General features: G+C 47.5%; 1 protein-coding gene and 1 long non-coding RNA gene across 4 annotated transcripts; one reads left to right on the top strand and one right to left on the bottom strand.

Moving 5' to 3' along the window:
* Window positions 1–41,330: 41,330 nt before the first annotated feature.
* LOC141155457 (jeltraxin-like) lies at window positions 41,331–77,927 on the bottom strand. Its single transcript, XM_073642322.1, has 3 exons — window positions 77,770–77,927; window positions 70,328–70,383; window positions 41,331–41,966 (listed from the first exon to the last, which is right to left on the bottom strand). Exons 1-3 carry the CDS (start codon window positions 77,925–77,927, stop codon window positions 41,353–41,355), a joined length of 828 nt encoding a protein of 275 aa, XP_073498423.1. The 3' UTR covers window positions 41,331–41,352.
* Window positions 77,928–81,505: 3,578 nt separating this feature from the next.
* On the top strand, window positions 81,506–106,620 carry LOC141154091 (uncharacterized). Of its 3 annotated transcripts, none has more exons than XR_012247395.1 (4): window positions 81,506–82,129; window positions 96,306–96,464; window positions 101,594–101,752; window positions 103,715–106,620. It is a non-coding gene; the product is annotated as an uncharacterized lncRNA (long non-coding RNA). The 3 variants fall into 3 exon arrangements; XR_012247393.1 differs by having other exon boundaries at window positions 81,507–82,129; window positions 103,704–106,620; XR_012247394.1 differs by lacking the exon at window positions 96,306–96,464 and having other exon boundaries at window positions 81,507–82,129; window positions 103,704–106,620.
* Window positions 106,621–144,179: the final 37,559 nt, after the last annotated feature.

The raw sequence follows: 144,179 nt of genomic DNA, 5'->3' as shown, positions 1-144,179 counted from the left end.
GAAAACATGGTGGGTCCCAGTCACTTACCCAGATGTTCCATACAACCATGGTGAAAACATGGTGGGTCCCAGTCACTTACCCAGATGTTCCATACAAGCATGGTGAAAACATGGTGGGTCCCAACCTCTTACCCAGATGTTCCATACAAGCATGGTGAAAACATTGTGGGTCCCAGCCTCTTACCAAGATGTTCCATACAAGCATGGTGAAAACATTGTGGGAACCAGTCACTTACCCAGATCTTCCATGCAAGCATGGTGAAAACATGGTGGGTCCCAGTCACTTACCCAGATGTTCCATGAAAGCATATTGAAAACATGGTTGGTCCCAGACACTTACTCAGATGTTCCATGAATGCATATTGAAAACATTGTGGGTCCCAGTCACTTACCCAGATGTACCATGAAAGCATGGTGAAAACATGGTGGGTCCCAGTCACTTACCCAGATGTTGCATGCAAGCATATTGAAAACATTGTGGGTCCCAGTCACTTACCAGATGTTCCATGCAAGCATGGTGAAAACATTGTGGGTCCCAGCCACTTACCCAGATCTTCCATGCAAGCATGGTGAAAACATTGTGGGTCCAAGTCACTTACCCAGATGTACCATGAAAGCATGGTGAAAACAATGTGGGTCCCAGCTACTTACCAAGATGTTCAATGAAAGCATATTGAAAACATGGTGGGTCCCAGTCACTTACCCAGATGTTCCATGCAAGCATTGTGAAAACATGGTGGGTCCCAGCCACTTACCCAGATGTTCCATGCAAGCATGGTGAAAACATTGTGGGTCCCAGCCACTTACCCAAATATTCCATGCAAGCATGGTGAATACATTGTGGGTGCCAGCCACTTACCCAGATGTTCCATGCAAGCATGGCGAAAACATTGTGGGTGCCAGCCACTTACCAAGATGTTCCATGCAAGCATGGTGAAAACATAGTGGGTGCCAGCCACTTACCAAGATGTTCCATACAAGGATGGTGAAAACATGGTGGGTCCCAGTCACTTACCCAGATGTTCCATACAAGCATGGTGAAAACATGGTGGGTCCCAGTCACTTACCCAGATGTTCCATGCAAGCATGGTGAAAACATTGTGGGTCCCAGCCACTTACCCAGATGTTCCAAACAAGCATGGTGAAAACATGGTGGGTCCCAGTCACCTACCCAGATGTTCCATACAAGCATGGTGAAAACATGGTGGGTCATAGCCTCTTACCCAGATGTTCCATACAAGCATGGTGAAAACATTGTGGGTCCCAGCCACTTACCAAGATGTTCCATGCAAGCATGGTGAAAACATTGTGGGTCGCAGCCACTTACCAAGATGTTCCATGCAAGCATGGTGAAAACATGGTGGGTCCCAGTCACTTACCAAGATGTTCCATGCAAGCATGGTGAAAACATTGTGGGTCTCAGCCTCTTACCCAGATGTTCCATACAAGCATGGTGAAAACATGGTGGGTCCCAGCCACTTACCCAGATGTTCCATGCAAGCATGGTGAAAACATTGTGGGTCCCAGCCACTTACCCAAATATTCCATGCAAGCATGGTGAATACATTGTGGGTGCCAGCCACTTACCCAGATGTTCCATGCAAGCATTGCGAAAACACTGTGGGTGCCAGCCACTTACCAAGATGTTCCATGCAAGCATGGTGAAAACATGGTGGGTGCCAGCCACTTACCAAGATGTTCCATACAAGGATGGTGAAAACATGGTGGGTCCCAGTCACTTACCCAGATGTTCCATACAAGCATGGTGAAAACATGGTGGGTCCCAGTCACTTACCCAGATGTTCCATGCAAGCATGGTGAAAACATTGTGGGTCCCAGCCACTTACCAAGATGTTCCAAACAAGCATGGTGAAAACATGGTGGGTCCCAGTCACTTACCCAGATGTTCCATGCAAGCATGGTGAAAACATGGTGGGTCCCAGCCTCTTACCCAGATGTTCCATGCAAGCATGGTGAAAACATGGTGGGTCCCAGTCACTTACCCAGGTGTTCCATACAAGCATGGTGAAAACATGGTGGGTCCCAGCCTCTTACCCAGATGTTCCATACAAGCATGGTGAAAACATTGTGGGTCCCAGCCTCTTACCCAGATGTTCCATACAAGCATGGTGAAAACATGGTGGGTCCCAGCCTCTTACCCAGATGTTCCATGAAAGCATGGTGAAAACATTGTGGGTCCCAGCCACTTACCCAGATGTTCCATGCAAGCATGGTGAAAACATTGTGGGTCCCAGTCACTTACCAAGATGTTCCATGCAAGCATGGTGAAAACATTGTGGGTCCCAGCCACTTACCAAGATGTTCCATGCAAGCATGGTGAAAACTTTGTGGGTCCCAGCCTCTTACCCAGATGTTCCATACAAGCATGGTGAAAACATTGTGGGTCCCAGCCTGTTACCCAGATGTTCCATGCAAGCATGGTGAAAACATTGTGGGTCCCAGACACTTACCCAGATGTTCCATGCAAGCATGGTGAAAACATTGTGGGTCCCAGCCTCTTACCAAGATGTTCCATACAAGCATGGTGAAAACATTGTGGGTCCCAGCCACTTACCAAGATGTTCCATGCAAGCATGGTGAAAACATTGTGGGTCCCAGCCACTTACCAAGATGTTCCATGCAAGCATGGTGAAAACATTGTGGGTCTCAGCCTCTTACCCAGATGTTCCATACAAGCATGGTGAAAACATTGTGGGTCCCAGCCTGTTACCCAGATGTTCCATGCAAGCATGGTGAAAACATTGTGGGTCCCAGCCTCTTACCAAGATGTTCCATACAAGCATGGTGAAAACATTGTGGGTCCCAGCCACTTACCAAGATGTTCCATGCAAGCATGGTGAAAACATTGTGGGTCCCAGCCACTTACCAAGATGTTCCATGCAAGCATGGTGAAAACATTGTGGGTCCCAGCCACTTACCAAGATGTTCCATGCAAGCATGGTGAAAACATCGTGGGTCCCAGCCTCTTACCCAGATGTTCCATACAAGCATGGTGAAAACATTGTGGGTCCCAGCCTGTTACCCAGATGTTCCATGCAAGCATGGTGAAAACATTGTGGGTCTCAACCACTTACCAAGATGTTCCATGCAAGCATGGCGAAAACATTGTGGGTCCCAGACACTTACCCAGATGTTACATACAAGCATGGTGAAAACATTGTGGGTCCCAGACACTTACCCAGATGTTCCATGCAAGCATGGTGAAAACATTGTGGGTCCCAGCCTCTTACCAAGATGTTCCATACAAGCATGGTGAAAACATTGTGGGTCCCAGCCACTTACCAAGATGTTCCATGCAAGCATGGTGAAAACATTGTGGGTCCCAGCCACTTACCAAGATGTTCCATGCAAGCATGGTGAAAACATTGTGGGTCTCAGCCTCTTACCCAGATGTTCCATACAAGCATGGTGAAAACATTGTGGGTCCCAGCCTGTTACCCAGATGTTCCATGCAAGCATGGTGAAAACATTGTGGGTCCCAGCCTCTTACCAAGATGTTCCATACAAGCATGGTGAAAACATTGTGGGTCCCAGCCACTTACCAAGATGTTCCATGCAAGCATGGTGAAAACATTGTGGGTCCCAGCCTCTTACCAAGATGTTCCATACAAGCATGGTGAAAACATTGTGGGTCCCAGCCACTTACCAAGATGTTCCATGCAAGCATGGTGAAAACATCGTGGGTCCCAGCCTCTTACCCAGATGTTCCATACAAGCATGGTGAAAACATTGTGGGTCCCAGCCTGTTACCCAGATGTTCCATGCAAGCATGGTGAAAACATTGTGGGTCTCAACCACTTACCAAGATGTTCCATGCAAGCATGGCGAAAACATTGTGGGTCCCAGACACTTACCCAGATGTTACATACAAGCATGGTGAAAACATTGTGGGTCCCAGACACTTACCCAGATGTTCCATGCAAGCATGGTGAAAACATTGTGGGTCCCAGCCTCTTACCAAGATGTTCCATACAAGCATGGTGAAAACATTGTGGGTCCCAGCCACTTACCAAGATGTTCCATGCAAGCATGGTGAAAACATTGTGGGTCCCAGCCACTTACCAAGATGTTCCATGCAAGCATGGTGAAAACATTGTGGGTCTCAGCCTCTTACCCAGATGTTCCATACAAGCATGGTGAAAACATTGTGGGTCCCAGCCTGTTACCCAGATGTTCCATGCAAGCATGGTGAAAACATTGTGGGTCCCAGCCTCTTACCAAGATGTTCCATACAAGCATGGTGAAAACATTGTGGGTCCCAGCCACTTACCAAGATGTTCCAAACAAGCATGGTGAGAACATGGTGGGTCCCAGTAACTTACCCAGATGTTCCATACAAGCATGGTGAAAACATTGTGGGTCCCAACCACTTACCCAGATCTTCCATGCAAGCATGGTGAAAGCATGGTGGGTCCCAGTCACTTACCCAGATGTTCCATACAAGCATGGTGAAAACATTGTGGGTCCCAACCACTTACCCAGATCTTCCATGCAAGCATGGTGAAAACATTGTGGGTCCCAGCCTCTTACCCAGATGTTCCATACAAGCATGGTGAAAACATGGTGGGTCCCAGCCTCTTACCCAGATGTTCCATGAAAACATGGTGAAAACATTGTGGGTCCCAGCCACTTACCCAGATGTTCCATGCAAGCATGGTGAAAACATGGTGGGTCCCAGTCACTTACCCAGGTGTTCCATACAAGCATGGTGAAAACATGGTGGGTCCCAGCCTCTTACCCAGATGTTCCATGCAAGCATGGTGAAAACATGGTGGGTCCCAGTCACTTACCCAGGTGTTCCATACAAGCATGGTGAAAACATGGTGGGTCCCAGCCTCTTACCCAGATGTTCCATACAAGCATGGTGAAAACATTGTGGGTCCCAGCTTGTTACCAAGATGTTCCATGCAAGCATGGTGAAAACATTGTGGGTCCCAGCCACTTACCAAGATGTTCCATGCAAGCATGGTGAAAAGATTGTGGGTCCCAGCCACTTACCAAGATGTTCCATGCAAGCATGGTGAAAACATTGTGGGTCCCAGCCACTTACCAAGATGTTCCATACAAGCATGGTGAAAACATTGTGGGTCCCAGCCACTTACCAAGATGTTCCATGCAAGCATGGTGAAAACATTGTGGGTCCCAGCCACTTACCAAGATGTTCCATGCAAGCATGGTGAAAACATTGTGGGTCCCAGCCTCTTACCCAGATGTTCCATACAAGCATGGTGAAAACATTGTGGGTCCCAGGCTGTTACCCAGATGTTCCATGCAAGCATGGTGAAAACATTGTGGCTCCCAGTCACTTACCCAGATGTTCCATGCAAGCATGGTGAAAACATTGTGGGTCCCAGCCTGCTACCCAGATGTTCCATGCAAGCATGGTGAAAACATTGTGGGTCCCAGCCTCTTACCAAGATGTTCCATACAAGCATGGTGAAAACATTGTGTGTCCCAGCCACTTACCAAGATGTTCCATGCAAGCTTGGTGAAAACATTGTGGGTCCCAGCCACTTACCAAGATGTTCCATGCAAGCATGGTGAAAACATTGTGGGTCCCAACCTCTTACCAAGATGTTCCATACAAGCATGGTGAAAACATTGTGGGTCCCAGCCACTTACCAAGATGTTCCATGCAAGCATGGTGAAAACATTGTGGGTCCCAGCCTGTTACCCAGATGTTCCATGCCAGCATGGTGAAAACATTGTGGGTCCCAACCACTTACCAAGATGTTCCATGCAAGCATGGCGAAAACATTGTGGGTCCCAGACACTTACCCAGATGTTACATACAAGCATGGTGAAAACATTGTGGGTCCCAGACACTTACCCAGATGTTCCATGCAAGCATGGTGAAAACATTGTGGGTCCCAGCCTCTTACCAAGATGTTCCATACAAGCATGGTGAAAACATTGTGGGTCCCAGCCACTTACCAAGATGTTCCATGCAAGCATGGTGAAAACATTGTGGGTCCCAGCCACTTACCAAGATGTTCCATGCAAGCATGGTGAAAACATTGTGGGTCCCAGCCACTTACCAAGATGTTCCATGCAAGCATTGTGAAAACATTGTGGGTCCCAGCCTCTTACCAAGATGTTCCATACAAGCATGGTGAAAACATTGTGGGTCCCAGTCACTTACCAAGATGTTCCATGCAAGCATGGCGAAAACATTGTGGGTCCCAGACACTTACCCAGATGTTACATACAAGCATGGTGAAAACATTGTGGGTCCCAGACACTTACCCAGATGTTCCATGCAAGCATGGTGAAAACATTGTGGGTCCCAGCCTCTTACCAAGATGTTCCATACAAGCATGGTGAAAACATTGTGGGTCCCAGCCACTTACCAAGATGTTCCATGCAAGCATGGTGAAAACATTGTGGGTCCCAGCCACTTACCAAGATGTTCCATGCAAGCATGGTGAAAACATTGTGGGTCTCAGCCTCTTACCCAGATGTTCCATACAAGCATGGTGAAAACATTGTGGGTCCCAGCCTGTTACCCAGATGTTCCATGCAAGCATGGTGAAAACATTGTGGGTCCCAGCCTCTTACCAAGATGTTCCATACAAGCATGGTGAAAACATTGTGGGTCCCAGCCACTTACCAAGATGTTCCATGCAAGCATGGTGAAAACATTGTGGGTCCCAGTCACTTACCCAGATGTTCCATGCAAGCATATTTAAAACTTTGTGGGTCCCAGTCACTTACCCAGATCTTCCATGCAAGCATGGTGAAAACATTGTGGGTCCAAGTCACTTACCCTGATGCACCATGAAAGCATGGTGAAAACAATGTGGGTCCCAGCTACTTACCAAGATGTTCAATGAAAACATATTGAAAACATTGTGGGTCCCAGTCACTTACCCAAATGTTCCATGCAAGCATGGTGAAAACATTGTGGGTCCCAACCACTTACCCAGATCTTCCATCCAAGCATGGTGAAAACATGGTGGGTCCCAGCCACTTACCCAGATGTTCCATGCAAGCATGGTGAAAACATTGTGGGTCCCAGTCACTTACCCAAATATTCCATGCATGCATGGTGAATACATTGTGGGTGCCAGCCACTTACCCAGATGTTCCATGCAAGCATGGCGAAAACATTGTGGGTGCCAGACACTTACCAAGATGTTCCATGTAAGCATGGTGAAAACATGGTGGGTGCCAACCACTTACCAAGATGTTCCATACAAGGATGGTGAAAACATGGTGGGTCCCAGTGACTTACCCAGATGTTCCATACAAGCATGGTGAAAACATGGTGGTTCCCAGTCACTTACCCAGATGTTCCATGCCAGCATGGTGAAAACATTGTGGGTACCAGCCACTTACCAAGATGTTCCATGCAAGCATGGTGAAAACATTGTAAGTACCCGCCACTTACCAAGATGTTCCAAACAAGCATGGTGAAAACATGGTGGGTCCCAGTCACTTACCCAGATGTTCCATACAAGCATGGTGAAAACAGGGTGGGTCCCAGCCTCTTACCCAGATGTTCCATACAAGCATGGTGAAAACATTGTGGGTCCCAGCCTCTTACCCAGATGTTCCATACAAGCATGGTAAAAACATGGTGGGTCCCAGTCATTTACCCAGATGTTCCATACAAGCATGGTGAAAACATGGTGGTTCCCAGTCACTTACCCAGATGTTCCATGCAAGCATGGTGAAAACATTTTGGGTACCAGCCACTTACCAAGATGTTCCATGCAAGTATGGTGAAAACATGGTGGGTCCCAGTCACTTAGCCAGATGTTCCATACAAGCATGGTGAAAACATGGTGGGTCCCAGCCACTTACCCAGATCTTCCATGCAAGCATGGTGAAAACATTGTGGGTGCCAGCCACTTACCCAGATGTTTCATGCAAGCATGGTGAAAACATTGTGGGAACCAGCCACTTACCAAGATGTTCCATGCAAGCATGGTGAAAACATGGTGGGTGCCAGCCACTTACCAAGATGTTCCATACAAGCATGGTGAAAACATGGTGGGTCCCAGTCACTTACCCAGATGTTCCATACAAGCATGGTGAAAACATGGTGGGTCCCAGCCACTTACCCAGATGTTCCATACAAGCATGGTGAAAACATGGTGGGTACCAGCCACTTACCCAGATCTTCCATGCAAGCATGGTGAAAACATGGTGGGTCCCAGTCACTTACCCAGATGTTCCATGAAAGCATATTGAAAACATTGTGGGTCCCAGACACTTACTCAGATGTTCCATGAATGCATATTGAAAACATTGTGGGTCCCAGTCACTTACCCAGATGTACCATGAAAGCATGGTGAAAACATGGTGGGTCCCAGTCACTTACCCAGATGTTCCATGCAAGCATGGTGAAAACATTGTGGGTCCCAGCCACTTACCCAGATCTTCCATGCAAGCATGGTGAAAACATTGTGGGTCCAAGTCACTTACACAGATGTACCATGAAAGCATGGAGAAAACAATGTGGGTCCCAGCTACTTACCAAGATGTTCAATGAAAGCATATTGAAAACATGGTGGGTCCCAGCCACTTACCCAAATGTTCCATACAAGCATGGTGAAAACATTGTGGGTCCCAACCACTTGCCCAGATGTTCCATGCAAGCATGTTGAAAACATTGTGGGTGCCAGCCACTTACCCAGATGTTCCATGCAAGCATGGTGAAAACATTGTGGGTACCAGCCACTTACCAAGATGTTCCATGCAAGCATGGTGAAAACATGGTGGGTCCCAGTCACTTACCTATATGTTCCATACAAGCATGGTGAAAACATGGTGGGTCCCAGCCACTTACCCAGATGTTCCATACAAGCATGGTGAAAACATTGTGGGTACCAGACACTTACCCAGATCTTCCATGCAAGCATGGTGAAAACATGGTGGGTCCCAGTCACTTACCCAGATGTTCCATGAAAGCATGGTGAAAACATTGTGGGTCCCAGCCACTTACCCAGATCTTCCATGCAAGCATGGTGAAAACATGGTGGGTCCCAGCCACTTACCCAGATGTTCCATGCAAGCATGGTGAAAACATTGTGGGTCCCAGCCACTTACCCAAATATTCCATGCAAGCATGGTGAATACATTGTGGGTGCCAGCCACTTACCCAGATGTTCCATGTAAGCATGGCGAAAACATTGTGGGTGCCAGCGACTTACCAAGATGTTCCATGCAAGCATGGTGAAAACATGGTGGGTGCCAGCCACTTACCAAGATGTTCCATACAAGGATGGTGAAAACATGGTGGGTCCCAGTCACTTACCCAGATGTTCCATACAAGCATGGTGAAAACATGGTGGGTCCCAGTCACTTACCCAGATGTTCCATGCAAGCATGGTGAAAACATTGTGGGTACCAGCCACTTACCAAGATGTTCCATGCAAGCATGGTGAAAACATTGTGGGTCCCAGCCACTTACCAAGATGTTCCAAACAAGCATGGTGAGAACATGGTGGGTCCCAGTCACTTACCCAGATGTTCCATACAAGCATGGTGAAAACATTGTGGGTCCCAACCACTTACCCAGATCTTCCATGCAAGCATGGTGAAAACATGGTGGGTCCCAGCCACTTACCCAGATGTTCCATGCAAGCATGGTGAAAACATTGTGGGTCCCAGCCACTTACCCAAATATTCCATGCAAGCATGGTGAATACATTGTGGGTGCCAGCCACTTACCCAGATGTTCCATGCAAGCATGGCGAAAACATTGTGGGTGCCAGCCACTTACCAAGATGTTCCATGCAAGCATGGTGAAAACATGGTGGGTGCCAGCCACTTACCAAGATGTTCCATACAAGCATGGTGAAAACATGGTGGGTCCCAGTCACTTACCCAGATGTTCCATACAAGCATGGTGAAAACATGGTGGGTCCCAGTCACTTACCCAGATGTTCCATGCAAGCATGGTGAAAACATGGTGGGTCCCAGTCACTTACCCAGATGTTCCATACAAGCATGGTGAAAACATGGTGGGTCCCAGTCACTTACCCAGATGTTCCATACAAGCATGGTGAAAACATGGTGGGTCCCAACCTCTTACCCAGATGTTCCATACAAGCATGGTGAAAACATTGTGGGTCCCAGCCTCTTACCCAGATGTTCCATACAAGCATGGTGAAAACATTGTGGGTACCAGTCACTTACCCAGATATTCCATGCAAGCATGGTGAAAACATGGTGGGTCCCAGTCACTTACCCAGATGTTCCATGAAAGCATATTGAAAACATTGTTGGTCCCAGACACTTACTCAGATGTTCCATGAATGCATATTGAAAACATTGTGGGTCCCAGTCACTTACCCAGATGTACCATGAAAGCATGGTGAAAACATGGTGGGTCCCAGTCACTTACCCAGATGTTGCATGCAAGCATATTGAAAACATTGTGGGTCCCAGTCACTTACCCAGATGTTCCATGAAAGCATGGTGAAAACATGGTGGGTCCCAGTCACTTACCCAGATGTTGCATGCAAGCATATTGAAAACATTGTGGGTCCCAGTCACTTACCCAGATGTTCCATGCAAGCATGGTGAAAACATTGTGGGTCCCAGCCACTTACCCAGATCTTCCATGCAAGCATGGTGAAAACATTGTGGGTCCAAGTCACTTACCCAGATGTACCATGAAAGCATGGTGAAAACATTGTGGGTCCCAGCTACTTACCAAGATGTTCAATGAAAGCATATTGAAAACATGGTGGGTCCCAGCAACGTACCCAAATGTTCCATGCAAGCATGGTGAAAACATTGTGGGTCCCAGCCACTTACCCAGATGTACCATGAAAGCATATTGAAAACATGGTGGGTCCCGGTCACTTACCCAGATGTTCCATGCAAGCATTGTGAAAACATGGTGGGTCCCAGCCACTTACCCAGATGTTCCATGCAAGCATGGTGAAAACATTGTGGGTCCCAGCCACTTACCCAAATATTCCATGCAAGCATGGTGAATACATTGTGGGTGCCAGCCACTTACCCAGATGTTCCATGCAAGCATGGCGAAAACATTGTGGGTCCCAGCCACTTACCCAGATTTTCCATGCAAGCATGGTGAAAACATTGTGGCTGCCAGCCACTTACCAAGATGTTCCAAACAAGCATGGTGAAAACATGGTGGGTCCCAGTCACTTACCCAGATGTTCCATACAAGCATGGTGAAAACATGGTGGGTCCCAGCCTCTTACCCAGATGTTCCATACAAGCATGGTGAAAACATTGTGGGTCCCAGACTCTTACCCAGATGTTCCATGCAAGCATGGTGAAAACATGGTGGGTCCCAGTCACTTACCCAGGTGTTCCGTACAAGCATGGTGAAAACATGGTGGGTCCCAGCCTCTTACCCAGATGTTCCATACAAGCATGGTGAAAACATTGTGGGTCCCAGCCACTTACCAAGATGTTCCATGCAAGCATGGTGAAAACATTGTGGGTCCCAGCCACTTACCAAGATGTTCCATGCAAGCATGGTGAAAACATGGTGGGTCCCAGTCACTTACCAAGATGTTCCATGCAAGAATGGTGAAAACATTGTGGGTCCCAGCCTCTTACCCAGATGTTCCATACAAGCATGGTGAAAACATGGTGGGTCCCAGCCACTTACCCAGATCTTCCATGCAAGCATGGTGAAAACATGGTGGGTCCCAGCCACTTACCCAGATGTTCCATGCAAGCATGGTGAAAACATTGTGGGTCCCAGCCACTTACCCAAATATTCCATGCAAGCATGGTGAATACATTGTGGGTGCCAGCCACTTACCCAGATGTTCCATGTAAGCATGGCGAAAACATTGTGGGTGCCAGCCACTTACCAAGATGTTCCATGCAAGCATGGTGAAAACATGGTGGGTGCCAGCCACTTACAAAGATGTTCCATACAAGGATGGTGAAAACATGGTGGGTCCCAGTCACTTACCCAGATGTTCCATACAAGCATGGTGAAAACATGGTGGGTCCCAGTCACTTACCCAGATGTTCCATGCAAGCATGGTGAAAACATTGTGGGTACCAGCCACTTACCAAGATGTTCCATGCAAGCATGGCGAAAACATTGTGGGTACCAGCCACTTACCAAGATGTTCCATGCAAGCATGGTGAAAACATTGTGGGTCCCAGCCACTTACCAAGATGTTCCAAACAAGCATGGTGAGAACATGGTGGGTCCCAGTAACTTACCCAGATGTTCCATACAAGCATGGTGAAAACACTGTGGGTCCCAACCACTTACCCAGATCTTCCATGCAAGCATGGTGAAAGCATGGTGGGTCCCAGCCACTTACCCAAATATTCCATGCAAGCATGGTGAATACATTGTGGGTGCCAGCCACTTACCCAGATGTTCCATGCAAGCATGGCGAAAACATTGTGGGTCCCAGCCTCTTACCCAGATGTTCCATACAAGCATGGTGAAAACATTGTGGGTACCAGTCACTTACCCAGATCTTCCATGCAAGCATGGTGAAAACATGGTGGGTCCCAGTCACTTACCCAGATGTTCCATGAAAGCATATTGAAAACATTGTTGGTCCCAGACACTTACTCAGATGTTCCATGAATGCATATTGAAAACATTGTGGGTCCCAGTCACTTACCCAGATGTACCATGAAAGCATGGTGAAAACATGGTGGGTCCCAGTCACTTACCCAGATGTTCCATGCAAGCATGGTGAAAACATTGTGGGTCCCAGCCACTTACCCAGATCTTCCATGCAAGCATGGTGAAAACATTGTGGGTCCAAGTCACTTACCCAGATGTACCATGAAAGCATGGAGAAAACAATGTGGGTCCCAGCTACTTACCAAGATGTTCAATGAAAGCATATTGAAAACATGGTGGGTCCCAGCCACTTACCCAAATGTTCCATACAAGCATGGTGAAAACATTGTGGGTCCCAACCACTTACCCAGATGTGCCATGCAAGCATGTTGAAAACATTGTGGGTGCCAGCCACTTACCCAGATGTTCCATGCAAGCATGGTGAAAACATTGTGGGTACCAGCCACTTACCAAGATGTTCCATGCAAGCATGGTGAAAACATGGTGGGTCCCAGTCACTTACCTATATGTTCCATACAAGCATGGTGAAAACATGGTGGGTCCCAGCCACTTACCCAGATGTTCCATACAAGCATGGTGAAAACATTGTGGGTACCAGACACTTACCCAGATCTTCCATGCAAGCATGGTGAAAACATGGTGGGTCCCAGTCACTTACCCAGATGTTCCATGAAAGCATGGTGAAAACATTGTGGGTCCCAGCCACTTACCCAGATCTTCCATGCAAGCATGGTGAAAACATGGTGGGTCCCAGCCACTTACCCAGATGTTCCATGCAAGCATGGTGAAAACATTGTGGGTCCCAGCCACTTACCCAAATATTCCATGCAAGCATGGTGAATACATTGTGGGTGCCAGCCACTTACCCAGATGTTCCATGTAAGCATGGCGAAAACATTGTGGGTGCCAGCGACTTACCAAGATGTTCCATGCAAGCATGGTGAAAACATGGTGGGTGCCAGCCACTTACCAAGATGTTCCATACAAGGATGGTGAAAACATGGTGGGTCCCTGTCACTTACCCAGATGTTCCATACAAGCATGGTGAAAACATGGTGGGTCCCAGTCACTTACCCAGATGTTCCATGCAAGCATGGTGAAAACATTGTGGGTACCAGCCACTTACCAAGATGTTCCATGCAAGCATGGTGAAAACATTGTGGGTCCCAGCCACTTACCAAGATGTTCCAAACAAGCATGGTGAGAACATTGTGGGTCCCAGTCACTTACCCAGATGTTCCATACAAGCATGGTGAAAACATTGTGGGTCCCAACCACTTACCCAGATCTTCCATGCAAGCATGGTGAAAACATGGTGGGTCCCAGCCACTTACCCAGATGTTCCATGCAAGCATGGTGAAAACATTGTGGGTCCCAGCCACTTACCCAAATATTCCATGCAAGCATGGTGAATACATTGTGGGTGCCAGCCACTTACCCAGATGTTCCATGCAAGCATGGCGAAAACATTGTGGGTGCCAGCCACTTACCAAGATGTTCCATGCAAGCATGGTGAAAACATGGTGGGTGCCAGCCACTTACCAAGATGTTCCATACAAGCATGGTGAAAACATGGTGGGTCCCAGTCACTTACCCAGATGTTCCATACAAGCATGGTGAAAACATGGTGGGTCCCAGTCACTTACCCAGATGTTCCATGCAAGCATGGTGAAAACATGGTGGGTCCCAGTCACTTACCCAGATGTTCCATACAAGCATGGTGAAAACATGGTGGGTCCCAGTCACTTACCCAGATGTTCCATACAAGCATGGTGAAAACATGGTGGGTCCCAACCTCTTACCCAGATGTTCCATACAAGCATGGTGAAAACATTGTGGGTCCCAGCCTCTTACCCAGATGTTCCATACAAGCATGGTGAAAACATTGTGGGTACCAGTCACTTACCCAGATATTCCATGCAAGCATGGTGAAAACATGGTGGGTCCCAGTCACTTACCCAGATGTTCCATGAAAGCATATTGAAAACATTGTTGGTCCCAGACACTTACTCAGATGTTCCATGAATGCATATTGAAAACATTGTGGGTCCCAGTCACTTACCCAGATGTACCATGAAAGCATGGTGAAAACATGGTGGGTCCCAGTCACTTACCCAGATGTTGCATGCAAGCATATTGAAAACATTGTGGGTCCCAGTCACTTACCCAGATGTTCCATGAAAGCATGGTGAAAACATGGTGGGTCCCAGTCACTTACCCAGATGTTGCATGCAAGCATATTGAAAACATTGTGGGTCCCAGTCACTTACCCAGATGTTCCATGCAAGCATGGTGAAAACATTGTGGGTCCCAGCCACTTACCCAGATCTTCCATGCAAGCATGGTGAAAACATTGTGGGTCCAAGTCACTTACCCAGATGTACCATGAAAGCATGGTGAAAACATTGTGGGTCCCAGCTACTTACCAAGATGTTCAATGAAAGCATATTGAAAACATGGTGGGTCCCAGCAACGTACCCAAATGTTCCATGCAAGCATGGTGAAAACATTGTGGGTCCCAGCCACTTACCCAGATGTACCATGAAAGCATATTGAAAACATGGTGGGTCCCGGTCACTTACCCAGATGTTCCATGCAAGCATTGTGAAAACATGGTGGGTCCCAGCCACTTACCCAGATGTTCCATGCAAGCATGGTGAAAACATTGTGGGTCCCAGCCACTTACCCAAATATTCCATGCAAGCATGGTGAATACATTGTGGGTGCCAGCCACTTACCCAGATGTTCCATGCAAGCATGGCGAAAACATTGTGGGTCCCAGCCACTTACCCAGATTTTCCATGCAAGCATGGTGAAAACATTGTGGCTGCCAGCCACTTACCAAGATGTTCCAAACAAGCATGGTGAAAACATGGTGGGTCCCAGTCACTTACCCAGATGTTCCATACAAGCATGGTGAAAACATGGTGGGTCCCAGCCTCTTACCCAGATGTTCCATACAAGCATGGTGAAAACATTGTGGGTCCCAGACTCTTACCCAGATGTTCAATGCAAGCATGGTGAAAACATGGTGGGTCCCAGTCACTTACCCAGGTGTTCCGTACAAGCATGGTGAAAACATGGTGGGTCCCAGCCTCTTACCCAGATGTTCCATACAAGCATGGTGAAAACATTGTGGGTCCCAGCCACTTACCAAGATGTTCCATGCAAGCATGGTGAAAACATTGTGGGTCCCAGCCACTTACCAAGATGTTCCATGCAAGCATGGTGAAAACATGGTGGGTCCCAGTCACTTACCAAGATGTTCCATGCAAGAATGGTGAAAACATTGTGGGTCCCAGCCTCTTACCCAGATGTTCCATACAAGCATGGTGAAAACATGGTGGGTCCCAGCCACTTACCCAGATCTTCCATGCAAGCATGGTGAAAACATTGTGGGTCCCAGCCACTTACCCAAATATTCCATGCAAGCATGGTGAATACATTGTGGGTGCCAGCCACTTACCCAGATGTTCCATGTAAGCATGGCGAAAACATTGTGGGTGCCAGCCACTTACCAAGATGTTCCATGCAAGCATGGTGAAAACATGGTGGGTGCCAGCCACTTACAAAGATGTTCCATACAAGGATGGTGAAAACATGGTGGGTCCCAGTCACTTACCCAGATGTTCCATACAAGCATGGTGAAAACATGGTGGGTCCCAGTCACTTACCCAGATGTTCCATGCAAGCATGGTGAAAACATTGTGGGTACCAGCCACTTACCAAGATGTTCCATGCAAGCATGGTGAAAACATTGTGGGTCCCAGCCACTTACCAAGATGTTCCAAACAAGCATGGTGAGAACATGGTGGGTCCCAGTAACTTACCCAGATGTTCCATACAAGCATGGTGAAAACATTGTGGGTCCCAACCACTTACCCAGATCTTCCATGCAAGCATGGTGAAAGCATGGTGGGTCCCAGCCACTTACCCAAATATTCCATGCAAGCATGGTGAATACATTGTGGGTGCCAGCCACTTACCCAGATGTTCCATGCAAGCATGGCGAAAACATTGTGGGTGCCAGCCACTTACCAAGATGTTCCATACAAGCATGGTGAAAACATGGTGGGTCCCAACCTCTTACCCAGATCTTCCATGCAAGCATGGTGAAAACATGGTGGGTCCCAGTCACTTACCCAGATGTTCCATGAAAGCATATTGAAAACATTGTTGGTCCCAGACACTTACTCAGATGTTCCATGAATGCATATTGAAAACATTGTGGGTCCCAGTCACTTACCCAGATGTACCATGAAAGCATGGTGAAAACATGGTGGGTCCCAGTCACTTACCCAGATGTTGCATGCAAGCATATTGAAAACATTGTGGGTCCCAGTCACTTACCCAGATGTTCCATGAAAGCATGGTGAAAACATGGTGGGTCCCAGTCACTTACCCAGATGTTGCATGCAAGCATATTGAAAACATTGTGGGTCCAAGTCACTTACCCAGATGTTCCATGCAAGCATGGTGAAAACATTGTGGGTCCCAGCCACTTACCCAGATCTTCCATGCAAGCATGGTGAAAACATTGTGGGTCCCAGCCACTTACCCAGATCTTCCATGCAAGCATACTGAAAACATTGTGGGTCCCAGTCACTTACCCAGATGTACCATGAAAGCATGGTGAAAACATGGTGGGTCCCAGTCACTTACCCAGATGTTGCATGCAAGCATATTGAAAACATTGTGGGTCCCAGTCACTTACCCAGATGTTCCATGCAAGCATGGTGAAAACATTGTGGGTCCCAGCCACTTACCCAGATCTTCCATGCAAGCATGGTGAAAACATTGTGGGTCCAAGTCACTTACCCAGATGTACCATGAAAGCATGGTGAAAACATTGTGGGTCCCAGCTACTTACCAAGATGTTCAATGAAAGCATATTGAAAACATGGTGGGTCCCAGCAACGTACCCAAATGTTCCATGCAAGCATGGTGAAAACATTGTGGGTCCCAGCCACTTACCCAGATGTTCCATACAAGCATATTGAAAACATGGTGGGTCCCAGTCACTTACCCAGATGTTCCATGCAAGCATTGTGAAAACATGGTGGGTCCCAGCCACTTACCCAGATGTTCCATGCAAGCATGGTGAAAACATTGTGGGTCCCAGCCACTTACCCAAATATTCCATGCAAGCATGGTGAATACATTGTGGGTGCCAGCCACTTACCCAGATGTTCCATGCAAGCATGGCGAAAACATTGTGGGTCCCAGCCACTTACCCAAATATTCCATGCAAGCATGGTGAATACATTGTGGGTGCCAGCCACTTACCCAGATGTTCCATGCAAGCATGGTGAAAACATTGTGGGTCCCAGCCACTTACCCAAATATTCCATGCAAGCATGGTGAAAACATTGTGGGTCCCAGCCACTTACCCAGATTTTCCATGCAAGCATGGTGAAAACATTGTGGGTGCCAGCCACTTACCAAGATGTTCCAAACAAGCATGGTGAAAACATGGTGGGTCCCAGTCACTTACCCAGATGTTCCATGCAAGCATGGTGAAAACATGGTGGGTCCCAGCCTCTTACCCAGATGTTCCATACAAGCATGGTGAAAACATTGTGGGTCCCAGCCTCTTACCCAGATGTTCCATGCAAGCATGGTGAAAACATGGTGGGTCCCAGTCACTTACCCAGGTGTTCCGTACAAGCATGGTGAAAACATGGTGGGTCCCAGCCTCTTACCCAGATGTTCCACACAAGCATGGTGAAAACATTGTGGGTCCCAGCCACTTACCAAGATGTTCCATGCAAGCATGGTGAAAACATTGTGGGTCCCAGCCACTAACCAAGATGTTCCATGCAAGCATGGTGAAAACATGGTGGGTCCCAGTCACTTACCCAGATCTTCCATGCAAGCATGGTGAAAACATTGTGGGTCCCAGCCACTTACCAAGATGTTCCATACAAGCATCGTGAAAACATGGTGGGTTCCAGCCACTTACCCAGATCTTCCATGCAAGCATGGTGAAAACATGGTGGGTCCCAGTCACTTAACCAGATGTTCCATGAAAGCATATTGAAAACATTGTGGGTCCCAGACACTTACTCAGATGGTCCATGAATGCATATTGAAAACATTGTGGGTCCTAGTCACTTACCCAGATGTACCATGAAAGCATGGTGAAAACATTGTGGGTCCCAGTCACTTACTCAGATGTTCCATGCAAGCATGGTGAAAACATTGTGGGTCCCAGCCACTTACCCAGATCTTCCATGCAAGCATGGTGAAAACATTGTGGGTCCCAGCTACTTACCAAGATGTTCAATGAAAACATATTGAAAACATGGTGAGTCCCAGCCACTTACCCAAATGTTCCATGCAAGCATCGTGAAAACATTGTGGGTCCCAACCACTTACCCAGATGTACCATGAAAGCATGGTGAAAACAATGTGGGTCCCAGCTACTTACCAAGATGTTCAATGAAAACATATTGAAAACATGGTGAGTCCCAGCCACTTACCCAAATGTTCCATGCAAGCATCGTGAAAACATTGTGGGTCCCAACCACTTACCCAGATGTTCCATGCAAGCATGGTGAAAACATTTTGGGTGCCAGCCACTTACCCAGATGTTCCATGCAAGCATGGTGAAAACATTGTGGGTACCAGCCACTTACCAAGATGTTCCATGCAAGCATGGTGAAAACATGGTGGGTGCCAGCCACTTACCAAGATGTTCCATACAAGCATGGTGAAAACATGGTGGGTCCCAGTCACTTACCTATATGTTCCATACAAGCATGGTGAAAACATGGTGGGTCCCAGCCACTTACCCAGATGTTCCATACAAGCATGGTGAAAACATTTTGGGTACCAGTCACTTACCCAGATCTTCCATGCAAGCATGGTGAAACATGGTGGGTCCCAGTCACTTACCCAGATGTTCCATGAAAGCATGGTGAAAACATTGTGGGTCCCAACCACTTACCCAGATCTTCCATGCAAGCATGGTGAAAACATGGTGGGTCCCAGCCACTTACCCAGATGTTCCATGCAAGCATGGTGAAAACATTGTGGGTCCCAGCCACTTACCCAAATATTCCATGCAAGCATGGTGAATACATTGTGGGTGCCAGACACTTACCCAGATGTTCCATGCAAGCATGGCGAAAACATTGTGGGTGCCAGCCACTTACCAAGATGTTCCATGCAAGCATGGTGAAAACATGGTGGGTGCCAGCCACTTACCAAGATGTTCCATACAAGGATGGTGAAAACATGGTGGGTCCCAGTCACTTACCCAGATGTTCCATACAAGCATGGTGAAAACATGGTGGGTCCCAGTCACTTACCCAGATGTTCCATGCAAGCATGGTGAAAACATTGTGGGTACCAGCCACTTACCAAGATGTTCCATGCAAGCATGGTGAAAACATTGTGGGTCCCAGCCACTTACCAAGATGTTCCAAACAAGCATGGTGAGAACATGGTGGGTCCCAGTCACTTACCCAGATGTTCCATACAACCATGGTGAAAACATGGTGGGTCCCAGTCACTTACCCAGATGTTCCATACAAGCATGGTGAAAACATGGTGGGACCCAACCTCTTACCCAGATGTTCCATACAAGCATGGTGAAAACATTGTGGGTCCCAGGCTCTTACCCAGATGTTCCATACAAGCATGGTGAAAACATTGTGGGTACCAGTCACTTACCCAGATCTTCCATGCAAGCATGGTGAAAACATTGTGGGTCCCAGCCACTTACCCAAATATTCCATGCAAGCATGGTGAATACATTGTGGGTGCCAGCCACTTACCCAGATGTTCCATGTAAGCATGGCGAAAACATTGTGGGTGCCAGCCACTTACCAAGATGTTCCATGCAAGCATGGTGAAAACATGGTGGGTGCCAGCCACTTACCAAGATGTTCCATACAAGGATGGTGAAAACATGGTGGGTCCCAGTCACTTACCCAGATGTTCCATACAAGCATGGTGAAAACATGGTGGGTCCCAGTCACTTACCCAGATGTTCCATGCAAGCATGGTGAAAACATTGTGGGTACCAGCCACTTACCAAGATGTTCCATGCAAGCATGGTGAAAACAGTGTGGGTCCCAGCCACTTACCAAGATGTTCCAAACAAGCATGGTGAGAACATGGTGGGTCCCAGTCACTTACCCAGATGTTCCATACAAGCATGGTGAAAACATTGTGGGTCCCAACCACTTACCCAGATCTTCCATGCAAGCATGGTGAAAACATGGTGGGTCCCAGCCACTTACCCAGATGTTCCATGCAAGCATGGTGAAAACATTGTGGGTCCCAGCCACTTACCCAAATATTCCATGCAAGCATGGTGAATACATTGTGGGTGCCAGCCACTTACCAAGATGTTCCATACAAGGATGGTGAAAACATGGTGGGTCCCAGTCACTTACCCAGATGTTCCATACAAGCATGGTGAAAACATGGTGGGTCCCAGTCACTTACCCAGATGTTCCATGCAAGCATGGTGAAAACATTGTGGGTACCAGCCACTTACCAAGATGTTCCATGCAAGCATGGTGAAAACATTGTGGGTCCCAGCCACTTACCAAGATGTTCCAAACAAGCATGGTGAGAACATGGTGGGTGCCAGTCACTTACCCAGATGTTCCATACAAGCATGGTGAAAACATTGTGGGTCCCAACCACTTACCCAGATCTTCCATGCAAGCATGGTGAAAACATGGTGGGTCCCAGCCACTTACCCAGATGTTCCATGCAAGCATGGTGAAAACATTGTGGGTCCCAGCCACTTACCCAAATATTCCATGCAAGCATGGTGAATACATTGTGGGTGCCAGCCACTTACCAAGATGTTCCATGCAAGCATGGTGAAAACATGGTGGGTGCCAGCCACTTACCAAGATGTTCCATACAAGCATGGTGAAAACATGGTGGGTTCCAGTCACTTACCCAGATGTTCCATACAAGCATGGTGAAAACATGGTGGGTCCCAGTCACTTACCCAGATGTTCCATGCAAGCATGGTGAAAACATTGTGGGTACCAGCCACTTACCAAGATGTTCCATGCAAGCATGGTGAAAACATTGTGGGTCCCAGCCACTTACCAAGATGTTCCAAACAAGCATGGTGAGAACATGGTGGGTCCCAGTCACTTACCCAGATGTTCCATACAAGCATGGTGAAAACATGGTGGGTCCCAGTCACTTACCCAGATGTTCCATACAAGCATGGTGAAAACATGGTGGGTCCCAACCTCTTACCCAGATGTTCCATACAAGCATGGTGAAAACATTGTGGGTCCCAGCCTCTTACCCAGATGTTCCATACAAGCATGGTGAAAACATTGTGGGTACCAGTCACTTACCCAGATCTTCCATGCAAGCATGGTGAAAACATGGTGGGTCCCAGTCACTTACCCAGATGTTCCATGAAAGCATATTGAAAACATTGTTGGTCCCAGACACTTACTCAGATGTTCCATGAATGCATATTGAAAACATTGTGGGTCCCAGTCACTTACCCAGATGTACCATGAAAGCATGGTGAAAACATGGTGGGTCCCAGTCACTTACCCAGATGTTGCATGCAAGCATATTGAAACCATTGTGGGTCCCAGTCACTTACCCAGATGTTCCATGAAAGCATGGTGAAAACATGGTGGGTCCCAGTCACTTACCCAGATGTTGCATGCAAGCATATTGAAAACATTGTGGGTCCCAGTCACTTACCCAGATGTTCCATGCAAGCATGGTGAAAACATTGTGGGTCCCAGCCACTTACCCAGATCTTCCATGCAAGCATGGTGAAAACATTGTGGGTCCCAGCCACTTACCCAGATCTTCCATGCAAGCATACTGAAAACATTGTGGGTCCCAGTCAATTACCCAGATGTACCATGAAAGCATGGTGAAAACATGGTGGGTCCCAGTCACTTACCCAGATGTTGCATGCAAGCATGGTGAAAACATTGTGGGTCCCAGTCACTTACCCAGATGTTCCATGCAAGCATGGTGAAAACATTGTGGGTCCCAGCCACTTACCCAGATCTTCCATGCAAGCATGGTGAAAACATTGTGGGTCCAAGTCACTTACCCAGATGTACCATTAAAGCATGGTGAAAACATTGTGGGTCCCAGCTACTTACCAAGATGTTCAATGAAAGCATATTGAAAACATGGTGGGTCCCAGCAACGTACCCAAATGTTCCATGCAAGCATGGTGAAAACATTGTGGGTCCCAGCCACTTACCCAGATGTACCATGAAAGCATATTGAAAACATGGTGGGTCCCAGTCACTTACCCAGATGTTCCATGCAAGCATTGTGAAAACATGGTGGGTCCCAGCCACTTACCCAGATGTTCCATGCAAGCATGGTGAAAACATTGTGGGTCCCAGCCACTTACCCAGATGTTCCATGCAAGCATGGCGAAAACATTGTGGGTCCCAGCCACTTACCCAGATTTTCCATGCAAGCATGGTGAAAACATTGTTGGTCCCAGCCACTTACCCAGATGTTCCATGCAAGCATTGTGAAAACATGGTGGGTCCCAGCCACTTACCCAAATATTCCATGCAAGCATGGTGAAAACATTGTGGGTCCCAGCCACTTACCCAGATTTTCCATGCAAGCATGGTGAAAACATTGTGGGTGCCAGCCACTTACCAAGATGTTCCAAACAAGCATGGTGAAAACATGGAGGGTCCCAGTCACTTACCCAGATGTTCCATACAAGCATGGTGAAAACATGGTGGGTCCCAGCCTCTTACCCAGATGTTCCATACAAGCATGGTGAAAACATTGTGGGTCCCAGCCTCTTACCCAGATGTTCCATGCAAGCATGGTGAAAACATGGTGGGTCCCAGTCACTTACCCAGGTGTTCCGTACAAGCATGGTGAAAACATGGTGGGTCCCAGCCTCTTACCCAGATGTTCCACACAAGCATGGTGAAAACATTGTGGGTCCCAGCCACTTACCAAGATGTTCCATGCAAGCATGGTGAAAACATTGTGGGTCCCAGCCTCTTACCCAGATGTTCCATACAAGCATGGTGAAAACATGGTGGGTCCCAGCCACTTACCCAGATCTTCCATGCAAGCATGGTGAAAACATGGTGGGTCCCAGTCACTTACCCAGATGTTCCATGAAAGCATATTGAAAACATTGTGGGTCCCAGACACTTACTCAGATGTTCCATGAATGCATATGGAAAACATTGTGGGTCCTAGTCACTTACCCAGATGTACCATGAAAGCATGGTGAAAACATTGTGGGTCCCAGTCACTTACTCAGATGTTCCATGCAAGCATGGTGAAAACATTGTGGGTCCCAGCCACTTACCCAGATCTTCCATGCAAGCATGGTGAAAACATTTTGGGTCCAAGTCACTTACCCAGATGTACCATGAAAGCATGGTGAAAACAATGTGGGTCCCAGCTACTTACCAAGATGTTCAATGAAAACATATTGAAAACATGGTGGGTCCCAGCCACTTACCAAATGTTCCATGCAAGCATGGTGAAAACATTGTGGGTCCCAACCACTTACCCAGATGTTCCATGCAAGCATGGTGAAAACATTTTGGGTGCCAGCCACTTACCCAGATGTTCCATGCAAGCATGGTGAAAACATTGTGGGTACCAGCCACTTACCAAGATGTTCCATGCAAGCATGGTGAAAACATGGTGGGTGCCAGCCACTTACCAAGATGTTCCATACAAGCATGGTGAAAACATGGTGGGTCCCAGTCACTTACCTATATGTTCCATACAAGCATGGTGAAAACATGGTGGGTCCCTGCCACTTACCCAGATGTTCCATACAAGCATGGTGAAAACATTGTGGGTACCAGTCACTTACCCAGATCTTCCATGCAAGCATGGTGAAACATGGTGGGTCCCAGTCACTTACCCAGATGTTCCATGAAAGCATGGTGAAAACATTGTGGGTCCCAACCACTTACCCAGATCTTCCATGCAAGCATGGTGAAAACATGGTGGGTCCCAGCCACTTACCCAGATGTTCCATGCAAGCATGTTGAAAACATTGTGGGTCCCAGCCACTTACCCAAATATTCCAGGCAAGCATGGTGAAAACATTGTGGGTGCCAGACACTTACCCAGATGTTCCATGCAAGCATGGCGAAAACATTGTGGGTGCCAGCCACTTATCAAGATGTTCCATGCAAGCATGGTGAAAACATGGTGGGTGCCAGCCACTTACCAAGATGTTCCATACAAGGATGGTGAAAACATGGTGGGTCCCAGTCACTTACCCAGATGTTCCATACAAGCATGGTGAAAACATGGTGGGTCCCAGTCACTTACCCAGATGTTCCATGCAAGCATGGTGAAAACATTGTGGGTACCAGCCACTTACCAAGATGTTCCATGCAAGCATGGTGAAAACATTGTGGGTCCCAGCCACTTACCAAGATGTTCCAAACAAGCATGGTGAGAACATGGTGGGTCCCAGTCACTTACCCAGATGTTCCATACAACCATGGTGAAAACATGGTGGGTCCCAGTCACTTACCCAGATGTTCCATACAAGCATGGTGAAAACATGGTGGGTCCCAACCTCTTACCCAGATGTTCCATACAAGCATGGTGAAAACATTGTGGGTCCCAGCCTCTTACCAAGATGTTCCATACAAGCATGGTGAAAACATTGTGGGAACCAGTCACTTACCCAGATCTTCCATGCAAGCATGGTGAAAACATGGTGGGTCCCAGTCACTTACCCAGATGTTCCATGAAAGCATATTGAAAACATGGTTGGTCCCAGACACTTACTCAGATGTTCCATGAATGCATATTGAAAACATTGTGGGTCCCAGTCACTTACCCAGATGTACCATGAAAGCATGGTGAAAACATGGTGGGTCCCAGTCACTTACCCAGATGTTCCATGCAAGCATGGTGAAAACATTGTGGGTCCCAGCCACTTACCCAGATCTTCCATGCAAGCATGGTGAAAACATTGTGGGTCCAAGTCACTTACCCAGATGTACCATGAAAGCATGGTGAAAACAATGTGGGTCCCAGCTACTTACCAAGATGTTCAATGAAAGCATATTGAAAACATGGTGGGTCCCAGCCACTTACCCAGATGTTCCATGCAAGCATGGTGAAAACATTGTGGGTCCCAGCCACTTACCCAAATATTCCATGCAAGCATGGTGAATACATTGTGGGTGCCAGCCACTTACCCAGATGTTCCATGCAAGCATGGCGAAAACATTGTGGGTCCCAGCCACTTACCAAGATGTTCCATGCAAGCATGGTGAAAACATTGTGGGTCCCAGCCACTTACCAAGATGTTCCATGCAAGCATGGTGAAAACATTGTGGGTCTCAGCCTCTTACCCAGATGTTCCATACAAGCATGGTGAAAACATTGTGGGTCCCAGCCTGTTACCCAGATGTTCCATGCAAGCATGGTGAAAACATTGTGGGTCCCAGCCTCTTACCAAGATGTTCCATACAAGCATGGTGAAAACATTGTGGGTCCCAGCCACTTACCAAGATGTTCCATGCAAGCATGGTGAAAACATTGTGGGTCCCAGCCACTTACCAAGATGTTCCATGCAAGCATGGTGAAAACATTGTGGGTCCCAGCCACTTACCAAGATGTTCCATGCAAGCATGGTGAAAACATCGTGGGTCCCAGCCTGTTACCCAGATGTTCCATGCAAGCATGGTGAAAACATTGTGGGTCTCAACCACTTACCAAGATGTTCCATGCAAGCATGGCGAAAACATTGTGGGTCCCAGACACTTACCCAGATGTTACATACAAGCATGGTGAAAACATTGTGGGTCCCAGACACTTACCCAGATGTTCCATGCAAGCATGGTGAAAACATTGTGGGTCCCAGCCTCTTACCAAGATGTTCCATACAAGCATGGTGAAAACATTGTGGGTCCCAGCCACTTACCAAGATGTTCCATGCAAGCATGGTGAAAACATTGTGGGTCCCAGCCACTTACCAAGATGTTCCATGCAAGCATGGTGAAAACATTGTGGGTCTCAGCCTCTTACCCAGATGTTCCATACAAGCATGGTGAAAACATTGTGGGTCCCAGCCTGTTACCCAGATGTTCCATGCAAGCATGGTGAAAACATTGTGGGTCCCAGCCTCTTACCAAGATGTTCCATACAAGCATGGTGAAAACATTGTGGGTCCCAGCCACTTACCAAGATGTTCCATGCAAGCATGGTGAAAACATTGTGGGTCCCAGCCTCTTACCAAGATGTTCCATACAAGCATGGTGAAAACATTGTGGGTCCCAGCCACTTACCAAGATGTTCCATGCAAGCATGGTGAAAACATCGTGGGTCCCAGCCTCTTACCCAGATGTTCCATACAAGCATGGTGAAAACATTGTGGGTCCCAGCCTGTTACCCAGATGTTCCATGCAAGCATGGTGAAAACATTGTGGGTCTCAACCACTTACCAAGATGTTCCATGCAAGCATGGCGAAAACATTGTGGGTCCCAGACACTTACCCAGATGTTACATACAAGCATGGTGAAAACATTGTGGGTCCCAGACACTTACCCAGATGTTCCATGCAAGCATGGTGAAAACATTGTGGGTCCCAGCCTCTTACCAAGATGTTCCATACAAGCATGGTGAAAACATTGTGGGTCCCAGCCACTTACCAAGATGTTCCATGCAAGCATGGTGAAAACATTGTGGGTCCCAGCCACTTACCAAGATGTTCCATGCAAGCATGGTGAAAACATTGTGGGTCTCAGCCTCTTACCCAGATGTTCCATACAAGCATGGTGAAAACATTGTGGGTCCCAGCCTGTTACCCAGATGTTCCATGCAAGCATGGTGAAAACATTGTGGGTCCCAGCCTCTTACCAAGATGTTCCATACAAGCATGGTGAAAACATTGTGGGTCCCAGCCACTTACCAAGATGTTCCATGCAAGCATGGTGAAAACATTGTGGGTCCCAGCCACTTACCAAGATGTTCCATGCAAGCATGGTGAAAACATTGTGGGTCCCAGCCACTTACCAAGATGTTCCATGCAAGCATGGTGAAAACATTGTGGGTCCCAGCCACTTACCAAGATGTTCCATGCAAGCATGGTGAAAACATTGTGGGTCCCAGCCACTTACCAAGATGTTCCATGCAAGCATGGTGAAAACATTGTGGGTCCCAGCCACTTACCAAGATGTTCCATACAAGCATGGTGAAAACATTGTGGGTCCCAGCCACTTACCAAGATGTTCCATGCAAGCATGGTGAAAACATTGTGGGTCCCAGCCACTTACCAAGATGTTCCATGCAAGCATGGTGAAAACATTGTGGGTCCCAGCCACTTACCAAGATGTTCCATGCAAGCATGGTGAAAACATTGTGGGTCTCAGCCTCTTACCCAGATGTTCCATACAAGCATGGTGAAAACATTGTGGGTCTCAGCCTCTTACCCAGATGTTCCATGCAAGCATGGTGAATACATTGTGGGTCCCAGCCTGTTACCCAGATGTTCCATGCAAGCATGGTGAAAACATTGTGGGTCCCAGCCACTTACCAAGATGTTCCATACAAGCATGGTGAAAACATTGTGGGTCCCAGTCACTTACCAAGATGTTCCATGCAAGCATGGCGAAAACATTGTGGGTCCCAGACACTTACCCAGATGTTACATACAAGCATGGTGAAAACATTGTGGGTCCCAGACACTTACCCAGATGTTCCATGCAAGCATGGTGAAAACATTGTGGGTCCCAGCCTCTTACCAAGATGTTCCATACAAGCATGGTGAAAACATTGTGGGTCCCAGCCACTTACCAAGATGTTCCATGCAAGCATGGTGAAAACATTGTGGGTCCCAGCCACTTACCAAGATGTTCCATGCAAGCATGGTGAAAACATTGTGGGTCCCAGTCACTTACCAAGATGTTCCATACAAGCATGGTGAAAACATTGTGGGTCCCAGCCACTTACCAAGATGTTCCATGCAAGCATTGTGAAAACATTGTGGGTCCCAGCCACTTACCAAGATGTTCCATACAAGCATGGTGAAAACATTGTGGGTCCCAGCCACTTACCAAGATGTTCCATGCAAGCATGGTGAAAACATTGTGGGTCCCAGCCACTTACCAAGATGTTCCATGCAAGCATGGTGAAAACATTGTGGGTCTCAGCCTCTTACCCAGATGTTCCATACAAGCATGGTGAAAACATTGTGGGTCCCAGCCTGTTACCCAGATGTTCCATGCAAGCATGGTGAAAACATTGTGGGTCCCAGCCTCTTACCAAGATGTTCCATACAAGCATGGTGAAAACATTGTGGGTCCCAGCCACTTACCAAGATGTTCCATGCAAGCATGGTGAAAACATTGTGGGTCCCAGCCACTTACCAAGATGTTCCATGCAAGCATGGTGAAAACATTGTGGGTCCCAGCCACTTACCAAGATGTTCCATGCAAGCATTGTGAAAACATTGTGGGTCCCAGCCTCTTACCAAGATGTTCCATACAAGCATGGTGAAAACATTGTGGGTCTCAGCCTCTTACCCAGATGTTCCATACAAGCATGGTGAAAACATTGTGGGTCCCAGCCTGTTACCCAGATGTTCCATGCAAGCATGGTGAAAACATTGTGGGTCCCAGCCACTTACCAAGATGTTCCATGCAAGCATGGTGAAAACATTGTGGGTCTCAGCCTCTTACCCAGATGTTCCATACAAGCATGGTGAAAACATTGTGGGTCCCAGCCTGTTACCCAGATGTTCCATGCAAGCATGGTGAAAACATTGTGGGTCCCAGCCTCCTACCAAGATGTTCCATACAAGCATGGTGAAAACATTGTGGGTCCCAGCCACTTACCAAGATGTTCCATGCAAGCATGGTGAAAACATTGTGGGTCCCAGCCTCTTACCAAGATGTTCCATACAAGCATGGTGAAAACATTGTGGGTCCCAGCCACTTACCAAGATGTTCCATGCAAGCATGGTGAAAACATCGTGGGTCCCAGCCTCTTACCCAGATGTTCCATACAAGCATGGTGAAAACATTGTGGGTCCCAGCCTGTTACCCAGATGTTCCATGCAAGCATGGTGAAAACATTGTGGGTCTCAACCACTTACCAAGATGTTCCATGCAAGCATGGCGAAAACATTGTGGGTCCCAGACACTTACCCAGATGTTACATACAAGCATGGTGAAAACATTGTGGGTCCCAGACACTTACCCAGATGTTCCATGCAAGCATGGTGAAAACATTGTGGGTCCCAGCCTCTTACCAAGATGTTCCATACAAGCATGGTGAAAACATTGTGGGTCCCAGCCACTTACCAAGATGTTCCATGCAAGCATGGTGAAAACATTGTGGGTCCCAGCCACTTACCAAGATGTTCCATGCAAGCATGGTGAAAACATTGTGGGTCTCAGCCTCTTACCCAGATGTTCCATACAAGCATGGTGAAAACATTGTGGGTCCCAGCCTGTTACCCAGATGTTCCATGCAAGCATGGTGAAAACATTGTGGGTCCCAGCCTCTTACCAAGATGTTCCATACAAGCATGGTGAAAACATTGTGGGTCCCAGCCACTTACCAAGATGTTCCATGCAAGCATGGTGAAAACATTGTGGGTCCCAGCCACTTACCAAGATGTTCCATGCAAGCATGGTGAAAACATTGTGGGTCCCAGCCACTTACCAAGATGTTCCATGCAAGCATGGTGAAAACATTGTGGGTCCCAGCCACTTACCAAGATGTTCCATGCAAGCATGGTGAAAACATTGTGGGTCCCAGCCACTTACCAAGATGTTCCATGCAAGCATGGTGAAAACATTGTGGGTCCCAGCCACTTACCAAGATGTTCCATACAAGCATGGTGAAAACATTGTGGGTCCCAGCCACTTACCAAGATGTTCCATGCAAGCATGGTGAAAACATTGTGGGTCCCAGCCACTTACCAAGATGTTCCATGCAAGCATGGTGAAAACATTGTGGGTCCCAGCCACTTACCAAGATGTTCCATGCAAGCATGGTGAAAACATTGTGGGTCTCAGCCTCTTACCCAGATGTTCCATACAAGCATGGTGAAAACATTGTGGGTCTCAGCCTCTTACCCAGATGTTCCATGCAAGCATGGTGAATACATTGTGGGTCCCAGCCTGTTACCCAGATGTTCCATGCAAGCATGGTGAAAACATTGTGGGTCCCAGCCACTTACCAAGATGTTCCATACAAGCATGGTGAAAACATTGTGGGTCCCAGTCACTTACCAAGATGTTCCATGCAAGCATGGCGAAAACATTGTGGGTCCCAGACACTTACCCAGATGTTACATACAAGCATGGTGAAAACATTGTGGGTCCCAGACACTTACCCAGATGTTCCATGCAAGCATGGTGAAAACATTGTGGGTCCCAGCCTCTTACCAAGATGTTCCATACAAGCATGGTGAAAACATTGTGGGTCCCAGCCACTTACCAAGATGTTCCATGCAAGCATGGTGAAAACATTGTGGGTCCCAGCCACTTACCAAGATGTTCCATGCAAGCATGGTGAAAACATTGTGGGTCCCAGTCACTTACCAAGATGTTCCATACAAGCATGGTGAAAACATTGTGGGTCCCAGCCACTTACCAAGATGTTCCATGCAAGCATTGTGAAAACATTGTGGGTCCCAGCCACTTACCAAGATGTTCCATACAAGCATGGTGAAAACATTGTGGGTCCCAGCCACTTACCAAGATGTTCCATGCAAGCATGGTGAAAACATTGTGGGTCCCAGCCACTTACCAAGATGTTCCATGCAAGCATGGTGAAAACATTGTGGGTCTCAGCCTCTTACCCAGATGTTCCATACAAGCAAGGTGAAAACATTGTGGGTCCCAGCCTGTTACCCAGATGTTCCATGCAAGCATGGTGAAAACATTGTGGGTCCCAGCCTCTTACCAAGATGTTCCATACAAGCATGGTGAAAACATTGTGGGTCCCAGCCACTTACCAAGATGTTCCATGCAAGCATGGTGAAAACATTGTGGGTCCCAGCCACTTACCAAGATGTTCCATGCAAGCATGGTGAAAACATTGTGGGTCCCAGCCACTTACCAAGATGTTCCATGCAAGCATTGTGAAAACATTGTGGGTCCCAGCCTCTTACCAAGATGTTCCATACAAGCATGGTGAAAACATTGTGGGTCCCAGTCACTTACCAAGATGTTCCATGCAAGCATGGCGAAAACATTGTGGGTCCCAGACACTTACCCAGATGTTACATACAAGCATGGTGAAAACATTGTGGGTCCCAGACACTTACCCAGATGTTCCATGCAAGCATGGTGAAAACATTGTGGGTCCCAGCCTCTTACCAAGATGTTCCATGCAAGCATGGTGAAAACATTGTGGGTCCCAGCCACTTACCAAGATGTTCCATGCAAGCATGGTGAAAACATTGTGGGTCCCAGCCACTTACCAAGATGTTCCATGCAAGCATTGTGAAAACATTGTGGGTCCCAGCCTCTTACCCAGATGTTCCATACAAGCATGGTGAAAACATTGTGGGTCCCAGCCACTTACCAAGATGTTCCATACAAGCATGGTGAAAACATTGTGGGTCCCAGCCACTTACCAAGATGTTCCATGCAAGCATGGTGAAAACATTGTGGGTCCCAGCCTGTTACCCAGATGTTCCATGCAAGCATGGTGAAAACATTGTGGGTCCCAACCACTTACCAAGATGTTCCATGCAAGCATGGCGAAAACATTGTGGGTCCCAGACACTTACTCAGATGTTACATACAAGCATGGTGAAAACATTGTGGGTCCCAGACACTTACCCAGATGTTCCATGCAAGCATGGTGAAAACATTGTGGGTCCCAGCCTCTTACCAAGATGTTCCATACAAGCATGGTGAAAACATTGTGGGTCCCAGCCACTTACCAAGATGTTCCATGCAAGCATGGTGAAAACATTGTGGGTCCCAGCCACTTACCAAGATGTTCCATGCAAGCATTGTGAAAACATTGTGGGTCCCAGCCTGTTACCCAGATGTTCCATGCAAGCATGGTGAAAACATTGTGGGTCCCAGCCACTTACCAAGATGTTCCATGCAAGCATGGTGAAAACATTGTGGGTCCCAGCCTCTTACCAAGATGTTCCATACAAGCATGGTGAAAACATTGTGGGTCCCAGCCACTTACCAAGATGTTCCATGCAAGCATGGTGAAAACATTGTGGGTCCCAGACACTTACCCAGATGTTCCATGCAAGCATGGTGAAAACATTGTGGGTCCCAGCCTGTTACCCAGATGTTCCATGCAAGCATGGTGAAAACATTGTGGGTCCCAACCACTTACCAAGATGTTCCATGCAAGCATGGCGAAAACATTGTGGGTCCCAGACACTTACCCAGATGTTACATACAAGCATGGTGAAAACATTGTGGGTCCCAGACACTTACCCAGATGTTCCATGCAAGCATGGTGAAAACATTGTGGGTCCCAGCCTCTTACCAAGATGTTCCATACAAGCATGGTGAAAACATTGTGGGTCCCAGCCACTTACCAAGATGTTCCATGCAAGCATGGTGAAAACATTGTGGGTCCCAGCCTGTTACCCAGATGTTCCATGCAAGCATGGTGAAAACATTGTGGGTCCCAGCCACTTACCAAGATGTTCCATGCAAGCATTGTGAAAACATTGTGGGTCCCAGCCACTTACCAAGATGTTCCATACAAGCATGGTGAAAACATTGTGGGTCCCAGTCACTTACCAAGATGTTCCATGCAAGCATGGCGAAAACATTGTGGGTCCCAGACACTTACCCAGATGTTACATACAAGCATGGTGAAAACATTGTGGGTCCCAGACACTTACCCAGATGTTCCATGCAAGCATGGTGAAAACATTGTGGGTCCCAGCCTCTTACCAAGATGTTCCATACAAGCATGGTGAAAACATTGTGGGTCCCAGCCACTTACCAAGATGTTCCATGCAAGCATGGTGAAAACATTGTGGGTCCCAGCCACTTACCAAGATGTTCCATGCAAGCATGGTGAAAACATTGTGGGTCCCAGTCACTTACCAAGATGTTCCATACAAGCATGGTGAAAACATTGTGGGTCCCAGCCACTTACCAAGATGTTCCATGCAAGCATTGTGAAAACATTGTGGGTCCCAGCCACTTACCAAGATGTTCCATACAAGCATGGTGAAAACATTGTGGGTCCCAGCCACTTACCAAGATGTTCCATGCAAGCATGGTGAAAACATTGTGGGTCCCAGCCACTTACCAAGATGTTCCATGCAAGCATGGTGAAAACATTGTGGGTCTCAGCCTCTTACCCAGATGTTCCATACAAGCATGGTGAAAACATTGTGGGTCCCAGCCTGTTACCCAGATGTTCCATGCAAGCATGGTGAAAACATTGTGGGTCCCAGCCTCTTACCAAGATGTTCCATACAAGCATGGTGAAAACATTGTGGGTCCCAGCCACTTACCAAGATGTTCCATGCAAGCATGGTGAAAACATTGTGGGTCCCAGCCACTTACCAAGATGTTCCATGCAAGCATGGTGAAAACATTGTGGGTCCCAGCCACTTACCAAGATGTTCCATGCAAGCATTGTGAAAACATTGTGGGTCCCAGCCTCTTACCAAGATGTTCCATACAAGCATGGTGAAAACATTGTGGGTCCCAGCCTCTTACCAAGATGTTCCATGCAAGCATTGTGAAAACATTGTGGGTCCCAGCCTCTTACCAAGATGTTCCATACAAGCATGGTGAAAACATTGTGGGTCCCAGCCACTTACCAAGATGTTCCATGCAAGCATTGTGAAAACATTGTGGGTCCCAGCCTCTTACCAAGATGTTCCATACAAGCATGGTGAAAACATTGTGGGTCCCAGCCACTTACCAAGATGTTCCATGCAAGCATTGTGAAAACATTGTGGGTCCCAGCCTCTTACCAAGATGTTCCATACAAGCATGGTGAAAACATTGTGGGTCCCAGCCACTTACCAAGATGTTCCATGCAAGCATGGTGAAAACATTGTGGGTCCCAGCCACTTACCAAGATGTTCCATGCAAGCATTGTGAAAACATTGTGGGTCCCAGCCTCTTACCCAGATGTTCCATACAAGCATGGTGAAAACATTGTGGGTCCCAGCCACTTACCAAGATGTTCCATACAAGCATGGTGAAAACATTGTGGGTCCCAGCCACTTACCAAGATGTTCCATGCAAGCATGGTGAAAACATTGTGGGTCCCAGCCTGTTACCCAGATGTTCCATGCAAGCATGGTGAAAACATTGTGGGTCCCAACCACTTACCAAGATGTTCCATGCAAGCATGGCGAAAACATTGTGGGTCCCAGACACTTACCCAGATGTTACATACAAGCATGGTGAAAACATTGTGGGTCCCAGACACTTACCCAGATGTTCCATGCAAGCATGGTGAAAACATTGTGGGTCCCAGCCTCTTACCAAGATGTTCCATACAAGCATGGTGAAAACATTGTGGGTCCCAGCCACTTACCAAGATGTTCCATGCAAGCATGGTGAAAACATTGTGGGTCCCAGCCACTTACCAAGATGTTCCATGCAAGCATGGTGAAAACATTGTGGGTCCCAGCCACTTACCAAGATGTTCCATGCAAGCATTGTGAAAACATTGTGGGTCCCAGCCTGTTACCCAGATGTTCCATGCAAGCATGGTGAAAACATTGTGGGTCCCAGCCACTTACCAAGATGTTCCATGCAAGCATGGTGAAAACATTGTGGGTCCCAGCCTCTTACCAAGATGTTCCATACAAGCATGGTGAAAACATTGTGGGTCCCAGCCACTTACCAAGATGTTCCATGCAAGCATGGTGAAAACATTGTGGGTCCCAGACACTTACCCAGATGTTCCATGCAAGCATGGTGAAAACATTGTGGGTCCCAGCCTGTTACCCAGATGTTCCATGCAAGCATGGTGAAAACATTGTGGGTCCCAACCACTTACCAAGATGTTCCATGCAAGCATGGTGAAAACATTGTGGGTCCCAGACACTTACCCAGATGTTCCATGCAAGCATGGTGAAAACATTGTGGGTCCCAGCCTCTTACCAAGATGTTCCATACAAGCATGGTGAAAACATTGTGGGTCCCAGCCACTTACCAAGATGTTCCATGCAAGCATGGTGAAAACATTGTGGGTCCCAGACACTTACCCAGATGTTCCATGCAAGCATGGTGAAAACATTGTGGGTCCCAGCCTGTTACCCAGATGTTCCATGCAAGCATGGTGAAAACATTGTGGGTCCCAGACACTTACCCAGATGTTCCATGCAAGCATGGTGAAAACATTGTGGGTCCCAGCCTCTTACCAAGATGTTCCATACAAGCATGGTGAAAACATTGTGGGTCCCAGCCACTTACCAAGATGTTCCATGCAAGCATGGTGAAAACATTGTGGGTCCCAGCCACTTACTAAGATGTTCCATGCAAGCATGGTGAAAACATTGTGGGTCCCAGCCACTTACCAAGATGTTCCATGCAAGCATTGTGAAAACATTGTGGGTCCCAGCCTGTTACCCAGATGTTCCATGCAAGCATGGTGAAAACATTGTGGGTCCCAGCCACTTACCCAGATGTTCCATGCAAGCATGGTGAAAACATTGTGGGTCCCAGCCACTTACCAAGATGTTCCATGCAAGCATGGTGAAAACATTGTGGGTCCCAGCCACTTACCAAGATGTTCCATGCAAGCATGGTGAAAACATTGTGGGTCCCAGCCACTTACCTAGATGTTCCATGCAAGCATGGTGAAAACATTGTGGGTCCCAGACACTTACCCAGATGTTCCATGCAAGCATGGTGAAAACATTGTGGGTCGCAGCCACTTATCTGCATTATAAAAATGCTATTGAGGTTTTTATTTGCTCCATATAAACTGTGGTTACGTAAGTGTAGTTATGTTTAATGAAAGCATAATACAAAAAGTTTCACAAATCACGAGAAATACAAAAGTAACTAAGTGGATAAACAGATCATTTTCTCAAATGTAGAGAATACACAACACACAGTATACAGAGCACAGATTAATATCAGGCCATTGTCTTGGGTCTGACAAAGGTTTTGGAATAAGAGGATCGGGGTTTCCAGTTTTCTTTGTGTCTCTCTCCCAAAGAAACGCCAACTTCATTCAGACGTCTGTTTTTCTCACATATGAGAAAATGGAGGGATGAGTCTGATCAGAGTTTGTCCCCTTCTTCCCTCAGTGTCTCTAACGAATTACATTGGAGGATTCTATATAGACAATTCTGAATCCCTCTAATGTGACGTACCATCTCATCCATGATTTTAATAGCATTGTAGTGAAAATTACATTTGGGCTGTTTTCAAACTGAGCCTTTTGCTGAGTTTCTCCAAAATCCTGCTCAAATACTAAAAAGTCCTGAAAAACATGGAGTTTCCACTCCAAAACCAGAGAAAAAAGATTAATTGTGATTATGCCTCTTGAAAGAAAAAGATGACTTGTACTCTATAGCGCCACCTGTTGGAAGCAGCAATCCTATAAGTGACAATCAACCCTTTAATGAGTCGTGCAATATAATTAAGGATAAAAAGCCAAATCAGAATCTCAATTTGCAGACATGGTGTTTCGGGCTGTTGGCCCTCATCAGTGCAAAGTATGAGAACTGATTTGGCTAGGTGAGAGGCTCTGGACTGAGGTCTAAGGGGTAACGTTTCTCCTTGTGGAGAGTGACACACCAGCTCTGGCATGCCAAGGTAATTTGCATTTTCAATTTCTCAGAGGAGCATTGCACGCCGAATAAGCCTTCAGCATGCCAGAGCCGATATGTCACTCTCCACAAGGAGAAACGTTACACCTTAGACCTAATTGTGATTATACACTTAAAGTGAATCAGTCAGCAGGTTTTTTATACAGTGAACGAAATAATTATTTGATCCCTTGCTGTTTTTGTAAGTTTGCCACTGACAAAGACATGAACAGTCTATAATTTTAAGGGAAGGTTAATTTTAACATTGAGAGATAGAATATCCAAAAGAAATCTAGAAAATCACATTGTATAAATTAGATAAATTTATTTGCATTTTGCAGTGTGAAATAAGTATTTGATTCCTCTGGCAAACACCACTTAATACTTGGTGGCAAAACCCTTGTTGGCAAGCACAGCAGTCAGAGGTTTTTTGTAGTTGATGATGAGGTTTGCGCACATGTCAGGAGGAGTTTTGGTCCACTCCTCTTTGCAGATCATCTCTAAATCATTCAGATTTTGCGGCTGTCGCTTGGCAACTCGGAGCTTCAACTCCCTCCATAAGTTTTCTATGGGATTAAGGTCTGGAGACTGGCTAGACCACTCCATGACCTTACTGTGATTCTTTTTGAGCCACTCCTTTGTTGCCTTGGCTGTATGTTTTGGGTCATTGTCTTGCTGGAAGACCCAGCCACGACCTGTTTTTAACGTCCTGGTGGAGGGAAGGAGGTTGTCACTCAGGATTTTACGGTACATGGCTCCATCCATTCTCCCATTGATGCGGTGAAGTAGTCCTGTGCTCTTAGCAGAGAAACACCCCCAAAGTATAATGTTTCCACCTCCATGCTTGACAGTGGGGACTGTGTTCTTTGGGTCATAGGCAGCATTTCTCTTCCTCCAAACACCGCGAGTTGAGTTAATGCCAAAGAGCTCAATTTTTGTCTCATCTAACCACAGCACCTTCTCCCAATAACTCAGAATCATCCAGGTGTTCATTGGCAAGCTTCAGACGGGCCTGCACATGTGCCTTCTTGAGCAGGGGGACCTTGCGGGCACTGCTGGATTTTAAACCTTTAAGGAGTAATGTGTTACCAATGGTTTTCTTGGTGACTTTGGTCCCAGCTGCCTTGAGATCATTAACAAGTTCCCCCGTGTAGTTTTAGGCTGATCGCTCAAGGATACCCCACGAGGAGAGATTTTGCATGGTGCCCCAGATCGATGTCGATTGACAGTCATTTTGTATTTCTTCCATTTTCTTACTGTTGCACCAACAGTTGTCTCCTTCTCACCCAGCGTCTTACTTATGGTTTTGTAGCCCATTCCAGCTTTGTACAGGTCTATGATCTTGTCCCTGACAGCCTTAGAAAGCTCTTTGGTCTTGCCCATGTTGTAGAGGTTAGAGTCTGACTGATTAATTGAGTTTGGGGACAGGAGTCTTTTATACAGGTGACTATGTAAGACAGCTGTCTTTAATGCAGGTAATGAGTTGATGAGGAGCGTCTAACTGGTCTGTAGGAGCCAGAACTCATGATGGTTTGTAGGGGATCAAATACTTATTTCTCACTGCAAAATGCAAAAAAAAATATCTAATTTATACAATGTGATTTTCTTGATTTTTTGGGGGATATTCTATCTCTCAATGTTAAAATTAACCTTCCCTTAAAATGATAGACTGTTCATGTCTTTGTCAGTGGGCAAACTTACAAAAACAGCAAGGGATCAAATACTTATTTCCTCCACTGTATGTAATCTGACAGCAGCATGATGTAGGGTCAAAGAACAGGATTCCAGTGATGTGTCACTTACAAGGCTGTGTTTTGCTATTTCAATATAATCAATGTTTTATTAACAGGAGATTATCACTACAGGACTATGTGTCTGGTGCCTCCTAGTCCAACCACACCCCCAACACTGATTAGCAGCTTTCTGTCAGCATACAGTGTACACAGAAAGCAGCCAATCAGTGGTGTGGGTGGAGTTATACACAGAAAGCAGCCAATCTGTGTTGTGGGCGGGGTTATACACAGAAAGAAGCCAATCAGTGGTGTGGGTGGGGTTCTACACAGCTCAGCATTCCGAGCTATGCTTGATCTACATCATAGAAAACTGTGATTCTATCACAACTGCTGCACCCAGTAAGTGACACCACTGGAATCAGGGTCTCTGCCCCTACATCACACAGCTATCAGATTACATAGCAAAAACCTTCTGACCGATTCCCTTTAAAGTAATAGATGTAGGCTGGTCTACACCAGAGACTTTCTGAAAAGGACTTCCAAATCCAACTGGCAAGATATAATGTGTGGATGTTTGTCACCCTGTTACGTAGAATGTTGCACATCAGCATTGTGCATTTGAGTTATTTAGATGGGTCCAATCTTGTCTTTAATGTGCCATGAATGTCAGATAGGTCAGGCTATGTGCACATGGAATTTTTTGGAAGCGGATCCTCTCCAAAATCCTCCTCAAAATCTTCTTAGAAATCTCTTCTATTTAATTTTTACACCTTGCTGTGTGTATGGCTTTGTGCACATGACATCTTATAAACTCAGGCAAACCTGATGAGTTTTTCAAGCAGAAGACGCTTCATTTTCTGGCGTATCTTTCTTCTTATTTTTGTATTGTCATTTCCTGGCCACTTTTGAACATTTTTTACCACCTCTGGGGGTTTTTTTGAGCGTTTTTCAGCATTTTTTTGCTGGTGTTTTCCAGCAATTTTTTTTTTTTAATCTCCAACTATGAAGAAACCGCTAGGTGGTAAAATGCTGAAAAAACAACTGCTTCCAGGTGTCTTTCGACCATTTGCATTGACTTCTCTTATAAACTACCTGGCATCTTCAAAGTAACTTCTTTTAACCGCTTAGCGTCTTTGAAAATTTAAAGCAGTTAAAAGACAATCAAAAGACTAAAACTATGAACAGCAAGTTGTTTTTCCATAGACACACATATGTTCATTCTTTAGAGCATTTAGTTAGTGCTTCTACAGACGGTTTTCGGAGCGGGATCCACCTGAAAAAGTCGTTGGGTGCATATGCTCAAAAAGTAGAGTTTCCGAAAGAGGTTTCTGCTTAAAAAAACTTGTGGGTTTTAAACTCCTCAAAAAACTCAGTTTGAACATAGTTTAATAATCCCAAATATAGTGAAGAACGTGGATCTCTGATCCTGGTAAGTAAAGACAGCGAGCAGCAACTAAAGAGTGGAGAGAAGACCCTGCATATTCACAACTCTCCCCATGGAAGTCTATGTAGAATATGTAAACTGGTCACTTTGTCTCCTTGACTTACTGGGGTCAGTGGACCCTTGTTTTCTAGATAAATGGGGGTGCCCAACCTTCATCATCAAGGTAGCATCTCTACAGCTTCAGTCAAAAAGACTCTGTCTGTAGGTGTCATTCCCAGAGATTACCCTACAAAAAGCTTATTGTTCACAAGTTGCATTTTTGCAGCATTTTTTTTTTATGGAAATTTTAAGCTGCGTTTTACAGTACCAGCAAAGTCTATGAGATTTCAGAAATCTCCTGCGCACACATTGTTTTTTTTTTCCTGACTGTTTTGTCAAAGAGTTGCGTTTTTGCAAAATGCAGCAGGTCACTTCTTTCAGCGTTTTTGCAGCGTTTTTCACTCATAGAAAGCAATGGGTGGTGCAAAAACACCGCAAAAATGCAGCAAAAAACACAGGTATCAGGTTTTACTGCATTTTTTGGTGCCAAAACCTGAGGAAGTTGAATTAGTTTTTTTATGCACTAAACATTATCAGCATGCACAAGAGGCAAATGTACCTGACAAAAACGCAGTAAAAATGCCGCAAAAAAATCATCAAAACCTGATTTTTTTGACACTGCTACTTTACTGCCAAGAGAGCAGGTTTTGTGAACATAGTCAGAAAGGTTCTGGCTATCGGTAAGTGTCGTTCCCAGGGGTTACTCTACAAAAAGCATCTCTAGGGTTTGAGTAAAAAAAGACTCTGGTTATAGGAGTCATTCCCAGAGGACGTTCAGAAGGACTTTACCTATATCAGATATATGTAATTTTCTCAACAATTTACATACATCCACTAAGGTTTTATGGATGGTTTATACAAAATGACATCTCCATAAACCTCATAGTCCACAGACTCCCAGCTAATGACACTTCCATTACAGTAATAACAATTATTATAGTACATTGATTGCATCTCACTGGGGTGGAGTGCGTGATCCCACACATGGACGTTTCTAATTTCACCCACATAAGTGGATCCTCCAGATAAACTTAGGCCAGCAGTGATAAGGTTCTGCCCGAGGACCATAGTAACATTTGAATCTATGATAAAACCTGGTTTTAAAACTCTTCTTGGGAAGAGTTTCCCATTGACAACTAAATGGATGACCCCTGTGCTGGACTCCCAGGACACACAGATGAGTCTCCACTCCATGCTCTCTTTACTGGTCATATAGTAAATTTGATCTCCTTCTATGGCAACGTAGTAATAATTTGAGATTTGAAAAAGATGGAACTGAGGTTTGAACTTTTTAGCCTCCAGTGTAAAAAGGGAGTCTCTCTGGACATTGTCCGTGAAGGACTGCAGGCAGGCGGTGATGTCTCTCAATGGTCCTGTGGTGGTGGGCTTCAAAACCACTCTTGCTGTGTCACTGCTTTTAGAAAACAGAAAAGACGCGCCATGCAAATCTAAAAAAGAAAAAACAACAGTGCCTGACAAAAAGTTCAGACCAGATAAACATGAACATTCAAGATGAATCTCACTACGTTTGTTTAGATTTATATGAAAAGCAAATGGGGCATTTATTGTTATGGAGCCAAGTAAGGCCTTACCATGGGCCAGATTGAGATATGCATGTGTGGCACCCCAGGGGTCTGGTTTTCCACAGTAATGTAATGTTATGTCTGAGAGCAGGTGGGAGGTCCTTTGGTCAGGGATCCTGTGCATGCCACACCTCCTGCCCAGTCTTGGGAGGGGAAGAACTTCCCCTGTATAAACCCGGGGCTGAGGCAGGGTGAGTGAGACAAGGAGAGTGGAGACAAGAAGCAGCATAGGAAACAGCAGAGTTACAAGGAGTCAGGGGCTGGCAGCTGCAGAGTTCGCCCTGACTAAGAAGATTCTTTACCGGACCCGGCGTCCGAGGCTGTGGGGACTAACTCCTACCCAGCAGCAGAATCCGTCAGGCAGGGGATTTCAGGTCCTCTGGCCCAGAAGCCCGAAGGCACGGTCACACGCGTGGGACCAGCACCGCCATCGTGGAGCGGAAGCCATTAGAAGGCCCCGAGTCACCGGCCATACGGGTGAGCACCACACGGTACACTCAGGGACGTGGGCTACTTACATCAGCTTCTAGCAAGGTAGCCAGAAGAGTACAGTCAGTTTGGGAGGCCTACAACTACGCCTGGCCAGGGGAGATCCCATCTGCTCAAAGACTGACCAGGCCCCGTTTGCTAGCAAGTACTCCGGGAGGGTCTGTCGTTGTTACCAGTAAAGACCCTGAACTACACCGTACCGTCTCTGAGTGGTTCCTGCTACCCCCATCATCCACGTCGGCTGCCCTGAGGCCATACCCCTCCCGTTGGGGGTTATACTATCACGCTGCACAATCCTACCACCGGCCTCAGCGGTCTGCCCTGCAGCAGCAGCTCCCTGGCTGCACTCAACGGGTGGCGTAGTCCTCAACTATTTACTACTAATAGACTGCCGTCTAGTTTGACTCCCTGGGCACGGACCGGGTCACCGCCACGAGACTACAACCCTCCACTGATCCGGCTCCGGGTAGGCTCCCGCGTGCGCAACGCAGCGCGACACATTCCCAGGGGCGCGTCAACTTTGGCGTAGTCGGCAGGATCTCGTGCCCGCAACCACCGGGTACTGCGTGCCTGAAAAGCAAAGACTGTTCAAACTTACCAGTGGTGAAGATTCCCGCTATCCGTGGAGGTTTCCCGCCATCCGGCGCCATCTTCTATCTTCTTCCCGCCATCGGTGAAGTTTCCCGCCATCCGGCGCCATCTTCGGCCTTCTTCCCGCCATCCGTGGAGTTTTCCCGCCGTTGGACGCCATCTTGGGGACGCCGCGCGGGAAGAAGAGGGGCGTGGACTCTGAAAGCGCGCGAGAACTGAAGCCCCGCCTCACGTCCGGACGTTGCGTAAGGTCCTGGAAGGAGCCCAGCAGACGCCGACGTCACAGGAGCGCGACGGAAGGTCCTCAACCCTGACGATCCACTGCGGAGCCGCGGCCTACGGAAGAGGATCATCGCAAGGTAGGCCACGGTCCACTAGGGGGGAGGAAGATGTCGGATACGGAGGAGAGCTTCACTGCCCCAACCCCCGCCAGCGCTACCGCTGCTGCAGTTATGCCCTTCACAATGCCCTATATCCCGGGAGCAGCTTGGCTACCCCAGTACTCAGGGGAGTCACATACCCTGCATGACTTTAGAGAAAAGCTGGATAGCCTCTTCCAGGTGTACCCCCTCACAGAAGAGCAAAAAGTGAGCATCCTGGTGGCCCAACTAACCGGGGCAGCCAAAAGGGAAGTAAAATCCTGGCCACCTGGGAGGAAGACTGTCGCAGGGATACTAACCCGGCTGAAGGACACCTTTGATACCCGCACCTCAGCCGAGATTAAGCTTAGATTCTACGGGTGCAAGCAGCGAGCGCATGAGAGTATAAGGGACTATGCACTAAACCTACAAGAGGCCCTGAGGGCCATAAAGCAGACCGACCCTGATGGGGTGGGAAACGAGGACAGGCTGTTGACTGAACAATTTATAGAGGGTTTATATTGCAATGCCCACCGAACCCAGTTGCGGGCAATGGCCTTACAGGATCCCCATCTGGACTTTGCACAGTTCAAGGATAGAGCTATCCGGGTGCTCCGAGAACCAGCACCGGGTGGCGTTGTTACCCACAGGCGCCCAGCTATCACTTACCACCAGGAGGCGGCGCCCTTGTCGGCAGGGCCTGTGGGAGCTGATGCGCAGGCTTTGGACAATGACCCGGCTCCAGACCTACACCATCAGGTCCAAGAGCTAGCTAAGAGCGTTGCTGCGCTAACCCGAACTGTGCAGTCTTTACAGGTTTCCACCCCAGGGAAGATCCAGCTGGCATCCGGACCGGAGGACATCCCGTGGCGTCGACCAAGGAGGACCCCACCGGCCAGAGGAAGACCCAGTGACCGATACAGCGAGGACGGACGACCCATCTGCCGCCGCTGCAATCAACCCGGACATATGGAAAGGTACTGTTCTTTAAACGGGCACAACCTGGGGTAGAGGGCCAACCCCCAGGAAAAAGATCACCAGGCCCATCGAACTGGCGCGACAGATATGTGGGAGGACGTCCAGTCTTGCCTGTGGTACTGGATGGCATTCCCATGAGTGCCCTACTGGATACCGGGTCACAGGTCACCACCATCCCGTACGTGCTCTTCAAGCAGTACTGGAATGACTCGGATATTACCCGCTACCCTGACGACGACTTGAGTATCATCGCCAGCAATGGCCAGCCCGTGCCACAGATCGGATTTAAAGAGGTGACCCTCAAAATCGGTAGAGTCGAACTGGCCGCACAGGGACTGATCATTGTAGATATTGATAAACATGAGAGTCACCCAAAAATAACTCTAGGAACTAACGTAATTGAAAATTGTCTTGCAGAGGTGATTTTCCTTTTACAGCAGGTTGCCAAGAACGCCAGCTCCGGCGAGCAGCGGGTGCTCCAGAAAGAGATCCGGGCACTGATGCAACGGCAACAAGTGGAACTCTCCGGCGGTGAGATTGGTAGCGTAAGAATGTGTGACCCTTTTCCTATTGCCATGCCCCCAAAAAGTGAAATGATGATTTGGTGCCGGGCAGCTATTGGTCTGAGAGGTAGAGATTACCAGGCAATGGTAGAACCAGTTTACTCAGACAGTAGGCCCACCATTTTGACAGCACGGGGGGTGGTCAATGTACGCCATGGGAGGGTGCCCATTCGCATAATAAATATCGGGGAGAGGGAAGTGTACCTGCCCCGGTATGCCACGCTAGCCAAATTATATACCACTAATCAAAATTCTATACAATCTGTGGAACCCTTGCCTCCATCTCACCCGGAGGAAGGTAACGGCTCTAAGAAAGACATGGAGGACTGGTGTCAGCAACTACATTTGGGTACTGATTCCACTCCCTCACATCAGAAACAAGGAGTCTATCGGGTGGTTCAAGAGTATGAGAGAGTGTTTAGTAAACACCCGTTAGACTTCGGGCGAGTCAAGGGGGTAGAACACCGCATCCCCACGGGAGATCATCCTCCCATAAAAGAGAGGTATCGACCCGTACCCCCTGCACATTACCAACACGCCAAGGGAATGCTTAGAGACATGAAGGAGGCTGGGGTAATCCGGGATAGCTGTAGCCCCTGGGCAGCCCCACTAGTTTTAGTCAAAAAGAAAGACAACACCATGAGGATGTGTGTAGATTACCGGAAAATCAACCGTATCACACACAAGGATGCGTACCCCTTACCAAGGATAGAGGAGTCATTGGCTGCTTTAAGATCTGCTAACTTCTCTACCTTGGATCTCACTAGCGGGTACTGGCAGGTTCCTGTAGCAGAGGCGGACCGGGAGAAGACCGCATTCACCACCCCGATGGGACTTAGCGAGTTCACCTGCATGCCGTTTGGACTCTGCAACGCCCCAGGAACCTTCCAACGATTAATGGAGTGCTGTCTGGGCCACAGAAACTTCGAGACGGTCCTGTTGTACCTGGACGATGTCATCGTATACTCCAAAACTTATGAGGACCACCTGAAACACCTGGCGGAGGTGTTCGAAGCTCTGGCGAGTTACGGCCTAAAGGTGAAACCCTCCAAGTGTCACCTCCTGAAACCAAAGGTGCAATACCTGGGACACGTGGTGAGCGCTGACGGAGTGGCTCCCGACCCCGATAAGATCACCGCAATTAAGGGATGGCCAAGCCCCTCCAGCGTAAAAGAAGTGCGGCAGTTCCTAGGGTTGGTAGGCTACTACCGAAGGTTTATTCCCGGTTTCACCAAAAAGGCAGCGCCTATGCAGGACCTCCTGATAGGCCAGTCCCGAAAGGCCAAGAACCAGAAGCCGCCCTTCAAATGGGAAGAGCTAGAAGAAGAGTCCTTCCGCCAGCTGAAGATGGCCCTCACGGGGGATGAAATCTTGGCGTACCCGGACTATAGCCAGCCCTTCATCCTCTACACCGACGCCAGTAACATCGGGCTAGGAGCCGTACTGTCCCAGATTCAGCAGGGGAGAGAACGAGTAATCTCCTATGCCAGCCGAAAACGGCGACCCACCGAAAGGAACCCCGAGAATTACAGCTCATTTAAGCTAGAGTTCCTGGCCGTGGTATGGGCAGTCACCGAGCGCTTTAGGCATTACCTCGCTTCTTCCCGGTTCACCGTATACACGGATAACAACCCGTTGACACACCTGGACACGGCAAGACTCGGTGCCCTGGAGCAGAGGTGGATGGCCCGTCTGTCCAACTACGAGTTCACAATCAAATACCGGGCAGGACGCTCCAATACTAACGCGGATGCCCTGTCCAGGATGCCCAACCTGCCGGACGAAGGAGAAGATCCGGAGGGACTGGAAGAAGTTGAACTCCCTGCGTTCCACCGTCATGGGACTATCCAGTATTCCCACCGGGTAAGGGGTAAGCAGGCTGCTACGTTGAACCCCTTACCCCACTACAACTGGGCGGAAACGCAAGACAGCGACCCTGCCGTCCGACTGGTGAAGGAGATGCTGACTCGGCCGGAGGCTCGCCTTGAACCAGACGCTCCGGAGGAAGCCAAACAACTATGGGCGGAGAAGAGTCGACTATTCCTTTACAAGGGGAAGTTGTGCCGCAGAATGGTCAACTCCCGGACGCATGAACTACTCTGGCAAGTAGTGGTGCCACGAAGAGACGCAGCCATGGTGATGGAGGTTACACGACGGAGCTGGACACTTCGGGTGGAAAAAGCTGGAGTTCCTGCTGCGCGAGCGGTTCCACTGGGTAGGCATGAGGGGAACCATCGAGAAGTGGTGCAGAGACTGTGGCCCGTGCAATCTGAGAAGGAAGGACCGGGCCAGCCAGAAGACTCCCCTGCAGTCCATCGTCACCCGGCAACCGTTGGAACTGGTAGCCTTGGATCATGTAAAACTGACCCCAAGCAGAAGTGGCTACGTCTACGCGTTAACCATCGTGGATCATTACTCCCGGTTCTTGGTTGTCGTCCCCGTCAAGGACTTAACGGCTCAAACAGCAGCTAGAGCCTTCCAGCAGCACTTCTGCCGTCCACACGGGTACCCGGACCAAGTGCTGACGGACCAGGGACCTGCCTTTGAAGCGGAGGTCTTCCAGGAATTCTGCAATCTGTATGGCTGCCGGAAGATAAGGACGACACCCTACCATCCGCAAACTAATGGACTTTGTGAAAAAATGAACCAGGTGGTAATGGATCTTCTAAAAACATTGCCCCTGGAAGAACGCAGTCTGTGGCCTGAGAAGTTGCCCGATCTGGTGGACCTATACAACCACATCCCGGTAGGTTCCACCAACTGTACCCCGGCTTACCTAATGAGGGCGAGACCTGGTAAGTTACCTGTTGACCTGGAAATGGGAGTCCTGACACCTGAGGACACTTCACCAGAAACAGACTGGGACACAGAGAGGCAGCAGCAGTACCGGAGAGTACAAGAGAGCGTGGAGCGAAGTCTCTGTCAGGCTAGGGAAAGACAAGAGAAGACTTACAACCAGTATGCTCCCGCTGTTCCCCTGGTACCCGGAGAGCAGGTCTTGAAGAGGAAAAGACGGCTCCACAAGTTGGATGACCAGTGGGAGAAGGACCCGTACACCGTACTGCCCTCAAGCCACGAGAACCCGAAGGTCTGTACCATCAGTAAAGACGGAGGGGAAACCACAGCCATTGTATCCCGGGACCACCTGAAGAAGTGTCCCGAACAACTGAGGAACCCTGAAGAAGAACAAGAAGACCATCGACCCGTAGAGGAAAGGGAAGATATAGTTAGTACCGTGCTCGGGGACTTCCCTCGGTCTTGGACTCAAGTCAATGGTGCAGTTGTGGTACCCGTACTCACCTTCCTCCAACCATCATCCCAAGAACCTACGGAGCAACGGGTAGAGCTGGAAGAACAGCCGGTCCAGGAGGCAGAAGACTCCACACGAGTAGAACAGGAGAATCAACCCTCTGCTTATAGTGAGCCTGCCGTACCCCTAGTGAGACAAAGAGCCGGTAGACAGCTGCCCAGTTTACCCTTGACAGCTCCTACACCCTGTAGTTCAGGGCCAGACAGTCAGCTCCGTAGGTCCACTAGGGCCACTAGAGGCCAGTTACCCGCACGCTGGAGAATTTGAAGTGTAAAAATAGTTTTATTTATGTTTATCTGTGTATTGTTGCTTGTGTATAATTTTGTGTTTCCAGTTGTTTTTAGGAAACCTTGGTGGATTTACCGGGAATCCTTGTATATAGTTGGAGCGTAACCCAGGATGGACTAGAGACTGTTAAGGACTCGGGGTAGGACAGACCCCTACCTGGTTACGTCTCCCTGTGTTGGTGAAATGGACACCTTTGCTTTTCTTCAGAGACTGCATCCGGTTGCGGACACGCCGTAACCATCTTATGTGTTTTTCTTATAGTATTGTTATTGTTATACTTTGTTATGTTTTTCTAAATGTGTTTAGTCCCGGAGTACTAAATTTCACTAGGGGGGAATGTGGCACCCCAGGGGTCTGGTTTTCCACAGTAATGTAATGTTATGTCTGAGAGCAGGTGGGAGGTCCTTTGGTCAGGGATCCTGTGCATGCCACACCTCCTGCCCAGTCTTGGGAGGGGAAGAACTTCCCCTGTATAAACCCGGGGCTGAGGCAGGGTGAGTCAGGCAAGGAGAGTGGAGACAAGAAGCAGCATAGGAAACAGCAGAGTTACAAGGAGTCAGGGGCTGGCAGCTGCAGAGTTCGCCCTGACTAAGAAGATTCTTTACCGGACCCGGAGTCCGAGGCTGTGGGGACTAACTCCTACCCAGCAGCAGAATCCGTCAGGCAGGGGATTTCAGGTCCTCTGGCCCAGAAGCCCGAAGGCACGGTCACACGCGTGGGACCAGCACCGCCATCGTGGAGCGGAAGCCATTAGAAGGCCCCGAGTCACCGGCCATACGGGTGAGCACCACACGGTACACTCAGGGACGTGGGCTACTTACATCAGCTTCTAGCAAGGTAGCCAGAAGAGTACAGTCAGTTTGGGAGGCCTACAACTACGCCTGGCCAGGGGAGATCCCATCTGCTCAAAGACTGACCAGGCCCCGTTTGCTAGCAAGTACTCCGGGAGGGTCTGTCGTTGTTACCAGTAAAGACCCTGAACTACACCGTACCGTCTCTGAGTGGTTCCTGCTACCCCCATCATCCACGTCGGCTGCCCTGAGGCCATACCCCTCCCGTTGGGGGTTATACTATCACGCTGCACAATCCTACCACCGGCCTCAGCGGTCTGCCCTGCAGCAGCAGCTCCCTGGCTGCACTCAACGGGTGGCGTAGTCCTCAACTATTTACTACTAATAGACTGCCGTCTAGTTTGACTCCCTGGGCACGGACCGGGTCACCGCCACGAGACTACAACCCTCCACTGATCCGGCTCCGGGTAGGCTCCCGCGTGCGCAACGCAGCGCGACACATTCCCAGGGGCGCGTCACATGGAGTAAGAAACTTTGAGACAGTGCAGAATTTCTCATATGTATATTGGTCTGGGAATCAAATTCTGCACCTCACCCTTTCTAAAGTGTTTTGTGTGTGTGTATTGTGGTAGATCAACTCATTCGGCTTCTTAAAGAGGCAGACACAGGAACCGTTTCTATTTAAAGAGCGGTTGATTTATTGCAAGTCTCATAAATCACGTCACCAGAAAACATAAATACAGCCTTTATCCGGCAGAAGGCAAAACATAAAATAACGAGTCCATACAATAGAGCTGTTTAGCCCAACTGGCTTAGAGTCCAGCTTCCATGTCCTTCAACAAAGGGATTCACACCAGGAGACCTGAAATCTTCAAACAAACAGCATGTTGGAAACAAACAGCTAAGAGCTTTCACCTCCAGCCCACCCCCACAGGAAATGCTCTCCAGGCTGGGATTTTATCTTCTGATCTCCTCCCTCTCTACAGGTGTTCAATCACCCTAGCACCCAAAATGGCTGTTTAACCCACTCGTGTGCTGGAACCTATTTCCTATTTTTAATTACTGGAGCTAAGATTCTCAGTGCTACGAGGGTCAGTCAATAAGTAATGCCTCCTATTTTTTTTCTCCTTTTAATTGGCAAGAAATTCAAATGCAATTACATAGGTTGAAAACCACAACATTAACAATTAATTTGTCACTTTTCAATATAATCTCCATCCATTTCCACAGTCTTGGTCCACCGTTTAACAAGGGCATGTATTCCAGCATGGTAAAAAGCATTCTTGGGACCCACTGTGCACAAACTTTTCTGTATCCCAGTTGTCCAATAATTTTCATCACACTGCCTTTACTGAGGCAGATAATGCCACACAATTCATCTGCAGTCACCCGGCGGTCACCACAAATGATGTCATCGACTCGCTGAATGTTGCTTGGAGTCTCTGCGGTTACTGGCCTGCCACTCCGCATTTTGTCAGCCAACGGTGATGGCCCTTCAGCTGTGTTACAGCGACGAACCCATCGTCTAACAGTACTGACATCCACTGTTGCATCACCGGACACATTTTTCAGTCTCTCATGAATTCGAATGGGCGTTTCACCTTCTGCAAGAATTCAATCACAGAACATTGTCTAATACGAACATCGATGTCAGCCATTTTGCAAACGGATACAGTCCTGCCACCTGTTGGTGCAGGAAGTTGCAATTGCTGTGGATTGGAGAAGAGGGTTTGAGGAATTGTGCCAAATTCGAATATTTAACATAACTGCCTTATTTAAGGAGAAAAAAAATAGGAGGCATTACTTATTGACTGACCCTCGTACATATCTTCCCTCCAGTACTTTGACAGTGACTTTGTCACAGTATATGTATATATATATATATATATATATATATATATATATATATATATATATACAGTACAGACCAAAAGTTTGGACACACCTTCTCATTTAAAGATTTTTCTGTATTTTCTTGTCTATGAAAATTGTACATTCACACTGAAGGCATCAAAACTATGAATTAACACATGTGGAATTATATACTTAACAAAAAAGTGTGAAACAACAAAAAAGTGTGAAACAACTGAAAATATGTCTTATATTCTAGGTTCTTCACAGTAGCCACCTTTTGCTTTGATGACTGCTTTGCACACTCTTGGCATTCTCTTGATGAGCTTCAAGAGGTAGTCACCGGAAATGGTCTTCCAACAATCTTGAAGGAGTTCCCAGAGATGCTTAGCACTTGTTGGCCCTTTTGCCTTCACTCTGCGGTCCAGCTCACCCCAAACCATCTCGATTGGGTTCAGGTCTGGTAACTGTGGAGGCCAGGTCATCTGGCGTAGCACCCCATCACTCTCTTTCTTGGTCAAATAGCCCTTACACAGCCTGGAGGTGTGTTTGGGGTCAGTGTCCTGTTGAAAAATAAATGATGGTCCAACTAAACGCAAACCGGATGGAATAGCATGTCGCCGCAAGATGCTGTGGTAGCCATGCTGGTTCAGTATGCCTTCAATTTTGAATAAATCCCCAACAGTGTCACCAGCAAAGTACCCCCACACCATCACACCTCCTCCTCCATGCTTCACGGTGGGAACCAGGCATGTAGAGTCCATCCATTCACCTTTTCTGCATTGCACAAAGACACGGTGGTTGGAACCAAAGATCTCAAATTTGGACTCATCAGACCAAAGCACAGATTTCCACTGGTCTAATGTCCATTCCTTGTGTTCTTTAGCCCAAACAAGTGTTTTCTGTTTGTTGCCTGTCCTTAGCAGTGGTTTCTTAGCAGCTATTTTACCATGAAGGCCTGCTGCACAAAGTCTCCTCTTAACAGTTGCTGTAGAGATGTGTCTGCTGCTAGAACTCTGTGTGGCATTGACCTGGTCTCTTATCTGAGCTGCTGTTAACCTGAGATTTCTGAGGCTGGTGACTCGGATAAACTTATCCTCAGAAGCAGAGATGACTCTTGGTCTTCCTTTCCTGGGGCGGTCCTCATGTGAGCCAGTTTCTTTGTAGCGCTTGATGGTTTTTGCAACTGCACTTGGGACACTTTCAAAGTTTGCCCAATTTTTCATACTGACTGACCTTCATTTCTTAAAGTAATGATGGCCACTCGCTTTTCTTTACTTAGCTGCTTTTTTCTTGCCATAATGCAAATTCTAACAGTCTATTCAGTAGGACTATCAGCTGTGTATCCACCTGACTTCTGCACAACACAACTGATGGTCCCAACCCCATTTGTAAGGCAAGAAATCCCACTTATTAATCCTGACAGGGCACACCTGTGAAGTGAAAACCATTTCCGGTGACTACCTCTTGAAGCTCATCAAGAGAATGCCAAGAGTGTGCAAAGCAGTCATCAAAGCAAAAGGTGACTACTTTGAAGAACCTCGAATATAAGACATATTTTCAGTTGTTTCACACTTTTTTGTTAAGTATATAATTCCACATGTGTTAATTCATAGTTTTGATGCCTTCAGTGTGAATGTACAATTTTCAAAGTCATGAAAATACAGAAAAATCTTTAAATGAGAAGGTGTGTCCAAACTTTTAGTCTGTACTGTATATATATATATATATATATTTGTTACACGCATGCCGCTAAGTTCAGATAGGGCGAGACGGGTTTCATGAATTCTTTGGAATCCTGGGGGAACCGTTACTCGGGGCGATCATAGGCTGCAGGTTCTCTCAGGCGCATGATAGATTCAATTGCTGACCAGTCACATCTGACAAGAGTCTTTTTCAACAGTTTAACAGTAGAATTTAATCTGAAGCACGGGCAGTGCAATTCAGGGATATTACAGAAACAATCTTCATGACAGTACAGTCTGAGTTTCTTGAACAACTGGCTCCAGCAACAATACAGTATTTTCTTCACAAGGCACAGTATTACAGTCTCTTCAGTAGCATAATTCAGCATAGATTAGATCTCTTAGCAGCACACTTCTATGCATACACAACCACAGGCTTTTCCTTCATAAGGACACAATAGTACACAGCATTCTTTATCCTGCATGGAGATGGAGGGGAAGAGTTTGATGAGGGAGATGATCCCTGTGACACAATTCCTTCCACTCCTTATCTTCCTGCCCGATAATACTCTGCACTGTTAGTTCAGGGAGTTTATCTGACCTGTGTTTAGTTTCTCTCCTGATCTGAATCCTGTTCAATTGCCTTCTGTCAGATCCAGATAACATACCACATTTCTCTTCGGCTTCAGCCAGACTACAATAACAAGTTCCCCACAATCCCCGTGGGGCTCTGCTAAAACACTCCCTGTCTCCTGTGACTGTGTTAACCCCTCTAGTTGCTGGATGCTTCTGAAGCACAACACTTCCTGTATCCTGTGCTTGTGTTATTTGTAACAGTTGCTGGATGCTTTTGAAGCAACAGCGCTATTTCTGCATGTCACACTTTTCCCTCCTTTTTGAATGTCGTCCTCGACATTCGTCTTAATTGGTCAATCTGACCAATTCTGAGACAGTGGTGAAAGTTGAGTAACTTTATATACAAATTGGCATAACATTTATGAACATTTATAACAACCTATTCTACAACCTTTTTCTTGTCGTACTCCTGTAAGAAATAAACAATTAACACAATTAACACAATCAGTGTCTCTTCAGCTGGAGCTTTTCGTAGGTCTTCAACCAGCTCTCTCTCTCACTAGGCCTTCAACCAGTTCTTCGTTTCTGCAAAGTCTTTTAAGGAAAATCAAAGTATGAAAACAAGTCTTTCCACCAGGCAACATCTTCCATACTGCCTCTCGGTGGTGAATACCACTCCAGTGGGCTTACCTGGCACATAGACAGAGATAACTGTTTCCAGTCGACAGTCCTTGGCACTTGACTCTGTTCACCAAGTGTCTCATACGTCAGCATCACGGGCCTCCTCACTTCTCGAGTAGATATCCTTCTGGTGGGTTGTCCCTCAGATACCATGGGTTCTTCGGTCACAGGAGTTTCTTACGCCGCACTCATTTCCTGTGCTTCCTCAGATGCTCCTGAAACTGCCTCTGTAAGTTCCTGTACTTCTCCGGAATCACCTGGTTCCACACGGTCTGGTAATTCCGCTTCTCCTGACTGTCGATCGGTCTCTCCAGTGACCAGTGTTCGATCATCTGATCTGAATTGGACTTCATCTGTACTCCTTGGTACATACTCTGGAGCCTCGGGACTTAGTTCACTCTCCTGAGGATGGTACATCCCTCTCCTTGCCGGTCCGAGAAATACAACGGTGTGTTCTTCTCCAACATTCAAGGTCACTATCCACCACCGGAGCTTCAATCTGTGGTGATCTCTTAGTCGGTTTCGGTCGATGTCGGTCTGCTTCTGGGAAGTCTTGTTGTGGTGGGAGATAATCACAGGGTAGTAATAAATTCCAATTGACTATTCTGGTTTTCTTGTACCCTCTTTCCAATCGGATTTCATACACTGGACTGTCATCGGCTTTCTTCTTTACGACCACATACACCTTGTCTTCCCAGTACGAATGAAGTTTTCCTGGGCCGCCTTTCTCACGTACGTTCTTGACTAGCACCCAGCTTCCCGGTGCCAATTCTGCTCCATAACATTTTTAATCATAGTACTCCTTACTCTTGCTCTGTCCTTGCGTAACCACTTTGGACGCTATGTTGTATGCCTCTGCCATCCGTTCCTTCCATTTCCGAACGTACTCCGGATATGTTCTGTAAGTCTCTGACACCAGAGTATCGAACATGATGTCGATTGACAGTCTTGGCGATGGTCCATAAATTAGGAAGAAGGGTGAATAACCCGTTGCATCGCTCTTTGTACAGTTATAGGCATGTACCACTTTTGACAGAGAATTCTTTCAGTCTTTCTTCTTGTCAGCTGTTAAAGTGCGCAACATTGACAATAATGTCCATTACCCTCTGGGTGATAGGGCGTTGTGTGGGATCACTGAATTCTACAGTACTTTCCTAGCTTGGCAAAGAGCTGGTAATCAAATTCTCTTCCTTGGTCGTGGTGTAACCTTGTAGGGAACCCAAACCTCAAAGCAAAATCATTGCAGATCTTCTCTGCCGCTGTTCGTCCCGCTTTATTGATGGTGGCATATGCTTGGGCAAATCAAGTAAAATGGTCCATCACCATCAATATGTATTCGTAACTACCCTTGCACGTCTTGAGATGTAGAAAGTCTATTGAAACCATCTCAAACGGATACATAGTTTGGATGTTGCCAATAGGTGCCCAGGTTGATATGTTGCTACGTTTATCTTTCAGACACCCACACTCCCTGGTCACGTACCTCTCAATATCTCGGCATGTACGTCCAGAAGAAATGTTCATGGATCAAGTTGGTTGTCCTTTCCACTCCCAGGTGTCCCATGTTTTCATGGAGCTTTTTGAAGATCAACCTACGGAATTCTCTGGGTGGTACCAACTGCCAGTTTTGTCCTCCTTTACGATACAGGATACCATCTTCACTGAGGTAGAGCTTCGTCCATTCTTTAACTAAAACAGATACTGCTGGTGACTTATTATCTCTCTCCCGTTTTCTTGGAAACCGATTTTGGTCCACATAAAGTAGTATTCTACCAATTATCTGATCTTCCCGTTGTGCTCTATGGATTTTTCCTTTTGATAGTTGTTGAATGGACAGGGGGTGATCTTATTCTCTCACTTTTATGGTGGTATCCACCGTCAACGGACACCACAAATGTGTGTCTTCCTCTTGATAAGCTTGCATTGCTTGGGTAGTGCTCTCAATTGCTTCCAGACTGACTTCCTCCGACCATTCTTGCATGAACTCCTCAGGCTCTAGTGGCATTCTCGACAATCTGTCAGCATCCGCATTGCATTTTCCTGTCCTGTACTTGATGCTGAAATTTAAGTCAGCTAGTTCAGCAACCCATCTCTGACCCGTTGCATTCAGTTTGGTTGTAGTGAGGACATAGGTCAAAGGGTTGTTGTCAGTGTATACCTCAAACTCTTTGCTGTAGTAAAGATAATCTCTAAATTGATCACAAATAGCCCATTTCAATGCCAGGAACTTCAACTTTCCGGAATGTGGATGGTAATTCTTCTCGGCGTCTGTCAACGTTCTAGAAAAGTAACCAATGACTCTCAATTTTCCATCTTGATGCTGATTCAGGGCAGCTCCCAGTCCAACTTGAGAAGCGTCACAATCAAGAACAAATGGTAAGTTGAAATCAGGATATCCCAAGATGGGTGGTTTTACCGCGTAGTCTACTAGTTCTTCCAATACCTCCTGGTGGTCTGCTGTCCAGAAAATGGGCTGTTGGTACGAAACGGCATTGTTTCTTTTAAGCCTGGTCCTACCTGCGTTCTTCTTTTTCTCCGTTGGTGTTGTTGACTCTGTCATCCCCCCCAAAAGGAGGTATAGCAGGGTGGCAATCCTGGAGAAGTTCCGAACGTAAGTATGATAGTAGGAGAGGAATCCTAAGATCGGCCTCAACTTCCTGACGGTAGAGGGCTGCTTGTCTTTTAAGGCCAGTACCGTAGTGATTTCTGCTGGGTCCATGGTATATCCTTCTCCGGACACAATTTTCCCTAGAATTTGGACTTGCCTTTTGAACAGTTCACACTTCTTTGGGGTCAACTTAACTCGGTGTTGTTGATACCGCTGTAATACGGTCCTCAGGTGTTCAACACGCTCCCGGAAGGTTTTGCTGTGTTCCACATTGTCATCCAAGTACGGCTGGCAGATATCATCCCTCAATCCTTCCAAACAGGTCTCCATGCTCCTCTGAAATTGTGCTGGAGCTGAACTGAGCCCAAACAGTATGCGGATCCACTCATATAACCCCCACGGTGTGATTAATGCTGTCAAGGATCTACTGGACTCTTCAACAAACCCTTGATGGTATGCTTTATCCTGATCGAGGACAGAGAACCAGGTACTTCCTGATAGGCTATCCAGCCTACCTTGAATCTTTGGTATCAGGTGCCGATCAGGTACTGATTTTCGGTTTAGTTCCCGGTAATCACAGCAGAATCTCAACGTACAGTCCTTCTTCCTAACACAAACAATAGGAGAGGAATAAGATAACTTTGACTTTTGGACCCAACCTCTGTTGATTAGATCTTGTAAAAACTCTTTCACTCCATGATCTAATGGTTTTGGCACAGACATGTAACTTCTGGTTATTGGGGTCGTGTCTTTCAATTTGATTTTCAGTAGCATCAACGGGATACAGCCTATATTAGAGTCATCTTTACAGAATGCGTGACACTCTTCTCTCAGTCTCTCAGCATCTGTTTTGATATCGCTATATCTTCAGCACACAAGTGTTCCAGGGATACTGGGAAATCCCAGGACCCTGAGGTTGGTCATGCAATTTCCTCCCCTGGGCAACCCCTATTCGTGGTGGGGAGACTGAATTCACAGCAGACCCCTGGGCGATTCTCACACTGGCTGGATATACCATTTTAACGGTTTCAATGTGACCTAACACAGTCTTTAGATACAGTCTAATTTCATGTTTCGTAGTATTCATCACCAGTACTGTCACTCGAGCAAACCCACCAGTAGGAATCGTAAGCACAGTCTCACCTTGAACTAGGCCTTCCAGAAGTTCTGAGGAGTCTTTTGGCACGAACAGTCTTTTCTGGACTTTTCTTCCCAGTTCTATCCGGACTCCACACCTCACCCCTAACATTTGGTTTGCAGGGATGATGGTTGGGCGTCAGCCTACCTTGACTTCTTTTATGTCCATTGTATTCTGTGCTTTCTTTACTCAATGAATTACATTTTCCGCCATGGCATTGGGTATGGCAAGTGATGTGGCAATTGCATCTACCACCTGACTTGTGTTTCATGATTAACTCATTAATTATGATTACATTATAACCCTGGATAGGATCCTCTGCCACGTTCTGATCACTGGTCACGAGAAAAGGTATCAAAAGCTCAATGGTGTTGCTGTTCTTCGTGGCCCTCAGTTGGAAAGTCACTTCCACCCAGCCTAGGAAAGGGATTTCGGTCTAGTTGACAGCTTTGCCGTGGAGTTCCACTGGTCCTAAGAGTTCTTTTAGTGACCGAAGGCAGGTATGTGGCAGGTAGCGCTTTCTCCATTCTTCATTTAAAAGCCTTGCTTGGGCTCCTGTGTCCCACAGTGCTTTTACCAGGAGTCCATCTAGCTGGCACTGTATAAAGCACCTTTCACCAATTACGCTAATGAGCCTATCTTTACTGACCAAGGAATCCTCCTCCCAGGAGTACATCGTTTGACCTCCGCACTGGGCATTAAGTAACTGATGCCCCTGTCTCTCTTGCAGCTGTTGTAGATGGGAACACACTTGGGGATATTACTGACGCAGCCATTTTACCTCATGCGCCGTTCTGGGGTTTGGTGAGATTTGGATTTGCTTCTGGGGCCTCCTCCGTGTCGTGGTTACAAGTCGCCCCGCACTGGCAACCTCCTGTCTTTTAACCCAAACGACCGTGACCACTGGCATTCCTTGGCATAATGTCCTTCCTCATCACATCTTAGACAGTGGACACACACCGTACTCTAATTTGATCAACGGCACGCTTCACAAGCCGGGTATCTTCTGTTTTTGAACCCACTCCTGGATCTGAGGGATACAGGTTCTGTCCTGGAACAAATCAACTTTTTCACCTCCTTTTTCACCTCAATCAACTCGGCTCGCAGTTTTCCTTGTACTTCCTCCCAGTCAGCGCTGGCGGTCCTCTCTTTAGTTGGTGATTTAACCCCTTTACAGCCTGGGACGTATTAGTACGCACCAGGCTGTAACCCCCGGTTCAGTGAGGGCTCCGGTGCTGAGATCGCACTGAACCAAGCACATGTCAGCTGATTATTACAGCTGACATGTGCCCGCAACAGCCACGGGTGGAATGGCGATGCACCCGCAGCTGTTAACATGTTCATTGCAGCTGTCAATCTCTGACAGCGGCATTTAACATTGCCGCGCCGGAAGCGCGGCCTTAGCCCCATCGGAAGCGCGGCCTTAGCCCCGTCCATCGGTGAACCCGTCACGTGATCACGGGTCACCGATGCGTGGGCATGACAACCCTGGGTCTGCAGCAGACTCCAGTGGTTGTCATGAGCCGATCGCTATGAGCGCCACCCAGTGGTCGGCGCTCAAAGCACTGGAGCATTTCTGCTCCATAGAGGTGATCTGCTGATCGCCTCTATGTAGCAGAGGCAATCAGACAAGTCCTGCTTCTAGTTTCCTATGGAGACTATAGACGCAAGCAAAAAGTGAAAACAAAATGGTTTTAAAAATATTTTAAAAAAATTAAAAAAATATAAAAGTTTAAATCACCCCCCTTTCGCCCCATTCAAAATAAAATAATAAAAAAAAAACCCACATACACATATTTGGTATCACCGCATTCATAAGTGCCCGATCTATCAATATACAAAAAAATTACTCCGATCGGTAAACGGCGTAACGAGAAAAAAATTCTAAATGCCAGAATTATGTTTTTTTCGCCGCCGCAAGCATTGCAATAAAATGCAATAACGGGCGATCAAAACATCGGATCTACCCCAAAATGGTATCAATAAAAACTTCAGCTTGGCGCACAAAAAATAAGCCCTCACCTGGCCCCAGATCCCGAAAAATGGAGACGCTACGGGTCTTGGAAAATGGCGCCATTTTTTTTTTTTTTTTAGCAAACTTTGGAATTTTTTTTCACCACTTAAATAAAAAAGAACCTATACATTTTTGGTGTCTACGAACTTGTAATGACCTGGAGAATAATAATGGCAGGTCAGTTTTAGCATTCAGTGAACGTGGTAAAAAAAATGTAAAAAAAACATTTGTGGTATTGCACTTTTTTTGCAATTTCACCGCACTTCGAATTTTTTTCCCGTTTTCCCGTACACGGTAATGTTGATCAAAACTACAACTCGTCCCGCAAAAAATAAGCCCTTACACGGCCATATTGACCAAAATATAAAAACGCTATGGTTCTGGGAACAAGGGGAGCAAAAAACGAAAATGCAAGAACGGAAAATCCCAGGGTTGCGAAGGGGTTAAAGTTCCCTCTCAGAGGTGGCACTGGAGGGTCTCCATGATGATCTTCAGACTGGCCACCAACTTCATCTGACTCATTTTGGTGATTTTAGGAGCAGAGCCTTTCTTTAACTTCTGTTCGCTCTCTTACTCCAAACTAGCTGCCTCATTCATTTTTTCAATTAGGACTTCGTCCAGAATGCCAGGATCTTCTAGATACTGTTTGAGCTGCAACTTGATGTCTTTGCTGATTAACCCCATTCCCAATGATCTCAAGAACTTCTTCTGGACTAGTCCAGCATCAAACTTCTCATCCGCATCTACATCTCTGGATGCAAACAACAGTCTTTCCTTCAGTTCAATTGCTCTGAACAAGAAACTTTGGGGTTATTCATTATTTTTCTGTGAGAGGTTAATGAGTCAGTGGAACAATTTTGAAGTACTCTCTTCTTTAGTGTCCTTTTAAAATCATCTTTAGCTGTTGCAAGGTCAATTGACTCTTCATTTCTAGCATACTACGGAGGTTCAGTCCTGGGCTGATCACCGCCTCAGCGATCTCATCTGGCTGGTAGCCTTTCTGTAAGCAGTGGCGTACTGCCCATAGAGGCAGACCACGCGACTGCTATGGGGCCCCAGCGCCGGCTGCTCTGTCCATAGACACGCCCCTCTAGATCACTGCGCTGCGTGTGACGCGCCCCTGGGCCTGTGTCGCGCTGCGCATGCGGGAGCTTACCCGGAGCCGGATCTGTGGAGGGTTGTAGTCTCGTGGCGGTGACCCGGTCCGTGCCCAGGGAGTCAAACTAGACGGCAGTCCATTAGTAGTAAATGGTTGATGACTACGCCACCCGTTGAGTGCAGCCAGGGGGCTGCTGCTGCAGGGCAGACCGCTGAGGACGATGGTGGGATTATGCAGCGTGATAGTATAACCCCCAACGGGAGGGGTATGGCCTCAGGGCAGCCGACGTGGATGATGGGGGTAGCAGGAACCACTCAGAGACGGTACGGTGTAGTTCAGGGTCTTTACTGGTAACAACAAAAGACCCTCCCGGAGTACTTGCTAGCGGATGGGGCCTGGTCAGTCCTTGAGCAGATGGGATCTCCCCTGGCCAGGCGTAGTTGTAGGCCTCCCAAACTGACTGTACTCTTCTGGCTACCTTGCTAGGAGCTGATGTAAGTAGCCCACGTCCCTGAGTGTACCGTGTGGTGCTCACCCGTATGGCCGGTGACTCGGGGCCTTCTAATGGCTTCCGCTCCACGATGGCGGTGCTGGTCCCACGCGTGTGACCGTGCCTTCGGGCTTCTGGGCCAGAGGACCTGAAATCCCCTGCCTGACGGATTCTGCTGCTGGGCAGGAATTAGTCCCCACAGCCTCGGACTCCGGGTCCGGTAAAAAGTCTTCTTAGTCAGGGCGAACTCTGCAGCTGCCAGCCCCTGACTCCTTGTAACTGCTGTTTCTTCCTATGCTGTCTCTACTTCTTCTCTTCTTCTACTCACTCACCCTGCCTCAGCCCCAGGTTTATATAGGGGAAGTTCTTCCCCTCCCAAGACTGGGCAGGAGGTGTGGCATGCACAGGATCCCTGACTAAAGGACCTCCCACCTGCTCTCAGACATAACATTACGTTACTGTGGCAACCAGACCCCTGGGGTGTCACATTCCCCCCTAGTAAAATTTAGTACTCCGGGACTAAACACATTTAGAAAACATAACAAGGCAAAACATTAATAATACAATAAGAAAACACATAAAGATGGTTACGGCGTGTCCGCAACCGGGTGCAGTCTCTGAAGAAAGCAAGGTGTCCATTTCACCAACACAGGGAGACGTAACCAGGTAGGGGTCTGTTCTACCCCGAGTCCTTGACAGTCTTTAGTCCATCCTGGGTTACGCTCCAACTATATACAAGGATTCCCGGTAAATCCACCAAGGATTCCTAAAAACAACTAGAAATACAAAATTACACACAAGCAACTATAGACAGGTAAACATTATAAAATAGCTTAAACATTTAGATCCTCCAACGTGCGGGTAACTGGCCTCTAGTGGCCCTAGTGGACCTACGGAGCTGACTGTCTGGCCCTGAACTACAGGGTGTAGGAGCTGTCAAGGGTAAACTGGGCAGCTGTCTACCGGCTCTTTGTCTCACTAGGGGTACGGCAGGCTCACTATAAGCAGAGGGTTGATTCTCCTGTTCTACTTGTGTGGAGTCTTCTGCCTCCTGGACCGGCTGTTCTTCCAGCTCTACCCGTTGCTCCGTAGGTTCTTGGGATGATGGTTGGAGGAAGGTGAGTACGGGTACCACAACTGCACCATTGACTTGAGTCCAAGACCGAGGGAAGTCCCCGAGCACGGTACTAACCATATCTTCCCTTTCTCCCACGGGTCGATGGTCTTCTTGTTCCTCTTCAGGGTTCCTCAGTTGTTCGGGACACTTCTTCAGGTGGTCCCGGGATACAATGGCTGTGGTTTCCCCTCCGTCTTTACTGATGGTACAGACCTTCGGGTTCTCGTGGCTTGAGGGCAGTACGGTGTACGGGTCCTTCTCCCACTGGTCATCCAACTTGTGGAGCCGTCTTTTCCTCTTCAAGACCTGCTCTCCGGGTACCAGGGGAACAGCGGGAGCATACTGGTTGTAAGTCTTCTCTTGTCTTTCCCTAGCCTGACAGAGACTTCGCTCCACGCTCTCCTGTACTCTCCGGTACTGCTGCTGCCTCTCTGTGTCCCAGTCTGTTTCTGGTGAAGTGTCCTCAGGTGTCAGGACTCCCATTTCCAGGTCAACAGGTAACTTACCAGGTCTCGCCCTCATTAGGTAAGCCGGGGTACAGTTGGTGGAACCTACCGGGATGTGGTTGTATAGGTCCACCAGATCGGGCAACTTCTCAGGCCACAGACTGCGTTCTTCCAGGGGCAATGTTTTTAGAAGATCCATTACCACCTGGTTCATTTTTTCACAAAGTCCATTAGTTTGCGGATGGTAGGGTGTCGTCCTTATCTTCCGGCAGCCATACAGATTGCAGAATTCCTGGAAGACCTCCGCTTCAAAGGCAGGTCCCTGGTCCGTCAGCCGGGTTAGTATCTCTGCGACAGTCCTCCTCCCAGGTGGCCAAGATTTTACTTCTCTTTTGGCTGCCCCGGTTAGTTGGGCCACCAGGATGCTCACTTTTTGCTCTTCTGTGAGGGGGTACACCTGGAAGAGGCTATCCAGCTTTTCTCTAAAGTCATGCAGGGTATGTGACTCCCCTGAGTACTGGGGTAGCCAAGCTGCTCCCGGGATATAGGGCATGGTGAAGGGCATAACTGCAGCAGCGGTAGCGCTGGCGGGGGTTGAGGCAGTGAAGCTCTCCTCCGTATCCGACATCTTCCTCCCCCCTAGTGGACCGTGGCCTACCTTGCGATGATCCTCTTCCGTAGGCCGCGGCTCCGCAGTGGATCGTCAGGGTTGAGGACCTTCCGTCGCGCTCCTGTGACGTCGGCGTCTGCTGGGCTCCTTCCAGGACCTTACGCAACGTCCGGACGTGAGGCGGGGCTTCAGTTCTCGCGCGCTTTCGGAGTCCACGCCCCTCTTCTTCCCGCGCGGCGTCCTCAAGATGGCGTCCAATGGCGGGAAAACTCCACGGATGGCGGGAAGAAGGTCGAAGATGGCGCCGGATGGCGGGAAAACTTCGCGGATGGCGGGAAGAAGGTAGAAGATGGCGCCGGATGGCGGGAAACCTCCACGGATAGCGGGAATCTTCACCACTGGTAAGTTTGAACAGTCTTTGCTTTTCAGGCACGCAGTACCCGGTGGTTGCGGGCACGAAATCCTGCCGACTACGCCAAAGTTGACGCGCCCCTGGGTCTGTGTCGCGCTGCGCATGCGGGAGCTTACCCGGAGCCGGATCTGTGGAGGGTTGTAGTCTCGTGGCGGTGACCCGGTCCGTGCCCAGGGAGTCAAACTAGACGGCAGTCCATTAGTAGTAAATGGTTGATGACTACGCCACCCGTTGAGTGCAGCCAGGGGGCTGCTGCTGCAGGGCAGACCGCTGAGGACGATGGTGGGATTGTGCAGCGTGATAGTATAACCCCCAACGGGAGGGGTATGGCCTCAGGGCAGCCGACGTGGATGATGGGGGTAGCAGGAACCACTCAGAGACGGTACGGTGTAGTTCAGGGTCTTTACTGGTAACAACAAAAGACCCTCCCGGAGTACTTGCTAGCGGATGGGGCCTGGTCAGTCCTTGAGCAGATGGGATCTCCCCTGGCCAGGCGTAGTTGTAGGCCTCCCAAACTGACTGTACTCTTCTGGCTACCTTGCTAGGAGCTGATGTAAGTAGCCCACGTCCCTGAGTGTACCGTGTGGTGCTCACCCGTATGGCCGGTGACTCGGGGCCTTCTAATGGCTTCCGCTCCACGATGGCGGTGCTGGTCCCACGCGTGTGACCGTGCCTTCGGGCTTCTGGGCCAGAGGACCTGAAATCCCCTGCCTGACGGATTCTGCTGCTGGGCAGGAATTAGTCCCCACAGCCTCGGACTCCGGGTCCGGTAAAAAGTCTTCTTAGTCAGGGCGAACTCTGCAGCTGCCAGCCCCTGACTCCTTGTAACTGCTGTTTCTTCCTATGCTGTCTCTACTTCTTCTCTTCTTCTACTCACTCACCCTGCCTCAGCCCCAGGTTTATATAGGGGAAGTTCTTCCCCTCCCAAGACTGGGCAGGAGGTGTGGCATGCACAGGATCCCTGACTAAAGGACCTCCCACCTGCTCTCAGACATAACATTACGTTACTGTGGCAACCAGACCCCTGGGGTGTCACACGTGCACAGCAGAGAGGAGCTGAGCACCCGGAGCGTGGTGATCATTGGAGCCTGGCTAATGGAGACAGAGGGAGCCCAGCAGAGAGGAGCTGAGCACCCGGAGCGGGGTGATCATTGGAGCCTGGCTAATGGAGACAGAGGGAGCCGTCCTGGATGCAGGGGTGACACTCAGCTGACACTGCAGGTTCGCAGGGCTCTCTGTGTGAAATGACTCAGTCAGATGAGTTTCCACCTGCATGCTGATTGTTGGATGTGCGGGTGTTAAGGCAGGGGAGGGGTCGTAAATAGAATTCTGCTAACTATTTACAGGTTTATGGGGAGGAGGGCTGTGGTTGTGCACAAAGAGAGTCGGGAAGCCTCCTTCACACTGAGCTAGAGCTACTGTCGCACTGTCCTGTGTCGGTCACCAAAAGGCTTGAGGAGGAACTTCTGGGACCAGAGGGGATTACAGCTGAACATTAATAAATTGTATAAATTACTGCTTTACACACATTTATCTGCACGGCAGCTCATGCTCTCCTAGTCAGGACTTGTAAGGGTCTGTGGGGTCTTATACTGTGATGGGGACTACTGAAAGGGGGTCATCATATGATGTGGGGGGCTTGTGGCGACCATCATATTGTGGTGGGGACTACTGTGGGGGCCAATATTATTTATTTATTTTATTTTACTCACCGTATTTTTCGTATTATAAGACACACTTTTTCCCCCCAAATTTGGGAGGAAAAAGGGTGTGCGTCTTATAATGAAAAGTTATGGTTACTTGGGGGGCGGCGTCGGATAGGGGTCCCAAACACAGGAGGTTGGCGGCGGCTGCGGCAGTAGCGGGGCGATTCTTCGGCCCCGCCCTCAGAAGAAATGTCAGTGATTCAAAGCGGTGGTGGTGGCGGCGGGAGCTGGCCGAGTTCTCTAGAGATCTCGATCTGCGCATGCTCCGGCGGCCATTTTACAAAAGCACAGCGCAGGGCTATGTACAGGATAGGGAACCTCGCCTCTGCTCACTGCCGACTTCTGAGGACAGGGCCGCAGCATTGCCTCGATGAACTCGCCTAGCTCCCGCCGCCACCACCACCACCGCCTTGAATCACTGACATTTCTTCTGAGGGCGGGGCCACAGCATCGCCCGTCTCCTGCCGCAGCCTCCTCTGCCGCCAGTCTCCGGTATGTGTGAGCCTGGCTCCTGTGACGCCCCCTCCACTACCACTGCCCCCAGGTAAAAAGGATTATAAGGCGCACCATTTTATTTAAAAAAAACAAACAAATATTTTTTCCTATTTTGCACCCCAAAATTTGGGTTGCGTCTTATAATCCGCAAAATACGGTATATATTTATTTTACTCACTTATATAGCACCATTAATTCCACAGCGCTTTACAGACATTATCGGCACTGTCCCCATTGGGGCTCACAATTTACATTCCCTATCAGTCTGTCTTTGGAGTGTGGAAGGAAACCGGAGAACCCGGATGAAACCCACACAAACACGGGGAGAACATACAAACTTCTTGCAGATGTTGTCCTTGGTGGGATTTGAACCCAGTACCCTAGCGCTGCAAGGGTAAAGTGCTAACCGCTGAGCCACCGTGCTGCTTACTGTGTGTGGGGGAAATGTGCTGACCATCGTACTGTGGGTACCTTCATCATATTGTTTGGAGGTCCTGTGGAGGGCCAATGGGGCCATCAAACTGTGTGAGGATCATCATACAATGTGGCTCTGTGGGGATCATCATACTTTGCGGGGACCTTCATACTGTGTGAGGGGGGGTTGCTGTGGGGTGTGTGTGTGGACCATCATACTGTGTTTGGGTGCTGTCAGAGCTATCATATTGTGTGGGTGGTTGTGTGGACATCATACTTTGCTGGGGGGACTATGGAGTCATCATACTGTGCATGTGGGGGTTACAGTAGGGGAATTTACTGTAGGGTTTATCATACAGTGTGCTGGATGCATTTTTGGGGGTATTTAAATCTATAGGGCGATAAAAGGGTTGAGAATACTAAAAGGCTTCAGTATGGGCACATTTACTATGTATATGCTACAAGACATGTCCATTTCCCTGTCTTCAAAAGTAGATAGCTATGTCCTTTTGTGACTGCGCCTATACACTGTGATTCCAGTTACGTTGCAGATTTTTTTTTACGGGGAAGGGGGCCCAATTTGGACTTTTGCTATGGGGCCCCAAGATTTCTATGTACGCCCCTGTCGGTAAGCCTGCATCAATCTGGTGCAACAAGTTCATATAAGACAGTTTCTCTTTCTGTTCACACTCTCCAATCTGTCCCAGGATCTTGAATTCTTTCCTTATGATGGTTTGTGGTGTTAGAGAGGACTGTTTCCTGATTTATCTAACCCGAGCAAGGTAAAGGTTCTGTCTGAGTCTGTCACCCGTTCAGAGGTTTTGGTATATTCCCGCAGGGCTGTTGTTAGGGCTTTGAATTGTTCTTTCAATTCCTGTAGTTCTGTCTGCAGACGGAGATTCCCGCTTTTGGTAATTGGTGCTGCCCCTCCATCCTCCAACTTCAACCTGGTTAGAAACTGTGTTAGCTCCTGGAGGAACATCCCCATGACGTATTCAGTGTCTTTCTCCCCTAGCTCATCCATTTTTGCATTAATGGCAGCTAACAGTTGCCTGTGGTTATGTGCTTTAGAAATCTGTTCTTCTGACATCTTTATATGTTCTGCTACTGTTCTCAATTCTTCACAGGTTAACTGAAGAAGCAGCTCACTAATTCTGTCCATTTGTATTTCCACATCCATTGCTGCTAGTGAGTTTTCTTTAGGGCTGGTCTCCTTTAACTGGTGTAGCAGAGTTGAATTGAGGTGCTGTGCTGCTGTGTTTTTCCAGAAACTTTTCCTCTTCTTCCTCTACACGCTAATTCCCACTCAGAATTCCCCGTACGGGCCACCAATGTTACACGCACGCCGCTAGGTTCAGATAGGGCGAGACGGGTTTCATTAATTCTTTGGAATCCTGGGGGAACCATTACTCAGGGCGACCATATGTTGCAGCATCTCTCAAGCACACAATAGATTCAATTGCTGACCAAACATACCTGACAAGAGTCATTTTCAACAGTTTAACAGTGGAATTTAATCTGAAGCACGGCCAGTGCAATTCAGGGATATTACAGAAACAATCTTCATTACAGTACAGTCTGAGTTTCTTGAGCAACTGGCTCCAGTAACAATATAGTAGTTTCTTCACAAGGCACAATATTACAGTCTCTTCAGTAGCATAATTCAGCATAAATTAGATCTCTTAGCAGAACACTTCTATGCATACACAACCACAGGCTTTTCCTTCATAAGGACACAATAGTACACAGCATTCTTTATCCTGCATGGAGATGGAGGGGAAGAGTTTGATGAGGGAGATGATCCCTGTGACACAATTCCTTCCACTCCTTATCTTCCTGCCCGATAATACTCTGCACTGTTAGTTCAGGGAGTTTATCTGACCTGTGTTTAGTTTCTCTCCTGATCTGAATCCTGTTCTGTTGCCTTCTGTCAGATTCAGATAACACACCACCTTTCGGCTTCAGCCAGACTACAATAACAAATTCCCCACAATCCCCCTGGGGCTCTGCTAAAACACTCCCTGTCTCCTGTGACTGTGTTAACCCCTCTAGTTGCTGGATGCTTCTGAAGCACAACACTTCCTGTCTCCTGTGCTTGTGTTATTTGTAACAGCTGCTGGATGCTTTTGAAGCAACAGCACTACTTCTGCATGTCACGTACTGTATATATAATATTTATTTACGGATTTTCCCCTAAATAAATACAGATCTTAGATAAAATCCCAAAATTAATTCAGTACTCAGACTCAATCCTTTAAACTAATGCAGAGCTCAGACCAGACCCCCCCCCAAATTAAATCGGACCTACTTAATAAATCAGACCCTAGAGCAGACAGTCTAAATGAATCAGAGCCCAGAACAGACCTAGTAAATACCGTGAATGAGACCCCAAATTAGATCCAAATAAATAAATCAAAAACTAGGCTAGACACCCTAAATAAATCAGACCTCACACCAGACTCCATAAATAAATCAGACCCCAGACCAGATCAATAAAAGAAACAATCAGACATCAGACCACTATCATACCACTCCTCACTTTTGCGTCCTTTCTTCCTTTGAGTTCTAACACTCTAAGTCCAGTTGTTGGCCATCCAGATCAGGCCTTCTTAATTAATCAGACTCGAGACCGGACACCATTAATATATCGGGGCTCAAACCAGAATCTTTAAATAAATTAGACCTTAGATCAGACCCCCTAAAAAAATCGAACTTCATACCAGACTACTTTTAATAAATCAGACCTCAGACCAGAACCGCTAAATAAATCAGAACCACTTAATAAATCAGACTCCAGACCCACCTCTCCCACAACAAATCAGACCAAATCTCATAAGTAAATCAGACCTCAGACCAGAACTCATCAAAGAAATCTGACTCTTGAGCAGAACTACCCAATAAATCACACCTTAAACCAGACCCACTAAATAAATCCGATCATAGACCATACTCCCATGTGAATCAGACCTCAGGCCAGACACTGTAAAAAATCAAGCACCAGACAATTAACTTTCTACTACTCAATTCTGGGTCCTTTCTCCCTCTAGTGCTACTTCTTTATGCTGGCCTCCCAGACCAGACCCCTCTCAATGAATCAGACTTCAGACCAGACCTCACTAAATAAATTAGACTCTGAACCAGACCCCCTAAATGAGTTAGATCCCAAATCTTACCCTACTAAATAAATCAGACCTCAGCCCAGACTCCATATGAAAACAGACACCAGATAAGACCTCTTAAAAATAGCAGGCCCAGACTATTTACCTTTGCCTATCCTGCCTATGCACACCACTTGTTTGGACCTTGTGTGTTGGCCCAGTCAAGGACTTTGGACTGGAAGTGCTGTGGTGAGATGTAGGTGATGGCATTTTTTGCTGGATTCGTTTGCATGATGCAATTCAAATCCAATCAATAAGGCTCAATATAAAAAAACAATCTTCAGAGGCATCAGGACCCATCAGAACCAGCAACATGTGCTCCACTGATACCAATGACATACCAACTTAGTGACTTACTCTCTTTGGCACAACATCCGGTGATAACCACAAACAGCAGAGCTGGGATCGTCATCCTGTAAAGAATATAAAGATAGAACATGACTCTTCTTGGACATTGTCTATACTATGGTACATCACTAATACTCATTCACTCACATGTACATATTCTTAGAGGCTCCAATGACTGGAAAAACAGGGATTTTACTGGACTTTCTGATGGAAGTATTGATCACCTGTCTACTGCCTTAAGTGACTGGTTGTTGAGGGAGGGAAACTGTACAGATGTCCAAGGCTCCATTTCCAATGAGTCCATGAGAAATTGTATCCCTAAAACAACCTTCACATTCTTAACCTCCAGGAAATGTAAAAGTAAACTCTTCACGGCTTAAAGAGATTCTCTATCCTGGGACTGAAACATGACTATATATTTCTCATGTATAATCAGTAGCGATGCGCGAGCACTAAAATGCTCGGGTGTTCGTTGCTCGGGTCGAGCAAATCGTAATGCTCGGGTGCTTGACCCAAGTAACGAGCTCAATGTAAGTCAATGGGAAACTCGAGCATTTTTCCGGCGCCCCCTCCCCCCGCGTTCACGGATGTCTGGAGGGGGCCTAAAAATTGGTCAAATCGACATAAACAGTGCTCAAATGACATGGGAACAGCATGGGAAAGAACCCTGGAAGCATCTCTGACTCCCAGGTCACTGCTGTGAACAATATTGTTACGCCACTTTTACGGACTCACAATGAAACATACAAAAATGAAGCAAAAATGAATTTTCCTGGAAAAAATGTTAAAAAAACATTCTTTCCAGGGTAATGACTGATATATAAGGCAAAATAAATAACCAAAAACAAAAATGTTCCTCCACACCTTGGGCTATTTTCACACATAGTATTTTTGATGCGTTTTTGCACTTTTGCATTTCTTTCAAAGGTGAAAAATACATTCACCAGTAAATGTAATTTTAGCATTTTACTACCTTATCTGGCCATGTAGTGTGTGAGACATGATTAGACACATCCAGAATGAACACTCATTTCCAGCTGATAATATCATCTAGCCCCTGTCCCTATTTTAAAAGCAGCTAACAGCGTTATCAATAGGGAATAGATTTTTTTTTCAGCATGGAGTATAATACAATAATCCCTGACTAGATGCCTGTAAGACACTACCCGAACTGCTATAGGTCACCCGTATACGACTCAGAGATGAGAGAGGTAACGTAGTACCATAGAAAATAGAATTTAACTGGTTTTCTTGGTACGTTGCACCACCAAACTGTGAAGGAGCGCAAGCCACCCTGTCTGCTTTCATCAATTTTTAATTAGAGATCACCGTTAAAAATTATGAATCGGTCAACGAATGCATGGAAAAAATCTATGAAGTTATGCATTGTTGCAAGGATGTACAGTACAGACCAAAAGTTTGGACACACCTTCTCATTTAAAGATTTTTCTGTATTTTCATGACTATGAAAACTGTACATTCACACTGAAGGCATCAAAACTATGAATTAACAGATGTGGAATTATATACTCAACAAAAAAGTGTGAAACAACTGAAAATATGTCTTATATTCGAGGTTCTTCAAAGTAGCCACCTTTTGCTTTGTTGACTGCTTTGCACACTCTTGGTATTCTCTTGATGAGCTTCAAGAGGTAGTCAACGGAAATGGTCTTCCAACAATCTTGAAGGAGTTCTCAGAGATGCTTAGCACTTGTTTGCCCTTTTGCCTTCACTCTGAGGTCCAGCTCACCCCAAACAATCTTGATTGGGTTCAGGTCTGATGACTGTGGAGGCCAGGTCATATAGCGTAGCACCCCATCACTCTCCTTCTTGGTCAAATAGCCCTTATACAGCCTGGAGGTGTGTTTGGGGTCATTGTCCTGTGGAAAAATAAATGATGGTCCAACTAAACGCAAACCGGATGGAATAGCATGCCGCTGCTAGATGCTGTGGTAGCCATACTGGTTCAGTATGCCTTCAATTTTGAATAAATCCCCAACAGTATCACCAGCAAAGCACCCCCCCACCATCACACCTCCTCCTCCATGCTTCATGGTGGGAACCAGGCATGTAGAGTCCATCCGTTCACCTTTTCTGCGTCGCACAAAGATACGGTGGTTGGAACCAAAGATCTCAAATTTGGACTCATCAGACCAAAGCACAGATTTCCACTGGTCTAATGTCCATTCCTTGTGTTCTTTGGCCCAAACAAGTCTCTTCTGCTTGTTGCCTGTCCTTAGCAGTGGTTTCCTAGCAGCTATTTTACCATGAAGGCCTGCTGCACAAAGTCTCCTCTTAACAGTTGTTGAAGAGATGTGTCTGCTGCTAGAACTCTGTGTGGCATTGACCTGGTCTCTAATCTGAGCTGCTGTTAACCTGCGATTTCTGAGGCTGGTGACTCGGATAAACTTATCCTCAGAAGCAGAGATGACTCTTGGTCTTCCTTTCCTGGGGAGGTATTCATGTGAGCCAGTTTCTTTGTAGCGCTTGATGGTTTTTGCAACTGCACTTGGGGACACTTTCAAAGTTTTCCCAATTTTTCACACTGACTGACCTTCATTTCTTAAAGTAATGATGGCCACTCGTTTTTCTTTACTTAGCTGCTTTTTTCTTGCCATAATACAAATTCTAACAGTCTATTCAGTAGGACTATCAGCTGTGTATCCACCAGACTTCTGCACAACACAACTGATGGTCCCAACCCCATTTATAAGGCAAGAAATCCCACTTATTAAACCTGACAGGGCACACCTGTGAAGTGAAAACCATTTCCGTTGACTACCTCTTGAAGCTCATCAAGAGAATGCCAAGAGTGTGCAAATCAGTCATCAAAGCAAAAGGTGACTACTTTGAAGAACCTAGAATATAAGACATATTTTCAGTTGTTTCACACTTTTTTGTTAAGTATATAATTCCACATGTGTTAATTCATAGTTTTGATGCCTTCAGTGTGAATGTACAATTTTCATAGTCATGAAAATACAGAAAAATCTTTAAATGAGAAGGTGTGTCCAAACTTTTGGTCTGTACTGTATGCGATCAGAATGAACACTCATTTCCAGCTGATAATACCATCTAGCCCCTGTCCCTATTTTAAAATCAGCTAACAGCATTATCAATAGGGAATAGATTTTTTTTTCAGCACTGAGTATAATAGAATAATCCCTGACTACATGATTGTAAGACACTATCCCTACTGCTATAGCTCACCCGTACACGAATCTCAGATGAAAGAGGTAATACTGTACAATAAAAAATAGATTTTAACAAGCCCCAAAAAGTTTTTTTTGGATGTGGCAACAACAAGCTGTGAAGGGACACAAGCAACCCTGCATGCTTTCATAAATTTGTGAATAAGGATCACCATTAAAAAATATGAATCGGTCAACAAGTGCATGGAATATGTCAAGTAATGCACTGTGGAAGAGATGTATAAGACGAGAATGAACAGCACTCATCTCCAGTTGATGATACCTTGCACCTGTCCCTATTGTAAATGCAGCTAACAGCAGTATCAATAGGGAATAGAATAGATTTTTATTTTTTTTTGCAGCAGTACACAGTATAAAGCAATAATACCTGGCTGGATTGGTGCAATACGCTATCCATACTGCGATAGCTCACCCGTAAACGAATTTCAGATAAGAGAGGTAATATTGTAGAATATAAAATCTATTTGAATTGGCCTTCCCATTATTAAGGAGTGGGTCTCCTATACTGTTATTGCGTATATGTTATAATACCCCCAGTGGCACTAAAAAACATCTCTGACAAAATGCTAGCCGCCAGGACCTCCAAGGCGTAGAGAGACCATTCATGCCACGTGTCCAGCTTGGATACCCAATAGTATACCTCAGCATCTTCCAAAACGTTTCCTTCCTTGTCAGAGTAACCCGCGCATCAGTGCCTGGGCGCTGGAAGGGTCTGAGAAAACTGTCCCAGACCTTTAACAGTGTTCCCCTGCCTCTGCTGCATCTGCTTTGCTTCTCCCTTGCCTGTACTCCTTGGTTGTCCAAGAAACTGTGACCTCTGCAGCTAGCATTGTCAGATGGGATTTTTTTTAACAATTCTTCAATGATGTCCATCTGGTACTGCAACATACAACATAGGAGTGAGTCTCTTATGCTGTTATTGCGTATGCAGCAAGTTCAAGGGATGCCAAATATTAGGAGGCAGTCCAATACCAATTTAAAGAAACGTAGTGAAGGGTCTCATAAAAATTGTTTTTCAAATTATTAAGGACTAGGTCTCCTATACTGTTATTGCATATGTAGCGACTGCAAAGGCTGCCAAAAATTCAGACGCACTCCAGTACCCCTTTGAAGAGACGTAGAGGAGGGCCTCATTAAAAAAAAATTCCCATTATTAAGGAGTGGGTCTCCTATACTGGTAAAGCCCATGCACTTAGCTTACATTCTACAAGGAAATGGGGGGACACAATAGGTGAAAAGTGCTTGTTATTTCAGGTTATTTCAGGTCTGGCAATTATAATAAATAGGGATTTTCATATAAAGCTGCATGATTCGGTCATCAGCCAGTATGTTTAAGTGCAATACTCAGGTATCGAGTGCAGTTATCGTGTGCATGGAGGGTGTGGAGACAGATGAATAGTAGGGTGCAGGTTCTGAATAATATTTAGAAGGGGAAAGTCAGTTTACTGAGTAGTTGAGGTGGTAGGCTTGCTTAAAGAGATGGGTTTTTAAAGCACGCTTGAAGACATGGGGCTAGGCATCAGTCGGATCGTCTGGGGTAGTGCATTCCAGAGAACTGGTGCAGCACGAGAGAAGTCTTGAAGACGGAGGTGCAAGGTTCGGATTATGGTGATGTTAGTCTTAGGTCATTTGTAGAACGGAGGGCACGGGTAGGGCAATAGACAGAGATGAGAGAGGAGATATAAGGCGGTGCAGAACTGTGGAGAGCTTTGTGGGTGAGAGCGATGAGTTTATATTAAACCCTGTAGCGAATGGGCAACCAGTGTAATGACTGGCACAAGATGAGGGCATCCATGAAGTGGCTGGACAAAAATACGACCCTGGCTGCCGCATTTGTGACGCTCACAGCCCTCCCTGGGAAATGGGGTACTCGGAGCCGGGTCGGATGTTGGGGAGGCAGTCGTGGCCTGGACCCGTTCCGTGCCCAGGACCGTCACACTCAAAAAAGGGTTGTAATGGGCTATCAGGGTTGAGTGGTTGCTATCGACTACGCCACCTGTGGTACCTGGTGAAGGCCACCAGCGCTGCTGCAGTCCTCTGAGGTGGGATGTTGTAGCAGCCGACATTGATACTACTCCCCACAGGCGGAGCAGGGCCTCATGGCAGAGAAGAGGATGAGGGGGGTTATAGTGTAGGAGATCTGGTGCTGCGCGGTGCGGTGCCGAAATAAAGAGTCCAGAGGCCATAGGGGTCGACTTCCAGAGTTTTTACTCACGGTATAACGTGCAGCTGCAAGGCTTCTCCCTGCTCCTCACGGAGTTCTGCGGTCACCAGGAACGGGGGTCTGAGAACCTCCGAGTAATTCAAGTGCTTAATCAAGACCCCGCACCAGAGTGTTCCTAGACTTCAAACCGAGTCCTCTCCTGTCTGTGTGTGTAGATAGGCCAGGTCTCCCTCTGGACTACGCTCAGAAAAAGGGTACGGGTGGCGACTCCGCTCCTTCCGTTACCCGGTGGGATCCTCTGGGCCTGCCGGGCTTCCCTGACTAGGACGTAGAGTTGCAAAGTCAGGTGTCGGGGGCCGGTACCCCTCTTGCAGCCGGAATCCCTTTGACTAGGCCTGAATAGCGAGGACAGGTGGCGTATACCGCTCCGTCTGCATCCCCCTGGGATCCTTTTGCGGTGGAGCTACACTCCTAAGCTCCAGGCCTTCTTGGGTATGGTTCTTGACCGGGTTGAGACATACGTTAACTCCAACCTGCCCCTCGACTCAAGGCCAGAGTACGAGGGCCTTGTCTCCATCTACTGCTGGTTCACCCAGAAGTCACGTTCAGGGATGAAGATCACAATCAAAGACCGCGTACCCAAGATGGCTGTCTATAAAATATGAATTATTAAGTGTAACCTAAATGTGCGTTCTCCACCCTCACCCACTACATGGTTCCCCCTATCTTTTGGTTCCCCAGTCTCCCATTTTGCCGAGAGGGGCAGCACACTAGTGCCAATTAGCCCCCTCTGGTGGGAGAAGTGTGGTGTTGGATGTGGAGGTGGGGTCCTGACCATTGCACCGTTCTTACCTCGAAGGAGGAACACCACACCCCATTGAAGAGGTGCAGCATCCCTGTGGCGGTCGAACCCTCAGGGGCGCCACATTCCCCCCTGGTGAAACACAGCACGTCCACGGGCTGCGAAGAGAGTAAAACCTGGTACAGACCCTTTTTTTTTTTTTTTTAAATAACAGGTAACAATCTTCCCAATATGGGAGGCACTTCTCCTTTAATGTTACAAACTGCACATAATATAAAAGTATAAAAGTATAAAACCATCAAGAGACATTTTGCATACACAGACGGGTTAAAGTGCAAGTAAGAAGAGTCAGTTCAGAAGCGCGAGGGACCTGTCCCAAACCCCCAATGTAGGCCCTGGGGTGGCTGCAGGGCATGAAGATCCCGAGTTAGACCTCCAGGAGAGCCACTCCAGACAAGTTTTTCTTCCGAGGTCTGAGGTAGAAATAGCTGCGGTTTTTACATAAAACCAATAAGGGGCACCTAAAGAGATGCAAACTATATACAGTTAAAGAGTCAGTCTACTGCAAGTCCGCAGGGACAAATGTCTCTAGAAAAACTGGGAGGAAACATGGCAAACATTAATATAAACATAACATTGTAACTTCAAACAGGTTGCAGCCACCGGGGCCGCTTAATTCACGGGTCCCCACCGGGGAAAAGGCTCATTCCTCCCGACGGAGGCTGACAGGTCCTCCATTGCCGAGCGCGAGGGAGCATCGCTCCTGGACACCTTGTGAACATCCAGGGCGTACCACTCCCGCACCCCATAGTGCCGGGTGTATGACAAAGTCACCCGGGAAGAGGTTCCGACCAGGGTGTCCCTTTTTCAGCCGCGGCTCGACGTACCGCCGGCTGACGAAGATGTCTTGCTCATACTGTGGACTCCTGATGAAGCCCCATCCCGCCTCATGGTGGAAGCGGACAACTTGCCCTTCCTCACGGGGGCTTGGACGGGTTGCCTCCTCCTGGCGGGCCCTGGACTTTGCAGCCTTGGCGCGCACCTCGAGGTGCTCGCAGCGAACCTCCCTCTGTCGTTGCTCCTGATCGAGCTGGAGGATCTGCTGGCGACACAGCTCGCTCCTCCTACGCGCTTCAGCCCGGGTCTCCCGGGGGAAGCCCATCAGGTCCCCCCCTGGTTGTCCCAGGCCCACTCTTCAGCCGCCGGCCAGGTGACTGTAGGTGCGGGCAGCGGTGACAGCAGGGGCTGCCGTGGGTCCTCAAGAAGTGCAGACCAGTCCGGGTTGGGGTCGGTGGATACCCCAGCAGACTCAGGTTCTTCCGATTCGGGAGTCGGGAGGCAGCGCAGGTCCCCGCCGATCGCGGAGGCTTCAAGCTCCGGGGCAAAGACCTGCTCCCAGGTGACCGCGACGGGCAGCAGGTACTCAGTCATGAGGTCCAGGAGGGGCACGGTGGGCTCAGCAGCCGGGACAGGGGTATCACACTCACCCGCTCCTGGGCTGCACGCGACCTTTGTTGCTGCCTCCTCCTGATCTGCTGCTCCTTGGCGGCGGGTCCGGATGCGCTGCAGCATTTCTTCCCGCCACGCAGCGGATGCCGCTTGCTGGGCCTCAGCCACTCTCCGAGCAAGGTCCGGGGTTTCCTGGCGGAGAAACTCTATATCTCCCGATGTTAGAGACACGCCACTTTCTTCACTGACGGGAGAAGAACCTGGGCCGGGTTCGGAAGGCTCCGATAGACTCGCTTCAGCAGCGTCCATGTCCGCTCCTGAGGATAGCAAGTCTCCAACTGCGATGGCCGCACCTTGTTGCTTTTCCATTCCCTCCCCTTTTTGGGGCGGCTCCAGGGCGGTAGGCTGACAGGCACGCCTTCGTTCAGCCCATCCGTTTTGACGGGCATTACCCCGCGGATAGTCTCTGATGGAAGGGGCGGTCTGCTCTTTTGGCGCCATGGGGGAGCCTGGCCCATGATAAGAGGTGCTAGGAGACTGTCCTTTTGGTGCACTATGGTGTCCGTTCTTCTTGGGTGGGCACCATTTTAAGTGGAAACGACAGTCTAAGGTGTAAGGCACACAGTACCCGGTAGCAATGGGCAATTTCCTTCCTTTGCTGCGCCAAGTTGTGTGATGCTCACAGCCCTCCCTGGGAAATGGGGTACTCGGAGCCGGGTCGGATGTTGGGGAGGCAGTCGTGGCCTGGACCCGTTCCGTGCCCAGGGCCGTCACACTCAAAAAAGGGTTATAATGGGCTATCAGGGTTGAGTGGTTGCTATCGACTACGCCACCTGTGGTACCTGGTGAAGGCCACCAGCGCTGCTGCAGTCTTCTGAGGCGCGATGTTGTAGCAGCCGACGTTGATACTACTCCCAACAGGCGGAGCAGGGCCTCAGGGCAGAGAAGAGGATGAGGGGGGTTGTAGTGTAGGAGATCTGGTGCTGCGCGGTGCGGTGCCGAAATAAAGAGTCCAGAGGCCATAGGGGTCAACTTCCAGAGTTTTTACTCACGGTATAACGTGCAGCTGCAAGGCTTCTCCCTGCTCCTCACGGAGTTCTGCGGTCACCAGGAACGGGGGTCCGAGAACCTCCGAGTAATTCAAGTGCTTAATCAAGACCCCGCACCAGAGTGTTCCTAGACTTCAAACCGAGTCCTCTCCTGTCTGTGTGTGTAGATAGGCCGGGTCTCCCTCTGGACTACGCTCAGAAAAAGGGTACGGGTGGCGACTCCGCTCCTTCCGTTACCCGGTGGGATCCTCTGGGCCTGCCGGGCTTCCCTAACTAGGACGTAGAGTTGCAAAGTCAGGTGTCGGGGGCCGGTACCCCTCTTGCAGCCGGAATCCCTCTGACTAGGCCAGAATAGCGAGGACAGGTGGCGTATACCGCTCCTTCTGCATCCCCCTTGGATCCTTTTGCGGTGGAGCTACACTCCTATGCTCCAGGCCTTCTTGGGTATGGTTCTTGACCAGGTTGAGACATACATTAACTCCAAACTGCCCCTCGACTCAAGGCCAGAGTACGAGGGCCGTGTCTCCGTCCACTGCCGGTTCACCCAGAAGCCACGTTCAGGGATGAAGATCACAATCAAAGACCGCGTACCCAAGATGGCTGTCTATTAAATATGAATTATTAAGTGTAACCTAAATGTGTGTTCTCCACCCTCACCCACTACATGGTTCCCCCTATCTTTTGGTTCCCCAGTCTCCCATTTTCCCGAGAGGGGCAGCACAATAGTGCCAATTAGCCCCCTCTGGTGGGAGAAGTGTGGTGTTGGATGTGGAGGTGGGGTCCTGACCATTGCACCGTTCTTACCTCGAAGGAGGAACACCACACCCCATTGAAGAGGTGCAGCATCCCTGTGGCGGTCGAACCCTCAGGGGCGCCACACATTCAGGACGGATTGGAGAGTAGAAAGTTTGGTAAGAGGGAGACCAATCAGAAGAGAGTTGCAGTAGTCCAGACGAGAGTGAATAAGAGCGACAGTAAGAGTTTTAGCAGTTTCAAAGGTGAGAAAAGGTCAGATTCTGGAGATGTTTTTACGGTGCAGGTGACAACAGCGAGTAAGTGATCGGATATAGAGAGTAAAGGAAAGGTTAGTGTCGAATATGACCCTAAGGCAGCGGGCGTGCTGCTTGGGAGTTATGGTTGAACCCTCCAAGGTAATATCGATGTTAGGTGGAGTTAGGTTAGTAGCGGGGAGAAACACAAGAAGTTCAGTTTTGGAGAGATTCAGTTTAAGATAGAGGGAGGACATGATGTTAGAGACAGCGGACAGACAATCCTTGGTATTTTGTATTAGGGTAGGGGTGATGTCAGGGGAAGAAGTGTATAATTGGATGTCATCAGCATTCAGATGATAATGGAACCCAAATCTGCTGATTGTTTGTCCAATAGGGGCAGTGTATAGAGAGAAGAGGAGGGGGCCTAGGACTGAGCCCTGCAGAACCCCGATAGTAAGGGGACGAGGAGAGGAAGAGGAGCCGGCAAAAGATACCGTGAAGGAGCGGTCAGAGAGGTAGGAGGAGAACCAGGAGAGAAGGGTTTCCTTGAGGCCTATAGAGCGGAGCATAGTGAGGAGGAGCTGGTGATCCACAGTGTCAAATGCTGCAGAGAGATCCAGGAGAATCAGCAGGGAGCAGTGACCTTTGGATTTAGCTGTTAGTAGATCATTAGAGACTTTAGTGAGGGCAGTTTCAGTGGAGTGTAAAGAGCGGAAACCAGATTGTAAGGGATTGAGAAGAGAGTGTTAAAATAATGGTTCAGTTTCGACATCACCTTTAAGAAATCTTGTTTTTCTGTTGTTTACCTGTAAGGGGGAAGACCGGGGTGTAAGTGCTTTCAGAGCGAGGGATCCGGAACTGCCGGGGCGTACCTCTTGTTGCAGGGGGATGAAAGACTGCAAGCAGAGGAGTCATGTGACAGGGAAGCAGGGGGTGTGTCGAGAGAGAGAGCTGGGAGGTCAGGTGACAGAAGGGCTCCTGGTGTGGCTAGAGAGAGGAAGAGACGAGTACGTTTTTCGCGGGAAAGTGGAGCTGGATCCGGCTCAGCAGAGCAGCGTGAGAGGGACCAGGCTCCTGGCTCCAGGACTGGGAGCAAGAGCCGAGTGCAGTGGACCGGAGGAGTCAAGCCGACTAGAGAAGAGACGCAGGGTAAGGGGCACATGAGGTGCCGTGTTATGGACTAGGGGCTCAGCGGGTAAAACCGGAGACCGCCCGCTGACGCCAGAAGACGGAGCATTGTTTGGGCGGGGACGCCTGAAAAATCAACACCGGCCTCAGTGTGCATCTGCCTTGTGAGGAGCGAGAGTCAGATAAGTGAAAAAACTGTTGATTATAAACGGTTCGACTCTGCTACATCCAGTTAAACTGTGAACTGTCAGTGATAGACTTTTGCCTGCTTTTCCCTGGTCTTTCCCCCCATATTTTCCCCTGATACTCCCTGCGTAGAGATTGACCCTGTTATTATAAACTTCTCCTGTTTATTAACCCCGTATTGGCTGCTCTGTGTTTCTGTGTCGCTGCATCTAAAGTGCCCGTGTTACATACCCTTGATACAGCACATCTTGTTTTCCTTAACCTTTATACACAGTCAGGAGTTGGCTGACAGGGTCTATAATTATCATACTTGTCCTGTATCTGTCCACATGGACAATGTCCCAATATATCAACTCCAGGAAACTCCCTAAGTCTCCCATAACCTGAACTGTACCCAAAGTTGATGATAAGCAGAACACTATCTGTGTGAAAGGATGTTAACTGTATCATACATCATGAATATCCTGCAGATGTATTGACAAGCAATTGTTCTCTAATTTCTGTGTGCCAAAGATAGCATGTTACTTACATAATCTTCCATATTTTACAAAGTCCAACCCTCCTTGATTAAGGGTATACGATCTGATAGCATCCAATAATAAACAGGATTATTCTCTTGAGACAGTCTGTAGTGAGTGTCTTATATGAAGGCGTCAGTTGAAATAAGAGATCTCTATAACTAATCTATATATCTACCTGAGAAGAAGTAAGATCCCCTCTCGTCTTCAACAGTTGAAGGCCCTTCAGCGAGATCTATTTTATCTTTAACTTCGTCTGAGACTGAACAACAGGTTTACCTCTATCCCGAACAGAAACAAACCCCGGCCGGGTAAGTGAGTGGCTTTCACACTCTAAGTAAATTTTCTCTCCGGGAGAGGTGGGGTCGACCTAGGTCAGTCTCCGGGGATCTTGAACAGAAAATCCTCAGCTAGAAAATTTTTTTTTTTTTAATTAATTTTAATATATATAATTTCTAACTATTTCTAATTATCTTATAATTTCCAATATAAATATAATGTTACTATGTTACTAATATAGATATTATATTGTATTTTTGCATTCATTAACCATTCCACCCATTTCATATATACTACCTCTACCTCATTTACTTTAATACCCAATTATTGCTGCTTCCAACTTAACTAGCGGTCATACTAAGTATAACTGTGTTAAGTACATGCTATATAGCGAGAAGGTACGAGATATAAATGATTAGATGACGTGTGCCGAATGCATATGTAGCACACTGATTAGCGAATACTACAACGGAGCTATCACACGCATCTTGGGTAGCTGCGAGATCAGCGTGGAATCCGAGGGGTGGGGATTATGGGAGGAAGATAATACATTCTTTACATTGGTATACGCGAATATTAACAGTCATTGTTTTGTAGAACCAGATCTCATTTATGAGTATTGTGATATTGATCTAGCTGGAGTAATAAATAGAATCCAGGATTCACAGGATATAAAATTATTTTGCCCAGTAGCGCTAAAAAAATTTCAATAAGAATTGGAGTGTGAGAAGTGCTGTGGTGGAGAACGAGGATGTGTTAATGATTGAAGTGGTGATTAAGAGAAATAAATTATTGATAGACTGGAAAAGCATATGACGCGCCCCCTGGGCCTGTGCTGTGCAGGGGAACCTGGAACCGGGCCTGTTGTAGGATGCTGGGGGTTGTAGTCTCCGTGTGGCGGTGACCCGGTCCGTGCCCAGGGTGGTCAAACCAGTGGCAGTCTAAATGTTGTAATAAGTGTCCGACTACGCCACCCGTGGATTGCGGTCAGTGGGGACCGCCGCTGCGCTGCCGACCGCTGAGGCTGATGTTGGTTGCGCAGCTGAGTATGGGATAACTCCCCACGGGAGGAGTATTGCCTCAGGGCAGCTAATGTGAGAGATGATGGGAGTGATGGTGTGAGTGTCCCAGTGCTAATGGTACTGGAGCGGCAAGGAATCACAGAGACGTGAGGTGCAGTCCAGGGTCTTTACTGATGGTACAAGGCAGACCCTCCCGGGAGTACTGGCTAGTATAAGGGGCCTGGTCAGTCTGCGAGCAAGCCAGAGTCCCCCTGGCCAGGTGGAGTTGTAGGCCTCCCCGTTAATCTGCACTCTTCCTGGCTACCTTGCTGTCAGCGGTTACAAGTGGCCCACGTCCCTGAGTATACCGTGTGGTGCTCACCCGTATGGCTGGTGACTTGGGGCCTTCTGTTAGCCTCCGCTCCTGGATGGCGGTGCTGGTCCCTTCTTTGTGACTGAGCCTCCGGGCTTCTATGGCCAGAGGACCTGGAATCCCCTGCCGGCTGGTTTCTGCTGCTGGGTGTATCAGTCCCCACAGCCTCGGACTCCTGTGTCCGGTTTTAGTATCTTCATCCAGGGCGAGCTCTGCTCAGCTCCAGCCCCTGGACTTCAGCTACTGCTCCTCCAGAGCTCCTGATCTTACCTTCCCTGTGTCTGGAACTGAACTCTCTAATCCCGCCCCAGACCCAGTTTATAAGGGCAGATTCCTCCCCTCCCAGGTCTGGGCGGACCGTGTTGCATGTTTAGGGATCCTGACCAGAGAAACCTCCCACTTGCTCTCAGACATAATATCTCTATTACTGTGGCAACCAGACCCCTGGGGTGTCACATTCCCCCCTAGTAAATTTTAGTACTCCGGGACTAAACACATTTTTTTAAAGAAACATAAATACAAGGTATAACAATAATACAATAACATATTCACAAGAAACTTTAGTCTGTAGAGGTAACGGCGTTTCCGTGACCGGGTGTCCATATCACCCAAGGTGAAGTTTATGAAACAAAGGGGGTGTCCATGTCACCCAACAAGTCGAAGTCTTGGCACAGAATAGGGGACCTGTCCAAAGCAAACCCCTTGCGTTGTCCTTGGGCGTGGCTGCAAGGTTAGACTAACTACTTTGGGCCGCAAGGAGGCCACGCCAGACAGGTTTTCTCTTCCGCGGCCGTCTTCACAAGAGGCACCAAGGTGCAACTATCTACAAAACTGTTCCGGTTATCCAGTGTCCATAACCTGTTAGTCCAAATAAATCTGCAGGGTAACTGAGAAACATAATTAGTAACAGGCAACAAACATAAACCATAAACATTTTTCAATAAACAGTCAACTCTACAGTGCATTGGTTTAGATTCTCCAGCGAGCGGGCATCTGACCTCTAGTGACCCTAGTGGACCTACGGAGCTCACTAACTGGTTTTGCACTACAGGGTGTAGGAGGTGTTATGGGCAAGCTGGGCAGCTTTCTGAGCACTCTTTGGCCCACTAGGGGCACGGCAGGCTCACTACTAGCAGAGGGTTGATCCTCCTGTACTGCTGGTGTGGACTCTTCTGCCTCTTGGGCCGGCTGCTCTTCCAGCTCTACCGGTTCCTCTGTAGGCACTTGCGGGGCTGGCTGGAGGAAGGTGAGGACGGGTACCACGACAGCGCCGTTTACTTGTGTCCAAGACCGGGGGAAGTCTCCGAGTATGGTACTGACCATTTCTTCCCTTTCCTCTGCGGGTTGAGGGTTTTCTTGATCTTCTTCAGGGCTTTGCAGCTGCTCGGGACACTTCTTCAGGTGGTCTCTGGAGACAATGGCTGTGGTTTCTCCTCCATCCTTACTGATTACGCAGATTTTTGGGTTCTCATGGCTTGATGGCAGTACGGTGTACGGGTCCTTCTCCCACTGGTCGTCCAACTTGTGGAGCCGCCTCTTCCTCTTCAAGACCTGCTCTCCAGGTACCAGGGGAACAGCGGGAGCATACTGGTTATAAGCCTTCTCTTGCCTTTCTCTAGCTTGAGACAGACTTCGCTCGACGCTCTCCTGTACTTTCCGATACAGCTGCTGCCGTTCTGTATCCCAGTCTGCCTCTGGCGAGGTGTCCTCAGGCGTCAGGACTCCCATATCCAGGTCAATAGGCAGCTTACCAGGTCTTGCTCTCATTAGGTAAGCCGGGGTACAGTTGGTGGAACCTACAGGGATGTGGTTATACAGGTCCACCAGATCGGGCAGTTTCTCAGGCCACAGACTGCGTTCTTCCAGGGGCAATGTTTTTAGCAGATCTATCACCACCTGGTTCATCTTCTCGCAGAGTCCATTGGTTTGAGGGTGATAGGGCGTTGTTCTTATCTTCTTGCAGCCCTACAGGTTGCAGAACTCCTGGAAGACCTCCGCTTCGAAGGCTGGTCCTTGGTCTGTCAGCACTTGGTCCGGGTACCCGTGTGGACGGCAGAAGTGCTGCTGGAAGGCTCTAGCTGCTGTTTGAGCCGTTAAGTCCTTGACCGGGACCACCACCAGGAACCGGGAGTAATGATCTACGATTGTGAGGGCGTAGACATACCCACATCTGCTTGGAGCCAGTTTCACATGGTCCAGGGCTACCAGTTCCAGTGGCTGTCTGGTGATGATGGGCTGCAAGGGAGTCTTCTGGCTGGCACGGTCCTTTCTTCTCAGGTGGCACGGGCCACCGTCTCTGCACCACCTCTCGATGGCTCCTCTCATGCCTACCCAGTAGAACCGTTCACGCAACAAGAACTCCAGCTTCTTCCATCCGAAATGCCCTGCTCCGTTGTGGTATGCCTCCAGAACCATAGCCGCGTCTCGTCTTGGGACCACTATCTGCCAGGTCAACTCATGCGTTCGAGAGTTAACCATTCTCCGGCACAGCTTCTCCCTGTAGAGGAACAGCTTACTTTTCTCCTTCCACAGTTGCTTGGTCTCCTCCGGAGCGTCTGGGTCAAGACTGGCATCGGCTTGGGTCAGCATTTCCTTCACCAGACAGACTGCGGGATCACTGTCTTGAGTCTCCGCCCAGTTGTAGTGGGGCAAGGGATTGAAAGTCACGGAGCGCCTGTCCTTCACACGGTGGGAATACAGGGTAATCCCATGACGGTGGAACGCAGGGAGCTCAACTTCTTCCAGATCTTCTGGATCTTCCCCTACGTCCGGTAAGTTCGGCATTCTAGACAGGGCATCCGCGTTGGCATTTGAGCGTCCTGCCCGGTATTTGATGGTGAATTCAAAGTTGGACAGGCGGGCCATCCATCTCTGCTCCAGGGCACCGAGCTTTGCAGTGTCCAGGTGTGTCAACGGGTTGTTATCCGTGTACACGGTGAATTTGGAGGAGGCAAGGTAATGCTTGAAACGTTCGGTCACTGCCCACACTACTGCCAGGAACTCCAGCTTGAATGAGCTATAATTCTCAGGGTTCCTCTCCGTGGGCCGTAGCTTTCGGCTGGCGTAAGCGATTACCCGTTCTTTCCCCTGCTGGATCTGGGACAGTACGGCTCGTAGCCCGATGTTGCTTGCGTCCGTGTGGAGGATAAAGGGCTGGCTGTAGTCTGGATATGCCAGGATTTCATCCCCGTGAGGGCCATCTTCAGCTGGCAAAAGGACTCCTCTTCCAGCTTTTCCCACCTGAAGGGCGGCTTCTGGTTTTTGGCTTTCCGAGATTGACCTATCAGGAGGTCCTGCATGGGGGCTGCCATTTTGGTGAAACCGGGAATGAATCTTCGGTAGTAGCCTACCAACCCGAGGAACTGCCGCACTTCCTTTATGCTGGAGGGTCTTGGCCAGTCCTTAATTACGGTGATCTTATCAGGGTCGGGAGCCACTCCGTCAGCACTCACCACGTGTCCCAGATACTGCACCTTTGGTTTCAGGAGGTGACACTTGGAGGGTTTCACCTTTAGGCCGTAGTTTGCCAGAGCTTCAAACACTTCTGCCAGGTGTTTCAGGTGGTCCTCGTAGGTCTTGGAATAGACGATGACATCGTCCAGGTATAACAGGACCGTCTCGAAGTTCCGGTGTCCCAGACAGCATTCCATCAACCGTTGGAAGGTTCCTGGTGCGTTGCAGAGCCCGAACGGCATACAGTTAAATTCGCTGAGACCCATCGGGGTGGTGAATGCGGTCTTCTCCCGGTCCGCCTCTGCTACAGGAACCTGCCAGTACCCGCTAGTGAGATCCAAAGTAGAGAAGAAGTTAGCAGATTTTAATGCAGCTAAGGACTCTTCTATCCTTGGTAACGGGTACGCATCTTTGTGTGTGATACGGTTGACCTTCCTGTAGTCTACACACATTCTCATGGTGTTGTCTTTCTTTTTCACTAAGACTAGTGGAGCTGCCCAGGGGCTACAGCTGTCCCTGATTACCCCAGCCTCCTTCATGTCTCTAAGCATCCCCTTGGCGTGTTGGTAGTGTGCCGGGGGTACGGGTCGGTATCTCTCCTTTATGGGAGGATGGTCTCCCGTGGGGATGTGGTGTTCTACCCCCTTTACTCGCCCGAAGTCTAGCGGGTGTTTACTAAACACTCTCTCGTACTCTCGAACCACCCGATAGACTCCCTGTTTCTGGTGTGAGGGAGTGGAGTCAGTACCCAAATGCAGTTGCTGACACCAGTCCTCCATTGGTTTCTTAGAGCCGTTACCTTCCTCTGGTTGAGATGGAGGCAAGGGTTCCACGGCCTGTACAGAATTCTGGTTTATGGTGAACAATTTGGCTAGCGTGGCATACCGGGGCAGGTGTACTTCTCTCTCCCCGATATTTATGATGCGAACGGGCACCCTCCCATGGCGTACATCGACCACCCCCCGTGCTGTCAAAATGGTGGGCCTACTGTCTGAGTAGACGGGTTCTACCATTGCTTGGTAGTCTCTACCTCGTAGACCAATAGCTGCCCGGCACCAAATCATCATCTCACTTTTTGGGGGCATGGCAATAGGGAACGGGTCACACATTCTCACGCTACCTATCTCACCACCAGATAGTTCCACCTGTTGCCGCTTCATCAGTGCCCGGATCTCTTTTTGGAGCACACGCTGCTGGCCGGAACTGGCGTTCTTGGCAACCTGCTGTAAAATGAGAATCACCTCTGCAAGACAATTTTCAATCACATTAGTTCCCAAGGTTATTCTAGGGTGACTCTCATGACGGTCTATGTCCACTATAATCAGTCCTTGTGCCGCCAGTTCGACTTTACCGATCTTAATGGTCACCTCTTTGAATCCCACCTGCGGCACGGGCTGGCCATTGCTGGCGATGATACTCAGGTCGTCATCTGGGTAGCGGGTTATGTCCGAGTCATTCCAGTACTGTTTAAAGAGCACGTACGGGATGGTGGTCACCTGTGACCCAGTGTCTAGTAGGGCACTCATAGGAATGCCATCCAGTACCACAGGCAAGATTGGACGTCCCCCTACGTATTTATCACGCCAGTTTGATGGGCCTGATGGTCTTATGCCTGGGGGTTGGCCCTCTACCCCAGGTTGTGCCCGTTTAAATGACAGTACCTTGCTACATGTCCGGGTTGATTGCAGCGGCGGCAGATGGGTCGTCCGTCCTCGTTGTATCTGTCGCTGGGTCTTCCTCTGGCCGGTGGGGTCCTCCTCAGTCGGCGCCACGGGACGTCCTCCGGTCCGGATGCCAGCTGGATCTTTCCTGGAGAAGAGACCTGTAAAGACTGCACAGTTCTGGTTAGCGCGGCAACGCTCTTAGTCAGCTCTTGGACCTGATGGTGCAGGTCTGTAGCCGGCTCACTGTTTAAAGCCTGCGCATCAGCTCCCACAGGCCCTGCAGACAAGGGCGCCGTCTCCTGGTGGTAAGTGACAGCAGGGCGCCTGTGGGTCACAGCGCCACCTGGTGCCGGTTCTCGGAGCACCCGGATGGCTCTGTCCTTGAACTGTGCAAAGTCCAGGTCAGGGTCCTGTAAGGCCATTGCCCGCAACTGGGTTCGGTGGGCATTGCACAGTAGATCCTCAATAAATTGTTCAGTCAACAGCTTATCTTCATTTCCCACGCTGTCAGGGTCTGCCTGCTTAATGGCTCTCAGGGCCTCTTGTAGGTTTAGAGCATAGTCTCTTATACTCTCATGTGCCCGCTGTTTACACCCGTAAAATCTGAGCTTTATTTCGGCTGAGGTGCGGGTATCAAATGTGTCTTTCAGCCGGGCTAGTATTTCTCTGACAGTCCTCTTCCTCCCAGGTGGCCAGGACTTTACCTCCCTTTGGGCTGCCCCGATTAATTGGATGCTCACTTTTTGCTCTTCTGTGAGGGGGTACACCTGGAAGAGGCTATCCAGTCTTTCTCTAAAGTCATTTAGAGTATGTGACTCCCCTGAGTACTGGGGTAGCCAGGTTGCCCCCGGGATATAGGGCATGGTGAATGGCATGACTGCTGCAGCGGTTGCGCTGGCGGTGGCTGTGGCAGTGGAGCTCCCCTCGGTATCCGGCATCCTCCTCCCCCCTAGTGGACCGTGGCCTACCTTGCGATGCCCTTCTTCCGTAGGCCGCGGCTCCGCAGTCGATCGTCGGGGTTGAGGACCTGGCGTCGCGCTCCGATGACGTCAGCGTCGCTCTTCCTCCCTTCCAGGACCTTGCGCAGCGTCAGAGCGTGGGGCGGAGCTTCGGATCTCGCGCGCTTTCGGCGTCCACGCCCCTCTTCTTCCCGTGCGGCGTCCCGAAGATGGCGTCCGAAGGCGGGAAGCAGCTGCGGATGGCGGGAAGAAGGCAGAAGACGGCGGGAAACGGTCCAAGATGGCGTCTGATGGCGGGAATCGGCTCCGGATGGCGGGAAACGACTCCGGACGGCGGGAAACTTCACCACAGGTAAGTATAAAAGTCTCTTTTTCAGGCACGCAGTACCCGGTGGTTGCGGGCACGAAATCCTGCCGACTACGCCAAAGTTGACGCGCCCCCTGGGCCTGTGCTGTACAGGGGAACCCGGAATCAGGCCTGTTGTAGGATGCTGGGGGTTGTAGTCTCCGTGTGGCGGTGACCCGGTCCGTGCCCAGGGTGGTCAAACCAGTGGCAGTCTAAATGTTGTAATAAGTGTCCGACTACGCCACCCGTGGATTGCGGTCAGTGGGGACTGCCGCTGCGCTGCCGACCGCTGAGGCTGATGTTGGTTGCGCAGCTGAGTATGGGATAACTCCCCACGGGAGGAGTATTGCCTCAGGGCAGCTAATGTGAGAGATGATGGGAGTGATGGTGTGAGTGTCCCAGTGCTAATGGTACTGGAGCGGCAAGGAATCACAGAGACGTGAGGTGCAGTCCAGGGTCTTTACTGATGGTACAAGGCAGACCCTCCCGGGAGTACTGGCTAGTACAAGGGGCCTGGTCAGTCTGCGAGCAAGCCGGAGTCCCCCTGGCCAGGTGGAGTTGTAGGCCTCCCCGTTAATCTGCACTCTTCCTGGCTACCTTGCTGTCAGCGGTTACAAGTGGCCCACGTCCCTGAGTATACCGTGTGGTGCTCACCCGTATGGCTGGTGACTTGGGGCCTTCTGTTAGCCTCCGCTCCTGGATGGCGGTGCTGGTCCCTTCTTTGTGACTGAGCCTCCGGGCTTCTATGGCCAGAGGACCTGGAATCCCCTGCCGGCTGGCTTCTGCTGCTGGGTGTATCAGTCCCCACAGCCTCGGACTCCTGTGTCCGGTTTTAGTATCTTCGTCCAGGGCGAGCTCTGCTCAGCTCCAGCCCCTGGACTTCAGCTACTGCTCCTCCAGAGCTCCTGATCTTACTTTCCCTGTGTCTGGAACTGAACTCTCTAATCCCGCCCCAGACCCAGTTTATAAGGGCAGATTCCTCCCCTCCCAGGTCTGGGCGGACCGTGTTGCATGTTTAGGGATCCTGACCAGAGAAACCTCCCACTTGCTCTCAGACATAATATCTCTATTACTGTGGCAACCAGACCCCTGGGGTGTCACACATACATGACTTGTGAAAAGTGTTTGTGCTTGGTTACAGTAGTGAGAAAGCGAAAGCCTCGTCGTAGGGATACTGCTTGGTTTCTGGAGAAGGTACATTTGTACCCTGTGAATGCATACTGGTATAGAAGAAATAACGTTACATGTCATGTTTTTCCGTGCCATATTGTACCGCACCCCCACACTATAGGCAAGGAGTGGCAGTACATTGTAGAGAACAGATGGTATATGCCCGTGCGGCAGCATATTATTACTCATGATAATTATCTTGCTAATATTGCCACAGACTCAAGGATAGATGTAGGATACTTCTCTAGCGGGGACTCGGAACCAGATGTAGGAAGAATATATAGCAATTGTCTTTGGAACAGTTTTTTTTTATAGTACTCTACATTTATTAGTTTAGACGAATTTATCTCAGCATCAGAGCAGAGCAAAGAGTTGCAATTCAGCTAATTGCCTTTCAATCAGGGATAACCGATTCACGTAACAGACCAGTTGATTCAGCTGATTGTGTAGCAGAATACTGAAGATAGGGGTCACGACTTTTGACAGGTTCTGTTATGGGTGCTCGAATCTCCAGATCAAGGAATAAGGATCCGAGGTGCACCATGTGTGATCTGGTGAGAATGGAGCATGGCAGGGCAGCTGTAAAGGATGCAACAAGGATATTGAAAAGGGCTGGTATGCCAGCCAAGGGATATCTTGATGCTGAGAGATGGAAACTGTTCAGTCAGGAACATTCAGAATGGATTGATAAGCATGGGTACGGAGCGCAGGTTGCAGCCTGGCTGAGGACTAGTGAGAGACATCATCCCCTTTTAATTCCCGATGATGACGATGAAACTGATCAGGTAGTGATCAGAAGCAGATCTTATACGAGACAACCCCAGACACCCAGCCATGAACAAGGTCCAATTCAGGCTGCGCCCTCTGCTCCATCGGAAGATAGATCAGAGTCAAGTGTAAGTGTTGAGAAGGAAAAATCACTGTCCGAGGTTTCTACATCCCCAACAACCACACATAGTGCCAGCACTATACCATATATGAACGAGTCAACCAATCAGATTACTTTTCTACAATCTCCTTCCCCATCACTCATGATGTATCCGACCATACCATCACAGCTCCCACAACACTCACCTCATCACCTTTACGCATAACAACCTACCATGATGCCACCGTACCAGGGTTATCAGTATCCCTGTCTGTACCCAGCACTTCCAATCAGTCCTGGTACACCTTGGGGGCTCGTCAGGGGTACACCTGAGAATCCCCCAGCCTATGCTAAAGGAAATCATTACCCAGAGATCCCATCCGGATCTACTGACAGTTTCTCAACCCCAATAAAGACAAAACATAGTTCCCTTGAGAACAATACCTATCAACTCTCTTCCACGCATACTTTTACACCCAGTGCAGATACTGACCAATTATTCCACCTGCACATAACACCATCACCATCCATCCCTTCACGCAAGGTGGAAATTTTGAAATTAGAGGCAGGACAACAGGTAAAAACGGATACCACCACTTGGTATAAACCATGGTCTAAGTCAGAGCAATTGTCAATGGCAAATAGTTTTCCAGACATGTATAAAAATCCGATAGGATATTATAAGGCGGTGAAAGGGGTAGCTGAGAACTATGACGCTACGTGGAGTGATCTGGTACCGCTTTGTAATCTCAATGGTGGAGTACCGCTTGTTGAAAAAGTCAAACAAGTCCATGAAGGAGAAGGTATACGAGCGGTGCCAGATGACACTAAAACTCTAGACTCCGGAAAACAGTTTATTCTCCGGATGAATGCAGTTACTAAAACAATGGCAGAAAGCCTTATCTCCGGGCTGCCAGAGATATTCCAAGAACCTGAGGAAGCCGTAGACAAATTCCATGCTAGGTGCGTAGCTGTGTTTAAAGATCATGATTATAATTTGAATTATCCCAGGGAGTTAGGGTTCCTGAAAAATATGTTTATCATTGGTCTCAGAGAAGACCTCAGGGCAGAGGTGTTTAAGCTGCGCCCAGAATGCCTATATGCCCCTTTGGAGCAGTCAATATCCACATTCAGAGGATTAGAACAGGCCATAAATAAGAGAAAAGAAAAAAAGAAAGATAAGGTCACCCCAATCATAGTAAATATACACCCAGATGCCTTTCAGGACACTATTAAGGACGCAGTGAAGTCAGCCACTCGAACTAATTTGAGTGGAAGGGTAGAGAAAAAGAAAAAAGTAATGGACCCGGAGGATTGTAAACAAAAAGGTCTCAGTTTTGGGTGCGGTGAGAAGGGTCACATCAAAAGGAACTGTCCGCATAAACAAAGAGCAAGGACGGGCAAGGCTTATGTCACCATTGCAAACACCGGACCAGAGGAAGATTTTTCAGACTAGGAAATTGGCAGCCCCCGATTCAATTCTATGATAGTGGTTCCCCCACGGGAAAGTCCAATGGCAGTAACCCAACTAGAATTTCCCAATGGGAAACAAATTGAATGTTTGATCGACACAGGCGCGAGCTGTACTATTATAAGAAAAGAGGACATGCCACATGGATACACGACGGGGAGAGTTATTCAAGGAATAGGAGCTGGAGGTACAATAGACCCCCTAAAGGAAACTGAACCTGTAAATGTTAAGATAGCACATACTATTGACCTATGTACCCATCTACTTGTCTCAGATAAATATCCTAGAAATTTGATAGGTGCAGACATTCTCAATGCAATGAATGCAATCATTAAATTTGGAAAGAAAGGTGTTACCGTTGCAGGTCCATTATCTGAAACAACAATATCAACAATGATGTCAATAATTTAACTTGAGAAGGAGGTGGATACAAGTCTCGATGACGACATACAGGAGATGCTTGGTAAGGTATCAACCGCACTATGGGTACAGGAGAAAACAGTTGGACTGTTAAAAATAACTCCAGTGACAATTAGGTTGAAACCTGGTGTTGTACCGATACGTATGAGACAATATCCCCTGAGCAAGGAGCAAACAGAAGCAATTGCACAACAGGTGAATAAATACCTAGAAAAAGGTTTAATCAAGGAATGTAGATTCCCTTTTAATTTTCCGCTATTTCCAGTGAAAAAGAAGTAAATCACAGACCAGCCGGTAGGTTACCGTATGGTCCATGATTTGAGAGAGATTAATAAATTAATGGTCGTAGACACTCCCATAGTACCAAATCCACATACCCTATTGAATCAAATTCCATCTAATGCAAAATTTTTCACAGTGATTGATCTTAGTAATGCCTTCTTCTCAGTGCCAATAGATGATGAGAGCCAGCTGCTGTTTGCCTTCACTCATGGAGGAAAGCAGTATTGCTGGACCCGGTTGCCTCAGGGGGAGCAACTTCTCCTTCCGTGTTCTCGGAGGCAATGGCAGGGGTACTTCTCTCTTGGCATCCTGAGAATCAAGACATTCAACTACTTCAGTATGTGGATGATTTACTGTTGTGTACCCCAAGTAAGGATGTATGTGTGAAGGAGACATTGTCTTTGCTAATCTTTTTGTACCACGAAGGTTGCAAGGTGTCCAAGGAAAAACTGCAGATTGCAAAAGAAAGAGTAGTATTCTTAGGACAGTGTATCTGTGTCACCCTACCTGGATGCCACAAGTGTAATAAAGCTGTGTCTGAGAGCAAGGGGGAGGTTCTCTGGTTAGGGGAACATTAGCATGCAATGCCTCCTGTCTCAGGCCAGTAGGGGGAGCAGGCTGCCCCTATAAAAGCTGGTACTGGGGACAGGGTTAGGGAGAACTGGAAAGCCTGTCTCAGCTTTGAGACGTGTCCCAGAGTGGAGCAGGGACAGAAAGTTGATTGCACCTAAGAGGAAGTGTGGCAGTAGGAGAGAGCCACAAGCCAGAGACAAGAGGCGAAGAGAGCCTGTCTTGGCAGAGAAAGACTTAGCTTTACCAGACTTTGGTGTCTGAGGCTGGAAGGATTCCACATCCCCCAGCAGAGAACCAGTCCGCAAGGGACTGTACATTCCTTGGCCTAAGAAGCCTGGAGGCCCTGCCACAACCGAAGGGACCAGTAAAGCCGTACAAGGCTGGGAGCAGAAAGGAACCCACGTCGCAGGCCATACAGGCGAGAATACACGGAAAGCTCGGAAACGTGGGCTGTTACCCTATCAGGAGGAGATAGCCAGAAGGAGCGCAGAAAGCACGGTAGGCCTACACCCTCACCCTGACCAGGGCCAATTTCCCCGTTGCTCTCAGACATCCAGGTCCCCTCCTAGCTGGGACTGTTTGTGGGTCAGTTTACCTGTTTAGTAAAGACCCTGGACTGCAACCTGTTGTCTGTGTGCTCCTTGCTCCTCCAGCACTACCATCACTCCCACCATCCACTATACTGCCCTGGGGCCGCACTCTTCCCGTGGGGAGTCACACTACCCTAGCTGCACACCTCATCAGCCCCAGCGGTCTGCAAGCAGCGGCGGTTCCTAATAACCGCAATCCACGGGTGGTGTAGTCGGACATAATCAATATAACGAACTACCATTGGCCTGACCACCCTGAGCCACGGAACCGGGTTGCCACTACTACTCCCATCGCTCCCTATTGCCCGGATCCGAGTGCCCCACGGCCCAGGGGGCGAGTCATATCTCCTTCCAACTAAAACATATCACACCAGAAAGAAAGAAGGCAATCAGCCAGGCTGTAGAACCAACAACTTTGAGTGCCCTAAGAACATTCCTAGGGCTGGTTAGCTACTGTAGAGAGTGGATTCCTTCTGCATCTGCCATGATGCAGCCCCTATTTGACGTGCTTTCTGCATGCAATAAGGGTCAGCTTTATTTGCTGACCCTAGAAGCAAAACAGGGGTTTCAAATGCTCAAGGACGCCATTCTCTCACTAGGAATCCCCAACTACAGCTTACCATTTTTCCTTTTCTGTCATGAATCAGGGGGGCATGCTAAAGGTGTGCTCACTCAAAAACATGGAGGTAGATGTAAAGATGTGCGGTTGTGGATTTTAATAATCACCTAGGCAGGTTATCGATGCAATTAGTTTTATTCCTTCCGAACACGTGAACAGCAATTCCAGGTAAATGTCCAACAGGCAATTCTCTTAGTCCAGTCCAGTTTCCAACCTGGGATCAGTAGTTCCACTGCCCCGTACCAGGTGATACCCACTGTCCCCCAACTTTTGGTTGGCCCACAGCTTTTGGTATCTCCCGCCGGTATTTTGGCAGTCACAGCATATGCTCCTTCGGATGATGGATATCACGACCGCAGCCCGTGATACCACCCAGCTCTCCGTCCGACCAGCAATCATGTTCTCTTTCTCCTGCACAGGGTTCAGCCCCCTGAATTGGCAGAAGAGCTCACACCTCCCTCCCCCAGCTAATTGTACCTTAGTGGAGATATTTTCTCAGGTGGACCCATCCCCTGGGTTAGCATGTGAGACTACCTGTGGTGACGGAGAGAACAATGGCCCAAGGTCTGGGAGATAAGGTCAGTGAATGGAATAGATACCTGAGGTTGAACTGATGAGCAAACAAATCACTAACAAAACACAGCAAGCAAATTTCTAACAAAACACAAAATTAAGATTGATGAAAAAAGGTTGCTCAGTGCTGGAAAAGTATTTAGAAAATGGCCAGGTCCTCACACTCCTCCCCCACTTTTCCAGCACGGCCAGCGCTGGTCTCCATTTCCTGGGATTGACTATCCACCTTCTTCTGGCGGCAATTACCGGGGTTCAGGGCTTCCTCAGTTTGTCTTGATAGGCCATCAGCGTTGCCATGGTCTCTCCCCTTTTTGTGAGAAATGGTAAAGTTAAATGGTTGCAATGCCAGGCTCCATCGTAATAATCGCCCATTCTCCCCCGCCACCCGATGCAGCCAGGTCAGTGGATTGTGATCCGTTACTATGGTGAATTCCCTCCCATACACATAGGGTAATAGTTTTTTCAGTGCCCAGACAATAGCCAAGCATTCCTTTTCTATGGTGGCATATGCTTTCTCTCGGTCTAACAGTTTCCTTGAAAGATATACCACTGGGTGTTCCTGCCCTGTGCCATCCACCTGACTAAGGACAACGCCCAACCCACTGTCCGAGGCATCAGTCTGCACCAGGAACCTCTTGGTGTAATCGGCTGCAGCCAGCACGGGGGCCCCCGCCAGGGCTTGCTTCAGCTGCACAAAAGCCTGTTCACATGGTTCAGTCCATTCTATCTGTCTTCGGAATTTCTTTGTCGTCAGGTCAGTCAGGGGCTTTGCTATAGTACTGTACCCTGCAATGAATTTTCGGTAATACCCGGTGGTACCCAAGAAGGCTTGCACTTGCTTTTGGTTGCGTGGTCGGGTCCACTGAGTTATTGCTTCCACTTTGGCTGGGTCAGGCTTTATCATACCACCCCCTACTCGATGTCCTAGGTACTGGACCTCAGCCATCCCCATTTGGCACTTGTCTGCCCGGATGGTTAACCCAGCCTGCTGAATGCGCTGGAGTATCTCCCTCACATGCTGCAGGTGCTCCTCCCAGGTCTTACTGAATATGGCAATATCATCCAGATAAGCCTGGGAAAACTCCTGACAGCCTGCAAGCATGACATCCACCATTCGTTGAAAGGTAGCTGGTGCATTCTTCATCCCAAATGGCATGACCGTAAATTGGAACAGACCAAAAGGAGTGAGGAAAGCTGAACGCTCCTGGGCATCTGGTGACAAAGGGATCTGCCAGTATCCTTTACTGAGATCTAAGGTGGACACAAATGTTGCTCCCCCCATTTGGTCTAACAGATCATCTATTCGGGGCATGGGGTAGGCATCAGTGATGGTTATCTCGTTCAGCCTCCTGTAGTCTACGCAGAACCTTGTGCTCTGGTCCTTTTTTGGAACAAGGACTGCGCTGGCCGCCCAGGGACTGCACGAGGGAACCACCACTCCCAACTCTAACATTTCTTCCACTTCCCTCCGAATCATCTGCTGAACCTCGGGTGCCACTCGGTACAGCGGCTGTCGAATCGGCCTTGCTGTCCCAGTGTCCACTCGATGCTCAGTCAGAGTGGTCCGGCCAGGCTGGTTAGAGAAGAGCCCACCATACTGGTCTAATAACTCCCGTAGTTGGCTGGATTGGGCAGGGGAGAGATGATCCCCTAAGGTGACTTGCTCCACCCCTCCCTTTTCTTTGGTGTGCTGTAATAAGTCCAGCAGGGGATCAGGTTCTGAGGCATCTGGAGGAGGACAGCATATAGCTACCGCACATGTATCTCTGGCCTGGTACGCTTTTAATCGGTTAACATGAATAACCTTGGTTTGGGTGTGGTGTGTGTCGAATGCTACCCGATAGGTGACTGCACCCTTTTTGTCGACTATGGTATAAGGACCCTCCCAGTTGGCCTGTAACTTGTCATGGTGGACAGGAGATAGTACCAGCACTTGCTGGCCTACTGTGAATTCTCGGGGCTGGGTGCCCCTATCATAGTAGGCTTTCTGTTGCCCTTGTACCTCCCCTAGATGTACCCGTGCAAGACGCCCAAGGTGTTGTATCCTCTCTCGCAACTGCCTCACATAGCGGAGCACTGGCACCCCCCCAGAATCTGATCGGTCTTCCCAGTGTTCTCGCACCAAGTCTAGCGGGCCCCGAGGCTGCCTGCCATATAATAGTTCAAATGGTGAAAAACCGGTAGAAGCCTGTGGCACCTCTCTGTAGGCAAACAGAAGCTGGGGCAGAGCTTCTTCCCAGTCCCCCCCCTCTGCCTCTAAGTATGCGCAGATCAACCATTTCAGGGTCCCATTGAACCGCTCACAGAGTCCATTTGTTTGTGGGTGGTATGCAGAGGTGAACACTGGTCGGACCCCGGACCGACTCCACAGGGTACGCAATACCTCACCCGTGAATTGGGCTCCCTGATCCGAAACAACCTCCTTCGGGAAACCCACCCTGCTAAATATTTCAACTAATGCGTGGGCCACCCTTTTTGCATCTAGTCCTCGGAGAGCTACCGCCTCAGGGTATCGGGTGGCATAATCTACAACCGTTAATATATATCTCTTCCCTGAGCGACTGGGTCGAGGCAGGGGACCTATCAAATCCACCCCTACCCGTTGAAAAGGTTCTGCTATTAATGGCATGGGTTGTAAAGGAGCTCTGCGCGAGGGGCCTCCCACTCTTTGACAAGTCTCACAGGAGTTTACAAACTTTTTTACTTCAAGGGTCACCCCGGGCCAGAAGAACCTGCTCATAACCCGGCGTTGGGTCTTCCTCACTCCCAAGTGTCCCCCTAATGGACCTTCGTGGGCTAAGGACAGAATCTCCCTTCTGTATTTCTCCGGCACCACCAACTGCTTGTTATCTCGCCCCACTGTGTCTCGTGTCACCCGATACATCAACCCCCTTTCCCATATAATGCGGACCCCCTCTTCGGACCCTTCGGCAGCCGCTGCACTCCTCAATCCTGCTAGGGATGAATCTCCCTGTAACTCCTCCCTGATGTCATTTACCTCCCCCAGGTCACATTCTGTCATGCTAACAGGCGTTGTATTTTGTGCATTACTCACCACTGGCGGGGGGGTTGTCAGCCTGTCGAGATCACTCTTTTCCCTCTCGGCTGATGCAGTGTGAACTGGTCCTTGACTTCGGGTTACAACATTGGCCCAGTGGCAAACCAAACCTGCTCCTAGGTTGTTTCCCAGCAACACATCTACTGGTAGATGCCGAACTACTCCTACATCCACTATTCCATGACTGTGACCCCAGTCTAAATGTAGTCGGGCCCTTCGAATGTTCAGAGATTCTCCCCCAGCTACGTGGACTAACATCCGGCTGGTGGGAACAATACATTGGTCCGGTATTAGATGGTCTTTTATCAATGTGACTGAGGCTCCGGAGTCACGGAGCCCCACAGCCTCCACACCCTCTACCCAGACCGGCTGCAGATGCTGGTTCAAGGACACGGAGGTGTCCCATCTAGTCCGAGACACTTGTCCTTGTACCACATGGGCCTCTTCCTCTTCTGGTCGGGGTAGTGGAATCCGCTCTCCCTCAGTATTCCAGCCCCATTGCTGTACAGTGTTCACTTGTTGGGGATGTGGATGATGTGCGCTAGAACGTTCCCGGCATTCCCTGGCAAAGTGTCCCATGCGTCCACAGTTATGGCAACTTAACCCTCGTCGCCCTGACGTGAGACGTACTTGGGGGCTTGAGAAACCTCCCCCTCTTTGTGAAGTACAAAATCCCCGCAGTGCCTCCTCTCGGTGGTCCATGGGTGTCACTGGCCTCCGTGTAAGCCCTGGTTCCCGACTCACTGGGGCTGTACTTCCACGTTGCCCTGGTCGATTAGAAGACCAATCATCAGCCAATCTGGCAGCCTCATCCAGGCTGAGTGTTTTTCTATCTGCCACCCATTCCTTTAAATTACCTGGGAGCTTTGACATAAATTGTTCCAGCATGACTATGTCCATTACATGTTCTGCTTACCGAGCCCCCAGTCCTTCTATCCACCGAGTGCATGCCGTACGTAGCGTGTTGGCAAACTCCCGATGTGTGTGTGCAGTGGGCTTGTCAGTCTCCCGAAACTTCCTCCGGTAGGTTTCCGGCGTGACGGCATACCTCTCTAGCAATGCACTGCGAATGGTGGAGTAACATCTCTGATCCACCGAAGACAAGTTATTAAAAGCTTCTCTAGCTTTTCCGGTCAGGCCAACACTCAAATATCTGGGCCAGTCACTGACTGACACCTCATGCAGCAGGCACAGGTTCTCAAATAACCGGAGATGTTCATCAATATCTGAGGTGTCCTCATTAAACTGTGGTATATCTCGGTACCTTAAAGATGTAGGCCCCTCTCTCCTGTTATCCATTGTCCTCTGTGTTGGGGCGTGTGGGGGTATCGCTACATGCACACCCAGATATTTGCTTAGCACTGCCGCCCGCTCCATCTCCGTGGCCCGCTCTCCTAGTGCGCCCAGCATCCTCCCCAACTCCGTTGATTGATCCTCTGCCATCTGGATGACAGTCCTGGGCTGTGGTGCCTCCAGGGAGATGCCCTCCTCCACGTCTGAACTGACCTCCTCCTGTGGTTGTTCACGGTCCCAATCGTCCAAGCGTTGTATTAGGGTCGCACGGTTATCCTCTGGCATCCACTCTAGCTCTCTCCCAGAGCAAAGGGTTCTCAGCTCCTCCTTTTTTAGTCTCTTGTAGATGGAGTCTGCCATCTCTTCTGCCAAGTCACCACTCAGTAACTTTCCCTGGTATGCTGTCCAGAGATAGGTGATCCCACCGCTGCCACCACTTGTAAAGATGTGCGGTTGTGGATTTTAATAATCACCTAGGCAGGTTATCGATGCAATTAGTTTTATTCCTTCCGAACACGTGAACAGCAATTCCAGGTAAATGTCCAACAGGCAATTCTCTTAGTCCTTGAGTTTCCAACCTGGGATCAGTAGTTCCACTGCCCCGTACCAGGTGATACCCACTGTCCCCCAACTTTTGGTTGGCCCACAGCTTTTGGTATCTCCCGCCGGTATTTTGGCAGTCACAGCATATGCTCCTTCGGATGATGGATATCACGACCGCAGCCCGTGATACCACCCAGCTCTCCGTCCGACCAGCAATCATGTTCTCTTTCTCCTGCACAGGGTTCAGCCCCCTGAATTGGCAGAAGAGCTCACACCTCCCTCCCCCAGCTAATTGTACCTTAGTGGAGATATTTTCTCAGGTGGACCCATCCCCTGGGTTAGCATGTGAGACTACCTGTGGTGACGGAGAGAACAATGGCCCAAGGTCTGGGAGATAAGGTCAGTGAATGGAATAGATACCTGAGGTTGAACTGATGAGCAAACAAATCACTAACAAAACACAGCAAGCAAATTTCTAACAAAACACAAAATTAAGATTGATGAAAAAAGGTTGCTCAGTGCTGGAAAAGTATTTAGAAAATGGCCAGGTCCTCACAGTAGACATCGTCCTCTAGGATACTACTCAGCCCAGCTCGATGTTGTTGCAAAGGGGGCACCCTCATGTATCAGAGCGGTAGCCGCCTGTGCCATGCTGAAGGAGAAGGTGGCAGATCTAGTGCTGGACAATGCACTAGAATTACAAGCTCCCCACTCGGTGCAGGAGCTTCTGCTCCAGGCCAGGACAAAACACCTGTCCATGAGCAGATTGACAAAGTACGAAGTGGCATTATTGACTCCCCCAAATGTTACTATCAGGAGGTGTACAATTCTCAATCCTGCCACACTAATACCCGAGACAACTGATGATGAGACATTACACTCTGAGCATAATTGCTTTGAGTTAATGGACGCGGAAACTAAACCATTGGCCAATGTACAAGAAACACCAATTTCCGAGGCTGACTTAGAACTATATGTAGATGGCTCCCGATTTTACCAAGATGGGATGCCCCATACAGGTTATGCGATAGTCAACCAAAATGAGGTATTGAAAAGTGAAGCACTGCCTCCTAGAATGTCTGCCCCGGAAGCTGAACTCAAAGCACTCGCTGAAGCGTGTATAATAGCAGAACATAGAGTGGCGAATGTCTTTACTGACAGTCGCTACGCATCTGGCATTTGCCATGATTATGGTCCCATATGAAAAAGCAGAAAGTTTATTGGTTCTTCTGGTAAACCCATAAAGAATGCAGAAGCAGTAGCTCAACTCCTCAGAGCATTGGAGTTGCCAAAACAAGTGTCTATTGTAAAGGTACAAGCTCACACCAAAGAGTGCACAAAGGAGGCAGAGGGAAACAGGAGGACGGACGCAGCTGCAAAAGCTGCAGCCCTGTTACCCATCCCAGTAGAAATATACACTGTACAAGTGTCTGGGAGTGTGGATTTGGATCTCTTGCAGAGCCTACAGGATCAGGCCACTGCACCAGAAAAAGAAGAATGGACAAAACGCTCAGTTGAACAGGGAAAGGATGGACTGTGGAGAGCAGATAGTAAATACTGTCTGCCGAGATCCCTGTACTCTATGATGTGCACTCTTTCTCATGGACCAACCCATCAGTCCAAGGATGCAATGATAAGTCCGGTAAAAATCTATTGGGTAGCACCAGGATTCCATTATGCTGCTGTTAAATTCATACAGGGATGCATAATCTGTGCATGTCATAATGTGGGAAAAACGGTGAAGGTGCCACCAAAGTGCACAGCGAGACCATTGTACCCATTTCAGCGACTCCAGATAGATTTATACAGCTTCCAAGGGTCGGCACCTACGAGTATGTACTTGTCTGCATTGATTTGTTTCAACATGGCCTGAAGCCTGGCCGGTTGCAAAAGCTAATGCTAAAACAGTAGCTAAGAAATTACTCTCAGAAGTAGTGTGCAGATATGGAGTTCCTGAGGTAATCGAGAGTGACAGGGGCAGCCATTTCACTTCTCAAGTCTGTCAGGAAATCTTGGATGCTTTAGGGATTCAACAGTCCTTCCACACTCCCTACCACCCACAAAGCAGTGGTAGGGTGGAAAGGCTGAATGGTACACTCAAATCAAAGATACAAAAGGCAATGGCAGAAACACGAAAGCCTTGGACTGAGTATCTCCCTATAGCATTATACTCTGTCAGTTTAACCCCAAGTAAAAAAACTAGTCTCAGTCCATATGAGATATTGTTTGGGGGAGCGCCAAAGACCGGACTTTATTTTCCCCAACAATTACAGGCCTTACACTCAAATATGACATCATATGTAGGAGCTTTGCAAACTGTGTTACAACAGATTCATAACCGTGTTTTCAGTTCCATTCCAGATCCCTCCTCTTTGCAAGGCACGCACAGCCTCAAACCCGGGGACTGGGTGACGATATGGAAGCACATAAGGAAGATCTTGGATCCACGATTTGAAGGACCTTACCAAATCCAATTAACAACACCTACACCAGTAAAGGTGGAGGGAAAACCCACCTGGATCCACTCTTCACACTGCAAGAAGTTCCACAAGAACTAAAGACAAAAGGATGGGCTTTGGGAAGTATTACCTTCTCTATTTGTCTATATTACTCATGTCATTCCAAAGAAAAAGGGGTGATAAGATACTAATGGAGTGGAATAATGAACAGACAAAGCAGTGGAGTAATAAGTTCGTAAAATATCATGACTATATAGCTCATGTTAGAAATCTTTCACATTTCTGGATTTGCACTCATGCTCCCATAGCGGCAAAAACTATGCCCTATTTTGTAACCCCCATCCCTGAAGATGAGATACTTAGGGAAAGATGTTGGGACATGTATGCATTCATTTACCCTCCCAAGAGAGTAAAACTTCAGCAGCTCTGCCAATCACGGGATGGACAAAACAGCCTTGGTTTCAAGTCAATTTGACCAAGCCTCAAGCTAACAAGGGTAAAAATAAAAACAATATGTATGAATTTGGGGAATTTGATGGTGCCTGGATAAACAAGGAAAGTAATAAACATTATTTAGGAAAAATACCTGATCAACAATTGAAGCTTAGTTTCGCAGCCAAACATCTTGTCCCTTATGATCCTAGTAAAGGTGGTCAACAATGTAAACCAACTTGCCTGGAAAGGTATATCCATAAAAATTGGACAAAAGAACACCTTTTCGCTTTAGGAGACACCCACCAATGTACAGAAAAGGGAGCAATACATGTAGATGAAGAAACAAGGGAAGGCCAACTGGGAGATGGGGCATCCAAAATGTCAATAAGTATTAACACCCAACCTCAATGTTTGCTGCTCCAATACTATAGATCAGTCACTACCGACCTAGACGATTCTTGGTGTTTGTACCCTCAAACAGTACGCCTAGTTACTATTGTCATGGCATTCCTGAATGAGTTTCAATTTCAGTTACCAAAGGGTGTCTATATAGTATGTGGGGATAAGGCCTATAGATGAATACCCAAAGGTGCAGAGGGCACCTGTACATTGGCTAGACTAGAACCCGCCACATGGGTTTGGGAAGACAGGGATTTCCCTTATAAGAATGTGCCCAGCCATATGCTTGCCAAAAGGAGTATAACTCCCCCCCCCAAGAAAACATCTCATGGGAACTCCCTGGTATCTCAAGGCAGGAATGGTGTTAACTGGTCCCTTAGGGGTAACCTTTGGCACAATGAAAAATGCCCAGATGATAGAAGAGTTGGGAGACATTTTTGATAATGTAACCGATTATTTATTTGATGCACTTAACATTGAGTCTGCTTACATGAAACAACTGATGATGATCGCTAATCAGCACTCAATGGTACTAGACTATCTCACTGCCTCACAGGGAGGTTTTTGTCAGGTGGTCGGTCCAGCATGTTGCCATTTCTTAGATCCCACTGGTTTAATGCAAGTTACACATGATATAGAGCAGACCCAACGGATTAAGGAAGGTGTACGAAAAGCAAATGCATTGGATGATTTACCACTACCCGAATGGCTTTCTTGGATGAATCCTTTAAATCTGTTTAAGGGAATAGGCGGTTGGATAAGTGGTATCATACATGTCTTGATCCAGACAGTGTTTATAATAGTGGTAATTGCAATAATCCTAAGGCTTTTTGCAATAATTATAAAGAAAATTCTTGCTTCTAATTATAAGTGTTTTCCAGGTAAAACCCGAAATAAAATTGACACAGACACTGAAGTGAAACGAACCCAAGTGATGACTACAATAATCACCGCAGTACAGCGGGAATGCATCTTCTGCAATAAGATGACTGCAGCGGACCTATCAGATTGTATGTTCTGCGGAAAACCATTGGTCTGAAGTCAACCTTGGTAGCAGAGGATGGGACCTAACAGATGATGAACTTCCTGCAACTATCTAGTCACGGATACTGGATCCTATACCCTATAGTTATTATGTAATATATATATATGTATTCTCAATTATCTCATATGCTTCTGCACACACATATAAAATAATCCCTCCATACATATAGCAATGATTACTTAGTAAACTTATAGGGAAAGTAAGGGACAGTAGGCCTGATAACAAGTTAACCTGAATGGATGCGCAGCAGGACTGGCATCCCACTGCATACGTAGGGTTAGCTCCGTGATGCTGTGAAGTAGGGTTAACTTGCAGGCCTAGGGAACAGGTAGGGACATGAGGGACAGACAGTTAGACAAGATGATAGAAAGAGGGGAATTGTTAAAATAATGCTTCAGTTTTGACATCACCTTTAAGAAATCTTGTTTTTCTGTTGTTTACCCTTGATACAGCACATCTTGTTTTCCTTAACCTTTATACACAGTCAGGAGTTGGCTGACAGGGTCTATAATTATCATACTTGTCCTGTATCTGTCCACATGGACAATGTCCCAATATATCAACTCCAGGAAACTCCCTAAGTCTCCCATAACCTGAACTGTACCCAAAGTTGATGATAAGCAGAACACTATCTGTGTGAAAGGATGTTAACTGTATCATACATCATGAATATCCTGCAGATGTATTGACAAGCAATTGTTCTCTAATTTCTGTGTGAAAGCATGTTACTTACATAATCTTCCATATTTTACAAAGTCCAACCCTCCTTGATTAAGGGTATACAATCTGATAGTATCCAATAATAAACAGGATTATTCTCTTGAGACAGTCTGTAGTGAGTGTCTTATTTGAAGGCGTCAGTTGAAATAAGAGATCTCTATAACTAATCTATATATCTACCTGAGAAGAAGTAAGATCCCCTCTCGTCTTCAACAAGAGCTATCTGAGAGATAGCGGATTAGACGGGAGTGGACCAAGTGTTCCAGGAGTTTAAAGATGAAGGGAAGATTAGAGACCGGTCTGTAGTTTTAAGTGCAGTTCTGGTCCAGGGATAAAGTAAAGGGGTTATGATGGCATGTTTAAATGAGGAGGGAAAGATACCCGAAGAAAGAGAGAGGTTAAATATTTTAGTCAGGTGAGTGGTAACCACCGGTGATAGAGACTGCGGGAGGAATGAAGGAATGGGGTCACTGTTGCAGGTTGTAGGTCGAGAAGAAATGAGGACCTGGTTAACTTCTTCTTCTGTAACAGGCTCAAAGATGGCAAGTGAGCTTGAAGTGTGGCAGGGAAGGGGATCCAGGCACTGAGGAGATTGGGCTGAGATGTCCTGATGGATGTGGTTGATTTTCTCTAGGAAATAAGTGGCCAAATCCTCACCGCTGAGGTTGGTAATGGGGGCCTATGCTTTAGGGCTCAGGAGGGAGTTTAAAGTTTCAAAAAGTCGTTTTGGATTGTTGGATAGTGAAGTGATGAGGGTTGTGAAGAAGGATTGTTTGGCCAGATGAAGGGCAGAGTTATATGTTTTGAGCATGAATTTATAGTGGATGAAATTTTCTGCTAAAAGAGATTTTCTCCACTGACGCTCAGCACATCTTGAGCAACACTGAAAAAAACGTGTTTGCATCGTGTGCCAGGGCTGCCGTTGTCTGTGTCGGGTCTTTCTGCATTTAGAAGGTGCTGCTTCATCTAGGACGCTCTTCAGTGTATTATTGTAGTGTGACAATGCTAAGTGTGGACAGGAGAGGGAGAAGATGGGGGCTAAAGATGTGTGGAGATTGTCCATAAGCTGCTGGGTATTAATGGTACATGTGTTCCTAGAAGTCTGGTAAGTGGGGGTGTCCCGGGTGAGGAGACAGTTCTTGACAGAGAAGGAAAGAAGGTTGTGGTCAGAGAGCGGGAGAGGGGAGTTAGTAAAGTCATGGAGCGAGCAGAGACGAGAAAAAAAAAGGTCCAGAGTATTCTCATGTTCATGCGTAGGAGAATTAGTAAATTGTGAGAGGCCGAATGAGGAGGTTAGAGAAAGTAGATGAGAGGCAGATTGGGAGAGGGGATCATCGATGGGGATGTTAAAGTCTCCCATGATGATGGTGGGGATGTCACAGGATAGAAAGTGAGGAAGCCAGGTGGCAAAGTGATCCAGGAACTGGTGGGAGGAGCCTGGAGGACGATACACAACCGCCACTCGCAGGGACAAGGGTTTAAAGAGTCTGACAGTATGGACTTCAAAGGAGGGAAACCTAAGTGAGGGAACCGGGGGAATGACCTGGAAAGCACATTCTGGTGAAAGGAGCAAACCAACACCTCTATTCTCAGGTTTGGCGGTATGTGAAAATTTCAGCCCACCAAACAAGAGAGCAGCAGCTGCGGTGGTGTCTGACTGCTGGATCCAGGTTTCTGTAATAGCCAGAAGGTTAAGGGAATTAGAGAGGAAAAAATCGTGAATGTAAGTTAGTTTGTTACACACAGACCGTGCGTTCCAGAGAGCACAGTGGAAAGTGATAGGGGAGGACATGCACTGAATGCTAATAAGATTAGCAGGGTTTCTATATGCAGCTGGAGGAGAGTAGTGTATGCTAGTGGAGGGAGGCCCAGGGTGGGGAGAGATGTCGCCAGTGACTAGGAGAAGGATAAAAAAGAGAAAGAGCAGGTGGTGCAATGATTTGTATGAACATTTTGAGTGCTGTATGGAGGTAGTGGATGGTTTGGAGTGGGTGAGAAATGTCAGTAGAGCCTCAGAGTTATACATGGGAGAGAGGGGAAGGGAGGGGTGGATATAGAGAGAGTGCACAGAATGTATTAAAGGGCGGGCGAGTTGTGAGTAAGCAGAAGTTAAAACAAGTAAAGCCCCCATCTCACATAGCGAGATCGCTAGCGAGATCGCTGCTGTGTCACGGTTTTGGTGACGCAACAGTGACCTCACCAGCGATGTCGCTATGTGTGACACTTTGCAGCGATCAGGCCCCTGCTGTGAGGTCGCTGATCGCTGCAAAGTGTCCTGGACCATTTTTTGGTCGTTGCCCTCCCGCTGGTCAGCACAAATTGCTGTGTGTGACCAGCGGGAGCAGCGATCAGGCTGGTAACCATGATAAACATCGGGTTACTAGGGGCACACGCGCACCTAGTAACCCGTTGTTTATCATGGTTACGAGCCTGCTAAAGTGAGCGGTAACCTCCCGCTCACTGTAGCAGAGTGGTAACCATGATAAACATCGGGTTACTAGGTGCGCGTGTGCCCCTAGTAACCCGATGTTTATCATGGTTACGAGCCTGCTAAAGTGAGCGGTAACCTCGCGCTCACTGTAGCAGAGTGGTAACCATGATAAACAACGGGTTACTAGGTGCGCGTGTGCCCCTAGTAACCTGATGTTTACCATGGTTACCAGTCTGCTCCTGCTTCAGCAGGCTGGTAACCAGGAGCAGGACATCGTGGAAAGATTCTTTCCACGATGTCGCTGCTCCCCTGATCGTTGGTGAGCCTGCCTGTTTGACAGCTCACCAGCGACCACATAGCGACGCAGCAACGATCCCGATAACAATACGACCTGTCAGGGATCGTTGCTGCGTCGCTATGTGGTCGCTGGTGAGCTGTCAAACAGGCATCCTCACCAACGATCAGGGGAGCAGCGACATCGTGGAAAGAATCTTTCCACGATGTCCTGCTCCTGGTTACCAGCCTGCTGAAGCAGGAGCAGACTGGTAACCATGGTAAACATCAGGTTACTAGGGGCACACGCGCACCTAGTAACCCGATGTTTATCATGGTTACCACTCTGCTACAGTGAGCGGGAGGTTACCGCTCACTTTAGCAGGCTCGTAACCATGATAAACAACGGGCTACTAAGTGTGACGGGGCCTTTAGAATCAGATTGCTATGACCAATGCATAATGCAATAGAACTGATCAAGAAGCAGCATGTTTGTATGAATATCTAATGCACCTTACCTGTCTCCTGCCCTGTCCAACTGCCATTGTATAACTGCTTATTGAAAGCACCTTAAGCTATTGCACTAAAAGTCTTTTGCACGCGTGACTCAGCACATGTGCTATCCCGAACCAGAGCTGAATATATATGAATTGAACTGTCTGCTAACATGCAGCACCAGTTAACCAAACTGAGTAATTAGCCAATTAGCACAAGGCCAGAGCAGGCAATGCTATGCAGGATAAACAAACCAATGTACAACAGAGGGCCATAAAACAGTGAAATAGATAGCTTTGAAGACTTTAAAACAAGTCACCAAAACCAAAAAAAACAGGAAAAAAAACAAAAAACAGCAGCAATGGATTAAATACCATTTAGATCAAATACCAGGTAGTTACCCGCTTTGTGTCTGTGGCCACTCCACTGCTTGTTCCTGCCTGTTGTGGTGCTATGGCTCCCTCTCCCTCTGCGCTGCTGTCCTCGCTATGCATGTCACCTTCCAAGTTTGGGTCAATAACTTCATCGTCCAGCACCTCATCTTCCATGTACAGTCATGGCCAAAAGTATTGAGAATGAGAAAAATAGTAATTTTTCCTAAGTTTACTGCTTCATTTTTTGTAATGGCAATTTGCATATTCTCCTGAATGTCAAAGAGTGATCAGCTTAACAGCAATTACTGTACTTGCAAAGTCAATATTTGCCCAGAAAATGAACTTTAACCCCCAAAACACATTTCAACATCATTGCAGTCCTGCCTTAAAAGGAGCAGGTAACATCGTTTTAGTGATTGATCCATTAACACAGGTGTGGGTGTTGATGAGGACAGGGCTGGCGATCAATCAGTCATGATTAAGTAAGAATGACATCACTGGACACTTTAAAAGGAGGCTGGTTCTTGGTATCATTGTTTCTCTTCAGTTAACCATAGTTATCTCTAAAGAAACACATGCAGCCATCATTGCACTGCACAAAAATGGCCTAACAGGGAAGAGTATCGCAGCTACAAAGATTGCACCTCAGTCAACAATCTATCGCATCATCAAGAACTTCAAGGAAAGAGCTTCCATTGTTGTCAAAAAGGCTCCAGGGCGCCCAAGAAAGACCAGCAAGCGCCAGGACCGTATCTTAAAACTGTTTCAGCTGCGGGATCGGACTACCAGCAGTGCAGAGCTTGCTCAGGAATGGCAGCAGGCTGGTGTGAGTGCTTCTGCACGCACTGTGAGGTGGAGACTCTTTGAGCAAGGGCTGGTTTCAAGGAGGGCAGCAAAGAAGCCACTTCTCTCCAGAAAAAACATCAGGGACCGACTGATATTCTGCAAAAGGTACAAGGAGTGGACTGCTGAGGACTGGGGCAAAGTCATTTTCTCTGATGAATCCCCTTTTCGATTGTTTGGGACATCTGGAAAACAGCTTATTCGGAGAAGAAGAGGTGAGCGCTTCCACCAGTCTTGTCTCATGCCAACTGTAAAGCATCCTGAAACCATTCATGTGTGGGGTTGCTTCTCAGCCAAGGGAATCGGCTCACTCACAGTCTTGCCTAAAAACACAAAATGGCTCATGGAACAAAACATAGAGATTTTGGGTCCATGGCCTGGAAACTCCCAGATCTTAATCACATTGAGAACTTGTGGTCAATCATCAAGAGACGGGTGGACAAACAAAAACCAACAAATTCTGGCAAAATGCAAGCATTGATTATGCAAGAATGGACTGCTATCAGTCAGAATTTGGTCCAAAAGTTGATTGAGAGCATGCCAGGGAGAATTACAGAGGTCTTGAAGAAGAAGGGGCAACACTGCAAATATTGACTTGCTGCATTAACTCATTCTAACTGTCAATATAACCTATTGGTCCTCATAATATGATTGCAATTATATTTCTGTATGTGATATAAACATCAGACAAACACTAATAAAAAACAGAGGCCAGCAGATCATGTGAAAATATAATTTTGGTGTCATTCTCAAAACTTTTGGCCATGACTGTATGCACTCTGGGCCTCCTCCTGACTTGCTGGCAATTGTGTCTCATCATCATCCACCTCTTGCGTCAGTAATTGCACTTTCCCACTGTCGCCTCGTGTGACCGTGGCTGCTCAAATATTTGGGCATCGCTACAAGCGATTTCCTCATGCCCCACTTCAAGCGGGCTGGGCTAGAGGCCCGAATCTATAAATGGAAAAGTGAACAGCTCTTCGGAGTGTCCAAGTGTGGGATCAGTTGTCTCCGGGCACTTGGAATGATGGGAGGAAGGAGGATCAGGGTGAGGAATATGTGGTCCAGACTCACGGCTACTGAGACTGGACCATGTGGAAGACAAGGTGGTGGTGGTGGTGGTGGCACACTGACTGGAAGCATTATCTGCTATCCAACCAACAACCTTTTCACACTGCTCTAGCTTTAAGAGTGGTGTTCCACGGCCCCGTAGAAAGTGGGACAGGAAGGTAGTTCGACATGATGTGGGTGCTTGCTGTGCTTGTCGTGCCCCCTCAGCAGGCACAATTACAGCTTGCTCATGGCCTCGACCTCGGCGCGCACCATCACCATCACGTCCACTTCCCCGTCCCTTGCCATGCACCTTGCCCATTTTAAACGAAGTATAATATTTGTCATCTTCCCAAAAATGTCAGGGTTATTACTGCAGTAATATAGGATCACATCTGATAACTACAATTTTAAGCAATGGCCTAATAGATATGGTATTGGTCAGCGACCAAGTGTGAATAGGTTTGAACAACACACAACTGGCAGACTTTAAATGGAGTGTAATATTTGTCATGTTCCCAAAAATGTCACGATTATTACCGCAGTAATATAGGATCACGTCTGGTGATGGACACGTTTCTCTGCTTCCACAATACAGCAATGCTATTAAAATCAACCAAATCTGGCTGTATGCTGCTAACAAGCAAATGGAGCAGTAAAAATGGTGTATTATATTGCTTTTCAACAAAATAATCAGGATTAAAAGCAAAGAGATTATTAGCCCTGATAGCTAGGGCTATGGAAATGAGTAAGCCAAGTCTTATATAGACCTGATGGCGCTATGCGGCCAGCCAATCACTGTAATGCCACAACCAACATGGATACGGCATTACAATGAGTGGCAGGCATTCCCTGCATGTTAATTCGCTGTCTAAACAGCGCCAAACATGCAGTACTCCCGCCTGAACATTTCAAAAATACTCTCTGAGCATCTTGAGCACTGAGATGCTTTGGTGAGTACCGAATAGTGACAATACGCTCGCTCATCACTAATCAGCCTTCATGGTGCACTCAGTTTGCCTCCTGCTACCTCCTATGTTCAGATCTGCAATCTTTCCTCCTGCTTCCAAAATTGGCACCATCATGGCATGAAGAATGCAGAAGTAAGTCTATACCACACCTGCCTTGTGCTGTGGGACATAAAAGGCAGGAGAGGGGTGGTTTGCACTTATCACTGCACTGTGATGGCAGCAGGAGGAAAGGAACGTAGATACGAGGACGGGAGTCAATCGTAGGGCACTAGAAGGAATGGTTATACATAAGAAATGTATCGTCATTTTCAGGCCCTGGTTGGAGGGTCTTTTTAAGACTAACAGGGTATTTGCTAATTATTTTGTTACTACCTCAGGCCACCAGGTAAATTACAAGAAAAAATGGCTGACTGAGGACACTGTTGACCAGGATCCCATTTTTTTCAAAAAACAGTTTGTGATTAGCTGATAAGATCAGAGAGATAGCTGCTGCTTAATCAGAGCGACCTGACCCAAGCCCCCATAGACCCCATTTTTTACATCTCACATATGTACAAGTTTATATTAATTAGGTATGATGGTATAAAACGCTTTCACTTACTTGGATTCAGACGTGGTTGTAAGTAGTGTTGAGCCACCCCCGTAGTGTTCGAGTTCGGTTCGGTTCGTCGAACACCCGTGTGTTCGCCGAACTGTTCGTCGAACTGTTCGTCGAACACCTTCGAACACCGTTAAAACCAATGGCAGGCAAACAAAAACACATAGAAACACATAGAAAACACCTTCAAAGGTGTCCAAAAGCTGACAAACTGCTCAGAAGACACAACTAACACATGGAAAAGTGACAAGTACATATAGTCATGCGAAAAGAAAAGAGGTGGAGGAGTAAAAGGAGGGGGAGACACAGATATAGGCATGTCATGCCCTTCTAAAATCCAAAAAGTGAGAAGCCGAGACGGCCAGTCCGCTCCTGCCCGTGCCACCTCCGTGTCGCCGGGTTTGTGCCAGAGCCGCGGTGAACCCTGACGGCCAGCCCCCCTCTCCCAATACTGGTGCCTGTCCGCTGGTGGGTCGAGAGAGCCCCCCTGTGGTGGAGGCAGCTCTAAGCTTTTTAATTTAAATTGTCCCTCTAATTTGAATGAATACACTTTAAATCCATTTACAAGGATCTATTGGAGGGCAAGTCTCATGCCAGCAGCCGCGTAATTCCAGCTCCAGTAGCGTCCACTAAAGCTGCTGCAGTTAAAAAGCTTTTATAAGGATCGAGCTCGGCTGTCCACCGCAAGGCATCCTAGTGCCAGTCCCAGCCCCTATGCCTTGGGGTGCCTCCTGATGCTCTTCACTAAGTATCCCGTGGTCCTGAAGCATTTCCTTTGAAAAAATTAAGTGTCCAAACTACAGGTGGTGTAGCTTGCTTAACAGCCGGGATAATCCGCTGACTAGCAGACACTGCTACTAGGCACAAAGTATTTCCTGGGCTAGATGCAGTTAAAAATTTGTAAGTAGATACTCTCGTTGGATGCTGAGAAAGCATTCCATAGAGTCTCCTGGCACGCCATATATGATTCTCTTAAAAAGCTTGGGGTAGGGGTCTAGGGGACCCTTTTATAGCCAAAATCACGGCCCTGTATCACAATACGTCACCTAGGCTGAAGATAGATGGAACTGTAGCACCGAGGGCTCGGTTGCTACAGACGTATTGCACCTCACCCAGAGGTGTGATATCTCACTCTCAGATAAGGATGGAGTGTGGATCAGGACCCGACACCTGCATGCATTACACCACATTGCCGTGGGGCAGGGCGACCAATATGCCCCTGAGATGGGCACGACAGTCCCTGTCCCTGGCTGGAGTGGGGGGAGGGAACACTGAGGAAGGGGAACCCTGCAGTGCAGGAGCAGGGAGGAAGCAGTTCCTGGGTGCATTGAGAAGGGAGTATAAAAGGTGGGCACCATCTTAGTTCAGTGCAGAGAAGTCTGAGCAGAAGTGGCAGGGAGCAGGGGCTCTGCATGAGCTCTGCTCCGGAGGCGGGCCTAGTAACAGAGGCCCAGGCCTGCAAGAGGGAGAAGGAAGGAAGAGGAGCGGAGAAGGCTCCAGGAACGAGGAATGAAGGGATCCCAGGGGTGCGGACGGGCGAGTCGCCACCGCACGCCCGAATCCACCTGCGTGGAGGGGTCAGGCCAAAGGGGGAGACCGGTCCCCGAACTAGTGGAGGCAGGAAACGACCCTCAGCTAGAAACCGGAGGCTCTGACATTTTATGTGGCGCAGCCCCTTGCTCCACCCGCTAGGAAGGCACCACATAGGGTCAGGGAAACTGGCGCCAAGTTTACCAAGAGGAGGCCCGAGGCAGCCGGACAGAAGTGTTGGTAAGAAAGGCCAGACAAAGGACACACAAAGGGGGTCCTGTGAAGCGCTCCAAAGTTATCTGAGAGTTGTCTGAGCCCCTCACCTGGTGAGCACAGTACGACGTGGGCAGCCGTTACCTGCAGACGTGGTCTGGATAATAAGAACTGTGAGTAAAGGCCCTGAACTGCATCACTGACTCCGTGTCGTTACTGCTGCTGCCCTGCACCATCACCCCCATCCTCCGCATACACTGCCCTGAGGCTATACTCCTCCCGTGGGGAGTTATGCTACGCTCTGCTGCACCCACAACACCAGCCTTAGCGGTCTGCCCTGTAGCGGCGGTTCACTCTGACCGCAATCCACGGGTGGCGTAGTCGGACATTTAAACATCAAAACCACATAAATAGTTCCGCCACTGGTTTGACCGCCCTGAGCCACGGAACCGGATCGCCGCCACGAAGACTACAACCACCAGCATCCACCAAAAAGGGTCCGGCTCCGGGTGTCCCAAGGCCCAGGGGGTGCGTCAGAACATTTTCATCACCTTTCACAATCACCAATGGGACAAGGCAGGGATGTCCTCTGTCCCCTCTCTTATACATCCTAGTGACGGAGCACCTGCTCTCATCAATTCGCCATAACCCCAATATTAGGTGGATTGAGGTGGGAGGCACCGAGTACAAGTGCTCTCTATTTGCTGATGATGTCCTAGTATATATCACTCAATCACATATATCCATCCCTGCTGTTATGGCTGAAATAGATCACTTTGTTACATGGTAAAATTTTAAAATCAATGCAGCGAAGTCTGAGGCCCTCGATGTCTCCCTCCCTAAATCCATATAGGATTCCATCCAGTCCAACTTTCCCTTTGCCTGGCCCTCACAGGGTATCAAATACTTAGGAATTCCTATTCATAGAGACCTCTCCCATCTATGTTATCTTAATTTTGGGCCCTTTATTGAACAATTCCATACAGACCACGGTTGGCAAGTTAGAACTGTAAGATTCACTACGTGAACCACTGGTGTTTTGTGGAAAAGCACATGTACACTGTGTTCCAAATTATTATGCAAAAAGTGTTTAGGAGTGATAAGGCAAGAATTTGTTTGTTTGTCAGTTAAACTCATTGATGGTGATGTGTGTCAGGGCTCTTTATATCACTGTAAGCAATTGCAGACACCTGTGCTAATTAGTTTGGCAGGTGTGTCCAATGAAAGGCAAGACTACTTAAGAAGGCTCTCTCACATTATTAAGCAGCCTACATTTTCTGCCAAAATGGGAAAGAAAAAGGATGTGTCGGCTGCTGAGAAGCAACAAATTGTGGAGTGTTTAGGTCAAGGCATGACTACAATCAACATTGTGCGATGATCAGGATGAAGTGTCTTGGCAATCAAGAAGTATGTAGCTGATTCACAGTACACACGTGTGCGTGCTGATAAGGGCAAATTGAGGACTCTTTCCTACAGGCAATTACGTCAGGTTGAAAGAGCAGCGGCAAAAAAGCCTTGTCATAGCAGCAGACAAGTTTTTGAAGCTGCTTGTGCCTCCAACGTCCCCCGAACAACAAGATGCAGGGTCCTTCAGAGGTTTGCAGCTGTGCATACGCCATCCTGTCGACCTCCTCTATCCACTTCACACAAGCAGAAACGGCTCCAGTGGGCCAAACATTACATGAAGACTGATTTCAAAACTGTTTTGTTCACGGATGAGTGCCGTGCAGCGCTCGATGGTCCAGATGAATGGAGTGGAGGATGGCTGGTTGATGGACACCCCACGCAAACACGGCTACAGCGCCAACAAGGAGGAGGTGGAGTAATGTTTTGGGCTGGAATCATGGGGAGAGAGATTGTCGGCCCCTTTAGGATCCCTGAAGGCGCTAAAGATGAACTCCATAATGTATGTGGATTTTCTCAAACAGCACTTCCTGCCATGGTTCAAGAAGAAGAACCGTGTATTTCACAGCAAGATCATTTTTCTGCATGATAATGCACCATCTCATGCTGCACATAAAACATCTGCATCTCTGGCTGATATGGGCATAAAAGGGGACAAACTTATGGTGTGACCCCCATGCTCCCCTGACCTCTACCCCATTCAGAACCTTTGGAGCATCATTAAAAGGAGTGTCTATGATGGCGGGAGGCAGTTCACATCTAAGCAACAGCTCTGGGAGGGTATTCTGTCCTCATGCAAAACAATTGAAGCAGAAACCATCCAAAACCTGACAAATTCAATGGACGAGAGAGTTCAGAAGCTCCTTTCGAACAAGGGGTCCTATGTGAAAATGTAACATCACCTAGAATAAAGTTTTGAGTTGAAAACTGTTTGATTTCAGTTTCTAACAACCTGCTAATGCTTATAATTTCAAAAATGACCATTTTTTTGGTCTTTATTAAAATGAAAAGGTTGATCGAAAAGTTTGGGGGATCTAAGAGTGTGGCAACCCAGTAGTCATGATTACTTCGAATTCTGACAATATGAGGGTCATGCTGCAGGTAGTGCAGCAAGAAGGCACTTATGTGTCTTGCGCATCTCGGAGCCCCAAAATTATTTTCCGGGCTAGATGCAGCTAAAAATTATTTTTAATTTTAAATCTGGTGAAGCTTATTATAGATGGCCTAATAGGATCAGTGCTGCACACTGCTACAAAGCCCAAATTATTTTCCAGTCAAGATACAGATAAACATGATTAGTAATTTGAAACCTTAAAACGGTTGGTAGGGTGATTTTAACCAATCATCAAGCTTTTACTCTCCCCAGGATGACACAGGGGTAGAAAAGTCGTTTCGGATCCATGATTTGTTCATCTTTATGAACGTGAGTCTGTCTACATTATCAGTGGAGAGCCGCGTGCGCTTATCTGTCAGCACACCACCAGCAGCGCTGAACACACGTTCAGACAGAACGCTGGCTGCGGGGCATGACAAGATCTCCAAGGCGTAAGTGGCTAGCTCCGGCCATTTATCCAGATTGGAAGCCCAAAAAGAGCAAGGGTCCAGTGACACAGTCGTGGCTTCAATGTTTACTTGGAGATACTCCTGTACCATCGTCTCTAGGCGTTGACTATGTGTCAGACTTCTTGTCTCCTGTGGCCTTGCAAAGGATGGGCTAAAAAAGTGGTGAAATGATTCCGCAAAATTGATGTTACCAGCAGATACTGTGGTTCTGTTACGGTTTGAGTGCTGAACACTTGACGGTCCCACGGTTGGCAAGTTGGAACTGTGAGATTCACTACGTGCACCACTGGTATTTTGTGGAAAAGCACATGTAAGATTCTGCAACAGTCTCTGCTGATACTCCTGCATGCGTGCATCCCTTTCTATGGCAGGAATAATTTCTGCAAATTTACTTTTGTACCGGGGATCTAACAGTGTGGCAACCCAGTAGCCAGGATTATTTCTAATTCTCACAATTCGAGGGTCATGTTGCAGGTAGTGCAGCAAGAAGGCACTCATGTGTGTTGCGCATCCAGGAGCACCAAGTCCCTGTTGTGTTGGTGGCGAGGTAACAATCATGCTTCCTTCCTCTGTCCTCTCCCCCCAACCTCGCACAACAGAAATGTGATCAAGGTCTCCCTCATCTGATGAGTCTTCCATCAGTTCGTCCTCCACTTCTTCCTGGGCTCCTGCACCTTCCTCACTAGTTTGGCTGCTACCATGCGCCCTGGTTAAACCATCTCCCCCACCCTCACATGCCTGCCGCCTTGGTGCTGCCGACCGTCTGGACCTTGCAGATGTTAGCCCTTCCGCATACAACTCCTCCTCCTCTACTTCCTCCACCTCCTCTTGTGCCACCACCTGACTCCGAATTCTGTTTAACATGTGCTCCAGCATGTAAATCACCGGAATAGTCATGCTGATAATGGCATCGTCAGCACTAAACATCTTCGTCGCCATTTCAAAACTGTGCAGAAGGGTGCATAGGTCCCTGATCTGAGACCACTCCTCCAGCGTGATTTGCCCCACCTCTGAATCTCGTTGGCCCAGGCTATACGTCAGAACGTATTGCACCAGGGCTTGTCGGTGCTGCCACAGTCGCTGCAACATGTGCAGAGTTGAATTCCACCGGGTAGGCACATCGCATTTTAGCCGGTGAAGTGGCAGGCCCAACGACTTCTGTAGAGATGTAAGTCGCTGAGCTGCGGGATGCGAACGGCGGAAGTGAGCACACAGCGACCGTGCCCTCTGCAGAAGGCCATCTAGTCTGGGATAGTGGGCTAAAAATTGCTGGACAACCAGGTTCAACACGTGAGCCATACAAGGCACGTGTGTGACATTGCCCCGGCGAAGGGCCGCACCCAGGTTTGCAGCATTGTCGCACACGGCCTTCCCTGGTTTCAGGTCCAGTGGAGACAACCATTCATGAAATTGGTTCTCCAGAGCTGACCACAACTCCTCAGCTGTGTGACTCACATTTCCCAGACATTTCAATGTAAAAACCGCCTGATGACGTTGAGCCCTACTGCCAGCATAGTAAGGAGGTGTGCAGGATCCCTTCTGCGCAGTTAGAAAGCTTGTGGCATGACCAGACAGGCTTTGGGTGCAGGTGGAAGACCGAGAGGAGGTTGAGGAGGCAGAAGCAGTGGAGGAAAAATGACATAAAGAGGATTGACGCACAACTCGTGGGGACGGCAAGACTTGGACAGCAGCCCCTTGTCCTGCTGTCACCATAGTTACCCAGTGCCCAGTCAGCGACATGTAACGCCCCTGTCCATGCCTACTCGTCCAAGTGTCTGTGGTGAAATGCACCCTGTCACACACAGAGTTTCTCAAAGAAGCGGTGATGTTGTGTGCGACATGCTGGTGGAGCGCAGGCACACCTTTCTTTGAGAAGTAGTGCCGACTGGGCATCTGGTACTGGGGCACTGCGACGGACATAAGGTCTCGAAAATCCTCTGTGTCCACCAGGCGGAAAGGCAGCATTTCTGTAGCCAAGAGCTTGCAGATGGTGAAATTCAACCTCTTAGCTTTCTCATGGCTAGGAGGAAATGGTCTTTTACTTGTCCACATCTGAGGGACCGAGGGCTGGCTATTGTGCTTAGACGGGGTTGATAAGGGTGTCCCCGGCAAACTGCCGGTCTGTGAGGAAGATGCAGGCGGACATGTTAGGTTGCCTTGATCCAAAGGTGGTGCTATCGATGTCGGACAGCGCTCAAGACCAGCTGGTGTTACCACCTCCAAAGAAAATGATGACCTGCCAATCACGCTGGCTGTTGCGGGTAAAGAGGTGGCAGGTCTGCGCCCCAAAACAGGTGTGACTGCTGTCCCCCCAGTCACAGAGGATGAAGAGGCCACGGATGCACAAGATATGGCAGACGGTGGTTGGCCCGGCCGGCTAGACCGCATTGTAGCACACTGAGCTTCCCACTGCAACTTATGCTTCATGTCCATGTGCCGGTTCATGCATGAAGTACTCAAACTATGTATTTTTTGGCCTCTACTTAGCTTTTGCTGACAAATGTTACAGATAACACGAGTTGGGTCATCTTTATCGATCTGAAAAAATGCCCAGGCTATGCAAGGCTTAGCACCCATGCGACCTGAAGAGCCACCACGACTTGTGGTGAGAGGCAGAGTTGTGTTTGAGGATGCAGTTGTTGACGTGCTTCCAGTACTACGTCTCTGTCCAGGAAGGCGCAACCTGACCTCGTCGTCACTAGCATCTTCCTCCACCTCCTCTGCTGACCTCATCTCTTGGCTGACTGTGGGTTGACAGTAAGTGGGATCTCCGACCTCATCATCATCACCCTGTGCGTTATCACACCCGTCGTCCTCAGAGCCAACCTGTTCCTGCCCTGACAAAAAACTAAAGTTGTCGCTCCAATCAGGTATTTGAGTCTTATCATCGTCTTCCTCATTGTCTCCACCAACAGGAGTTACAGTTTGGGAATGAGGGTCTACATTATGGTCAGAACCTTCTGCGTCTGGTCCTGGATCCGACTCATAAAGATTCTGGGCATCAGTGCAGATCATTTCCTCGTCTGGATTCACAGAAGCGCTGGAGTCGACCTCTGATTCCCAGGCTATAGTATGAGTAAACAGCTCTGCAGACTCAACCATCTGTTCTACCTCATACTCAGACGGGCAGCTGGAGATTTGGGAGCTGTGAGGAAGCAAGTGCGATTTGGGTGACACCTTTGAGGACTGGAGTATTTGTGATGTTGAAGTTGATGTGGAGGAGAGCCCACTTAAAGGAGCACTTGATATCCGTTGAAGCACCTGCTGTTTTTGTGCCTCATCTGGAATTTGTAGCGATTGGCGTGGCCGTAAGAAAGGGATCTTATCACATTGTCCGCTAAAAGAAGTAGACATTTTAGTTTGGCTGGAAGATGGTCTTTCTTCTGCACCTACCCCACGGACACAACCTTTTTTCCCCTTCCCAACACGCCTATTCCCCTTTCCACCAGCAGCAGGCCTTTTTCCACTCATTTTGGTGGTTAACTAATTCACAACTCTGGAGTTGTTTGCACAAAAAAACAATGGATGGTAACCGAGCAGAGCTGAGTGGCCAAACTGTGGTATTAGGCCAAAACTATTGGCTGGGTTAGATGCAGAAAAAAAATATTTTTAATTTGCAACCTGATGGAGGTCAGTATAGATGGACTAATAGACCAAGTCCCACACACCGCTAGAAGCCCAAATATTTTTTCAGAGCTAGATGCAGAAAAAAATTATATTCAATTTGCAACCTGCTGGACGTCAGTATAGAAGGACTAATAGAACAAGTCCCACACACTGCTAGAAGCCCAAATATTTTTTCAGAGCTAGATGCAGAAAAAAATTATTTTTAATTTGCAACCTGATGGAGGTCAGTATAGATGGACTAATAGACCAAGTCCCACACACCGCTAGAAGCCCAAATATTTTTTCAGCGCTAGATGCAGAAAATTTTTTTATTCAATTTGCAACCTGATGGAGGTCAGTATAGATGGACTAATAGACCAAGTCCCACACACTGCTAGAAGCCCAAATATTTTTTCAGAGCTAGATGCAGAAAAAAATTATTTTTAATTTGCAACCTGATGGAGGTCAGTATAGATGGACTAATAGACCAAGTCCCACACACCGCTAGAAGCCCAAATATTTTTTCAGAGCTAGATGCAGAAAATTTTTTTATTCAATTTGCAACCTGATGGAGGTCAGTATAGATGGACTAATAGACCAAGTCCCACACACTGCTAGAAGCCCAAATATTTTTTCAGAGCTAGATGCAGAAAAAAATTATTTTTAATTTGCAACCTGATGGAGGTCAGTATAGATGGACTAATAGACCAAGTCCCACACACTGCTAGAAGCCCAAATATTTTTTCAGAGCTAGATGCAGAAAAAAATTATTTTTAATTTGCAACCTGATGGAGGTCAGTATAGATGGACTAATAGAACAAGTCCCACACGCTGCTAGAAGCCCAAATATTTTTTCAGAGATAAATGAAGAAAAAAATTATTTTTAATTTGCAACCTGATGGAGGTCAGTATAGATGGACTAATAGAACAAGTCCCACACACTGCTAGAAGCCCAAATATTTTTTCAGAGCTAGATGCAGAAAAAAATTATTTTTAATTTGCAACCTGATGGAGGTCAGTATAGATGGACTAATAGACCAAGTCCCACACACCGCTAGAAGGCCAAATATTTTTTCAGAGCTAGATGCAGAAAAAAATTATATTCAGTTTGCAACCTGATGGAGGTCAGTATAGATGGACTAATAGAATGATGCTATGCCCAAAAGATTTTACTTCACTAGGTGCAGTAAAAAAATTGGTATTCTATACACAGGTGGTATATCTTGCAACACAGATAGGCTACTCCACTGACTAACACACTCTGCAATAGGCCAAAAAGGATTAGCTTTGCTAGATTCAGCCAAATGCTGTGAAAAAAAACTTGCACAGCACTGGCACAGACCTGCCTGGCAAAAACTGATAGGAACTGATGTAACCTAGTCCTGAAAAGGACTGCAATTACAATTAGTCTTTACTCCCACAATCTATCTATTTAAGAGCACAGACCTGCCTGATAAAAGTCATAGGAAATGCTGTAACCTAGTCCTTAAAAGGACTGCAATCACAACTATTCCCTACTCCCAAGCTATCTGTATATTTGTGCGAAAATTGGCTTGAAATTAACAAGGTATAGCGCACACAGCAACAGCGGTGCCGTCTAACACGCAGCTGCAGCAGTGAGAAAATGGTGGCGACGGGGAAAATGGCTTGGTCTTATAGGGCAAGGACATGTGACATACACTGCCAATCACACATGCCCTTGCTTGTGTGAAAAAAAGCACTTCGCTCCGTGTGTGCGCTGCTGATAGGCTGACAGATTGCACCTCCCCACTGTAAATGCGGGAAAGAGAAAAAAAAATGGAGATCTTCATTGTTCCTGCAGAGATCCATCCCCTGCCCCTCCCCCCACCCCGCTGTACACTCAAACTGCGTATTAACATTAATTTTCATCATTACTGAGAAAAAATCCAGTTATGATTTTGGTGCACGAACAGTTATCGAACATAACCTCGAACAGCCGAATTTTTCTCAAATTGTTCGTGTTCGCCGAACGGCTCGAACACCGCCCAAAACAGCTCGAATTTGAGATTGGCGAACAGTTCGAGTAGAACAACGCTCATCTCTAGTTGTAAGTATCTCATCTAGTGTGTAGAGCAGCCGTGTGATGTCTGATCTGCAGTCGTATGTAACTTTAGATATTCCTCAGATACCGTCCCCCAACCCTCACCCAATCCCCTCCGTTCTCCTACATTTCAACTTTTCCTGGAAAACACAGCTGAAGCATCCCAGCCGGCTGTAAGGGTGTGATGCCTTGACTTGCCGCTTCTGCATGATGACTTCTTACCCTTCTTACTTCCGCAGCTGTGGACTTCTGCTTGCAGATATGTAATTTTGTGCTACTGAATATTGTCTAATTTTACCCAACTGCGACTTGGCACAAACCCCACCTTCCTATATGTCCTTGAGAGTAACATAATGCAAAGTCACTGTGCCCCTGCATTTCCCACATGGGCCCAGATGGCCACTATTATACACAATAAACAATGCAATAGCGCAAAGGGTCTTATCCAAGTATTAAAGAAAAAACAAAGGGTAGGTGTGCTCACCTTATGGGGTTGTGTGAGAACTGCATAAATCACAGCCGCTGCAGCTTCCAAAAGGAATATATACAAGTTTTGGAGTCACTCTGACTCCTTCTTCAGGACAAACCACAAGTCTTGTCCTTTGTCCTGAAGAAGGAGTCGGAGTGACTCCGATACGCGGTGACCTTAAACCAACAATTCTTCATTGCATCATAGGTTGTCATTTATCTGCAGTGCAGGATGCTTCCATCACCCTTGGCACATTATATGCACATTATAACATTTATGTGGACACTATGGCAGGCACTATTATACTGGCACTATGCAGGCACTTTTATGTGGTCACTGTGGCAGGCACTATTATACTGGCAATATGCAGACACTTTTATGTGGTCACTGTGGCAGGCACTATTATACTGGCACTATGCAGGCACTTTTATGTGGTCACTGTGACAGGCACTATTATACTGGTACTATGCAGGCACTTTTATGTGGACACTGTGGCAGGCACTATTATACTGGCACTATGCAGGCACTTTTATGTGGACACTGTGGCAGGCACTATTATACTGGCACTATGCAGGCACTTTTATGTGGACACTGTGGCAGGCACTATTATACTGGCACTATGCAGGCACTTTTATGTGGACACTGTGGCAGGCACTATTATACTGGCACTATGCAGACACTTTTATGTGGACACTGTGATAGGCACTATTATACTGGCACTATGCAGGCACTTTTATGTGGACACTGTGGCAGGCACTATTATACTGGCACTATGCAGGCACTTTTATGTGGACACTATGGCAGGCACTATTATACTGGCACTATGCAGGCACTTTTATGTGGACACTATGGCAGGCACTATTATACTGGCACTATGCAGGCACTTTTATGTGGACACTATGGCAGGCACTTTTATATTGGCACTATGCATGCACTTTTATGTGGACACTGTGGCAGGCACTATTATACTGGCACTATGCAGGCACTTTTATGTGGACACTATGGCAGGCACTATTATACTGCCACTATGCATGCACTTTTATGTGGACACTGTGGCAGGCACTATTATACTGGCAATATGCAGGCACTTTTATGTGGACACTATGGCAGGCACTATTATACTGGCACTATGCAGGCACTTTTATGTGGACACTGTGGCAGGCACTATTATACTGGCACTATGCAGGCACTTTTATGTGGACACTGTGGCAGGCACTATTATACTGGCACTATGCAGGCACTTTTATGTGGACACTATGGCAGGCACTATTATACTGGCACTATGCAGGCACTTTTATGTGGTCACTGTGGCAGGCACTATTATACTGGCAATATGCAGACACTTTTATGTGGTCACTGTGGCAGGCACTATTATACTGGCACTATGCAGGCACTTTTATGTGGTCACTGTGACAGGCACTATTATACTGGTACTATGCAGGCACTTTTATGTAGACACTGTGGCAGGCACTATTATACTGGCACTATGCAGGCACTTTTATGTGGACACTGTGGCAGGCACTATTATACTGGCACTATGCAGGCACTTTTATGTGGACACTGTGGCAGGCACTATTATACTGGCACTATGCAGGCACTTTTATGTGGACACTGTAGCAGGCACTATTATACTGGCACTATGCAGACACTTTTATGTGGACACTGTGATAGGCACTATTATACTGGCACTATGCAGGCACTTTTATGTGGACACTGTGGCAGGCACTATTATACTGGCACTATGCAGGCACTTTTATGTGGACACTATGGCAGGCACTATTATACTGGCACTATGCAGGCACTTTTATGTGGACACTATGGCAGGCACTATTATACTGGCACTATGCAGGCACTTTTATGTGGACACTATGGCAGGCACTTTTATATTGGCACTATGCATGCACTTTTATGTGGACACTGTGGCAGGCACTATTATACTGGCACTATGCAGGCACTTTTATGTGGACACTATGGCAGGCACTATTATACTGCCACTATGCATGCACTTTTATGTGGACACTGTGGCAGGCACTATTATACTGGCAATATGCAGGCACTTTTATGTGGACACTATGGCAGGCACTATTATACTGGCACTATGCAGGCACTTTTATGTGGACACTGTGGCAGGCACTATTATACTGGCACTATGCAGGCACTTTTATGTGGACACTGTGGCAGGCACTATTATACTGGCACTATGCAGGCACTTTTATGTGGACACTGTGGCAGGCACTATTATACTGGCACTATGCAGGCACTTTTATGTGGACACTGTGGCAGGCACTATTATACTGGCACTATGCAGGCACTTTTATGTGGACACTGTGGCAGGCACTATTATACTGGCACTATGCAGGCACTTTTATGTGGACACTGTGGCAGGCACTATTATACTGGCACTATGCAGGCACTTATACAGTATGTGAACACTATGGCAAGCACTATTATACTGGCACTATGCAGGCACTTTTATGTGGTCACTGTGGCAGGCACTATTATACTGGCAATATGCAGACACTTTTATGTGGACACTGTGGCAGGCACTATTATACTGGCACTATGCAGGCACTTTTATGTGGACACTGTGGCAGGCACTATTATACTGGCACTATGCAGGCACTTTTATGTGGACACTGTGGCAGGCACTATTATACTGGCACTATGCATGCACTTTTATGTGGACACTGTGGCAGGCACTATTATACTGGCACTATGCAGGCACTTTTATGTGGACACTGTGGCAGGCACTATTATACTGGCACTATGCAGACACTTTTATGTGGACACTGTGATAGGCACTATTATACTGGCACTATGCAGGCACTTTTATGTGGACACTGTGGCAGGCACTATTATACTGGCACTATGCAGGCACTTTTATGTGGACACTTTGGCAGGCACTATTATACTGGCACTATGCAGGCACTTTTATGTGGACACTATGGCAGGCACTATTATACTGGCACTATGCAGGCACTTTTATGTGGACACTATGGCAGGCACTTTTATATTGGCACTATGCATGCACTTTTATGTGGACACTGTGGCAGACACTATTATACTGGCACTATGCAGGCACTTTTATGTGGACACTATGGCAGGCACTATTATACTGCCACTATGCATGCACTTTTATGTGGACACTGTGGCAGGCACTATTATACTGGCAATATGCAGGCACTTTTATGTGGACACTATGGCAGGCACTATTATACTGGCACTATGCAGGCACTTTTATGTGGACACTGTGGCAGGCACTATTATACTGGCACTATGCAGGCACTTTTATGTGGACACTGTGGCAGGCACTATTATACTGGCACTATGCAGGCACTTTTATGTGGACACTGTGGCACGCACTATTATACTGGCACTATGCAGGCACTTTTATGTGGACACTGTGGCAGGCACTATTATACTGGCACTATGCAGGCACTTTTATGTGGACACTGTGGCAGGCACTATTATACTGGCACTATGCAGGCACTTTTATGTGGACACTGTGGCAGGCACTATTATACTGGCACTATGCAGGCACTTATACAGTATGTGGACACTATGGCAAGCACTATTATACTGGCACTATGCAGGCACTTTTATGTGGACACTGTGGCAGGCACTATTATACTGGCAATATGCAGACACTTTTATGTGGACACTATGGCAGGCACTATTATACTGGCACTATGCAGGCACTTTTATGTGGACACTGTGGCAGGCACTATTATACTGGCACTATGCAGGCACTTTTATGTGGACACTGTGGCAGGCACTATTATACTGGCACTATGCAGGCACTTTTATGTGGACACTGTGGCAGGCACTATTATACTGGCACTATGCAGGCACTTTTATGTGGACACTGTGGCAGGCACTATTATACTGGCACTATGCAGGCACTTTTATGTGGACACTGTGGCAGGCACTATTATACTGGCACTATGCAGGCACTTTTATGTGGACACTGTGGCAGGCACTATTATACTGGCACTATGCAGGCACTTTTATGTGGACACTGTGGCAGGCACTATTATACTGGCACTATGCAGGCACTTTTATGTGGACACTGTGGCAGGCACTATTATACTGGCACTATGCAGGCACTTATACAGTATGTGAACACTATGGCAAGCACTATTATACTGGCACTATGCAGGCACTTTTATGTGGTCACTGTGGCAGGCACTATTATACTGGCAATATGCAGACACTTTTATGTGGACACTGTGGCAGGCACTATTATACTGGCACTATGCAGGCACTTTTATGTGGACACTGTGGCAGGCACTATTATACTGGCACTATGCAGGCACTTTTATGTGGACACTGTGGCAGGCACTATTATACTGGCACTATGCATGCACTTTTATGTGGACACTGTGGCAGGCACTATTATACTGGCACTATGCAGGCACTTTTATGTGGACACTGTGGCAGGCACTATTATACTGGCACTATGCAGACACTTTTATGTGGACACTGTGATAGGCACTATTATACTGGCACTATGCAGGCACTTTTATGTGGACACTGTGGCAGGCACTATTATACTGGCACTATGCAGGCACTTTTATGTGGACACTTTGGCAGGCACTATTATACTGGCACTATGCAGGCACTTTTATGTGGACACTATGGCAGGCACTATTATACTGGCACTATGCAGGCACTTTTATGTGGACACTATGGCAGGCACTTTTATATTGGCACTATGCATGCACTTTTATGTGGACACTGTGGCAGACACTATTATACTGGCACTATGCAGGCACTTTTATGTGGACACTATGGCAGGCACTATTATACTGCCACTATGCATGCACTTTTATGTGGACACTGTGGCAGGCACTATTATACTGGCAATATGCAGGCACTTTTATGTGGACACTATGGCAGGCACTATTATACTGGCACTATGCAGGCACTTTTATGTGGACACTGTGGCAGGCACTATTATACTGGCACTATGCAGGCACTTTTATGTGGACACTGTGGCAGGCACTATTATACTGGCACTATGCAGGCACTTTTATGTGGACACTGTGGCACGCACTATTATACTGGCACTATGCAGGCACTTTTATGTGGACACTGTGGCAGGCACTATTATACTGGCACTATGCAGGCACTTTTATGTGGACACTGTGGCAGGCACTATTATACTGGCACTATGCAGGCACTTTTATGTGGACACTGTGGCAGGCACTATTATACTGGCACTATGCAGGCACTTATACAGTATGTGGACACTATGGCAAGCACTATTATACTGGCACTATGCAGGCACTTTTATGTGGACACTGTGGCAGGCACTATTATACTGGCAATATGCAGACACTTTTATGTGGACACTATGGCAGGCACTATTATACTGGCACTATGCAGGCACTTTTATGTGGACACTGTGGCAGGCACTATTATACTGGCACTATGCAGGCACTTTTATGTGGACACTGTGGCAGGCACTATTATACTGGCACTATGCAGGCACTTTTATGTGGACACTGTGGCAGGCACTATTATACTGGCACTATGCAGGCACTTTTATGTGGACACTGTGGCAGGCACTATTATACTGGCACTATGCAGGCACTTTTATGTGGACACTGTGGCAGGCACTATTATACTGGCACTATGCAGGCACTTTTATGTGGACACTGTGGCAGGCACTATTATACTGGCACTATGCAGGCACTTTTATGTGGACACTGTGGCAGGCACTATTATACTGGCACTATGCAGGCACTTTTATGTGGACACTGTGGCAGGCACTATTATACTGGCACTATGCAGGCACTTATACAGTATGTGAACACTATGGCAAGCACTATTATACTGGCACTATGCAGGCACTTTTATGTGGTCACTGTGGCAGGCACTATTATACTGGCAATATGCAGACACTTTTATGTGGACACTGTGGCAGGCACTATTATACTGGCACTATGCAGGCACTTTTATGTGGACACTGTGGCAGGCACTATTATACTGGCACTATGCAGGCACTTTTATGTGGACACTGTGGCAGGCACTATTATACTGGCACTATGCATGCACTTTTATGTGGACACTGTGGCAGGCACTATTATACTGGCACTATGCAGGCACTTTTATGTGGACACTGTGGCAGGCACTATTATACTGGCACTATGCAGACACTTTTATGTGGACACTGTGATAGGCACTATTATACTGGCACTATGCAGGCACTTTTATGTGGACACTGTGGCAGGCACTATTATACTGGCACTATGCAGGCACTTTTATGTGGACACTTTGGCAGGCACTATTATACTGGCACTATGCAGGCACTTTTATGTGGACACTATGGCAGGCACTATTATACTGGCACTATGCAGGCACTTTTATGTGGACACTATGGCAGGCACTTTTATATTGGCACTATGCATGCACTTTTATGTGGACACTGTGGCAGACACTATTATACTGGCACTATGCAGGCACTTTTATGTGGACACTATGGCAGGCACTATTATACTGCCACTATGCATGCACTTTTATGTGGACACTGTGGCAGGCACTATTATACTGGCAATATGCAGGCACTTTTATGTGGACACTATGGCAGGCACTATTATACTGGCACTATGCAGGCACTTTTATGTGGACACTGTGGCAGGCACTATTATACTGGCACTATGCAGGCACTTTTATGTGGACACTGTGGCAGGCACTATTATACTGGCACTATGCAGGCACTTTTATGTGGACACTGTGGCAGGCACTATTATACTGGCACTATGCAGGCACTTTTATGTGGACACTGTGGCAGGCACTATTATACTGGCACTATGCAGGCACTTTTATGTGGACACTGTGGCAGGCACTATTATACTGGCACTATGCAGGCACTTTTATGTGGACACTGTGGCAGGCACTATTATACTGGCACTATGCAGGCACTTATACAGTATGTGGACACTATGGCAAGCACTATTATACTGGCACTATGCAGGCACTTTTATGTGGACACTGTGGCAGGCACTATTATACTGGCAATATGCAGACACTTTTATGTGGACACTATGGCAGGCACTATTATACTGGCACTATGCAGGCACTTTTATGTGGACACTGTGGCAGGCACTATTATACTGGCACTATGCAGGCACTTTTATGTGGACACTGTGGCAGGCACTATTATACTGGCACTATGCATGCACTTTTATGTGGACACTGTGGCAGGCACTATTATACTGGCACTATGCAGGCACTTTTATGTGGACACTGTGGCAGGCACTATTATACTGGCACTATGCAGACACTTTTATGTGGACACTGTGATAGGCACTATTATACTGGCACTATGCAGGCACTTTTATGTGGACACTGTGGCAGGCACTATTATACTGGCACTATGCAGGCACTTTTATGTGGACACTATGGCAGGCACTATTATACTGGCACTATGCAGGCACTTTTATGTGGACACTGTGGCAGGCACATTTATACTGGCACTATGCATGCACTTTTATGTGGACACTATGGCAGGCACTATTATACTGGCACTATGCAGGCACTTTTATGCGGACACTATGGCAGGCACTTTTATATTGGCACTATGCATGCACTTTTATGTGGACACTGTGGCAGACACTATTATACTGGCACTATGCAGGCACTTTTATGTGGACACTATGGCAGGCACTATTATACTGCCACTATGCATGCACTTTTATGTGGACACTGTGGCAGGCACTATTATACTGGCAATATGCAGGCACTTTTATGTGGACACTATGGCAGGCACTATTATACTGGCACTATGCAGACACTTTTATGTGGACACTGTGGCAGGCACTGTTATACTGGCACTATGCAGGCACTTTTATGTGGACACTGTGGCAGGCACTATTATACTGGCACTATGCAGGCACTTTTATGTGGACACTGTGGCAGGCACTATTATACTGGCACTATGCAGGCACTTTTATGTGGACACTGTGGCAGGCACTATTATACTGGCACTATGCAGGCACTTTTATGTGGACACTATGGCAGGCACTATTATACTGGCACTATGCAGGCACTTTTATGTGGACACTGTGGCAGGCACTATTATACTGGCACTATGCAGGCACTTATACAGTATGTGGACACTATGGCAAGCACTATTATACTGGCACTATGCAGGCACTTTTATGTGGACACTGTGGCAGGCACTATTATACTGGCACTATGCAGGCACTTTTATGTGGACACTATGGCAGGCACTATTATACTGGCACTATGCAGGCACTTTTATGTGGTCACTGTGGCAGGCACTATTATACTGGCACTATGCAGGCACTTTTATGTGGACACTGTGGCAGGCACTATTATACTGGCACTATGCAGGCACTTTTATGTGGACACTGTGGCAGGCACTATTATACTGGCACTATGCAGGCACTTTTATGTGGACACTATGGCAGGAACTTTTATGTGGACACTATGGCAGGCACTATTATACTGGCACTATGCAGGCACTTTTATGTGGTCACTGTGGCAAGCACTATTATACTGGCACTATGCAGGCACTTTTATGTGGTCACTGTGACAGGCACTATTATACTGGCACTATGCAGGCACTTTTATGTGGACACTATGGCAGGCACTATTATACTGGCACTATGCAGGCACTTTTATGTGGTCACTGTGACAGGCACTAATATACTGGCACTATGCATGCACTTTTATGTGGTCACTGTGACAGGCACTATTATACTGGCACTATGCAGGCACTTTTATGTGGACACTATGGCAGGCACTATTATACTGGCACTATGCATACACTTTTATGTGGTCACTGTGGCAGGCACTATTTTACTGGCACTATGCAGGCACTTTTATGTGGACACTATGGCTGGCACTATTATACTGGCACTATGCAGGCACTTTTATGTGCACACTGTGGCAGGCACTATTATACTGGCACTATGCATGCACTTTTATGTGGACACTATGGCAGGCACTATTATTCTGGCACTATGCAGGCACTTTTATGTGGACACTGTGGCAGGCACTATTATACTGGCACTATGCAGACACTTTTATGTGGACACTGTGGCAGGCAGTATTTTACTGGCACTATGCAGGCACTTTTATGTGGACACTATGGCAGGCACTATTATACTGGCAGTATGCAGGCACTTTTATGTGGACACTGTGGCAGGCACTATTTTATTGGCACTATGCAGGCACTTTTATGTGGACACTATGGCAGGCACTATTATACTGGCACTATGCAGGCACTTTTATGTGGACACTATGACAGGCACTATTATACTGGCACTATGCATGCACTTTTATGTAGTCACTGTGACAGGCACTATTATACTGGCACTATTCAGGCACTTTTATGTGGACACTATGGCAGGCACTATTATACTGGCACTATTCAGGCAATTTTATGTGGACACTGTGGCAGGCACTATTATACTGGCACTATTCAGGCACTTTTATGTGGACACTATGGCAGGCACTATTATACTGGCACTATGCAGGCACTTTTATGTGGACACTATGGCAGGCACTATTATATTGGCACTATGCAGACACTTTTATGTGGACACTATGGCAGGCACTATTATATTAGCACTATGCAGACACTTTTATGTGGACACTGTGATAGGCACTATTATACTGGCACTATGCATGCACTTTTATGTGGACACTATGGCAGGCACTATTATACTGGCACTATGCAGGCTCTTTTATGTGGACACTGTAGCAGGCACTATTATACTGGCACTATGCAGGCACTTTTATGTGGACACTATGGCAGGCACTATTATACTGGCACTATGCATACACTTTTATGTGGACACTATGGCAGGCACTATTATACTGGCACTATGCAGGCACTTTTATGTGGTCACTGTGACAGGCACTATTATACTGGCACTATGCATGCACTTTTATGTGGACACTATGGCAGGCACTATTATACTGGCACTATGCAGGCACTTTTATGTGGACACTGTGGCAGGCACTATTATACTGGCACTATTCAGGCACTTTTATGTGGACACTGTGGCAGGCACTATTATACTGGCACTATGCAGGCACTTTTATGTGGACACTGTGGCAGGCAATATTATACTGGCACTATTCAGGCACTTTTATGTGTACACTATGGCAGGCACTATTATACTGGCACTATTCAGGCACTTTTATGTGGACACTGTGGCAGGCACTATTATACTGGCACTATGTATACACTTTTATGTGGACACTATGGCAGGGACTATTATACTGGCACTATGCAGGCACTTTTATGTGGTCACTGTGACAGGCACGATTATACTGGCACTATGCATGCACTTTTATGTGGACACTATGGCAGACACTATTATACTGGCACTATGCAGGCACTTTTATGTGGACACTGTGGCAGGCACTATTATACTGGCACTATGCACGCACTTTTATGTGGACACTATGGCAGGCACTATTATACTGGCACTATGCAGGCACTTTTATGTGGACACTGTGGCAGGCACTATTATACTGGCACTATGCAGGCACTTTTATGTGGTCACTGTGGCAGGCACTATTATACTGGCACTATGCATGCACTTTTATGTGGACACTATGGCAGGCACTATTATACTGGCACTATGCAGGCACTTTTATGTGGACACTGTGGCAGGCACTATTATACTGGCACTATGCAGGCACTTTTATGTGGACACTGTGGCAGGCACTATTATACTGGCACTATGCATGCACTTTTATGTGGACACTATGGCAGGCACTATTATACTGGCACTATGCAGGCACTTTTATGTGGACACTGTGGCAGGCACTATTATATTGGCACTATGCAGGCACTTTTATGTGGACACTATGGCAGGCACTATTATACTGGCACTATGCAGGCACTTTTATGCGGACACTGTGGCAGGCACTATTATACTGGCACTATGCAGGCACTTTTATGTGGACACTGTGGCAGGCACTATTATACTGGCACTATGCAGGCACTTTTATGTGGACACTATGGCAGGCACTATTATATTGGCACTATGCAGGCACTTTTATGTGGACACTATGGCATGCACTATTATATTGGCACTATGCAGGCACTTTTATGTGGACACTATGGCAGGCACTATTATACTGGCACTATGCAGGCACTTTTATGTGGACACTATGGCATGCACTATTATACTGGCACTATGCATGCACTTTTATGTGGACACTATGACAGGCATTATTATACTGGCACTATGCATGCACTTTTTTGTGGACACTGTGGCAGGCACTATTATACTGGCACTATGCATGCACTTTTATGTGGACACTGTGGCAGGCACTATTATATTGGCACTATGCAGGCACTTTTATTTGGACACTATGGCAGGCACTAATATACTGGCACTATGCAGGCAATTTTATGTGGACACTGTGGCAGGCACTATTATACTGGCACTATGCAGGCACTTTTATGTGGACACTATGGCAGACACTATTATACTGGCACTATGCAGGCACTTTTATGTGGACACTGTGGCAGGCACTATTATACTGGCACTATGCAGGCACTTTTATGTGGACACTGTGGCAGGCACTATTATACTGGCACTATGCAGGCACTTTTATGTGGACACTGTGGCAGGCACTATTATACTGGCACTATTCAGGCACTTTTATGTGGACACTGTGGCAGGCACTATTATACTGGCACTATGCAGGCACTTTTATGTGGACACTGTGGCAGGCAATATTATACTGGCACAATTCAGGCACTTTTATGTGGACACTATGGCAGGCACTATTATACTGGTACTATTCAGGCACTTTTATGTGGACACTGTGGCAGGCACTATTATACTGGCACTATGCATACACTTTTATGTGGACACTATGGCAGGGACTATTATACTGGCACTATGCAGGCACTTTTATGTGGACACTGTGGCAGGCACTATTATACTGGCACTATGCAGGCACTTTTATGTGGACACTGTGGCAGGCACTATTATACTGGCACTATGCAGGCACTTATACAGTATGTGGACACTATGGCAAGCACTATTATACTGGCACTATGCAGGCACTTTTATGTGGTCACTGTGGCAGGCACTATTATACTGGCAATATGCAGACACTTTTATGTGGACACTGTGGCAGGCACTATTATACTGGCACTATGCAGGCACTTTTATGTGTACACTGTGGCAGGCACTATTATACTGGCACTATGCAGGCACTTTTATGTGGACACTGTGGCAGGCACTATTATACTGGCACTATGCAGGCACTTTTATGTGTACACTGTGGCAGGCACTATTATACTGGCACTATGCAGGCACTTTTATGTGGACACTGTGGCAGGCACTATTATACTGGCACTATGCATGCACTTTTATGTGGACACTGTGGCAGGCACTATTATACTGGCACTATGCAGGCACTTTTATGTGGACACTGTGGCAGGCACTATTATACTGGCACTATGCAGACACTTTTATGTAGACACTGTGATAGGCACTATTATACTGGCACTATGCAGGCACTTTTATGTGGACACTGTGGCAGGCACTATTATACTGGCACTATGCAGGCACTTTTATGTGGACACTTTGGCAGGCACTATTATACTGGCACTATGCAGGCACTTTTATGTGGACACTATGGCAGGCACTATTATACTGGCACTATGCAGGCACTTTTATGTGGACACTATGGCAGGCACTTTTATATTGGCACTATGCATGCACTTTTATGTGGACACTGTGGCAGACACTATTATACTGGCACTATGCAGGCACTTTTATGTGGACACTATGGCAGGCACTATTATACTGCCACTATGCATGCACTTTTATGTGGACACTGTGGCAGGCACTATTATACTGGCAATATGCAGGCACTTTTATGTGGACACTGTGGCAGGCACTATTATACTGGCACTATGCAGGCACTTTTATGTGGACACTGTGGCAGGCACTATTATACTGGCACTATGCAGGCACTTTTATGTGGACACTGTGGCAGGCACTATTATACTGGCACTATGCAGGCACTTTTATGTGGACACTGTGGCAGGCACTATTATACTGGCACTATGCAGGCACTTTTATGTGGACACTGTGGCAGGCACTATTATACTGGCACTATGCAGGCACTTTTATGTGGACACTGTGGCAGGCACTATTATACTGGCACTATGCAGGCACTTTTATGTGGACACTGTGGCAGGCACTATTATACTGGCACTATGCAGGCACTTATACAGTATGTGGACACTATGGCAAGCACTATTATACTGGCACTATGCAGGCACTTTTATGTGGACACTGTGGCAGGCACTATTATACTGGCACTATGCAGGCACTTTTATGTGGACACTATGGCAGGCACTATTATACTGGCACTATGCAGGCACTTTTATGTGGACACTGTGGCAGGCACTATTATACTGGCACTATGCAGGCACTTTTATGTGGACACTGTGGCAGACACTATTATACTGGCACTATGCAGGCACTTTTATGTGGACACTGTGGCAGGCACTATTATACTGGCACTATGCAGGCACTTTTATGTGGACACTATGGCAGGCACTATTATACTGGCACTATGCAGGCACTTTTATGTGGACACTATGGCAGGGACTATTATACTGGCACTATGCAGGCACTTTTATGTGGACACTATGGCAGGCACTTTTATATTGGCACTATGCATGCACTTTTATGTGGACACTGTGGCAGGCACTATTATACTGGCACTATGCAGGCACTTTTATGTGGACACTATGGCAGGCACTATTATACTGCCACTATGCATGCACTTTTATGTGGACACTGTGGCAGGCACTATTATACTGGCAATATGCAGGCACTTTTATGTGGACACTATGGCAGGCACTATTATACTGGCACTATGCAGGCACTTTTATGTGGACACTGTGGCAGGCACTATTATACTGGCACTATGCAGGCACTTTTATGTGGACACTGTGGCAGGCACTATTATACTGGCACTATGCAGGCACTTTTATGTGGACACTGTGGCAGGCACTATTATACTGGCACTATGCAGGCACTTTTATGTGGACACTGTGGCAGGCACTATTATACTGGCACTATGCAGGCACTTTTATGTGGACACTGTGGCAGGCACTATTATACTGGCACTATGCAGGCACTTTTATGTGGACACTGTGGCAGGCACTATTATACTGGCACTATGCAGGCACTTATACAGTATGTGGACACTATGGCAAGCACTATTATACTGGCACTATGCAGGAACTTTTATGTGGTCACTGTGGCAGGCACTATTATACTGGCAATATTCAGACACTTTTATGTGGACACTGTGGCAGGCACTATTATACTGGCACTATGCAGGCACTTTTATGTGGACACTGTGGCAGGCACTATTATACTGGCACTATGCAGGCACTTTTATGTGGACACTGTGGCAGGCACTATTATACTGGCACTATGCATGCACTTTTATGTGGACACTGTGGCAGGCACTATTATACTGGCACTATGCAGGCACTTTTATGTGGACACTGTGGCAGGCACTATTATACTGGCACTATGCAGACACTTTTATGTGGACACTGTGATAGGCACTATTATACTGGCACTATGCAGGCACTTTTATGTGGACACTGTGGCAGGCACTATTATACTGGCACTATGCAGGCACTTTTATGTGGACACTATGGCAGGCACTATTATACTGGCACTATGCAGGCACTTTTATGTGGACACTATGGCAGGCACTATTATACTGGCACTATGCAGGCACTTTTATGCGGACACTATGGCAGGCACTTTTATATTGGCACTATGCATGCACTTTTATGTGGACACTGTGGCAGACACTATTATACTGGCACTATGCAGGCACTTTTATGTGGACACTATGGCAGGCACTATTATACTGCCACTATGCATGCACTTTTATGTGGACACTGTGGCAGGCACTATTATACTGGCAATATGCAGGCACTTTTATGTGGACACTATGGCAGGCACTATTATACTGGCACTATGCAGACACTTTTATGTGGACACTGTGGCAGGCACTATTATACTGGCACTATGCAGGCACTTTTATGTGGACACTGTGGCAGGCACTATTATACTGGCACTATGCAGGCACTTTTATGTGGACACTGTGGCAGGCACTATTATACTGGCACTATGCAGGCACTTTTATGTGGACACTGTGGCAGGCACTATTATACTGGCACTATGCAGGCACTTTTATGTGGACACTGTGGCAGGCACTATTATACTGGCACTATGCAGGCACTTTTATGTGGACACTGTGGCAGGCACTATTATACTGGCACTATGCAGGCACTTATACAGTATGTGGACACTATGGCAAGCACTATTATACTGGCACTATGCAGGCACTTTTATGTGGACACTGTGGCAGGCACTATTATACTGGCACTATGCAGGCACTTTTATGTGGACACTATGGCAGGCACTATTATACTGGCACTATGCAGGCACTTTTATGTGGTCACTGTGGCAGGCACTATTATACTGGCACTATGCAGGCACTTTTATGTGGACACTGTGGCAGGCACTATTATACTGGCACTATGCAGGCACTTTTATGTGGACACTATGTCAGGAACTTTTATGTGGACACTATGGCAGGCACTATTATACTGGCACTATGCAGGCACTTTTATGTGGTCACTGTGGCAAGCACTATTATACTGGCACTATGCAGGCACTTTTATGTGGTCACTGTGACAGGCACTATTATACTGGCACTATGCAGGCACTTTTATGTGGACACTATGGCAGGCACTATTATACTGGCACTATGCAGGCACTTTTATGTGGTCACTGTGACAGACACTAATATACTGGCACTATGCATGCACTTTTATGTGGTCACTGTGACAGGCACTATTATACTGGCACTATGCAGGCACTTTTATGTGGACACTATGGCAGGCACTATTATACTGGCACTATGCATACACTTTTATGTGGTCACTGTGGCAGGCACTATTTTACTGGCACTATGCAGGCACTTTTATGTTGACACTATGGCTGGCACTATTATACTGGCACTATGCAGGCACTTTTATGTGCACACTGTGGCAGGCACTATTATACTGGCACTATGCATGCACTTTTATGTGGACACTATGGCAGGCACTATTATACTGGCACTATGCAGGGACTTTTATGTGGACACTGTGGCAGGCACTATTATACTGGCACTATGCAGACACTTTTATGTGGACACTGTGGCAGGCAGTATTTTACTGGCACTATGCAGGCACTTTTATGTGGACACTATGGCAGGCACTATTATACTGGCAGTATGCAGGCACTTTTATGTGGACACTGTGGCAGGCACTATTTTATTGGCACTATGCAGGCACTTTTATGTGGACACTATGGCAGGCACTATTATACTGGCACTATGCAGGCACTTTTATGTGGACACTATGACAGGCACTATTATACTGGCACTATGCATGCACTTTTATGTAGTCACTGTGACAGGCACTATTATACTGGCACTATTCAGGCACTTTTATGTGGACACTATGGCAGGCACTATTATACTGGCACTATTCAGGCAATTTTATGTGGACACTGTGGCAGGCACTATTATACTGGCACTATTCAGGCACTTTTATGTGGACACTATGGCAGGCACTATTATACTGGCACTATGCAGGCACTTTTATGTGGACACTATGGCAGGCACTATTATATTGGCACTATGCAGACACTTTTATGTGGACACTATGGCAGGCACTATTATATTGGCACTATGCAGACACTTTTATGTGGACACTGTGATAGGCACTATTATACTGGCACTATGCATGCACTTTTATGTGGACACTATGGCAGGCACTATTATACTGGCACTATGCAGGCTCTTTTATGTGGACACTGTAGCAGGCACTATTATACTGGCACTATGCAGGCACTTTTATGTGGACACTATGGCAGGCACTATTATACTGGCACTATGCATACACTTTTATGTGGACACTATGGCAGGCACTATTATACTGGCACTATGCAGGCACTTTTATGTGGTCACTGTGACAGGCACTATTATACTGGCACTATGCATGCACTTTTATGTGGACACTATGGCAGGCACTATTATACTGGCACTATTCAGGCACTTTTATGTGGACACTGTGGCAGGCACTATCATACTGGCACTATGCATACACTTTTATGTGGACACTATGGCAGGGACTATTATACTGGCACTATGCAGGCACTTTTATGTGGTCACTGTGACAGGCACGATTATACTGGCACTATGCATGCACTTTTATGTGGACACTATGGCAGACACTATTATACTGGCACTATGCAGGAACTTTTATGTGGACACTGTGGCAGGCACTATTATACTGGCACTATGCACGCACTTTTATGTGGACACTATGGCAGGCACTATTATACTGGCACTATGCAGGCACTTTTATGTGGATACTGTGGCAGGCACTATTATACTGGCACTATGCAGGCACTTTTATGTGGTCACTGTGGCAGGCACTATTATACTGGCACTATGCATGCACTTTTATGTGGACACTATGGCAGGCACTATTATACTGGCACTATGCAGGCACTTTTATGTGGACACTGTGGCAGGCACTATTATACTGGCACTATGCAGGCACTTTTATGTGGACACTGTGGCAGGCACTATTATACTGGCACTATGCATGCACTTTTATGTGGACACTATGGCAGGCACTATTATACTGGCACTATGCAGGCACTTTTATGTGGACACTGTGGCAGGCACTATTATATTGGCACTATGCAGGCACTTTTATGTGGACACTATGGCAGGCACTATTATACTGGCACTATGCAGGCACTTTTATGCGGACACTGTGGCAGGCACTATTATACTGGCACTATGCAGGCACTTTTATGTGGACACTGTGGCAGGCACTATTATACTGGCACTATGCAGGCACTTTTATGTGGACACTATGGCAGGCACTATTATATTGGCACTATGCAGGCACTTTTATGTGGACACTATGGCATGCACTATTATATTGGCACTATGCAGGCACTTTTATGTGGACACTATGGCAGGCACTATTATACTGGCACTATGCAGGCACTTTTATGTGGACACTATGGCATGCACTATTATACTGGCACTATGCATGCACTTTTATGTGGACACTATGACAGGCATTATTATACTGGCACTATGCATGCACTTTTTTGTGGACACTGTGGCAGGCACTATTATACTGGCACTGTGCATGCATTTTATGTGGACACTGTGGCAGGCACTATTATATTGGCACTATGCAGGCACTTTTATTTGGACACTATGGCAGGCACTAATATACTGGCACTATGCAGGCAATTTTATGTGGACACTGTGGCAGGCACTATTATACTGGCACTATGCAGGCACTTTTATGTGGACACTATGGCAGACACTATTATACTGGCACTATGCAGGCACTTTTATGTGGACACTGTGGCAGGCACTATTATACTGGCACTATGCAGGCACTTTTATGTGGACACTGTGGCAGGCACTATTATACTGGCACTATGCAGGCACTTTTATGTGGACACTGTGGCAGGCACTATTATACTGGCACTATTCAGGCACTTTTATGTGGACACTGTGGCAGGCACTATTATACTGGCACTATGCAGGCACTTTTATGTGGACACTGTGGCAGGCAATATTATACTGGCACTATTCAGGCACTTTTATGTGGACACTATGGCAGGCACTATTATACTGGCACTATTCAGGCACTTTTATGTGGACACTGTGGCAGGCACTATTATACTGGCACTATGCATACACTTTTATGTGGACACTATGGCAGGGACTATTATACTGGCACTATGCAGGCACTTTTATGTGGTCACTGTGACAGGCACGATTATACTGGCACTATGCATGCACTTTTATGTGGACACTATGGCAGACACTATTATACTGGCACTATGCAGGCACTTTTATGTGGACACTGTGGCAGGCACTATTATACTGGCACTATGCACGCACTTTTATGTGGACACTATGGCAGGCACTATTATACTGGCACTATGCAGGCACTTTTATGTGGACACTGTGGCAGGCACTATTATACTGGCACTATGCAGGCACTTTTATGTGGTCACTGTGGCAGGCACTATTATACTGGCACTATGCATGCACTTTTATGTGGACACTATGGCAGGCACTATTATACTGGCACTATGCAGGCACTTTTATGTGGACACTGTGGCAGGCACTATTATACTGGCACTATGCAGGCACTTTTATGTGGACACTGTTGCAGGCACTATTATACTGGCACTATGCATGCACTTTTATGTGGACACTATGGCAGGCACTATTATACTGGCACTATGCAGGCACTTTTATGTGGACACTGTGGCAGGCACTATTATATTGGCACTATGCAGGCACTTTTATGTGGACACTATGGCAGGCACTATTATACTGGCACTATGCATGCACTTTTATGCGGACACTGTGGCAGGCACTATTATACTGGCACTATGCAGGCACTTTTATGTGGACACTGTGGCAGGCACTATTATACTGGCACTATGCAGGCTCTTTTATGTGGACACTGTGGCAGGCACTATTATATTGGCACTATGCAGGCACTTTTATGTGGACACTATGGCAGGCACTATTATATTGGCACTATGCAGGCACTTTTATGTGGACACTATGGCAGGCACTATTATACTGGCACTATGCAGGCACTTTTATGTGGACACTATGGCAGGCACTATTATACTGGCACTATGCATGCACTTTTATGTGGACACTATGACAGGCACTATTATACTGGCACTATGCATGCACTTTTTTGTGGACACTGTGGCAGGCAC

This window comes from Phyllobates terribilis, unplaced genomic scaffold (assembly GCF_046119375.1).
Source record: "Phyllobates terribilis strain yellow unplaced genomic scaffold, ASM4611937v1 Scaffold_7__3_contigs__length_470593459, whole genome shotgun sequence".
Taxonomy (NCBI): Eukaryota; Metazoa; Chordata; class Amphibia; order Anura; family Dendrobatidae; genus Phyllobates; species Phyllobates terribilis.
The sequence above is the reverse complement of the archived record's forward strand: the minus strand, read 5'-3'. Positions and strand labels throughout refer to the sequence as shown.

Excerpts from the sequence above, each read along its gene's own strand:
- LOC141155457 (XM_073642322.1), bottom strand. The coding sequence starts at position 77,927 with ATGACTGAGTACCTGCTGCCCGTCGCGGTCACCTGGGAGCAGGTCTTT. Across the intron at positions 70,384-77,769 it reads ACCGACCCCAACCCGGACTG|GATGACGATCCCAGCTCTGC; the intron begins GTCTGCACTTCT and ends TATTCTTTACAG. Across the intron at positions 41,967-70,327 it reads CGGATGTTGTGCCAAAGAGA|ATTTGCATGGCGCGTCTTTT; the intron begins GTAAGTCACTAA and ends TTTCTTTTTTAG.